Source organism: Scardinius erythrophthalmus (assembly GCF_964197995.2).
Source record: "Scardinius erythrophthalmus genome assembly, chromosome: 5".
Lineage (NCBI taxonomy): Eukaryota > Metazoa > Chordata > Actinopteri > Cypriniformes > Leuciscidae > Scardinius > Scardinius erythrophthalmus.
Genome location: NC_138225.1, coordinates 55,601,508 through 55,719,007, shown reverse-complemented (window position 1 = coordinate 55,719,007; position 117,500 = coordinate 55,601,508). Strand labels below are relative to the sequence as shown.

General features: G+C 46.0%; 6 protein-coding genes and 1 long non-coding RNA gene across 11 annotated transcripts in view; 5 read left to right on the top strand and 2 right to left on the bottom strand.

Moving 5' to 3' along the window:
- Positions 1 to 1,150: 1,150 nt before the first annotated feature.
- On the top strand, positions 1,151 to 3,261 carry LOC308690805. Its single transcript, XR_014030197.1, has 4 exons — positions 1,151 to 1,223; positions 1,697 to 1,753; positions 2,197 to 2,271; positions 2,362 to 3,261. It is a non-coding gene; the product is annotated as an uncharacterized lncRNA (long non-coding RNA).
- A 22,790-nt stretch (positions 3,262 to 26,051) lies between these two features.
- Positions 26,052 to 33,566, top strand: wbp1 (WW domain binding protein 1). The gene is made up of 4 exons (XM_081367030.1): positions 26,052 to 26,572; positions 27,248 to 27,350; positions 28,219 to 28,386; positions 32,082 to 33,566. The coding sequence occupies exons 1-4, from the start codon at positions 26,510 to 26,512 to the stop codon at positions 32,390 to 32,392; spliced, it is 645 nt and encodes a 214-aa protein (XP_081223156.1). The 5' UTR covers positions 26,052 to 26,509; the 3' UTR covers positions 32,393 to 33,566.
- Positions 33,567 to 35,877: 2,311 nt separating this feature from the next.
- On the bottom strand, positions 35,878 to 57,996 carry lman2la (lectin, mannose-binding 2-like a). 2 transcript variants are annotated; one of them, XM_081367023.1, is made up of 9 exons: positions 57,523 to 57,996; positions 56,357 to 56,475; positions 42,344 to 42,461; positions 42,181 to 42,263; positions 40,077 to 40,109; positions 39,816 to 39,977; positions 39,502 to 39,616; positions 37,899 to 38,018; positions 35,878 to 36,859 (listed from the first exon to the last, which is right to left on the bottom strand). In XM_081367023.1, exons 1-9 carry the CDS (start codon positions 57,638 to 57,640, stop codon positions 36,717 to 36,719), a joined length of 1,011 nt encoding a protein of 336 aa, XP_081223149.1. In that variant the 5' UTR covers positions 57,641 to 57,996; the 3' UTR covers positions 35,878 to 36,716. The 2 variants fall into 2 exon arrangements, with proteins under 2 accessions (XP_081223149.1, XP_081223148.1); XM_081367022.1 differs by having other exon boundaries at positions 36,057 to 36,859; positions 39,720 to 39,977; positions 57,523 to 57,734.
- A 349-nt stretch (positions 57,997 to 58,345) lies between these two features.
- Positions 58,346 to 69,956, top strand: mtfp1 (mitochondrial fission process 1). The gene is made up of 4 exons (XM_081367031.1): positions 58,346 to 58,954; positions 60,132 to 60,259; positions 60,709 to 60,941; positions 69,111 to 69,956. The coding sequence occupies exons 1-4, from the start codon at positions 58,894 to 58,896 to the stop codon at positions 69,175 to 69,177; spliced, it is 489 nt and encodes a 162-aa protein (XP_081223157.1). The 5' UTR covers positions 58,346 to 58,893; the 3' UTR covers positions 69,178 to 69,956.
- A 1,759-nt stretch (positions 69,957 to 71,715) lies between these two features.
- LOC308690214 (zona pellucida sperm-binding protein 3) lies at positions 71,716 to 76,889 on the top strand. Of its 4 annotated transcripts, XM_081364552.1 has the most exons (11): positions 72,591 to 72,707; positions 72,782 to 72,963; positions 73,030 to 73,127; positions 73,204 to 73,289; positions 73,890 to 73,902; positions 73,983 to 74,132; positions 74,834 to 74,939; positions 75,014 to 75,102; positions 75,755 to 75,840; positions 75,913 to 76,002; positions 76,387 to 76,569. In XM_081364552.1, the coding sequence occupies exons 1-11, from the start codon at positions 72,653 to 72,655 to the stop codon at positions 76,539 to 76,541; spliced, it is 1,110 nt and encodes a 369-aa protein (XP_081220678.1). In that variant the 5' UTR covers positions 72,591 to 72,652; the 3' UTR covers positions 76,542 to 76,569. The 4 variants fall into 4 exon arrangements, with proteins under 4 accessions (XP_081220679.1, XP_081220680.1, XP_081220681.1 ...); XM_081364553.1 differs by lacking the exon at positions 73,890 to 73,902 and having other exon boundaries at positions 71,716 to 72,707; positions 73,952 to 74,132; positions 76,387 to 76,889; XM_081364554.1 differs by lacking the exon at positions 73,890 to 73,902 and having other exon boundaries at positions 72,050 to 72,707; positions 73,030 to 73,112; positions 73,952 to 74,132; positions 76,387 to 76,851.
- A 5,325-nt stretch (positions 76,890 to 82,214) lies between these two features.
- LOC308690995 (uncharacterized protein) lies at positions 82,215 to 99,189 on the bottom strand. The gene is made up of 3 exons (XM_081365812.1): positions 98,826 to 99,189; positions 87,707 to 87,847; positions 82,215 to 82,894 (listed from the first exon to the last, which is right to left on the bottom strand). Exons 1-3 carry the CDS (start codon positions 98,884 to 98,886, stop codon positions 82,707 to 82,709), a joined length of 390 nt encoding a protein of 129 aa, XP_081221938.1. The 5' UTR covers positions 98,887 to 99,189; the 3' UTR covers positions 82,215 to 82,706.
- A 10,429-nt stretch (positions 99,190 to 109,618) lies between these two features.
- The window catches only part of ddx54 (DEAD (Asp-Glu-Ala-Asp) box polypeptide 54), a 36,430-nt gene continuing 28,548 nt past the window's right edge, over positions 109,619 to 117,500 (top strand). The window contains exons 1-3 of the mRNA XM_081366473.1: positions 109,619 to 109,961; positions 116,839 to 116,965; positions 117,037 to 117,107. Coding sequence (XP_081222599.1) covers positions 109,851 to 109,961; positions 116,839 to 116,965; positions 117,037 to 117,107 — 309 coding nt within the window. The 5' untranslated portion in view covers positions 109,619 to 109,850. The remainder of the gene's footprint in view (positions 109,962 to 116,838; positions 116,966 to 117,036; positions 117,108 to 117,500) is intronic.

The window sequence follows — 117,500 nt, the reverse complement described above, 5'->3', positions numbered from 1 at the left end:
GTTGAATATCTGTCAGCTGTTAAATTTAACTACACAATTAGATAATACCAGTTTAGCTCAACCAATCACCAAGCAATGCTTCATTGTGTTCAGTCTGTGTGTAAAAAGAGCATTAGCAATTAAAGAAAACACACTTCAGCAAAACATGATCAGCTCAAAGTGTCCGAATCATTTCTGGTCCCGAATGTCACTGGTAGTCACTGTATGAAGAATATCTGGGTATAATATGTCACAGTTTACTTTATTTTGCTCTCCTCACTCACATAAATGAACTATAATGTCCTGATCACACTAGAGAAAAAGTATCAAATTACATCTGATGTCTGAATAATTTTTGGTTTGACTAGTTCAGACGCACTTACACGTAATATATATAAGCGTATGTACACTGTAAAAACTAAAGGAGCCTCAAGTATCCTGTTGGATACTCAAGGAACTTCAAAATGTAATTTTGGTGCCTCAAAGCTCTTTTTCCTATAGTAGGGTTACTGGAGGAGCACTGACAATCTTTGAGGTTCTTGCTGGAACTTATGGGATCCTTTAAGCACTTTGTATTTACTTCAGAGGTTCTGGAGTCACCTTTTCATTACTATGAGACCTCGAAGTGCTTTGGGGGAAAATAGAGGAACTTAAATGCGATAAAAGGGTTATTGGAAGATCTTTTAACATTTAAGTGGTTCCTGGAAGATCTCTTATGTTAAAGCCAGCATCTGGAGGAACCCAATGGTTCAGTGAGGCCAGAATTAGATTATTATTCTATTATTATTATTATTATCCTATTATTATAATTATTATAGGCTACTTAAGTTTGATTCAGTATACATACCCAGGTGAAAAAGACGTACTATTAAATGTATTAAAAATGTACTTGAGTGTGTTTTTAGTAGACCTACAATACAAATATACTTTAATGCATTTTTAATACATTTAACAGTAACCTAGTCTTTTTCACTTGGGTAGCTTACATATATTTAGTATAGGCCTATTTTATTAAGTCATTTAAACCTTAAACAACAACACTAAATAATAATAATATTATATAGGAGAAGCAGGAGGAGAGAAGTATTATTCTGTCACGAAACTGCTGCTATTCCTCTGCTGTCGTCGCTTCAGTGATGCTCGCGCTACTCGCGCGCAACAAAGCTCAGCTGATCGACGTCATCAGGAAAGTAACGGCTCCTCTCATCAAAGCTTCCGCCGTTTATTCGGCTCTCCATTACAAGGTTTGTAAACTCGCCAAATAAATATACAGTCTACTCACTATATATTTAAACACACACATATATATAAACTAAATTTATTATACATTACTACGTTTTTACAGTGTTTACCACTCGTTTATTGCACAGTATCTGGTTTTAGCCGCGATGCTAACTAACTTACGTTGATCTAATGAACAAATGGAAATGATTGACTTATTGTCTTAGATTGATTTAGTCATTCAATTCAACATATTTTGTACAACTGTGTCTTCAAATTGCTGATATAGCCTAACTAATTTAGAAAATTCTCTGATTCTTGGCGTTTGTTATGAATAACAAAAACAGGTTATAGTTTGCTCTGTTTTTGTTTAGCCTAACGTTAACTTGCTACTTACTACAGGTGCCCTCATTCTCTCAAATACCATTTTAAAGCCATTTACTGGTCAATAAATATTATGTTGTGAATAATCAGCTTTGTTCTTTTGTTTCCCCAGAACAACCATTACATTTCTAAAATAATCTGAACATTTCAGTGGCAACATTGAATTACAGTAAGTTACCTGCACCACATGCTGTACTTTATTACTATGAACTTTCTCTGTGTGCAATTGTATTGTTTGACTGTGTACTTGTGTTTTTTAATCAGTTACTCTCTGAAAATCTTTTCTCATGATCTCAAATCTCATTCATGTTACTCAGAAAAATAATATCACAGGTTTGATTCACAAAAAATGCTATAGACATTTTTAGTCTTTTTCGACAAAAAATAAAAATAAAAAAAAGGAAAAAGCTATTAGGCTTCAGAAGACTTGCAACACAACCCATAACACATGAGTTGTGAACTCATTGATTATTTTTAGGATCTTTTCTGGGACATTTTTGGAGCTTAACCATTTTTACATAAATTGTTGCATTGAATTGAACTAGACAAGTGTACATAAGAATGGTTTCATGAATGATTTACACATTTGTTTTCTGCTTGTGTTTCATGCAGTGAAACTGAATGGTGACTGGGGTTGCATTATGCCTGAGATCTGCTTTTGGGTTCCACAGACAGAAAGTCAAACAGGTTTGGACCATCACAAGGCTGAGGAAATTATTTAAATTTCACAACTATCACTTTAATAACATTACTAACAGTAAATTTTGTACTTTGCAGGGATCTCGGTAAGCTGAAATACAAGTTTGAACAAGAATAAAAATCCTCCTGTAGACCTGAAAATCATCGAAGTGCCTGGACCATCCACCAGAACAGAGGAAAAACAAACGGAAAACGATGCTGTACCTTTTCACTTTTCTAACTCGTTAAGTACCTCGCACCAACTTGGTCCCATAGTGACATTTTTGACCACAAACGAAATTGCTGATCGTGTGGATTCTTAATGACTGGAATTCACCAGTGAACATTCACAGAACAACAGATCATTTTACTGCACCTTAACTCTGTTTCGGGTCGAAGCCTCTACTACTTCCTCTATCTTGTTTCATGAGAATACTCAACAACCATTTATGAACACTGTTGATTCAAGTCACACATTTAAGCTTTTCAAAAGCCATAGTGTACATTACAGTCTCCAGTCTAACAGCATCCCGGACTTCAACATTTTATGATTCAAAATAGCTGAATAACTAACCATCAGAGATTTCAGTATAGAGATAAAGGTTACAGCACAATGAGTGTATATTAGCACTGTTGTTTGTTTTTGGCATCTGATAGAGCTTTTGGACTTGGAAACAGTGATGTCAGAATTACCATCGGACTGAAACACAAATGTTTTAAAGTTAAGTATGATGGACATTTTTAATTAGTTCAAATGTAATTTTATTTACATTGATTTATTTCGTGGAACATATGTGTTTCCATGCATTTTGTTGAGATGTCTTTTCTTGTTTATCTATTGTATACATGGTTGATTATTCATGTTGCTTATGTATTATACTATTTTTTTGTGTATTCATTGATATTAATCTGTAGTTAGCTTTTTTCCCCATGTGCATGGAAGTGTATGTATAAAAATGAATATCAAATATGTAATAAACAATTCTTATTTTGTATTTGGTTCAATTTGTTTATTATAATAGATGTCAAAGGTAACCATAGTAACAACATGAAATTAAATATTTAAAAAAAATGAAATTTGGTTCCTGGAGGCACCCACAGTGGTTCCACACAGTGCCTAATATCAGAGTTCCTCAGGAAACCTGTGTGGTTCTTCAGAGAACCGGCCCTTTTTAAAGGGTGCCTAGAGGATCTACAGACGGTTCCGCCGGTGTGGCGAAGTGAAGAACCCCAAAAGGTTCCTCCAGGCACCTTTTATTTTTACAGTGTAGAGTTTAGAGCAGGTTAATCAAACTCACCTGCAATTTTCTAGTAACTCTGAGTCTGAGGAGCTTAATTAGCTTGCTCTGGTATTAGGGTCTTTTAAAAGCATGAAACTTACGCGATTTAACAACAACAAACGCATTCAAGCGTATAGAGAGCAATGTTCTCTGCTGAAGCGTTATTTCTCAGGTGTGCGTGTGTGTGTGTGTGTGTGTGTGTGTGTGTGTGTTCGCGCATGCGCAGACCGCGTCACCTTGAGCTCGCGAGTGTCCGGCTCTCACGCGGAGAGTCAAGGCTGGGCATCACAACACACTCGCATCATGTCGCTATGAGTGGGCTATATAAATGCAAATTGTATTGGAGATCTATTAGAGGTCCTGGAAACAGAGTCGTATGTAAATGATTAGAGCAGAGCTCGAGTGATTACCCTCGCGCTAAACCATGGAGAACAAGGTGAGAACTCTGGCAAGTGAGGAGTGAGCCGGAGCGGTTTGATTTATTGTAAATGCGAGAAAGATGCAAAGGTGCAAAACAGCAGGAAAACACGAGTCTAGCACTGGGGGATTGCTTGGGAAATGGGGGAAGTCTTCACTGATCACTACTGCATTATTACACGTGGAAAATAGGCCACTGATTTTGATTGCTGTAAAAGATCTATTATCATAAGTCATAATGTGCTGCTGTACAGCATGAATATGATTATTATCAGCGAGGAAAGGCTGCCATCTAGTGTTCAGCGCGAGGAACTGCAGCTCCACCAGAAACACCAGCAGTTATTAAACTGGTTTATTATTAAAAACACCAGTACACTGTCAGTCTGAGACTGTCGTCATCAGCGATGAGATCATCACAGTGAAACCGGGACAAAAAAATAATATTCATTTCTCTACTAATGAATAATGAAACAACACCAGCTGGAGCTTCACTAGAGAAACGCGGAGAACTGGTCTTTACTGGTGAAGCTCGTGCTGCTATATGATAGACATGTCAGTGGAGAATCATTAATCACATAAAAAGTCCAAATTATTACATTAAAAACATACAACTATGAGATAAAGTCGAACTTTTAAAGTCATCATTTTTACTTTTTCCTATGTAACGTTAGCAGAAACAGGCTTCCGTAGTTCGAGTCCGTTCAGTCCAGACGAACTTCAGCTCGTGTTTCTCGGTCTTGTCGATCATTTCTTTCTGGTGTGCCAAACCATCCCATCCTGCAGCAGACAGTGTGTGTGTGCGTGCGTGCGTGCGTGCGTGTGTGTGTGTGTGTATGTGTGTGTGTGTGTGTGACGGGTGTGTGTGTATGTGTGACGGGCAGTGGCGGAGCCAGAGGGGGGTCCGGGGTGGCACTGGACACCCCTGACATGCGATTGGCCACCCCGGGTGCCACCCCAAAATTTTATTTGCTACTGGCAGTTGCTGACGCTGATTTAAAAAAAATAATAATTACGTTCGCCGGCAGCGCGGCGCGCGCGCGTTTTCAAACGGACGAGCAGAGGACGAGAGATAGTTGCAAGATACCGAACTTCACCGAATAAGAAAACATCATATTTGAAGTAAGTTTTTAAGGCGAATATATTCGGCCTAATACACGCATACAGTAGGCTACCTTGCCGTGTGTACGTTACAGTATACAAATGTTCTAGCTAATGTGAGGATAGGAGATCAAAACGGAGGCAAAAGAGAGCAGAAACAAAGCGATATCATAATGCGATCACTAGGACTGTGAAGCTTTATGGGTGTAGGGTGCTGATGGACTCGATCTACTGTGTTTTGATCATCATTAAATTAAATCTGATCCTGATGTAGTCTTTGATAAAAATGCGATTTTCTCAGCTTTTTGCTCATGTTGCTTTTATGAAACTTGCCAACATTCAAGTGTTGATAAAAAAGACGCATGAAGCTAGAATAAAACAGATTTTTTTTTTTTTTTTTAAAGCACAGGGTCTGTTCTTTGGTATGTTCAGATATTCATACAACAAAATATTCTGGGGTGCCATGAAATTGTGAAAATTACCAAAAACACCAATTTTTTTTTATACTGGGAGAATAGTTATGATAAAAATGTTGGTAATTGATGATTGGAATATGAATATGATTTGAATCATATTTTAAACATGGCATATTTTTTAACAGGGTCAATTAAACATGAAAAGAAAGAGAGATAGGCTATAAGAGTTATTTTTAATAAGCACAAGTCCAGTCATTTTATGAAAAAAGGTTTAACAAATTGCAGCAGAAGCAAACTCAAATAATTTTGTATCCTCAATATGTCCTGAGTAAGGAAAAAAAGTCCAGAAGAATTCCTTTAGGGGAAAGTTTTGAAAACTGTTTCTGGGGATTCACTTTTTATTTTACCTACCTTTTGTCTTCTGCATTCTCCTTACCATTGTCTCCTGTTCTTCCCTCAGACTCGTCCCCCAGAAACAGTCCCACAGACCCAGCCCAAAACCCAATCTCTTAAAAAGTACTTCCTGCCTCTATGTATTAATGGTCATGGGTAGCCTAAATGGGTTCCATTCAGACATTAACATTAAGTATTTTACAGTTATATGTCAACAAGATTCAACAAGACATTTTCACCTGGCTATACCCAATGTTTAGATCTGTTGTGGTATTTATGCAAATTAGCACATACATAATTAGATTATGCACCATTTGTCCATGTTAACAAACAGTTTTAAAAAAAAAACTTGTAATACATTTTTTGTTTGTCTTGATGTAAGTAATCAACTCAGTAATTTTCATGGTGATATCTAAAGGTTAATTTTTACCCTATTCATGTGAGAGAAAGAATGAATAGGCGTATGAATAGGCTATATTTGGGTCTTTTTCTAAACTTTCCCCTAATGGGATTCTTCGGGACTTGTTTTTCCTTACTCAGGACATATTGAGGATACAAAATCAGTTGAGTTTGCTTCTGTTGCAATTTGTTCAAGGTTGACCCCCATTTTGGCTTAAAATGACTGGACTAACAGGCAGATCAGATGCAAACAGACCCCAGTCCCTGCATCACCACTGGCTAGTCAGAGTCAGTGTGGTCAGACTTCAGGACCAGCAACAGCTCAGAGCATCTACCAGACACAGGCAGTCAATCACATACCAAATTCAGGAATTTAAGTTGAGAAGATTTTGCCAGATTAAAAGGATAGTTCACCAGAAAATCAACACACAAAAAAAAAAAAAAAAATAGAAAGAATAATTATAAATTATTATAATGAAATAATTATGTTGTATTAAATCTTCCTAGGATAAGATTTTATATTGATGGGCAATAAAATTGTTTAAATTTTTCAAGTACATGTCTGCTTGATGCCTGCTATATCTAATTAAAAAAAAATTGTAAATGTGAGGGTTTTTTTGTAAATAAATGCAGCAGTTCATAACAGACACATGCTACGGTATCTTATCTCCTTGGTGCTTCAGCTTTGTTTTCTGCAAATATTTTGGATGTTCAACACTTATAGACACAAACAGAGTGACCCAATTCCTTCCATAAGCTTTTCCACTGTATGTGTGTATGTGTGTGTGTACTGTGTACCCCCGCAAGTAGCAGTGGCCACCCCCTGGCCACCCCATGTATAAAACTCTAGTTCCGCCACTGGTGACGGGTGTGTGTGTGTGTGTGAGAAGTGTGTGCAAGGCCGGACTTACCATTGGGCTTGACTGGGCTCAAGCCCATGGGCCCCGCCCAATAGGGGGCCCCGTCCGTTTACGTTTAATTTTTTCAATAATATGTCAGTCATTTAATTTTTCATTTAAAGTTTGTTGATTGGTCTAGCATTGTTATTGGCCCTGCCCTGCAATGAAAAATGTAATTTGATTAGCTAAATTAAATGTCAGTCATCTTGAGGTTTGCTGATTGGTTATTGGCAGTTAGTGCCTCGTTTACTGCCGAACCGTTGAAAAAACCTGTCTGCATAGACAGCAGTGGCGTATCCAGGACATTTTTACTGGGGTGGCCAAGATGGGACACAAAACTAGAGTGGGGTGGCCATATATACTATAAAGTAATGTTATGTAAACCTTCAAACTCTTATGAACAATAGAGGATTTTAATAATAGTAACAAAGTGCAAACTTTATTTTTAAATAATGGTACTATTTCATAAAATGTAAGATACAGTCACAGGCCTATTTAGGAAATGTGTTTACTATAGTCTGTTATTAATTACCGTAGTGGGGATATGATTTACTCAATTAACTTGTCCATTAACTTGTCCGAAAATGCATTTGTGTTTAGGCTATCTGCAAAAAGGTTTACATACACTAGATTGCAGTCTAGGCTACTGTTAATGTAAATATAATGTTAGTGGATTGTTTTTATAGTCTACATTAGAGACCTGCGCGGGACGGATTTCTCATTTAATAATTCCTAAAAAGCTGACATCTCAGTTCATCGCCATCTCACAAATCTCTGTTATTATCAATGAAACTGGCTGCATAATTAATCTTTCGTAATATCTACACTTTGTTTGCTATAACCAGATGATTTGCCAGTATGCAGAATTCAGCACTGAACAAAAAGTTAATTTTGAGTGGTGAGGGGATTCTATCTTAAATGCATCTGATTGGCCATTGCGTTCAAGTAATCAACACAAATGTCTGTGATTGGTTACATTGTTCAACGTTGCAAACATGTTATAAATAGAGACTCTGGCCTGTAAATCGTTTCTATTTTGTTTTAGTTTTTCTTGTTGCTTTTGTGCAACAGATGAATGACAATTTATTCGTTTTTATTTGTTCAATTTATAGATAATTCTATTTTGCGGGAGTCCCGACTCCCGCGAATCGACACGCATAAACCGCCCGCGCCCGCACTCGGCCATCAGATCTATATTCCCGTGCCGCACTCTGTTGCGTTGGGTCCCGACCATACCTCTCAATCGACTGATTCCAGCGTTTTTATCGTTGTTGTATTGTTGCAACTGTGTGACCGTCCTCTTGTTTCACGGACCAGCAGCGCGCGTGCTCTTATCTCATGGGTCATCTGACCTGCATGGCCAAACGTCCGCTGAGCAGAAATCAGCTCTCACAGTCTCAGTACGAACGTTACTGTGTTAGTTAAAAATGTGAAACTGGCCTTAAATCAGTTGATCAGCTGTCATCATTGATTGACAACCTTTCTAGTTTCTTGTGTTGACGAACTTGACCTACCTATCAGATCTGGGGTGGCCACAGGGGTGGCCAATGAGCTTTCAGGGGTGGCCACCGGCCACCCCAGGCCACCCCCTAGAATCGCCATTGATAGACAGTAGCCGCATTTCCATTAGGCTACCCTTCAAATTGCGCAAATTGAAATTGCGAAATGAAAATAAGCACAATGGAAACACGTGAATTTTTTTACGCTCACATGAGGTGGTTTTTCAGGCAATTCGAAAAAAGGAATATTTCGCAAAACTGCAATGGAAACAGTTTTTGCGCATTTACAGTCACCTGAGTTAGAAGACGCGGTGTGTTTGAGGTCCATGTATAGCTACGCAAATAATAATAATTTTATATTATTTAATTATAACATTTAATAGGCTATATTTAGAAGACGCTTTTATGCAAAAAAGGAACAAAGCTGAATGTGGAGCGCGCACTGCATGGCACGGAGGCGCGGCCGCGAACACTTGCATTTTCCTATCAATAGTGGAAACAACTTAAAATACTTTGACCATTTCTGCTCATACAGAAAATAATATATTATTCCCAACTACTTTTATTTGTGTAAACTCACAATAACAAGAAAACGTCGTGCTTTTGTAAAATAAATGAAAACAATCAGACGCACTTGCATGATCTTCGTAAACTGGAGCGCGAGAACTGAAACAAAATATAGCCTATGCAGGCTTAAGCTTGAAATGTCCACTTTAAAACGAACAAATTCGAATCGAAAGCTAATACCTTCTGATTAATCTGTATGAAATGTGCATTTCTCTCTAAAGGCGCATCTGCTTAACAGCGGAGATGGAGATGTGATTTTAGCCAAAGCAATAGTTTATTAATAATATTAATGGCTCTTCTCATTCAGCACTGCGGGAAAAACATCAATTCCAGGTTCTAATTTGGCCTTTGAAAACCAGAAAAATCGACATGTTTTCCATATTAATTTGTGAATATTTTAAATGTTTAATAAAGGGGCAAAAAGTCATAAACAAAAATCTGAAGATTCGTCGATATTTACTTTTTTTGCGCAGCAGCTGGTGTAGCCAGTTCAAATTAAAATGTTGGTGTTCAACTTTGCGTTTTAAAAAGACAACAACTGTTCATTTTTCGTTTTTCAATTACGGGTTAAAAAAGGAAAAACGAATGGACACAAAAGTAGCCTACATGGATCGTTTGGACAGAATACGAGACAGAGTTCTTTATTAAATTCATAAAAGAAATAATAATTAACCTATAGGAATACTGGATTCTAAATCTCAAAGAAATGCCTCAATCAAAACATATGTTTTCCAGGTTAATACGTGTTCTCTTACGAGAGGTTCTCTCGTATTGCGTAAGCTTGCTTACGCTGCGGGAAAGTCTTCTTTTCTCGAGATACTGAAGCCAAAAATTATCCTTAATTTCATTTTTTGTCAACGCAGTGCAGCTGCGGGCAGCTGAGCTAGAGCGGCATACTGCGCGCTCATTGGCTGCCGCGCGGCAACTGCTTAAGCCTACCAGTGAGCCTGGCGTGACGTCACGCCCAATGAGGGCGCGCGCGCCCTAGCGCGTCACAGCCCGCCAGAATGGGCGGCGTCAGAGCATATATAAGGAAGGCTCGTAGGCTATATTCTCTGATTTCTGTCTTTTCAGCGAAGCACTCGCATCGCTGATCTCGGAGAGGAAGCCGTCGCCGTTGTCCTTCAAGGCCCAGCTAACGAGCCAGCTTAGGTCAGCCTGAGGAAGCCGGACGATCTTCGCCGCCTTCAGCCTGCCGTGCCAGCTCAGCTATCCGGCGAATATCCTTTGCAAGCTCTTTTGTGTGTGTTCTTGCTTCCGCAGCACTTTCTAAAAGAGCAGAGGCGTTGTTGCAAATGCCTCGCACCACGTGCGGCTCATGCCGCTCCGCGCTCAGCGACGGAGACCGCCATCTTCTCTGCGCTCTCTGCCTGGGCCAGGACCACGCAGCCGTCGCGCTTTCCACGGGCGGCTGCGCTTTCTGTGAAGAGCTGCCGATGTCGACCCTGCGGGCTCGACTCGCCCTCTTCACGGAATCTGCTCCAACTGTCCTCGGGCCGCGTAAGAAGAAACGCCGCTCGCAGCGACCACCGGAGCCCGAGACTCGAGCCAAGGCCTCGCCGGAGCCTCTCCCGCGAGCCTCGCTCTCTCCTTCTCCGCCCCCGCTTCCCGACGCGCAGCCGACGGCTCACGCCCTCGATGCCGTCGCCTCAGGGGATGAAGCGGATGATGACGCGCTACTGGACACGTGCTCACTAATGGCGTCGGACAGCGAGGAATGGTCCGGTTCTGTCCGCTCCGCCTCCTCCACCAGAGCGTCCAGCAGGACTCACGCCAGTGTGGACGCCGAGCTTCTCCGCCTCCTCACGGCAGCAGTCGAACACCTGGGCCTCGAATGGTCCCCGCCAGCGGTGACTCCGCCCAACAGACTCGACGGGTGCTTTCTGCCCGCCAGTCGACGAGCTCCAGTGTCCAGGCCAGCGCCTTTTCTGCCGGAGCTTCACGAGGAGCTTACCAAATCCTGGGACGCTCCAGTTTCGGCCAGACTCCGTTCTCCGGCCTCATCTACTCTCTCTCGCGTAGACGGAGCCAAGGAGAAAGGGTATGACCGGATCCCACCGGTCGAACCAGCGGTTGCAGCGCATCTTTGCCCCCCATCCGCGAGATGGCGCTCAAAGACTGCCCTCCCGTCCAAGGCCTGCAGGACTACTTCGGCGTTTGCCAGCCGCGCTTTCTCCGCCGCTGGGCAAGCCGCCTCAGCCCTGCACACTATGGCGGTTTTACAAGTTTTTCAAGCCGACCTCCTCAGCCAGCTCGACGAGGGAAAACTTGATAAATCTGCTTTGACCGACCTGCGCAGTGCGACGGATCTCTCTCTTCGCACGACGAAAACAGCAGCCCAAGCGATCGGACGATCTATGGCTGCGCTGACTGTCATTGAGCGCCACCTCTGGCTAACGCTAGCCGACATGGGAGAGCAAGAGCGGTCCGTTTTTCTCAACGCCCCGCTCTCACCCGCCGGCCTCTTCGGCCCCGCGGTAAGTGGCCTCGTGGACAGCTTCTCGGAAGTTCAGAAGGCGTCACAGGCCATGAACCTCTTCCTGCCCCGCCGCTCGAGCTCCGCTGCAGGCCGCTCTAAAACTCAGCCTCCTGCACGCAGTCCCACGCGGCGCCCCTCCCGACCTCCAGCATCGCAGCAGCGTCAGCGCGGCCGACCCAGGTCCCGCTCCACCAGCCAACACAGGCCGCCACCCCCGCGGGGTCCCCGGCCTAGAGTTTCGCTGAAAACCGAGCCTGCGAAATCCTCCTAGCACTCGCAAGGAGGAAAAGACGGTTGAGTCCCGCCGCGGCCGGACCGCCGTCGAAGCTAACCTGTATCCCTCTGCCAGTCCCCTTGATAAAGGCTACTGCAGTAGTGTCCACCGCAGCCAACGAGCCAGTTTCTCAACTCTCTCGCCTGCACACAAACGCCGTTTTTACGGCGACCCAGATAAATCGAATAAAGAGTGTAAAATCTGGTCATCCGGCTCACGCCGTCAGTGCTATGAGTGTAGTAAACATGCCCACACCCCAGTGCTCATCACTACACACAAGCACAATCCCCCCTGTGTACCCCACAGAGTGCACTCACATAAAGCGCGCTACGGCCGCTCGAGTGTTAGCTGTAGGTCACGTGCCCACAACCCAGTGCTCACACCTACACAGTGCCCGCTCTGCCTCACACATTCGGGGACGAAAGCACTCCACCGCCGGCTGTGCGTTAATAAAGAGTCCTGTGCCCGCTATACAGCACGCACGCTCTCATGTACACACTCACGAGCCCGCCCCGCTTCCGCGCCGCGAGCCGTTGCTCAAAACGCTCTCTCACAGCGTCATTCAGCCGGCTGCCGCTATCAGCGAGCCCCCGTCTCCCCTCACTGTCACTGCGCGACTCGCGCACATACCGCCACAGGCTCCCCGTCCCGCGCTGCGCGGCGGGCGGGACCCGGAGGCTATCCGACCCCTAGCTATGAGTGCGAATGCATGGAAAGCTATTCCGGGAATGTCGGAATGGGTATTAAACACAGTGATAAAGGGCTATTCGCTTCAATTCGCTCGCCGCCCCCCGCGTTTTCGCGCCCGGGTCGAGACACAAGTGAAAGCAGATGCAGCCCATCTGCTTCACACAGAGATAGCGAATTTACTGCACAAAGGTGCCATAGAACGGGTTCACCCTCTGGCTGCCGAGGCAGGCTTATACAGCCGCTATTTCCTCGTACCCAAGAAGGGCGGAGCGCTCAGACCTATACTAGATCTGAGATATTTGAACAAAGCGCTCGTGAAACGACCGTTCAAAATGCTCACGACCGGTTAAATCCTCGCGCAGATTCGCCCGGGGGACTGGTTCATCTCTCTCGATCTGAAAGACGCGTATTTTCAGATTCAAATTATTCCCCGTCACAGGCCATTCTTGAGATTCGCCTTCGACGGTCAGGCATATCAGTACACCGTCCTGCCGTTCGGCTTGCCCCTGGCACCCCGTACTTTTACGAAGTGCATGGACGCGGCCCTCGCACCCCTGAGATCGAAAGGGATGCGAATTCTGAACTATCTGGACGATTGGCTCATTATAGCGCAGTCAACAGAGGAACTAGTTTCTCACAAGAAAGCGCTTCTCGGTCATTTGGAAAGCCTGGGTCTTTCCGTGAACTGGGACAAGAGCTCTCTAACCCCCAGCCAGTCTATCACTTTCCTGGGTATAGATCTGGATTCGGCGGCGATGACGGCCAGACTGTCAACACAGCGCGCGCGCCGTGTTCGGCACCTCGCCGCTTCCGTTCAGGTGGGAAAAGTTTTTCCCCTAAAAACCTTTCAGAGGCTTTTGGGCCATATGGCGTCAGCCGCAGCGGTCCTGCAGCTGGGTTTACTTCGAATGCGCCCGCTTCAGTGCTGGCTAAAGTCGGAAGTGTCCCGCAAAGCATGGATTTCGGGCCGTGCACCAGTCAGAGTGACTCAGCGCTGCGTCTCAGCCCTGCAGCCCTGGCTGGCGGCCGAATGGTTTCAGCGGGGAGTGTCGATGGGGGTCATCGCACACCGCAAAGTGGTCTCGACAGATGCGTCCAACATGGGTTGGGGAGCGACTCACGAGGGCAGTCCGATTTGCGGCCGGTGGTCGAATACGGAGAAAAGCCTTCACATAAACTGTCTAGAGATGCTGGCGGTCGAGAAAGCGCTGAAGCACTTTCTACCACTCCTACGGGGACACCATGTGCTAGTCCGCTCGGACAACATGTCAGTAGTGTCTTACGTGAACCGCCAGGGCGGAATCAGATCCAGAGCCCTGCGCGCTCTCACAGAGCGCCTCCTATCCTGGGCTCAGGGCCCGCTGCGCTCCCTAAGGGCAGCTCATGTACCCGGTCGCTTCAACGACGGCCCGGACAGACTGTCCAGGGACAACGTTCCCCCAGGGGAATGGTCTCTACACCGCCAGACGGTCCAAGCGCTTTGGCATCGCTTTGGCAAAGCGGAGATCGACCTCTTCGCCGCGAGCGAGAACGCTCAGTGCCAGAGGTTTTTCTCGAAACACGAGGACGCGCTGGCCCAGACATGGCCCAGCGTTCCGCTGTATGCGTTCCCCCCGATCTCGATGCTGCCTCAAGTGCTAGCGAGGATCAGGGAGACGAACTGCGCAGCGCTCCTCATAGCCCCGCGCTGGGAAAACCAACCATGGTTTTCCGAGCTGATGAGGCTGACAGACACAGCCCCATGGCCGATCCCGGTGAGGAGAGATCTTCTCTCTCAAGCTCGAGGATCGATTCTGCATCCCCATCCAGAGCACTGGTCTCTGCATGCGTGGGAAATCAACGGATATTCGTTGATCTGCCAGAAGGGGTAATTAACACGATCACGCAGTCCAGAGCCCCCTCGACGAGGCGGCTCTATGCGTCTAAATGGTCAGTGTTTAACAAATGGTGTGTGGAAATGGGTTCTAACGCTCAGTCCTGTGGAGTCCCACAGGTATTGAACTTTCTCCAAGAGATGTTGGACGCGGGCAGGTCCCCCTCCACGCTCAAGGTTTACGTCGCGGCCATAGCAGCGTTCGCCGATTCGGCGCGCGGCCGCTCACTGGGCAGGGATGAACTCATCACCCGTTTTCTGCGAGGGGCCAGGAGGATGAACCCTCCCCGGCCCCCGTCAGTCCCTATTTGGGACCTGTCCCTGGTCCTAGAGTCCCTGAAAGTGCATCCGTTCGAGCCTTTGGACTCTGTGGAGTTGAAATACTTGACGCTTAAAACCGTTTTTCTGCTAGCTCTGGCTTCAGTCAAACGAGTGGGCGATTTGCATGCGCTGTCTGTCAGCGCGTCGTGCTTCGAGTTTGGACCTAACGACTCGTTAGCCATTCTCAAACCGAAGCACGGCTATGTCCCCAAAGTGTTAGGTACTCCCTTTAGGGCTCAAGTCATTACCCTATCGGCCCTGCCGTCATCCGGCAGTGAGGAGGGTGTCAACCGCCTTTGCCCGGTCAGGGCGTTAAGGTGTTATGTCACGCGCTCTGCAGCCTTCAGGCTCTCAGAGCAGCTTTTCGTTTCGTTTGGAGGGCGCGCTAAGGGTCGCGCCGCCTCGAAACAGACGCTATCCAGATGGATAGTGGACGCTATTGCGGCAGCATATGCGTCAAAAGACCTGCAATGTCCGTTGGGCATACGGGCTCATTCCACCAGAGGCATGGCCTCATCGTGGGCATGGTCCAGCGGGATTTCCATTCATGACATTTGTATGGCGGCGGGCTGGGCGTCCCCCTCCACTTTTGTTAGGTTTTATAACCTGGAAGTTCCCGCTCTGCAGGCGAAACTTCTGTCAGTCTAGTCATGTTCATGTCCTGCCCATATGCGCAGGTTGTACTATTGACTAGCTTGTCTGTTGAGCTGCACGCTCAGGGTCAGTATACATAGACCGGCCTTGCCGTTCTTGCGTTCCCTAGATGTGCTTATGAACATGTGTTGGCCCGCACCGCTGGCCACCTGTTTTTCACCTCTATGCTCTTCATAGAGTCATATGTGATTGTTAGGCTCGCACGGCGTGGACAAGGGGTTCCCGCAGCGTAAGCAAGCTTACGCAATACGAGAGAACCTCTCGTAAGAGAACGATACTCGGTTACTCACGTAACCTCGGTTCTCTCTAGAGAGGGAACGAGTATTGCGTTCCCTGCCGTGCTTGAAGCCTGTAGCTCGTGTCGCTTCATTCGACAGAAAACAGAGAATATAGCCTACGAGCCTTCCTTATATATGCTCTGACGCCGCCCATTCTGGCGGGCTGTGACGCGCTAGGGCGCGCGCGCCCTCATTGGGCGTGACGTCACGCCAGGCTCACTGGTAGGCTTAAGCAGTTGCCGCGCGGCAGCCAATGAGCGCGCAGTATGCCGCTCTAGCTCAGCTGCCCGCAGCTGCACTGCGTTGACAAAAAATGAAATTAAGGATAATTTTTGGCTTCAGTATCTCGAGAAAAGAAGACTTTCCCGCAGCGTAAGCAAGCTTACGCAATACTCGTTCCCTCTCTAGAGAGAACCGAGGTTACGTGAGTAACCGAGTATCGTTTTATTCTCATTCTGACCAAGACATTTGTGCATTGCAATAAACTTATGATCATTTTGAACTTTTTTAATCATTATTTATTTATTGGAAAAAAACTTTTTTCAAGCTTCAATCAGTGGTCATATAAATAAATTATTACGTTTTTTTTTAACACTTAACACTGTCTATGGTACCAGTCACCTTTTGAGTAGCTTTGCACTTCAAATAACGATTGGATCGATTATATTGTTACGCCACCATATGGCGACAAATTACTTTTAAAAAACATTTGTCATTGAATCGTTAATTCAGGAGATTCGTTCAAAAATACTGATTCATCTATGAAACAAGTGCATTTGATTGAGGAATTGAATCATTCATTCAAACCCAAGTTTTTTTTTTTTTTTTTTTTTTATAATTCAGATTAATTAAACATTTTAATAGACTTCAGCAATTAACATAAATTATGTTATTTTGTTTAGTTGTTTGTTCCGAATCGTGATCTTTATTTTTATTCTCAGATTATCCAGAATTGTGTAGCTCTAATATACAGTGTATGTATCATTTTGTTCTATTTAATGTAATGTATAGAAGGTAGGGCCCGAAAGTGACTCAAGCCCAGGGGCCCCCACCACCCTAAGTCCTGCCCTGCGGGTGTGTGTGTGTGTGTGTGAGACGGGTGTGTGTGTGTGAGACGGGTGTGTGTGTGTGATGGGTTAGGGGTAGGTTTAGTGTAAGGAAGGAGATAGGTAGAATATACCATGTGTACAGTATAAAAACCATTAAGTCTATGGAGAGTCCCCACAAAGAGAGTGAACCAGACACACCTGCTCACACCTGCTCTTCCTCATCCTCCTCTTCCTCGTTCACCTCCTCTTACACACACCTGCTCTTCCTCATCCTCCTCTTCCTCGTTCACCTCCTCTTACACACACCTGCTCTTCCTCATCCTCCTCTTCCTCGTTCACCAACTCTTACACACACCTGCTCTTCCTCATCCTCCTCTTCCTCGTTCACCTCCTCTTACACACACCTGCTCTTCCTCATCCTCCTCTTCCTCGTTCACCTCCTCTTACACACACCTGCTCTTCCTCATCCTCCTCTTCCTCGTTCACCTCCTCTTACACACACCTGCTCTTCCTCCTCCTCTTCCTCCTCTTCCTCCTCGTTCACCTCCTCTTACACATCTGCTCTTCCTCATCCTCCTCTTCCTCATTCACCTCCTCTTACACACACCTGCTCTTCCTCATCCTCCTCTTCCTCGTTCACCTCCTCTTACACACACCTGCTCTTCCTCTTCCTCCTCTTCCTCGTTCACCTCCTCTTACACACACCTGCTCTTCATCATCCTCCTCTTCCTCGTTCACCTCCTCTTACACACACCTGCTCTTCCTCATCCTCCTCGTTCACCTCCTCTTACACACATCTGCTCTTCCTCTTCCTCCTCTTCCTCCTCTTCCTCGTTCACCTCCTCTTACACACACCTGCTCTTCCTCATCCTCCTCTTCCTCGTTCACCTCCTCTTACACACACCTGCTCTTCCTCATCCTCCTCGTTCACCTCCTCTTACACACACCTGCTCTTCCTCATCCTCCTCTTCCTCGTTCACCTCCTCTTACACACATCTGCTCTTCCTCTTCCTCCTCTTCCTCGTTCACCTCCTCTTACACACACCTGCTCTTCCTCTTCCTCCTCTTCCTCGTTCACCTCCTCTTACACACACCTGCTCTTCCTCATCCTCCTCTTTCTCATTCACCTCCTCTTACACACACCTGCTCTTCCTCATCCTCCTCTTCCTCATTCACCTCCTCTTACACACCTGCTCTTCCTCATCCTCCTCTTCCTCGTTCACCTCCTCTTACACACACCTGCTCTTCCTCGTCCTCCTCTTCCTCGTTCACCTCCTCTTACACACACCTGCTCTTCCTTCATCCTCCTCTTCCTCGTTCACCTCCTCTTACACACACCTGCTCTTCCTCATCCTCCTCTTCCTCGTTCACCTCCTCTTACACACACCTGCTCTTCCTCTTCCTCCTCTTCCTCGTTCACCTCCTCTTACACACACCTGCTCTTCCTCTTCCTCCTCTTCCTCGTTCACCTCCTCTTACACACACCTGCTCTTCCTCTTCCTCCTCTTCCTCGTTCACCTCCTCTTACACACACCTGCTCTTCCTCTTCCTCCTCTTCCTCGTTCACCTCCTCTTACACACACCTGCTCTTCCTCCTCCTCTTCCTCCTCTTCCTCCTCGTTCACCTCCTCTTACACATCTGCTCTTCCTCATCCTCCTCTTCCTCATTCACCTCCTCTTACACACACCTGCTCTTCCTCATCCTCCTCTTCCTCGTTCACCTCCTCTTACACACACCTGCTCTTCCTCTTCCTCCTCTTCCTCGTTCACCTCCTCTTACACACACCTGCTCTTCATCATCCTCCTCTTCCTCGTTCACCTCCTCTTACACACACCTGCTCTTCCTCATCCTCCTCGTTCACCTCCTCTTACACACATCTGCTCTTCCTCTTCCTCCTCTTCCTCCTCTTCCTCGTTCACCTCCTCTTACACACACCTGCTCTTCCTCATCCTCCTCTTCCTCGTTCACCTCCTCTTACACACACCTGCTCTTCCTCATCCTCCTCGTTCACCTCCTCTTACACACACCTGCTCTTCCTCATCCTCCTCTTCCTCGTTCACCTCCTCTTACACACATCTGCTCTTCCTCTTCCTCCTCTTCCTCGTTCACCTCCTCTTACACACACCTGCTCTTCCTCTTCCTCCTCTTCCTCGTTCACCTCCTCTTACACACACCTGCTCTTCCTCATCCTCCTCTTTCTCATTCACCTCCTCTTACACACACCTGCTCTTCCTCATCCTCCTCTTCCTCATTCACCTCCTCTTACACACCTGCTCTTCCTCATCCTCCTCTTCCTCGTTCACCTCCTCTTACACACACCTGCTCTTCCTCGTCCTCCTCTTCCTCGTTCACCTCCTCTTACACACACCTGCTCTTCCTTCATCCTCCTCTTCCTCGTTCACCTCCTCTTACACACACCTGCTCTTCCTCTTCCTCCTCTTCCTCATTCACCTCCTCTTACACACACCTGCTCTTCCTCATCCTCCTCTTCCTCGTTCACCTCCTCTTACACACACCTGCTCTTCCTCTTCCTCCTCTTCCTCGTTCACCTCCTCTTACACACACCTGCTCTTCCTCTTCCTCCTCGTTCACCTCCTCTTACACACATCTGCTCTTCCTCTTCCTCCTCTTCCTCGTTCACCTCCTCTTACACACACCTGCTCTTCCTCATCCTCCTCTTTCTCATTCACCTCCTCTTACACACACCTGCTCTTCCTCATCCTCCTCTTCCTCGTTCACCTCCTCTTACACACACCTGCTCTTCCTCATCCTCCTCTTCCTCGTTCACCTCCTCTTACACACACCTGCTCTTCCTCTTCCTCCTCTTCCTCGTTCACCTCCTCTTACACACACCTGCTCTTCCTCATCCTCCTCTTCCTCGTTCACCTCCTCTTACACACACCTGCTCTTCCTCATCCTCCTCTTCCTCGTTCACCTCCTCTTACACACACCTGCTCTTCCTCTTCCTCCTCTTCCTCGTTCACCTCCTCTTACACACACCTGCTCTTCCTCATCCTCCTCTTCCTCGTTCACCTCCTCTTACACACACACCTGCTCTTCCTCTTCCTCCTCTTCCTCGTTCACCTCCTCTTACACACACCTGCTCTTCCTCATCCTCCTCTTCCTCGTTCACCTCCTCTTACACACACCTGCTCTTCCACATCCTCCTCTTCCTCGTTCACCTCCTCTTACACACACCTGCTCTTCCTCTTCCTCCTCTTCCTCGTTCACCTCCTCTTACACACACCTGCTCTTCCTCTTCCTCCTCTTCCTCGTTCACCTCCTCTTACACACACCTGCTCTTCCTCTTCCTCCTCGTTCACCTCCTCTTACACACATCTGCTCTTCCTCTTCCTCCTCTTCCTCCTCTTCCTCGTTCACCTCCTCTTACACACACCTGCTCTTCCTCATCCTCCTCTTCCTCGTTCACCTCCTCTTACACACACCTGCTCTTCCTCATCCTCCTCGTTCACCTCCTCTTACACACATCTGCTCTTCCTCTTCCTCCTCTTCCTCCTCTTCCTCGTTCACCTCCTCTTACACACACCTGCTCTTCCTCATCCTCCTCTTCCTCGTTCACCTCCTCTTACACACACCTGCTCTTCCTCATCCTCCTCTTCCTCGTTCACCTCCTCTTACACACATCTGCTCTTCCTCTTCCTCCTCTTCCTCGTTCACCTCCTCTTACACACACCTGCTCTTCCTCTTCCTCCTCTTCCTCGTTCACCTCCTCTTACACACACCTGCTCTTCCTCATCCTCCTCTTTCTCATTCACCTCCTCTTACACACACCTGCTCTTCCTCTTCCGCCTCTTCCTCGTTCACCTCCTCTTACACACACCTGCTCTTCCTCATCCTCCTCTTTCTCATTCACCTCCTCTTACACACACCTGCTCTTCCTCATCCTCCTCTTCCTCATTCACCTCCTCTTACACACCTGCTCTTCCTCCTCTTCCTCGTTCACCTCCTCTTACACACACCTGCTCTTCCTCGTCCTCCTCTTCCTCGTTCACCTCCTCTTACACACACCTGCTCTTCCTCATCCTCCTCTTCCTCGTTCACCTCCTCTTACACACACCTGCTCTTCCTCTTCCTCCTCTTCCTCGTTCTCCTCCTCTTACACACACCTGCTCTTCCTCATCCTCCTCTTCCTCGTTCACCTCCTCTTACACACACCTGCTCTTCCTCATCCTCCTCTTCCTCGTTCACTTCCTCTTACACACACCCGCTCTTCCTCCTCTTCCTCGTTCACCTCCTCTTACACACACCTGCTCTTCCTCATCCTCCTCTTCCTCGTTCACCTCCTCTTACACACACCTGCTCTTCCTCATCCTCCTCTTCCTCGTTCACCTCCTCTTACACACACCTGCTCTTCCTCATCCTCCTCGTTCACCTCCTCTTACACACATCTGCTCTTCCTCTTCCTCCTCTTCCTCCTCTTCCTCGTTCACCTCCTCTTACACACACCTGCTCTTCCTCATCCTCCTCTTCCTCGTTCACCTCCTCTTACACACACCTGCTCTTCCTCATCCTCCTCTTCCTCGTTCACCTCCTCTTACACACATCTGCTCTTCCTCTTCCTCCTCTTCCTCGTTCACCTCCTCTTACACACACCTGCTCTTCCTCTTCCTCCTCTTCCTCGTTCACCTCCTCTTACACACACCTGCTCTTCCTCATCCTCCTCTTTCTCATTCACCTCCTCTTACACACACCTGCTCTTCCTCTTCCGCCTCTTCCTCGTTCACCTCCTCTTACACACACCTGCTCTTCCTCATCCTCCTCTTTCTCATTCACCTCCTCTTACACACACCTGCTCTTCCTCATCCTCCTCTTCCTCATTCACCTCCTCTTACACACCTGCTCTTCCTCTTCCTCCTCTTCCTCGTTCACCTCCTCTTACACACACCTGCTCTTCCTCGTCCTCCTCTTCCTCGTTCACCTCCTCTTACACACACCTGCTCTTCCTCATCCTCCTCTTCCTCGTTCACCTCCTCTTACACACACCTGCTCTTCCTCTTCCTCCTCTTCCTCATTCACCTCCTCTTACACACACCTGCTCTTCCTCATCCTCCTCTTCCTCGTTCATCTCCTCTTACACACACCTGCTCTTCCTCTTCCTCCTCTTCCTTGTTCACCTCCTCTTACACACACCTGCTCTTCCTCTTCCTCCTCTTCCTCGTTCACCTCCTCTTACACACACCTGCTCTTCCTCATCCTCCTCTTCCTCGTTCACCTCCTCTTACACACACCTGCTCTTCCTCATCCTCCTCTTCCTCGTTCACTTCCTCTTACACACACCTGCTCTTCCTCCTCTTCCTCGTTCACCTCCTCTTACACACACCTGCTCTTCCTCATCCTCCTCTTCCTCGTTCAGCTCCTCTTACACACACCTGCTCTTCCTCATCCTCCTCTTCCTCGTTCACCTCCTCTTACACACACCTGCTCTTCCTCTTCCTCCTCTTCCTCGTTCACCTCCTCTTACACACACCTGCTCTTCCTCATCCTCCTCTTCCTCGTTCACCTCCTCTTACACACATCTGCTCTTCCTCATCCTCCTCTTCCTCGTTCACCTCCTCTTACATACACCTGCTCTTCCTCTTCCTCCTCTTCCTCGTTCACCTCCTCTTACACACACCTGCTCTTCCTCTTCCTCCTCGTTCACCTCCTCTTACACACATCTGCTCTTCCTCTTCCTCCTCTTCCTCCTCTTCCTCGTTCACCTCCTCTTACACACACCTGCTCTTCCTCATCCTCCTCTTTCTCATTCACCTCCTCTTACACACACCTGCTCTTCCTCATCCTCCTCTTCCTCGTTCACCTCCTCTTACACACACCTGCTCTTCCTCATCCTCCTCTTCCTTGTTCACCTCCTCTTACACACACCTGCTCTTCCTCATTCTCCTCTTCCTCGTTCACCTCCTCTTACACACACCCGCTCTTCCTCATCCTCCTCTTCCTCGTTCACCTCCTCTTACACACACCTGCTCTTCCTCTTCCTCCTCTTCCTCGTTCTCCTCCTCTTACACACACCTGCTCTTCCTCATCCTCCTCTTCCTCGTTCACCTCCTCTTACACACACCTGCTCTTCCTCATCCTCCTCTTCCTCGTTCACTTCCTCTTACACACACCTGCTCTTCCTCTTCCTCCTCTTCCTCATTCACCTCCTCTTACACACACCTGCTCTTCCTCATCCTCCTCTTCCTCGTTCACCTCCTCTTACACACACCTGCTCTTCCTCATCCTCCTCTTCCTCGTTCACCTCCTCTTACACACACCTGCTCTTCCTTATCCTCCTCTTCCTCGTTCACCTCCTCTTACACACACCTGCTCTTCCTCGTTCACCTCCTCTTACACACACCTGCTCTTCCTCATCCTCCTCTTCCTCGTTCACCTCCTCTTACACACACCTGCTCTTCCTCATCCTCCTCTTCCTCGTTCACCTCCTCTTACACACACCTGCTCTTCCTCATCCTCCTCTTCCTCGTTCACCTCCTCTTACACACACCTGCTCTTCCTCATCCTCCTCTTCCTCGTTCACCTCCTCTTACACACACCTGCTCTTCCTCATCCTCCTCTTCCTCGTTCACCTCCTCTTACACACACCTGCTCTTCCTCATCCTCCTCTTCCTCGTTCACCTCCTCTTACACACACCTGCTCTTCCTCATCCTCCTCTTCCTCGTTCACCTCCTCTTACACACACCTGCTCTTCCTCTTCCTCCTCTTCCTCGTTCACCTCCTCTTACACACACCTGCTCTTCCTCATCCTCCTCTTCCTCGTTCACCTCCTCTTACACACACCTGCTCTTCCTCGTCCTCCTCTTCCTCGTTCACCTCCTCTTACACACACCTGCTCATCCTCCTCTTCCTCGTTCACCTCCTCTTACACACACCTGCTCTTCCTCATCCTCCTCTTCCTCGTTCACCTCCTCTTACACACACCTGCTTTTCTTCTTCCTTCTCTTCCTCGTTCTCTTCCTTATTCACCTCCTCTTACACACACCTGCTCTTCCTCTTCCTCCTCTTCCTCGTTTACCTCCTCTTACACACACCTGCTCTTCCTCTTCCTCCTCTTCCTCGTTCACCACCTCTTGCACACACCTGCTCTTCCTCATCCTCCTCTTCCTCGTTCTCTTCCTCGTTCACCTCCTCTTACACACACCTGCTCTTCCTCATCCTCCTCTTCCTCGTTCACCTCCTCTTACACACACCTGCTCTTCCTCGTCCTCCTCTTCCTCGTTCACCTCCTCTTACACACACCTGCTCTTCCTCTTCCTTCTCTTCGTCGTTCACCACCTCTTGCACACACCTGCTCTTCCTCATCCTCCTCTTCCTCGTTCTCTTCCTTATTCACCTCCTCTTACACACACCTGCTCTTCCTCTTCCTCCTCTTCCTCGTTTACCTCCTCTTACACACACCTGCTCTTCCTCTTCCTCCTCTTCCTCGTTCACCTCCTCTTACACACACCTGCTCTTCCTCATCCTCCTCTTCCTCGTTCACCACCTCTTACACACACCTGCTCTTCCTCGTCCTCCTCTTCCTCGTTCACCTCCTCTTACACACACACTCTTCCTCCTCTTACACACAGTCTTCCTCCTCTTACACACACTCTTCTTCCTCTTACACACACACTCCTCCTCGTCCTCATCCTCTTCCTCGTTCACCACCTCTTACACACACCTGCTCTTCCTCATCCTCCTCTTCCTCGTTCACCTCCTCTTACACACAGTCTTCCTCCTCTTACACACACTCTTCTTCCTCTTACACACACACTCTTCCTCGTCCTCATCCTCTTCCTCATTCACCACCTCTTACACACACACTCTTCCTCATCCTCATCCTCTTCCTCCTTCTCTCCCTCTTATATTGTTTCCATCCATTGTTGGTATCAACATTCAGTGCAACATCTTGAGTCAGTTTCTGGACTCTGAACTGACTTGTATTATGTACAGTTGGTTTGGTCACATCATTAGAAATAAGTGTGAACAATTTTGAGTCGTTGTGTGTAAACGATGACAAGAGTGTTGTTGTTGTGTTTAACTTTCGCCTACCTGTGTTTAGCATACACAGAAAGACTAATTTTGGAAACGGAACAAGGAAGAGGGGTTTTGATGGGAACTGATGTTGATGAACACCTGTGGCCTGATGCTAGAGAGAGGCAGGATTAGCCCCTCAATTATTTGTTCGAATTACAGTATGTACTTTCTGCCTTTTTTTCTCATTACTGTAATTCCGTAAATTACTACGGACTATTGAAGCAAACTGCTAATTTTCATTTACCTTAAAGAATTGTTATGTTCTAAAAATGTAAATAAATCATGTGAAAGAATGTCACTCTTTTCTTTGAAGAAAATATTACTTTGTATGAAGTCGCTGAAATTGTTCAAACTGTAAAGATGAAAAGTTTGTGTTTTCTGTATTGGTGTTTGATGCTAGTGTTTTCCTCTCAGTGTGTTCTGAGTGCCAGTGTGTGTGATCTCAGTGAGGGTTGTGTGTAGTGTTTGGCTGAGCCTGTTGTGAGCCGTGTGTAAGAGTTGTGTTGCTCTGAGTGAGTTGTGCAGGTGATGTGAACTGTGTAGCTCAGGTGACTGCTGTAGTGCAGACTGTAGCGAGAGTTTAGCACATGTAGCTCCAGTTGTGCTCACGGCCGTTTAGCAATCGGAAAAACTGTTACAGATTTAACAGGGAGCTGCTAACAAAAATAAACCCTTTCTGAACTTTCTGCGTCATATGATATATGCAGTGAACACTCAACAAATACGATGACTTGACGGAAAAATCTCCTTCATTCTACTTTTATATGATCTAATCTAGTGTAACTTAAATGAGGAAAATGAAGAAGCACCACATGCCTTCAGCTGAGGCTCTTCTGTTGCTCACTGAGAAGACAAGCATATAGCTCATGCCTAATCGATTTACATTTTTTAAAAATAACAAGCAGTTTTCTAATGATCTGTAACGTGTTATAACAAACTGTTAATTTTATAAAGAATTAATGCGTCTCTACACAGTGAGTCGGTTTCCTAATGAACACAACCTGCTAGGAAACATTTAAAAACTAGCGAAAGGAGCCAAGGCGATATGTTCTCCAAATATATGAATGAGATGAGATATGAGTGTGTGTGTGTGTGTGTGATGATACCAGCGGAAGTACTCACTGCGCGCTCCCGCTGTCTCGCAGAACGCGCATCTGATGTCATCCTGCTGACGTCATGTTCTGATTCTGCGTGCGCACCCGTTACATTTCAAATATATGACATTGACAATATGCAAATATATAAGTATCTCTTAAAAACTTTATCAATTCATTAGCATTATTGTTTTGAAATGTGTAACTGATGTGATTTGCCAAAGTGAGGAAAAACATTCAACATGAATAAATGTTATACGCACAATAATGTATCGGCTACCGTATAATTTGATAAAAAAGTTAATTTAATGCCGATAAATGCAGCGACACTCGCGCATGATAAGCCGTGTGTGTGTGTGTGTGTGTGTGTGTGTGTGTGTGTGTGTGTGTGTGTGTTATTGCTGTGATTGTGATGCTGCTGCCCTCTGTGGATCATCACATTCATCACACAGACATGATGCGCGTCTGTTCATCTGAAGCTTTATGATTAACTTATGATTAACTGGAGTTTGGAAAGAAACGCGCAGAAAGATGCCGCAGAAGACGCTGTGCTCCGCCGTGGGGCTTCTCTGCGCAGCGGCGTGTTTAGTTCAGGTAAGCCGGCGGCAGGGCATCTGAGGCGTGGAGTGCTTGAACTCGAGCTCGGGGATTCGCGAATGTGGAGGCCTCGATAAACAACTGAAACAAAGCCATAAAACACGGTTACCGAAACATAATGTTCGTTATCCTGCTTCATACCGGGTATTTAGAGTCGACATAAATGTTTTACATGTTGAAATCATAGACATTTGAGCAGATGATATGAATAGATACAAGCTTATTGATCGTTTTGTCTGTAACGTTAGTGTTTGAGGTTTTGTAACGTTAATGTCTTTGTGTGTTTGCGGTTTTGTAGGGTGTTTGTCTGGTTGTGAGTTTCGGGGTTTGGCTTGTACTTATTGTTTCCAAAGGTTATTGTGTAAATGATCCAGCAAATCAATAAAGACTGGTGCTTCCTGTTTACACAATATTAGGGCTCATTTTTATTCATATTATTATTATTTTTATATAGAATGGTTTATATGTATTTATTGGCTCGTTTATTTCAGCTTTATCTTGAGTTGATAGTTGAATGTTTGACACAAATCAAGTCACCTGGCTTTCAAATTATGAATTTGTGTTTGTACTGGGCCTGAAGGATGAGACTCTTGAGTGTTTTCTGTCAGACTCCAACACTGATGTAAACTTCACATGTCGTGTGTGTTGCTGAATGCTTGTGTTTGTGTGCAGGGGAAGGAGTTTTGTTTCGGCGTGAACAATGAACAGTACCGCTGTGAGATGGGCTACTGCTGCGGGGAGACCGAGTGCTGCACTTACTATTACGAGCTGTGGTGTGAGTTACACACACACACACACACACACACACACACACACACACACACACACACACACCTGCAGATTCATCTGTTACACACACACACACACACACACACACCTGCAGATTCATCTGTTACACACACACACACACACACACATACAGGCTTTCTCAGTGTATCTGTCAGTTCTTCTAATAGACATTAACTCCAAGGTTTCATTCATGTCAAGGCCTGTGTGTGTGTGTGTCTGCATGAGAGCAATCGACTGATGATGCGACTGATCACATGTTTGTTTATTTTGAATGGCCATGTGACTAAATGATTTTTAAAAGTACAAACATTCCATGAAGTTTCTCAATCACACGAGATCAAGAACACGACATGTTTGAGAGCATTGGTGATGTTGATGAGCAGCATTTGACAGATACACACTGATCCCGTTATCCACTGCACATGATGATGATGATGATGGTGTGTGTGTGTGTGTGTGTGTGTGTGTGTGTGTCTGTGTGTGCGTGTATCAAGTCAAGTCACCTTTATTTATATAGCCCTTTTTACAGTACAGAGTGTTTCAAAGCAGCTTTACAGAGATAACAGGAAAATAATGCAACAAAGGTCCTCCATCTGGTCTGGATACGGCCCGGATCCGGCTGACTACAGTAAACCTCGGAATAAGCATTAGCATAAGACCAACATTAGCGTAGATGCCGTTCTCCTCGTGATGTAGCGAGAACATCGGGTGTCATAGGAAGTGGTCCTGGTTCCAAATGACCTAATCTATGCAGCCTAACAATCAATTAACTGATTTGAATAATAGGAATGTATAATTTTGTGTATGCCAGGTTAAAGAGAAGTGATTTCAGTCGTGTGTGTGTGTGTGTTCAGGGTTCTGGCTGGTCTGGACCCTCATCATCATGCTGAGCTGCTGCTGCGCGTACAGACACCGGCGGGTGAAGATGCGACTCCAGCAGGAGCAGAGACAGCGAGAGATCAGCCTGATGGCGTACCAGGGGGCGTCGAGCTCCTTCATCACCCCTGCTCCTCTCAACCTGCGTGAGTCACACACACACACACACACACACCCGTCACACACACCCGTCACACACACACACACACACACACACACACACACACACACACACACACACACACACACACACACACACACACACACACACACACACACACCCGTCACACATACACACACACACACCCGTCACACATACACACACACACACCCGTCACACATACACACACACACACCCGTCACACATACACACACACACCCGTCACACATACACACACACACACCCGTCACACATACACACACACACACCCGTCACACATACACACACACACCCGTCTCACACACACACACCCGTCTCTCACACACACACACACCCGTCTCACACACACACACACACACACACACACCCGTCACACACACACACACACACACACACACACACACACACACACACACACACACACACACACACCCGTCACACACACACACACACACACACACACACCCGTCACACAGACACACACACACACACACCCCCGTCACACACACACACACACACACCCGTCACACACACACACACACACACACACCCGTCACACACACACACACACACACACACCCGTCACACACACACACACACACACACACACACACACACACACACCCATCACACATACACACACACACACACCCGTCACACATACACACACACACACACACCCGTCACACATACACACACACACCCGTCTCACACACACACCCGTCTCACACACACACACACACCCGTCTCTCAGGCTTTTGATCGTAAGTACACATTGATGGCCTAAGACACGAAACGAGCGGTTTGTGTGAGAAACCGAACAGTATTTATATCGTTGTTACCTCTTGAACACAGCCGCGTCCAAGTGATCTGAGGGCGCGGGCGGGTATAGATATATACACTAGATGTCGCCTTGGCTACTGCAGTTCATTGGAACGAAATGTCGCTTTATAAACTCTTACAGGCGTAATGCTGAACCTGTAACACTTACAGGTGTAACGCTGAACCTGTTACACTTACAGGCGTAACGCTGAACCTGTTACACTTACAGGCGTAACGCTGAACCTGTAACACTTACAGGCGTAATGCTGAACCTGTTACACTTACAGGCGTAACGCTGAACCTGTAACACTTACAGGCGTAACGCTGAACCTGTTACACTTACAGGCGTAATGCTGAACCTGTAACACTTACAGGCGTAACGCTGAACCTGTTACACTTACAGGCGTAACGCTGAACCTGTAACACTTACAGGCGTAACGCTGAACCTGTTACACTTACAGGCGTAACGCTGAACCTGTTACACTTACAGGTGTAACGCTGAACCTGTAACACTTACAGGCGTAACGCTGAACCTGTTACACTTACAGGCGTAACGCTGAACCTGTAACACTTACAGGTGTAACGCTGAACCTGTAACACTTACAGGCGTAACGCTGAACCTGTTACACTTACAGGCGTAACGCTGAACCTGTTACACTTACAGGCGTAACGCTGAACCTGTAACACTTACAGGCGTAACGCTGAACCTGTAACACTTACAGGCGTAACGCTGAACCTGTAACACTTACAGGTGTAACGCTGAACCTGTAACACTTACAGGCGTAACGCTGAACCTGTAACACTTACAGGTGTAACGCTGAACCTGTTACACTTACAGGCGTAACGCTGAACCTGTAACACTTACAGGCGTAACGCTGAACCTGTAACACTTACAGGCGTAACGCTGAACCTGTTACACTTACAGGCGTAACGCTGAGCCTGTAACACTTACAGGCGTAACGCTGAACCTGTAACACTTACAGCCGTAACGCTGAACCTGTAACACTTACAGGCGTAACGCTGAACCTGTAACACTTACAGCCGTAACGCTGAACCTGTAACACTTACAGGCGTAACGCTGAACCTGTAACACTTACAGGTGTAACGCTGAACCTGTAACACTTACAGGCGTAACGCTGAACCTGTAACACTTACAGGCGTAACGCTGAACCTGTTACACTTACAGGCGTAACGCTGAACCTGTAACACTTACAGGCGTAACGCTGAACCTGTTACACTTACAGGCGTAACGCTGAACCTGTTACACTTACAGGCGTAACGCTGAACCTGTAACACTTACAGGCGTAACGCTGAACCTGTTACACTTACAGGTGTAACGCTGAACCTGTTACACTTACAGGCGTAACGCTGAACCTGTTACACTTACAGGCGTAACGCTGAACCTGTTACACTTACAGGCGTAACGCTGAACCTGTTACACTTACAGGCGTAACGCTGAACCTGTAACACTTACAGGCGTAACGCTGAACCTGTAACACTTACAGGCGTAACGCTGAACCTGTTACACTTACAGGCGTAACGCTGAGCCTGTAACACTTACAGGCGTAACGCTGAACCTGTAACACTTACAGCCGTAACGCTGAACCTGTAACACTTACAGGCGTAACGCTGAACCTGTTACACTTACAGGCGTAACGCTGAACCTGTTACACTTACAGGCGTAACGCTGAACCTGTAACACTTACAGGCGTAACGCTGAACCTGTAACACTTACAGGCGTAACGCTGAACCTGTTACACTTACAGGCGTAACGCTGAACCTGTTACACTTACAGGCGTAACGCTGAACCTGTTACACTTACAGGCGTAACGCTGAACCTGTAACACTTACAGGCGTAACGCTGAACCTGTAACACTTACAGGTGTAACGCTGAACCTGTAACACTTACAGGCGTAACGCTGAACCTGTTACACTTACAGGCGTAACGCTGAACCTGTTACACTTACAGGCGTAACGCTGAACCTGTTACACTTACAGGCGTAACGCTGAACCTGTAACACTTACAGGTGTAACGCTGAACCTGTAACACTTACAGGCGTAACGCTGAACCTGTAACACTTACAGGCGTAACGCTGAACCTGTTACACTTACAGGCGTAACGCTGAGCCTGTAACACTTACAGGCGTAACGCTGAACCTGTAACACTTACAGGCGTAACGCTGAACCTGTTACACTTACAGGTGTAACGCTGAACCTGTTACACTTACAGGTGTAACGCTGAACCTGTAACACTTACAGGTGTAACGCTGAACCTGTAACACTTACAGGCGTAACGCTGAACCTGTTACACTTACAGGCGTAACGCTGAACCTGTAACACTTACAGGTGTAACGCTGAACCTGTAAATTTTTTTTTTTTATAAAAAAATTAAAGTCGAAAGTCTCAAAACCCTTTTTGAAAGCCGAGGAAACATATCCCACATGAAACACATGCATCTGTCAAAGCGCCTGACAGGCAAGCCATGTTAAACTACGCTTGTGCATTATTCTGAAGCTTAAAATAAAGAGCTCTGATTGGATAGCTGATTTGGGCAGCTTGGATCTCTCACCGGTCCCACAGCACCTCCACTGTTTTTAGATGCATTTTGTCCATAGATATGAGTTATTCACTGCTGTAATTTGATGCATCTGGCGGAAGTTTTCCACGACTAATCGATGACATTCGTTGTCGAGGATTTTCATGATCGGTTAGTTGTTGCAGCCCTATATTTTATATTAGTAAATATTATTTGAAATAAATAGAATGTGTTTTATCCATCTGTAAATGAAGTAGTGTGACATCATCATGTATAGGGCCTCAGATCCTCTGATCCGAGTGTGTGTGTGTGTGTTTCTCCAGGCTTGTGGACGGACTGTAAGCTGCCGGACTATGAGGAGGTTCTGGCTCATCCTCCGACGCCTCCTCCACCGTACTCAGAGTCTGTGGACCCGCAGAGCCATCAGAACCCACGGGACCCGCCCGCACCAGTTCCGGACCAGGAGAACAGCCGGCGCCGGCACGTGACCGGGGACTCGGGCATCGAGGTGTGTGTGTGCCGGCTGGACCAGGACCAGGGCCCGGAGGAGGCCGAGGGGTGTCAGGGGGCGGCCGGGTGCTGTTCCAGCGCTGGGAGAGATCCAGCAGAGCCAGAACCTGAGCGCCTCGTGTGAGAGAGACTCTGAGCTTCTGTTTCCCAGCATCCCTTACGCTTTCCTTGACTGAGCCACTGCTCGTTTCTCACCATGACTGCGGCCCAGAGCGACACACACACACACACACACAGAGAGAGTGTAAAGGGCGTGTGTGTTTTCATGTGTTTGTGTGCCTGAAAACCCCATGAGCGCTGAGAGAGCAGATCAACACAGTCAGCTGATCGTCTCATGCGTGTGTGTCTGGAAGACTGTGGCCTTTCCCAAGTCGCACTGCTACTGTAAACCTGTGTGTGTGTGTGTGTGTGTGTGTGTGAATGACATCAGCAGCGTCACATGACTCTGCCTCAGCGTTATGATGTAGTTTATTAGTAAAGCACAAATGTGAAGCTGCGTGTCGTAGAGCCTCGGGCTGATAGTTGCATGACGGTTCTGAATCGCGGACGTTTACCTGCATTAAGGGCTAAAATCAATATCATGTTGTTTCAGAATGTTTGCTGTTGTTCTCATGCTTGTTTTCCCATCATCCCTCTGAACCCTGTGTGTTGCACTGAGGGACGCTGTCGTCCTCGCATTTCTCCAACGCAATTCCTGCAAAGTTTACAGATTCTGTGCCTTTTTCCCACTGGAGAACCAGATTAACTAACTAGGCTATGCAAAACACGAGGACTCGTCAGCAACAGCGCTCATGATCCAGCGAGCGCTTCATCCAGAGACGATCTCACTGCTGTCCGCCCGCGACGCTTGTTTGTGGTTTTTTAGTTTGTGTACTAACTCAATAACCCGTCTTGTTCGTAAACGCCTCTGTTTCAGATGGACTCATCCAGGAACGGTGAAATCTGAGGCATCAGATGATTTCTTTTGTTCAAATGTGTGTTTAATAATAAGTGACGTTTAATATCGAGCCAAATCACAGCGCCAGCTCTTCTGTAAAGCACGTCGAGCTGTTTTGACTTCATACTCATTTATAATAGTGGAGCTGAGGTGTGTGACGTACATCTGAGCATCCGTCAGGTGATGATGATGATGATGATGATGATGATGATGAAGATGCTCAGACCTACAGGCGTGTTTGATTTGTAATTGCAGCACTGACAGCCGTGTGGCGTTTCTACTGACGCGTTATTTAGTAAGACGTCTGCTTTGTCTATAGTCATTTGTATTTTATTTTTGTAATAAAAACAATAAACCAGCATTGGCACTCAGTCGTCTCTGTGTTTCTGATGTTCATCTGATCACATCGTCATGTTCGACATACTGTTCATGCAGTGATCATGATGATGATGATGATTATTATTATTATAAGTTCCCAGGAAACCTGTAATGTGGAAATAAAACCTTCCAGGCCATTCATGACCGATGCACCGTTGCTGTTCACCCTGTACATGCGAAGCTTAGCAGAGATCATGAGGAAGCAAGGCATTAGTTTTCACTGTTATACTGTGAATAATACTGCTACATTTACTGCTACAATCTGACCGTTATCAGTTTGTAGCAGTAAATGATGAGATGTCTCATCGATCACAAGTTCAGTATGGCGTACCACAAGGCTCAGTACTAGGACCGCTGCTGTTCACTCTGTACATGCTAAATAAATAACCTAGAATACTGTCTAACACTTGATGGCTGCTCTGTTAAGTCTTCGTCGTCGGTTAGGAACCTGGGTGTGCTCTTTGATACCAATCTTTCATTTGAAAGTCACGTGTCTAGTATCTGTAAAACCGCATTTTTCCATCTTAAAAATATATCTAAATTACGCCATATGCTCTCATTGACAAATGCGGAACAGTTAGTTCATGCGTTCATGACCTCAAGGCTAGATTACTGTAATGCTCTACTGGGTGGTTGCCCTGCACGCTTAATAAACAAACTACAGCTGGTCCAAAACGCAGCAGCTCGAGTTCTTAGAGACAGTTAGTGTGAAACGTTCCCTTATCAACATCTCTCGTTACAGACTCAAAAATCGTCAATGCAAGTGAATGGGAGAAAATAATTATTTTCTGGTCCCGTTTGAATTGTGCCATGAATGTGAATATATGTTGTCTGTGAATTTTTAATATAATTTTTCGTGTAAAGAATGATACAATTTAGCGGGTAGAAGTTTGATACGGTTAGACTTTGTGTGAGAGCACTTTGTGGACTACAACTCTTCACTGCTTTCGACGCGTTTGAAACGTCACCACCACTCGCACACGGACACTAGCTCACGGATCCCGCTAAACATGGCTGTTAGGCCGCTGTACGTGAGCTGTATCGTTCAGTTTCGTTCCACCAAGTGGGGCACTAAATTTTCTTTTGCTCAATATGTTCAACGTTAATAAAAGGTTTCCAAGCAAAAAGTTCTCCACGCATTTTCCTGCAGTTAATGAGAAAAGTGTATTTATTGGCGCACTATATTGATTGCGTATTGAGACGTCTAAAACGGTTGAGTTCGATTTTCAACCAATCAGCATCGAGAATGTAAGTAGGTCACAGCCGAAATGAAGCCAATATCACTACGCACATGTAAACAGAGGAGGACGTAAGCAGCGCATCTTCATCTGATAGCGGCGATCAAGCTCGATTAACACCCGTAAAGTGTATTCTTCATGTCGGAAAAGATGGTGGGAAAGGTCCGCAGCCCTTTACTGAAGTCCGATGGGAAAAAATCAAGCAATGTGCGTAGGAATGGCTCAAAACGTCGGACACTACGGAGCTAACGTTAGCTGTTGCTAATAAACATGTTGCCCTCCTGGACAAACTGGTCTCTGATGTCCCAACAACTACGGGTTTCACCCGGCCTGATATCGGCGTTTTATAGACACAAAAAAAAACCGGAAAGCGGTAGTAACTAATCGTTTTATTGACATCATTTCTGTTGTTACAACTTGGGACACAGCACTGCACCATTCTAGCCCAATTCGGTTTGGACACGGAAGTGACGTATTTGGCTACGATGACGTAGGCACTAGCCATCCCCATAGACATGAAGCAGAGGTGATGCCGAGCCGTCCGTCATCTGTGCTCTTACTCAGGGAAACGAGACGTTACTGATCAAACACTAATCTGATAATGCACCATTTTCACAGAGTGAAAAACTAACCTTTGCATCTGGGAATATAGAGACGAAGGAGACGCTTGCAGTGGATTAAACTTCAGAGAGTCATAATAATGCAGGCTTATATCTAGAGTAAGTCAGGTCTGAAGGACTTGAAATTGTGTTTTTAATAATATGATCACTGACACGTGAGGAAGATGTGATGAAGATCCGTGTGTGTGTGTACATGACGGGACTGACACACACATGAATATGAACACATGTCTGATCTGTCGGATGTGAACGCTATACGCCAGAAACCCCATCAGCGTGAAGACATGATGTTCTCCAGCACAAACATCTGAACACTGGAGAAGCAACATGACTGAAGATATGAACTCTTGTTTTCTGAAAGATGATCCAAAGTAAGTGAGTTATGATTAAAACAAGAAAAAATCTCCCAATGGGTTAAGAAAAATAAGATTAATTTAAAGGGAAAACATGTTTATTTTTCTTCTAGTTTTCTTTCGTTGTCTAATAATCCTGGCATTGCATATTACGGATATTGTTGGCTTTTGTTCCTGTCCTGTAAGTCGCTTTGGATAAAAGTCTCTGCTAAAAGCATTAATGTAAAGGTAAATGCAGTTGGAAATTTCAAGCATGTTTTTATAGATTTTCAACATTTATTTTTTAATCATAAATGAGAGGTACATGAAACACTGATCCTGAAAAATGATCTTTGATTCCATTACAGACGAGACTGATGTCCTCCCGATCCTCGCGTCACGAACAGCAGATTCTGGGCTGGGTTAGGTTTCAGAGGTTAGGGTCAGGGTTCAGAGGTTAGGGTCAGGGTTCAGAGGTTAGGGTTAGGTTTCAGAGGTTAGGGTCAGGGTTCAGAGGTTAGGGTCAGGGTTCAGACGAGTGCTAGTGTGTGAAGCAGCGAATCATGAGTCTAGAACAGGAGACAGATGTGACTCAACAGTGGCGTACAGATAATAGAGACAAAAATCAACAAAACTTTAATTCTGATTCCATGGATCCTCAGATTTCCCACTTGAATCTGGACAGATGACAAGATGTTAGACGTTCTGTACAAACAATTAATAAATATATAATATACAATGAATAAATACAGCACTGGTTGAGAGAAAGAAGGCAGCAGGAGTTTGAGTTTGAGAAAGACATTCACATCTGAGACTCGTGATGCCCATCACACCTTCATCATCACCTTCATCTTCATCATCTTCATCATCATCATCATGACGACGGTCGAGTGTTCATCGCTCAGGTTATTCCCCCTCGACAGAGAGAGTGTGTGTGTGTGTGTCAGTAGAAGCGCTTGCGCCGGCTCTCGCTCCAGTGCCCGTACAGAACCAGTCCCACCACCACCAGCAGAAACACTCCCAGCATGGAGAAGAGCACGCAGAAGAAGATACTGATGCTGCTCATGCCCACCTCGTCTGCGTACGCTGGACACACACACACACACACACACACACACACACACACACACACACACACAGTGTTCAGCTGATGCGTGGACAACACTTCTCTACACATCATCATCTGTAATCTGTGCTTTCATACTTTTGATATGAAACAAAGTCTCAGCTCTCAAATCCTGTGAGTTTCATCAGTAAATTCAGTCAGTAAATATGTGTGTGTGTGTGTGTGTGTGTGTGTGTGTGTATGTGTGACAGATGAACCGATCATCTCTTGTTCTTTACTACTCGTCACAGCAGCAAATAAACATCAATGAACATCAGAAGGAGTGAGGAAAGATTCCGAACAAATCCTGAAATCAATCCTGTCTGTAATTCATCAGTGTTTCAACTGCAGAACTGTGCCTTTCTTTGAGAAACCTTGACTTGTACTGTCCCTGATGTACAGTCAGACCAACACTTATTCACACAGCTTCAACATTTCTCACATTATCACAGTTTATTCACTATAGTTTAGAAAATGGTAATAAAATATGAGCAGAACTCAGTTGATATGTGACTGGTTTTGTCCGTCCTTCTGTTAGACTGTCTCACACATGAATTATGTTGAATATCTGTCAGCTGTTAAATTTAACTACACAATTAGATAATACCAGTTTAGCTCAACCAATCACCAAGCAATGCTTCATTGTGTTCAGTCTGTGTGTAAAAAGAGCATTAGCAATTAAAGAAAACACACTTCAGCAAAACATGATCAGCTCAAAGTGTCCGAATCATTTCTGGTCCCGAATGTCACTGGTAGTCACTGTATGAAGAATATCTGGGTATAATATGTCACAGTTTACTTTATTTTGCTCTCCTCACTTACATAAATGAACTATAGTGTCCTGATCACACTAGAGAAACAATATCAAATATATTATCTGGTGTTTTTGGTTTGACTGTACATCCAAATTAATTGATATCTAATCAAATTGAGACGGGAACTGAATGGCGTCCCCGGCGTGTCGATGGTAAGGAACGGTGACACACACGTGCGCTGCTGTGGTCATGTGATCATACTCACGTCTCAGGAGCTCCATGTTGTCGACGCTGGGAACCAGAACCTCCTCCTGCTCCTCGTCCTCCTGTTTGCTGCGCAGGACCGTCAGCTGGTACAGCTTCATGGAGATCAGGTCATGGTTATCTGAAACACACACACACACACACACACACTGAGCACGAGCTGCGTATGGCGTTGAAGCGCTCGCACACGCGTGTCTCACCCATAGACTGTGTAAAACACTGGGCGTAGTGTGTGTGACGTCACCCGGAGTGCTTCTGAAGCCTAAAGTGGGCGGAGACGGCGGTCGCCATCTTGGCGGCGTCACTCCCGGGTAAACGAACATGTGCGGCGAGGCGGATTAGCTGAGGTGACGCTAACAGACGGCAGACAAACGGCGAGTAGTGACATCAGCGGCAATCCACCTGTCACTCAAGTGGCCACGCCCTTAATTATGCAGACCTTTAAGGCTTAGGCTGCGTCTCATTTCTCTGTCTTACCCCTTCCTCACGGTTTTGCGCGTTCATGTGAGGGGAAGTGGCGTCCCAATTCTCATTTTGACTAAGGGCTAGGGCCAAGGCGTAGGGCTACATAGCCCTTGAAACGAAGTCTGCGGAGGACCACACTTGAAAGAGAGGGGTAGGAATTTCTCAGAAGTGAGTCGCACAAATGTTAGTATTTTCAGCAGTTTAATGACACTCGTGTTTTATGATACCTTTAATAAAACGTTCAAGCGGTTTTAATTGTAATGTTTTTGTTTTGAATCACTAGTTAACCGCTAGCTAGCAGCTATGCGCTGTTTGCCGTTTGCTAATGTTTTGCTTATGGTGTCACCGGCGCCGCCGTTAAATACAATGAAACAATGTCTTTGACTGATGGCACACAAGCGTGCAAAGATAAAGAGAGACCAGGCAATCGATATCACAACCCGAGACGACGGCATCTTCGTTTGTTTATGTCAACGCGTATCGCCTCTGTTGACGTAGCAGCCAGCTAGCGGAAAGGGAAGATGACGCAAACGGTAATCGAGTGGTGTCTCATTTCTTAGAGAAACGTTCTTCCCCCTACCCCCCTTCACTCGGTATCGAAGGGCAAGGGGAAGACGCAGACAAAGGGGTAGGGGAAGGGGAAGGGGTAAGACAGAGAAATGAGATTGGCCCTTAATGTCATTTACACGGATGAGTTATAAAAACATTCACCCCCTCACAGTCGTCATGATTGCAACATTAGCGATATAGGCACATCTCAGAGATGGTACAAGACGAGCATTTGTGGCTAAAAAGTTTTTTTTTTTTTTTTTTTTTTTGAAAATGAGCGATCATTTGGAGAGATAAGACTCTTATTTCTGGACTGGGATCGTGTCGAGACTGTGAAGCTGCATTGAGACGGACATTTGAACCTTTAAACCGTTGGTTGCCATTGAAGTCCATTCTGTGGAGAAAAATCCTGGAATGTTTTCCTCAAAAACCTTCATTTCTTTTCGACTGAAGAAAAAAAGACATGGATATCTTGGATGACATCGGGGTGAGTAAATTATCAACAAAAATTTTTGAAAGTGAACTAATCCTTTAAGTCTCTTCCGTGTTGATTCACGAGACGTGAACGCGAAGGTCCTGGTTGGTCTCACCTGACAGATCTCCAGTGACGGCTGACGCTCCGAAGTAGAAGCCCTGCGGCAGACGGACACCGGGAACATCCAGACAATCCCTCCACTCGTGCTGGCCGTCGATATCCAGCATGATCTGCACACACACACACACACACACACACACACACACACACTCAGGTCAGGTCAGCTCATTCTCACCGTGAGTCTGCGGTGCACACTCTCACACACACACTCACCGTGAGTCTACGGTGCACACAAACAGACACACACACACACACACTCACCGTGAGTCTGCGGTGCACACAAACAGACACACACACACACACACTCACCGTGAGTCTGCGGCGCACGTATCTGATGAACAGGAAGCTGTCGTGCTTCAGGTTTCGCACCATCGCGCTGCAGCCGCCCAGTTCTGAGGGACGCCCGTCCCGATCGTGGTCGTAGCTGATCGAGCCGTTGCCCACCATAGCTAACACGTACGGGAAGAGACGCTAGCACAAACACAAGGCATCAGTCAGTCACAGGCGTACAGAGAGTCACATGACCATCACAAGACCATCACTGAGCCTGATTAGCGAACGCTAGTTTACCTGCGTGCGCGGCGTGTATCGCTTCCTCTGAGCCTAAAAACACACAAACACAAACACTGTGAGCGTTCACTTCAGGGGCCGGAGGGGGGACACTGGCGCGGGGCCGGAGGGGGGACACTGGCGCGGGGCCGGAGGGTGGACACTGGCGAGGGGCCGGAGGGGGGACACTGGCGAGGGGCCGGAGGGGGGACACTGGCGCGGGGCCGGAGGGGGGACACTGGCGAGGGGCCGGAGGGGGGACACTGGCGAGGGGCCGGAGGGGGGACACTGGCGCGGGGCCGGAGGGGGGACACTGGCGCGGGGCCGGAGGGGGGACACTGGCGCGGGGCCGGAGGGGGGACACTGGCGAGGGGCCGGAGGGGGGACACTGGCGCGGGGCCGGAGGGGGGACACTGGCGCGGGGCCGGAGGGGGGACACTGGCGAGGGGCCGGAGGGGGGACACTGGCGAGGGGCCGGAGGGTGGACACTGGCGAGGGGCCGGAGGGGGGACACTGGCGAGGGGCCGGAGGGGGGACACTGGCGCGGGGCCGGAGGGGGGACACTGGAGAGGGGCCGGAGGGGGGACACTGGCGCGGGGCCGGAGGGGGGACACTGGCGCGGGGCCGGAGGGGGGACACTGGCGCGGGGCCGGAGGGGGGACACTGGCGCGGGGCCGGAGGGGGGACACTGGCGCGGGGCCGGAGGGGGGACACTGGCGAGGGGCCGGAGGGGGGACACTGGCGCGGGGCCGGAGGGGGGACACTGGCGAGGGGCCGGAGGGGGGACACTGGCGAGGGGCCGGAGGGGGGACACTGGCGAGGGGCCGGAGGGGGGACACTGGCGAGGGGCCGGAGGGGGGACACTGGCGCGGGGCCGGAGGGGGGACACTGGCGCGGGGCCGGAGGGGGGACACTGGCGAGGGGCCGGAGGGGGGACACTGGCGAGGGGCCGGAGGGGGGACACTGGCGCGGGGCCGGAGGGGGGACACTGGCGAGGGGCCGGAGGGGGGACACTGGCGAGGGGCCGGAGGGGGGACACTGGCGAGGGGCCGGAGGGGGGACACTGGCGAGGGGCCGGAGGGGGGACACTGGCGCGGGGCCGGAGGGGGGACACTGGCGCGGGGCCGGAGGGGGGACACTGGCGAGGGGCCGGAGGGGGGACACTGGCGAGGGGCCGGAGGGGGGACACTGGCGCGGGGCCGGAGGGGGGACACTGGCGCGGAGGACACTGGCGCGGAGGGGGGACACTGGCGGGGGGACACTGGCGACACTGGCCGGAGGGGGGACACTGGCGCGGGGCCGGAGGGGGGACACTGGCGCGGGGCCGGAGGGGGGACACTGGCGAGGGGCCGGAGGGGGGACACTGGCGCGGGGCCGGAGGGGGGACACTGGCGAGGGGCCGGAGGGGGGACACTGGCGAGGGGCCGGAGGGGGGACACTGGCGAGGGGCCGGAGGGGGGACACTGGCGCGGGGCCGGAGGGGGGACACTGGCGCGGGGCATGAGGGGGGACACTGGCGCGGGGCATGAGGGGGGACACTGGCGAGGGGCATGAGGGGGGACACTGGCGCGGGGCATGAGGGGGAACACTGGCGCGGGGCATGAGGGGGGACACTGGCGCGGGGCCGGAGGGGGGACACTGGCGAGGGGCCGGAGGGGGGACACTGGCGAGGGGCCGGAGGGGGGACACTGGCGCGGGGCCGGAGGGGGGACACTGGCGCGGGGCGGGCCGGAGGGGGGACACTGGCGTGGGGCCGGAGGGGGGACACTGGCGAGGGGCGGGCCGGAGGGGGGACACTGGCGTGGGGCCGGAGGGGGGACACTGGCGAGGGGCGGGCCGGAGGGTGGACACTGGCGCGGGGCCGGAGGGGGGACACTGGCGAGGGGCGGGCCGGAGGGGGGACACTGGCGTGGGGCCGGAGGGGATCTCTGTGACCTCTCAGATCTCTGTCAGACTCACTGGATTATTACTATCAATGACAATCAATGCTTGTAAATGTAACTGATATTTCCAACTGGCACTTGATCTAAATCACGTCCTTCATGAGTTTGTGAAGGTCTGTTCTCAGTTCCACACACACACATATACTGTAATGTCACTGATAACACACACTTTATTCCTGTACCTCCAGAAGCTTCTCCTCGTTGGGATACGTGTCCACAAACACACCGAGTCCAGTGAAGAAATCCCGGTTCCCGAACACCGGACCTGCAAATCAGTGAGAGACCATCCCATATAAACCTGGATTAGTGAGAGATATGAGTTATTAATGCCGTTATTAAACACACCTTTCCTCATGCGCTCCTTCGTGTACCAGACCGCCAGACCGTCCCCGTTCAGGTTCTTCTTCCCGCGACCGTGAACCTTAAAGTGAACCTGCAGTTCCCAATCCCTCAGGTGACACGGCTGCGCACACACACACACACACACAAATACATACATAAACACACACACACACACACACACAGATGTTTTTAAATTTAAAATGTAAAATTAAACTACTAAAATGGAATTCAGTAAATTTAAAACAGAAACAGGATTTGTGGGGAAAAAATTAAGCTTATTTCTTAGGGCCTTAAATTTTTTATTTTTGTCGAACTTTTATTTTAGTGAGGGATCATAAGTCATGAAGTGAACACTAGTGAGGGATCAGTGGTCATGAAGTGAACACTAGTGAGGGATCAGTGGTCATGAAGTGAACACTAGTGAGGGATCATAAGTCATGAAGTGAACACTAGTGAGGGATCATAAGTCATGAAGTGAACACTAGTGAGGGATCCGTGGTCATAAAGTGAACACTAATGAGGGATCAGTGGTCATAAAGTGAACACTAATGAGGGATCAGTGGTCATGAAGTGAGCACTAGTGAGGGATCATAAGTCATGAAGTGAGCACTAGTGAGGGATCATAAGTCATGAAGTGAGCACTAGTGAGGGATCAGTGGTCATGAAGTGAGCACTAGTGAGGGATCAGTGGTCATGAAGTGAACACTAGTGAGGGATCAGTGGTCATGAAGTGAACACTAGTGAGGGATCATAAGTCATGAAGTGAGCACTAGTGAGGGATCATAAGTCATGAAGTGAGCACTAGTGAGGGATCATAAGTCATGAAGTGAGCACTAGTGAGGGATCAGTGGTCATGAAGTGAGCACTAGTGAGGGATCAGTGGTCATGAAGTGAACACTAGTGAGGGATCAGTGGTCATGAAGTGAACACTAGTGAGGGATCATAAGTCATGAAGTGAACACTAGTGAGGGATCATAAGTCATGAAGTGAGCACTAGTGAGGGATCATAAGTCATGAAGTGAGCACTAGTGAGGGATCATAAGTCATGAAGTGAACACTAGTGAGGGATCATAAGTCATGAAGTGAGCACTAGTGAGGGATCATAAGTCATGAAGTGAGCACTAGTGAGGGATCAGTGGTCATGAAGTGAACACTAGTGAGGGATCATAAGTCATGAAGTGAGCACTAGTGAGGGATCATAAGTCATGAAGTGAGCACTAGTGAGGGATCAGTGGTCATGAAGTGAACACTAATGAGGGATCAATGGTCATGAAGTGAACACTAGTGAGGGATCAGTGGTCATGAAGTGAGCACTAGTGAGGGATCAGTGGTCATGAAGTGAGCACTAGTGAGGGATCAGTGGTCATGAAGTGAGCACTAGTGAGGGATCAGTGGTCATGAAGTGAGCACTAGTGAGGGATCAGTGATCAGTGGTCATGAAGTGAGCACTAGTGAGGGATCAATGGTCATGAAGTGAACACTAGTGAGGGATCATAAGTCATGAAGTGAGCACTAGTGAGGGATCAGTGGTCATGAAGTGAACACTAGTGAGGGATCAGTGGTCATGAAGTGAACACTAGTGAGGGATCATAAGTCATGAAGTGAACACTAGTGAGGGATCATAAGTCATGAAGTGAGCACTAGTGAGGGATCATAAGTCATGAAGTGAACACTAGTGAGGGATCATAAGTCATGAAGTGAGCACTAGTGAGGGATCATAAGTCATGAAGTGAGCACTAGTGAGGGATCAGTGGTCATGAAGTGAACACTAGTGAGGGATCATAAGTCATGAAGTGAGCACTAGTGAGGGATCATAAGTCATGAAGTGAGCACTAGTGAGGGATCAGTGGTCATGAAGTGAACACTAATGAGGGATCAATGGTCATGAAGTGAACACTAGTGAGGGATCAGTGGTCATGAAGTGAGCACTAGTGAGGGATCAGTGGTCATGAAGTGAGCACTAGTGAGGGATCAGTGGTCATGAAGTGAGCACTAGTGAGGGATCAGTGGTCATGAAGTGAGCACTAGTGAGGGATCAGTGGTCATGAAGTGAGCACTAGTGAGGGATCAGTGGTCATGAAGTGAACACTAGTGAGGGATCAGTGGTCATGAAGTGAGCACTAGTGAGGGATCAGTGGTCATGAAGTGAACACTAGTGAGGGATCAGTCAGTGGTCATGAAGTGAACACTAGTGAGGGATCAGTGGTCATGAAGTGAACACTAGTGAGGGATCAGTCAGTGGTCATGAAGTGAACACTAGTGAGGGATCAGTGGTCATGAAGTGAACACTAGTGAGGGATCAGTGGTCATGAAGTGAACACTAGTGAGGGATCATAAGTCATGAAGTGAACACTAGTGAGGGATCAGTGGTCATGAAGTGAACACTAGTGAGGGATCAGTGGTCATGAAGTGAGCACTAGTGAGGGATCAGTGGTCATGAAGTGAGCACTAGTGAGGGATCATAAGTCATGAAGTGAGCACTAGTGAGGGATCAGTGGTCATGAAGTGAACACTAGTGAGGGATCAGTGGTCATGAAGTGAACACTAGTGAGGGATCATAAGTCATGAAGTGAACACTAGTGAGGGATCATAAGTCATGAAGTGAGCACTAGTGAGGGATCATAAGTCATGAAGTGAACACTAGTGAGGGATCATAAGTCATGAAGTGAGCACTAGTGAGGGATCAGTGGTCATGAAGTGAACACTAGTGAGGGATCAGTGGTCATGAAGTGAGCACTAGTGAGGGATCATAAGTCATGAAGTGAGCACTAGTGAGGGATCATAAGTCATGAAGTGAGCACTAGTGAGGGATCATAAGTCATGAAGTGAGCACTAGTGAGGGATCATAAGTCATGAAGTGAACACTAGTGAGGGATCATAAGTCATGAAGTGAGCACTAGTGAGGGATCAGTGGTCATGAAGTGAACACTAGTGAGGGATCAGTGGTCATGAAGTGAGCACTAGTGAGGGATCATAAGTCATGAAGTGAGCACTAGTGAGGGATCATAAGTCATGAAGTGAGCACTAGTGAGGGACCATAAGTCATGAAGTGAGCACTAGTGAGGGATCATAAGTCATGAAGTGAACACTAGTGAGGGATCAGTGGTCATGAAGTGAGCACTAGTGAGGGATCAGTGGTCATGAAGTGAACACTAGTGAGGGATCATAAGTCATGAAGTGAGCACTAGTGAGGGATCATAAGTCATGAAGTGAACACTAGTGAGGGATCATAAGTCATGAAGTGAGCACTAGTGAGGGATCAGTGGTCATGAAGTGAACACTAGTGAGGGATCATAAGTCATGAAGTGAACACTAGTGAGGGATCATAAGTCATGAAGTGAACACTAGTGAGGGATCAGTGGTCATGAAGTGAGCACTAGTGAGGGATCAGTGGTCATGAAGTGAGCACTAGTGAGGGATCATAAGTCATGAAGTGAGCACTAGTGAGGGATCATAAGTCATGAAGTGAGCACTAGTGAGGGACCATAAGTCATGAAGTGAGCACTAGTGAGGGATCATAAGTCATGAAGTGAGCACTAGTGAGGGATCAGTGGTCATGAAGTGAACACTAGTGAGGGATCATAAGTCATGAAGTGAGCACTAGTGAGGGATCATAAGTCATGAAGTGAGCACTAGTGAGGGATCAGTGGTCATGAAGTGAACACTAATGAGGGATCAATGGTCATGAAGTGAACACTAGTGTGGGATCAGTGGTCATGAAGTGAACACTAGTAAGGGATCATAAGTCATGAAGTGAACACTAGTGAGGGATCATAAGTCATGAAGTGAACACTAGTGAGGGATCAGTGGTCATGAAGTGAGCACTAGTGAGGGATCAGTGGTCATGAAGTGAGCACTAGTGAGGGATCATAAGTCATGAAGTGAGCACTAGTGAGGGATCATAAGTCATGAAGTGAGCACTAGTGAGGGATCATAAGTCATGAAGTGAACACTAGTGAGGGATCAGTGGTCATGAAGTGAGCACTAGTGAGGGATCAGTGGTCATGAAGTGAACACTAGTGAGGGATCAGTGGTCATGAAGTGAACACTAGTGAGGGATCATAAGTCATGAAGTGAACACTAGTGAGGGATCATAAGTCATGAAGTGAGCACTAGTGAGGGATCATAAGTCATGAAGTGAACACTAGTGAGGGATCATAAGTCATGAAGTGAGCACTAGTGAGGGATCATAAGTCATGAAGTGAGCACTAGTGAGGGATCAGTGGTCATGAAGTGAACACTAGTGAGGGATCATAAGTCATGAAGTGAGCACTAGTGAGGGATCATAAGTCATGAAGTGAGCACTAGTGAGGGATCAGTGGTCATGAAGTGAACACTAATGAGGGATCAATGGTCATGAAGTGAACACTAGTGAGGGATCAGTGGTCATGAAGTGAGCACTAGTGAGGGATCAGTGGTCATGAAGTGAGCACTAGTGAGGGATCAGTGGTCATGAAGTGAGCACTAGTGAGGGATCAGTGGTCATGAAGTGAGCACTAGTGAGGGATCAGTGGTCATGAAGTGAGCACTAGTGAGGGATCAGTGGTCATGAAGTGAACACTAGTGAGGGATCAGTGGTCATGAAGTGAGCACTAGTGAGGGATCAGTGGTCATGAAGTGAGCACTAGTGAGGGATCAGTGGTCATGAAGTGAGCACTAGTGAGGGATCAGTGGTCATGAAGTGAGCACTAGTGAGGGATCATAAGTCATGAAGTGAGCACTAGTGAGGGATCAGTGGTCATGAAGTGAACACTAATGAGGGATCAATGGTCATGAAGTGAACACTAGTGAGGGATCAGTGGTCATGAAGTGAGCACTAGTGAGGGATCAGTGGTCATGAAGTGAGCACTAGTGAGGGATCAGTGGTCATGAAGTGAACACTAGTGAGGGATCAGTGGTCATGAAGTGAGCACTAGTGAGGGATCAGTGGTCATGAAGTGAACACTAGTGAGGGATCAGTCAGTGGTCATGAAGTGAACACTAGTGAGGGATCAGTGGTCATGAAGTGAACACTAGTGAGGGATCAGTCAGTGGTCATGAAGTGAACACTAGTGAGGGATCAGTGGTCATGAAGTGAACACTAGTGAGGGATCAGTGGTCATGAAGTGAACACTAGTGAGGGATCATAAGTCATGAAGTGAACACTAGTGAGGGATCAGTGGTCATGAAGTGAGCACTAGTGAGGGATCAGTGGTCATGAAGTGAGCACTAGTAAGGGATCAGTGGTCATGAAGTGAGCACTAGTGAGGGATCAGTGGTCATGAAGTGAACACTAGTGAGGGATCAGTGGTCATGAAGTGAACACTAGTGAGGGATCATAAGTCATGAAGTGAGCACTAGTGAGGGATCATAAGTCATGAAGTGAGCACTAGTGAGGGATCATAAGTCATGAAGTGAGCACTAGTGAGGGATCAGTGGTCATGAAGTGAGCACTAGTGAGGGATCAGTGGTCATGAAGTGAACACTAGTGAGGGATCAGTGGTCATGAAGTGAACACTAGTGAGGGATCATAAGTCATGAAGTGAACACTAGTGAGGGATCATAAGTCATGAAGTGAGCACTAGTGAGGGATCATAAGTCATGAAGTGAGCACTAGTGAGGGATCATAAGTCATGAAGTGAGCACTAGTGAGGGATCATAAGTCATGAAGTGAGCACTAGTGAGGGATCAGTGGTCATGAAGTGAACACTAGTGAGGGATCATAAGTCATGAAGTGAGCACTAGTGAGGGATCAGTGGTCATGAAGTGAACACTAATGAGGGATCAATGGTCATGAAGTGAACACTAGTGAGGGATCAGTGGTCATGAAGTGAGCACTAGTGAGGGATCAGTGGTCATGAAGTGAGCACTAGTGAGGGATCAGTGGTCATGAAGTGAGCACTAGTGAGGGATCAGTGGTCATGAAGTGAGCACTAGTGAGGGATCAGTGATCAGTGGTCATGAAGTGAGCACTAGTGAGGGATCAATGGTCATGAAGTGAACACTAGTGAGGGATCATAAGTCATGAAGTGAGCACTAGTGAGGGATCAGTGGTCATGAAGTGAGCACTAGTGAGGGATCAGTGGTCATGAAGTGAACACTAGTGAGGGATCAGTGGTCATGAAGTGAGCACTAGTGAGGGATCAGTGGTCATGAAGTGAGCACTAGTGAGGGATCAGTGGTCATGAAGTGAGCACTAGTGAGGGATCAATGGTCATGAAGTGAACACTAGTGAGGGATCATAAGTCATGAAGTGAGCACTAGTGAGGGATCATAAGTCATGAAGTGAGCACTAGTGAGGGATCAGTGGTCATGAAGTGAGCACTAGTGAGGGATCAGTGGTCATGAAGTGAACACTAGTGAGGGATCAGTGGTCATGAAGTGAGCACTAGTGAGGGATCAGTGGTCATGAAGTGAGCACTAGTGAGGGATCAGTGATCAGTGGTCATGAAGTGAGCACTAGTGAGGGATCAGTGGTCATGAAGTGAACACTAGTGAGGGATCATAAGTCATGAAGTGAGCACTAGTGAGGGATCATAAGTCATGAAGTGAACACTAGTGAGGGATCATAAGTCATGAAGTGAGCACTAGTGAGGGATCAGTGGTCATGAAGTGAACACTAGTGAGGGATCAGTGGTCATGAAGTGAGCACTAGTGAGGGATCATAAGTCATGAAGTGAGCACTAGTGAGGGATCATAAGTCATGAAGTGAGCACTAGTGAGGGATCATAAGTCATGAAGTGAGCACTAGTGAGGGATCATAAGTCATGAAGTGAACACTAGTGAGGGATCATAAGTCATGAAGTGAGCACTAGTGAGGGATCAGTGGTCATGAAGTGAACACTAGTGAGGGATCAGTGGTCATGAAGTGAGCACTAGTGAGGGATCATAAGTCATGAAGTGAGCACTAGTGAGGGATCATAAGTCATGAAGTGAGCACTAGTGAGGGACCATAAGTCATGAAGTGAGCACTAGTGAGGGATCATAAGTCATGAAGTGAACACTAGTGAGGGATCAGTGGTCATGAAGTGAGCACTAGTGAGGGATCAGTGGTCATGAAGTGAACACTAGTGAGGGATCATAAGTCATGAAGTGAGCACTAGTGAGGGATCATAAGTCATGAAGTGAACACTAGTGAGGGATCATAAGTCATGAAGTGAGCACTAGTGAGGGATCAGTGGTCATGAAGTGAACACTAGTGAGGGATCATAAGTCATGAAGTGAACACTAGTGAGGGATCATAAGTCATGAAGTGAACACTAGTGAGGGATCAGTGGTCATGAAGTGAGCACTAGTGAGGGATCAGTGGTCATGAAGTGAGCACTAGTGAGGGATCATAAGTCATGAAGTGAGCACTAGTGAGGGATCATAAGTCATGAAGTGAGCACTAGTGAGGGACCATAAGTCATGAAGTGAGCACTAGTGAGGGATCATAAGTCATGAAGTGAGCACTAGTGAGGGATCAGTGGTCATGAAGTGAACACTAGTGAGGGATCATAAGTCATGAAGTGAGCACTAGTGAGGGATCATAAGTCATGAAGTGAGCACTAGTGAGGGATCAGTGGTCATGAAGTGAACACTAATGAGGGATCAATGGTCATGAAGTGAACACTAGTGTGGGATCAGTGGTCATGAAGTGAACACTAGTAAGGGATCATAAGTCATGAAGTGAACACTAGTGAGGGATCATAAGTCATGAAGTGAACACTAGTGAGGGATCAGTGGTCATGAAGTGAGCACTAGTGAGGGATCAGTGGTCATGAAGTGAGCACTAGTGAGGGATCATAAGTCATGAAGTGAGCACTAGTGAGGGATCATAAGTCATGAAGTGAGCACTAGTGAGGGATCATAAGTCATGAAGTGAACACTAGTGAGGGATCAGTGGTCATGAAGTGAGCACTAGTGAGGGATCAGTGGTCATGAAGTGAACACTAGTGAGGGATCATTGGTCATGAAGTGAACACTAGTGAGGGATCATAAGTCATGAAGTGAACACTAGTGAGGGATCATAAGTCATGAAGTGAGCACTAGTGAGGGATCATAAGTCATGAAGTGAACACTAGTGAGGGATCATAAGTCATGAAGTGAGCACTAGTGAGGGATCATAAGTCATGAAGTGAGCACTAGTGAGGGATCAGTGGTCATGAAGTGAACACTAGTGAGGGATCATAAGTCATGAAGTGAGCACTAGTGAGGGATCATAAGTCATGAAGTGAGCACTAGTGAGGGATCAATGGTCATGAAGTGAGCACTAGTGAGGGATCAGTGGTCATGAAGTGAACACTAGTGAGGGATCATAAGTCATGAAGTGAGCACTAGTGAGGGATCATAAGTCATGAAGTGAACACTAATGAGGGATCAATGGTCATGAAGTGAACACTAGTGAGGGATCAGTGGTCATGAAGTGAGCACTAGTGAGGGATCAGTGGTCATGAAGTGAGCACTAGTGAGGGATCAGTGGTCATGAAGTGAGCACTAGTGAGGGATCAGTGGTCATGAAGTGAGCACTAGTGAGGGATCAGTGGTCATGAAGTGAGCACTAGTGAGGGATCAGTGGTCATGAAGTGAACACTAGTGAGGGATCAGTGGTCATGAAGTGAGCACTAGTGAGGGATCAGTGGTCATGAAGTGAGCACTAGTGAGGGATCAGTGGTCATGAAGTGAGCACTAGTGAGGGATCAGTGGTCATGAAGTGAGCACTAGTGAGGGATCATAAGTCATGAAGTGAGCACTAGTGAGGGATCAGTGGTCATGAAGTGAACACTAATGAGGGATCAATGGTCATGAAGTGAACACTAGTGAGGGATCAGTGGTCATGAAGTGAGCACTAGTGAGGGATCAGTGGTCATGAAGTGAGCACTAGTGAGGGATCAGTGGTCATGAAGTGAACACTAGTGAGGGATCAGTGGTCATGAAGTGAGCACTAGTGAGGGATCAGTGGTCATGAAGTGAACACTAGTGAGGGATCAGTCAGTGGTCATGAAGTGAACACTAGTGAGGGATCAGTGGTCATGAAGTGAACACTAGTGAGGGATCAGTCAGTGGTCATGAAGTGAACACTAGTGAGGGATCAGTGGTCATGAAGTGAACACTAGTGAGGGATCAGTGGTCATGAAGTGAACACTAGTGAGGGATCATAAGTCATGAAGTGAACACTAGTGAGGGATCAGTGGTCATGAAGTGAGCACTAGTGAGGGATCAGTGGTCATGAAGTGAGCACTAGTAAGGGATCAGTGGTCATGAAGTGAGCACTAGTGAGGGATCAGTGGTCATGAAGTGAACACTAGTGAGGGATCAGTGGTCATGAAGTGAACACTAGTGAGGGATCATAAGTCATGAAGTGAGCACTAGTGAGGGATCATAAGTCATGAAGTGAGCACTAGTGAGGGATCATAAGTCATGAAGTGAGCACTAGTGAGGGATCAGTGGTCATGAAGTGAGCACTAGTGAGGGATCAGTGGTCATGAAGTGAACACTAGTGAGGGATCAGTGGTCATGAAGTGAACACTAGTGAGGGATCATAAGTCATGAAGTGAACACTAGTGAGGGATCATAAGTCATGAAGTGAGCACTAGTGAGGGATCATAAGTCATGAAGTGAGCACTAGTGAGGGATCATAAGTCATGAAGTGAACACTAGTGAGGGATCATAAGTCATGAAGTGAGCACTAGTGAGGGATCATAAGTCATGAAGTGAGCACTAGTGAGGGATCAGTGGTCATGAAGTGAACACTAGTGAGGGATCATAAGTCATGAAGTGAGCACTAGTGAGGGATCATAAGTCATGAAGTGAGCACTAGTGAGGGATCAGTGGTCATGAAGTGAACACTAATGAGGGATCAATGGTCATGAAGTGAACACTAGTGAGGGATCAGTGGTCATGAAGTGAGCACTAGTGAGGGATCAGTGGTCATGAAGTGAGCACTAGTGAGGGATCAGTGGTCATGAAGTGAGCACTAGTGAGGGATCAGTGGTCATGAAGTGAACACTAGTGAGGGATCAGTCAGTGGTCATGAAGTGAACACTAGTGAGGGATCAGTGGTCATGAAGTGAACACTAGTGAGGGATCAGTCAGTGGTCATGAAGTGAACACTAGTGAGGGATCAGTGGTCATGAAGTGAACACTAGTGAGGGATCAGTGGTCATGAAGTGAACACTAGTGAGGGATCATAAGTCATGAAGTGAACACTAGTGAGGGATCAGTGGTCATGAAGTGAACACTAGTGAGGGATCAGTGGTCATGAAGTGAGCACTAGTGAGGGATCAGTGGTCATGAAGTGAGCACTAGTGAGGGATCATAAGTCATGAAGTGAGCACTAGTGAGGGATCATAAGTCATGAAGTGAGCACTAGTGAGGGACCATAAGTCATGAAGTGAGCACTAGTGAGGGATCATAAGTCATGAAGTGAACACTAGTGAGGGATCAGTGGTCATGAAGTGAGCACTAGTGAGGGATCAGTGGTCATGAAGTGAACACTAGTGAGGGATCAGTGGTCATGAAGTGAACACTAGTGAGGGATCATAAGTCATGAAGTGAACACTAGTGAGGGATCATAAGTCATGAAGTGAGCACTAGTGAGGGATCATAAGTCATGAAGTGAACACTAGTGAGGGATCATAAGTCATGAAGTGAGCACTAGTGAGGGATCAGTGGTCATGAAGTGAACACTAGTGAGGGATCAGTGGTCATGAAGTGAGCACTAGTGAGGGATCATAAGTCATGAAGTGAGCACTAGTGAGGGATCATAAGTCATGAAGTGAGCACTAGTGAGGGATCATAAGTCATGAAGTGAGCACTAGTGAGGGATCATAAGTCATGAAGTGAACACTAGTGAGGGATCATAAGTCATGAAGTGAGCACTAGTGAGGGATCAGTGGTCATGAAGTGAACACTAGTGAGGGATCAGTGGTCATGAAGTGAGCACTAGTGAGGGATCATAAGTCATGAAGTGAGCACTAGTGAGGGATCATAAGTCATGAAGTGAGCACTAGTGAGGGACCATAAGTCATGAAGTGAGCACTAGTGAGGGATCATAAGTCATGAAGTGAACACTAGTGAGGGATCAGTGGTCATGAAGTGAGCACTAGTGAGGGATCAGTGGTCATGAAGTGAACACTAGTGAGGGATCAGTGGTCATGAAGTGAACACTAGTGAGGGATCATAAGTCATGAAGTGAACACTAGTGAGGGATCATAAGTCATGAAGTGAACACTAGTGAGGGATCAGTGGTCATGAAGTGAGCACTAGTGAGGGATCAGTGGTCATGAAGTGAGCACTAGTGAGGGATCATAAGTCATGAAGTGAGCACTAGTGAGGGATCATAAGTCATGAAGTGAGCACTAGTGAGGGACCATAAGTCATGAAGTGAGCACTAGTGAGGGATCATAAGTCATGAAGTGAGCACTAGTGAGGGATCAGTGGTCATGAAGTGAACACTAGTGAGGGATCATAAGTCATGAAGTGAGCACTAGTGAGGGATCATAAGTCATGAAGTGAGCACTAGTGAGGGATCAGTGGTCATGAAGTGAACACTAATGAGGGATCAATGGTCATGAAGTGAACACTAGTGTGGGATCAGTGGTCATGAAGTGAACACTAGTGAGGGATCATAAGTCATGAAGTGAACACTAGTGAGGGATCATAAGTCATGAAGTGAACACTAGTGAGGGATCAGTGGTCATGAAGTGAGCACTAGTGAGGGATCAGTGGTCATGAAGTGAGCACTAGTGAGGGATCATAAGTCATGAAGTGAGCACTAGTGAGGGATCATAAGTCATGAAGTGAACACTAGTGAGGGATCAGTGGTCATGAAGTGAGCACTAGTGAGGGATCAGTGGTCATGAAGTGAACACTAGTGAGGGATCAGTGGTCATGAAGTGAACACTAGTGAGGGATCATAAGTCATGAAGTGAACACTAGTGAGGGATCATAAGTCATGAAGTGAGCACTAGTGAGGGATCATAAGTCATGAAGTGAACACTAGTGAGGGATCATAAGTCATGAAGTGAGCACTAGTGAGGGATCATAAGTCATGAAGTGAGCACTAGTGAGGGATCAGTGGTCATGAAGTGAACACTAGTGAGGGATCATAAGTCATGAAGTGAGCACTAGTGAGGGATCATAAGTCATGAAGTGAGCACTAGTGAGGGATCAGTGGTCATGAAGTGAACACTAATGAGGGATCAATGGTCATGAAGTGAACACTAGTGAGGGATCAGTGGTCATGAAGTGAGCACTAGTGAGGGATCAGTGGTCATGAAGTGAGCACTAGTGAGGGATCAGTGGTCATGAAGTGAGCACTAGTGAGGGATCAGTGGTCATGAAGTGAACACTAGTGAGGGATCAGTGGTCATGAAGTGAGCACTAGTGAGGGATCAGTGGTCATGAAGTGAGCACTAGTGAGGGATCAGTGGTCATGAAGTGAGCACTAGTGAGGGATCAGTGGTCATGAAGTGAGCACTAGTGAGGGATCATAAGTCATGAAGTGAGCACTAGTGAGGGATCAGTGGTCATGAAGTGAACACTAATGAGGGATCAATGGTCATGAAGTGAACACTAGTGAGGGATCAGTGGTCATGAAGTGAGCACTAGTGAGGGATCAGTGGTCATGAAGTGAGCACTAGTGAGGGATCAGTGGTCATGAAGTGAACACTAGTGAGGGATCAGTGGTCATGAAGTGAGCACTAGTGAGGGATCAGTGGTCATGAAGTGAACACTAGTGAGGGATCAGTCAGTGGTCATGAAGTGAACACTAGTGAGGGATCAGTGGTCATGAAGTGAACACTAGTGAGGGATCAGTCAGTGGTCATGAAGTGAACACTAGTGAGGGATCAGTGGTCATGAAGTGAACACTAGTGAGGGATCAGTGGTCATGAAGTGAACACTAGTGAGGGATCATAAGTCATGAAGTGAACACTAGTGAGGGATCAGTGGTCATGAAGTGAGCACTAGTGAGGGATCAGTGGTCATGAAGTGAGCACTAGTAAGGGATCAGTGGTCATGAAGTGAGCACTAGTGAGGGATCAGTGGTCATGAAGTGAGCACTAGTGAGGGATCATAAGTCATGAAGTGAACACTAGTGAGGGATCAGTGGTCATGAAGTGAGCACTAGTGAGGGATCAGTGGTCATGAAGTGAGCACTAGTGAGGGATCAGTGGTCATGAAGTGAGCACTAGTGAGGGATCAGTGGTCATGAAGTGAACACTAGTGAGGGATCAGTGGTCATGAAGTGAGCACTAGTGAGGGATCATAAGTCATGAAGTGAACACTAGTGAGGGATCAGTGGTCATGAAGTGAGCACTAGTGAGGGATCAGTGGTCATGAAGTGAGCACTAGTGAGGGATCAGTGGTCATGAAGTGAGCACTAGTGAGGGATCAGTGGTCATGAAGTGAACACTAGTGAGGGATCAGTGGTCATGAAGTGAGCACTAGTGAGGGATCAGTGGTCATGAAGTGAACACTAGTGAGGGATCATAAGTCATGAAGTGAGCACTAGTGAGGGATCAGTGGTCATGAAGTGAGCACTAGTGAGGAATCATAAGTCATGAAGAGAACACTAGTGAGGGATCATAAGTCATGAAGTGAACACTAGTGAGGGATCAGTGATCATGAAGTGAGCACTAGTGAGGGATCAGTGGTCATGAAGTGAGCACTAGTAAGGGATCAGTGGTCATGAAGTGAGCACTAGTGAGGGATCATAAGTCATGTAGTGAGCACTAGTGAGGGATAATAAGTCATGTAGTGAGCACTAGTGAGGGATCAGTGGTCATGTAGTGAACACTAGTGAGGGATCATAGGTCATGAAGTGAGCACTAGTGAGGGATCATAGGTCATGAAGTGAACACTAGTGAGGGATCATAGGTCATGAAGTGAACACTAGTGAGGGATCATAGGTCATGAAGTGAACACTAGTGAGGGATCATCAGTCATGAAGTGAACACTAGTGAGGGATCAGTGGTCATGAAGTGAGCACTAGTGAGGGATCATCAGTCATGAAGTGAACACTAGTGAGGGATCAGTGGTCATGAAGGGACTCACCATTCGGCTCCATATGGCTCCCTGTTTGCTCTGCTGATCTGGAGTGAGACGAACATGATCCGTAGTGATCAGAGCATCTCCCATTAACTCCCAGTGAGACGAGCCCGAGACACCCACACCTGCACATACACACACACGATCAAACACACACACACACACAGATTAGAGCATCTCACATTAACTCCCAGTGAGACGAGCCTGAGACACCCACACCTGCACACACACACACACACACACACTCTCTCTCTCTCTCTCTCTCACACACACACACACACACACTCACTCACTCACTCTCTCTCTCTCTCTCTCTCTCTCTCTCTCTCTCACACACACACACACACTCTCTCTCTCTCTCTCTCTCTCTCTCACACACACACACACACACACACACACACACTCTCACTCACTCTCACTCACTCTCTCTCTCTCTCTCTCTCTCTCTCTCTCTCTCTCTCTCTCTCTCTACACACACACACAAACTAATGGGACCTTATTGTAAAGTGTTACTGTTACCTATTGTTCTTTATCATTCTTTTGAACTTTAATCTGTTTGAAATACTGGTTTACTTTATAAATATTTAGTATATGTTTTTTTTTTTTTTTTTTACAAATAAAAAAGTTATTAAGCCTATAAGGAGGACAACACTTTATTCTAACCTAATTCAATATGTGATACCATGATCACATCTTCATCAATTATCGTGATATGAAAATATCACATTCAGTTTAAAGTAGGAGTACTAATTACATAATTATTCAGAACAAAGCAGAAATATGTAAAACCCTCGTGTTCTCCTCATAATGTGTGTTTATAAGGGCGGACCCCCATAAGACTGGATAACTTCGAGCTCTGGAAGGAGTTGTGTTAATTATTAATTAATAGCGTTAATCAGCTTTGCACGCGTGTTATAAGATACGAAAAAAAGAAAGAAAAAACATTTTGCAAAAAGTAAATGAATAAAATGATCATGACTCTGATGGACCGCCCAGTGTTCAGCGCAAACACACAATCACAGCGTGAAATAAAGCAGCTGAAAACACGCAAACACACGCAAACTGATGCCAACCCTTCAGGCTGATCATGAATGTGAAATATCGATCATTCACGTTATTATTACTATTATAATAAGAGCTAAAGCGCGTGAATAATCATGTGTGTCTCTTACCCTGGTAAGGCTTTGACAGGGAATACTCTCTCTTTAAAAACTCTTCCATTTCATGGCCATCATCGCATAAACCAAAGCAGAAAATTGCAAATAAAACCAGCGATGATCTTAAAATCATTGTTTAAATTCAACGATATTCAAACGCGTCGCTGGATTCACGCTCGCGCTCATCGAGCCCTGCTGTCGCCTCATGCTGTCACCGGATTGGCTGCAGCTCTTACACGACGCCTAGCGATTGGCTCTCTCGCCTGTCAATCATACATCAGCCCTCCCACACATCAGCAAACGGGACCGCAGATTAATGATCATAAAAGATTTACCTAAATGGTAACTTAACGTTTAGAGTATAGTTACTCTCTACTTGTAACAAGCTTTTTTAGTCCACAGAATTTGTGCTTTTTTTATTTTATGCGCACGCCTCATACTTTGGAAAAATCGACCTTATGAAGCCCCGCCCCTTTTCAGCGCTGCGCTAGTTTTTGACTTCCGGTCTGTATTTTCATACTAGCGATCTTGCGTATTTATGAATGAACGGCTCATTTTAAAATCTTCCCGGTCTACTGACATTTGTTAAGACATCTGCTTTAAACATTACAACCCTAATGATAACTTTCGTTAACTTTAATTACTCGTGGACAGCAATGCCATAGAGATATACAGAGTTCAAAGACAATATTATAAAGATGTTGCGCGCTTGTTTCTCTGGCGCATAAAGTCTTATAGACCTAATCTATAATTTAGTAAGCCATCACTAACGTGATTGTATTATTATTATTATTATTATTATTATTATTATTATGACGATGTTGATTATAGTCGCCTCACTTCCGGAGTATATTACATAGAAATGGTTTAAGGACTGTCGTAAAATTACACTTAAAAAAAGCCACGAGGAAACGGAAAACAACACCAAACATTAATTTTAACCACAATAATGTTGTGTTTAAATACGAATAACACGGATTATCCATCTAATACAGTCATCTTAGCGAGGCAACGTTAAGGAAAGTGAATGTTTGCTACATAATCAAACTACACACTTTAAAATACAAGACTAAATATGTCCAGTCAGTGAAACGGACAGATTATCATCAAGTGTTCAGTGATCATTTCTGGATTCAAACTCTCATGTGATTAATGTAAATAGTAAATTAACTCTGACTTTGACTGCAACCCACAAAGGAAACATGAATGAAGATGAATTAATAATGTAAAGTGTGTGAGAGTGTGTGTGATTTGCAGACGGTCCCTGAGAACAGGTCCAGTATGGCGCGTCTGAGTGTGTGTGAACAACATCAGATCTCAACACCTCTGATCTGATCGAGTATAACACACACACACACACACACACACACACACGCGCGGGCCAGTATGGAGCACTCGCCCGAGAAACAGGTGGACATTTACCGAGACACCTGGGTCAGGTTTCTAGGTGAGTGAAAGACAGTCTGACCTCCAGAACCAGTTCCTCCTTCACACGGTGTGAACACACTGATCCTGCTTTACTGCAGCGTGTTGATGCTCATCATAACACAAGCATTAGTGTGTACGAGATCTAAAAGTTTTTGTCAAAATTTCAACTTTTTATGTCATAATTAAGATTCACCAAAGTCATGTTACTTTTGCTCCTGTTCAGAAAATCACGTCTCTTTGACTCCGTCACTAGTTTATTTTTTCTCCACTAACAATTCTGTAATTTCTTTCATTTTTAATTATAGAGAATAATTATTATGAATATAATGAATGTTGTTATTATTATAGCCTAAGTGTCATTCCCATCACATCTTCAATTATTTATGTTTGTGTTATAACATTGTATGTTGGTCATTTTAAACTGTTCTGAGATAAAAATGGCCTTTGTATTTTTCTACAGCTAATTTCATTTTATGCATTAAGTTGCATTTAACCTAAATGCACACGATTCAATATATTTTCACACTTAAAAAAAAAAAAATGACCACTGGAAATGAAAATGAAAGAAATTATGTTCTCTCTGTTCTCAAGATCAAGAAGCATCATGATGAAGCTGTAAATGTTGAAGTCTCTTCACAGTTGATGAGTCTGGTGTGTTTGTCCCAGCCAGAACCTCTGGTCTCTCTCTTGAATCAACACTTTAGAGAGTTAAACTGCAGTTCATCCACTGGCCACTAGAGGCCGGCTGCAGAAGAGACTCAATCCCATAATCCCCCATGTTCAAATGTCCAACTTTACAGCAGAACAACCCATGTTTACAGTCTGGTGCTAGAAGTGGTGTTGGTCTATATCGCTAATGTTGCAATCATGACGACTGTGAGGGGGTGAATATTTTTATAACTCATCCGTTTAAATGACATTAAGCCTTAAAGGTCTGCATAATTAAGGGCGTGGCCACTTGAGTGACAGGTGGATTGCCGCTGATGTCGCTACTCGCCGTTTGTCTGCCGTCTGTTAGCGTCACCTCAGCTAATCCGCCTCGCCGCACATGTTCGTTTACCCGGGAGTGACGCCGCCAAGATGGCGACCGCCGGCTCCGCCCACTTTAAGCCTCAGAAACGCTCTTCAGAAACACTACAGGTGACGTCACACACACTACGCCCATATTTCTTTGACAGTCTATGATTCGTCCGCAGGTTATGCTAACGAGGTTGGCGAGGCGTTCCGCGCGCTGGTGCCCGTCAGCGCCGTGTGGGCCAGTTACGCCGTGGCCACTGCATACGTGTCCGCCGACGCGCTGGATAAAGGCAAGAAAGCAGCGGCGGTGAGTGTAAACCCCTGATATACTCACGCCGAAGTTCTCGAGGTTGAAATGTAGGTTCCTGTGAGACTTTTTGAACCAAAAACACACATATTAATACATTTCATATCACTTCATATGCAGCTTCCAGTCTCAGAGCTTTCCAACGATGTGTCTTGTCAAGATTTGATTATGAAAATTTGATTATAAAATGGTGCAGCAAATGTTGTAATATGACCCCGCCCACTAGGGGGAGGAGCCTGCTGAAAGGTTTTAAAAGTACCATTTACATGGTAACGCAATGTGTAAAATTTCACAGGATGGATTTTAAGCTTTTGATTGATTCCTAATTTAGGATGATTAGTAAAATAAGTGTCCAGCTGATGTTCTGAACATTACGCCATGATTTTGCTTTGAAAAAGTGTGTGTTTTAGACAGTGCTGTAAAACACGTGTGCCGGGGTGTGTGTGCAGGCTCACGCAGAGGATGCTGGGAAGGCGGCGCGTGTGGGCGTGGCTGTGGTCGACACCTTCCTCTGGCAGGCTCTGGCTTCAGTGGCGATCCCGGGGTTCACCATCAACCGTGTGTGCGCCGCCTCTCTCTTCCTGCTGGGGAAAACCACACGCTGGCCACTTCCTGTGCGCAAGTGGACCACCACTGCCATCGGCCTCTCCACCATCCCCTTCATCATCAAGCCCATCGACAGGTGTGTGTGTGTGTGTGTGTGTGTGTGTCCACCACTGCCATCGGCCTCTCCACCATCCCCTTCATCATCAAGCCCATCGACAGGTGTGTGTGTGTGTGTGTGTGTGTGTGTCCACCACTGCCATCGGCCTCTCCACCATCCCCTTCATCATCAAGCCCATCGACAGGTGTGTGTGTGTGTGTGTGTGTGTGTGTGTGTGTGTGTGTGTGTGTGTGTGTGTGTGTGTGTCCACCACTGCCATCGGCCTCTCCACCATCCCCTTCATCATCAAGCCCATCGACAGGTGTGTGTGTGTGTGTGTGTGTGTGTGTGTGTGTGTGTGTGTGTGTGTGTGTGTGTGTGTGTGTGTGTGTGTGTCCACCACTGCCATCGGCCTCTCCACCATCCCCTTCATCATCAAGCCCATCGACAGGTGTGTGTGTGTGTGTGTGTGTGTGTGTGTGTGTGTGTGTGTGTGTGTGTGTGTGTGTGTGACCACCACTGCCATCGGCCTCTCCACCATCCCCTTCATCATCAAGCCCATCGACAGGTGTGTGTGTGTGTGTGTGTGTGTGTGTGTGTGTGTGTGTGTGTGTGTGTGTGACCACCACTGCCATCGGCCTCTCCACCATCCCCTTCATCATCAAGCCCATCGACAGGTGTGTGTGTGTGTGTGTGTGTGTGTGTGTGTGTGTGACCACCACTGCCATCGGCCTCTCCACCATCCCCTTCATCATCAAGCCCATCGACAGGTGTGTGTGTGTGTGTGTGTGTGTGTGTGTGTGTGTGTGTGTGTGTGTGTGACCACCACTGCCATCGGCCTCTCCACCATCCCCTTCATCATCAAGCCCATCGACAGGTGTGTGTGTGTGTGTGTGTGTGTGTGTGTGTGTGTGTGTGTGTGTGTGTGTGTGACCACCACTGCCATCGGCCTCTCCACCATCCCCTTCATCATCAAGCCCATCGACAGGTGTGTGTGTGTGTGTGTGTGTGTGTGTGTGTGTGTGTGTGTGTGTGTGTGTGTGTGTGACCACCACTGCCATCGGCCTCTCCACCATCCCCTTCATCATCAAGCCCATCGACAGGTGTGTGTGTGTGTGTGTGTGTGTGTGTGTGTGTGTGTGTGTGTGTGTGTGTGTGACCACCACTGCCATCGGCCTCTCCACCATCCCCTTCATCATCAAGCCCATCGACAGGTGTGTGTGTGTGTGTGTGTGTGTGTGTGTGTGTGTGTGTGTGTGACCACCACTGCCATCGGCCTCTCCACCATCCCCTTCATCATCAAGCCCATCGACAGGTGTGTGTGTGTGTGTGTGTGTGTGTGTGTGTGTGTGTGTGTGTGTGTGTGTGTGTGTGTGTGTGTGTGTGTGTGTGTGTGTGTGACCACCACTGCCATCGGCCTCTCCACCATCCCCTTCATCATCAAGCCCATCGACAGGTGTGTGTGTGTGTGTGTGTGTGTGTGTGTGTGTGTGTGTGACCACCACTGCCATCGGCCTCTCCACCATCCCCTTCATCATCAAGCCCATCGACAGGTGTGTGTGTGTGTGTGTGTGTGTGTGTGTGTGTGTGTGTGTGTGTGTGTGTGTGTGTGTGTGTGTGTGTGTGTGTGTGTGACCACCACTGCCATCGGCCTCTCCACCATCCCCTTCATCATCAAGCCCATCGACAGGTGTGTGTGTGTGTGTGTGTGTGTGTGTGTGTGTGTGTGTGTGTGTGACCACCACTGCCATCGGCCTCTCCACCATCCCCTTCATCATCAAGCCCATCGACAGGTGTGTGTGTGTGTGTGTGTGTGTGTGTGTGTGTGTGTGTGTGTGTGTGTGTGTGTGTGACCACCACTGCCATCGGCCTCTCCACCATCCCCTTCATCATCAAGCCCATCGACAGGTGTGTGTGTGTGTGTGTGTGTGTGTGACCACCACTGCCATCGGCCTCTCCACCATCCCCTTCATCATCAAGCCCATCGACAGGTGTGTGTGTGTGTGTGTGTGTGTGTGTGTGTGTGTGTGTCCACCACTGCCATCGGCCTCTCCACCATCCCCTTCATCATCAAGCCCATCGACAGGTGTGTGTGTGTGTGTGTGTGTGTGTGTGTGACCACCACTGCCATCGGCCTCTCCACCATCCCCTTCATCATCAAGCCCATCGACAGGTGTGTGTGTGTGTGTGTGTGTGTGTGTGTGTGTGACCACCACTGCCATCGGCCTCTCCACCATCCCCTTCATCATCAAGCCCATCGACAGGTGTGTGTGTGTGTGTGTGTGTGTGTGTGTGTGTGTGTGTGTGTGTGTGTGTGTGTGTGTGTGTGTGACCACCACTGCCATCGGCCTCTCCACCATCCCCTTCATCATCAAGCCCATCGACAGGTGTGTGTGTGTGTGTGTGTGTGTGTGTGTGTGTGTGTGTGTGTGTGTCCACCACTGCCATCGGCCTCTCCACCATCCCCTTCATCATCAAGCCCATCGACAGGTGTGTGTGTGTGTGTGTGTGTGTGTGTGTGTGTGTGTGTGTGTGTGTCCACCACTGCCATCGGCCTCTCCACCATCCCCTTCATCATCAAGCCCATCGACAGGTGTGTGTGTGTGTGTGTGTGTGACCACCACTGCCATCGGCCTCTCCACCATCCCCTTCATCATCAAGCCCATCGACAGGTGTGTGTGTGTGTGTGTGTGTGTGTGTGACCACCACTGCCATCGGCCTCTCCACCATCCCCTTCATCATCAAGCCCATCGACAGGTGTGTGTGTGTGTGTGTGTGTGTGTGTGTGTCCACCACTGCCATCGGCCTCTCCACCATCCCCTTCATCATCAAGCCCATCGACAGGTGTGTGTGTGTGTGTGTGTGTGTGTGTGACCACCACTGCCATCGGCCTCTCCACCATCCCCTTCATCATCAAGCCCATCGACAGGTGTGTGTGTGTGTGTGTGTGTGTGTGTGTGTGTGTGTGTGTGTGTGACCACCACTGCCATCGGCCTCTCCACCATCCCCTTCATCATCAAGCCCATCGACAGGTGTGTGTGTGTGTGTGTGTGTGTGTGTGTGTGTGTGTGTGTGTGTGTGTGACCACCACTGCCATCGGCCTCTCCACCATCCCCTTCATCATCAAGCCCATCGACAGGTGTGTGTGTGTGTGTGTGTGTGTGTGTGACCACCACTGCCATCGGCCTCTCCACCATCCCCTTCATCATCAAGCCCATCGACAGGTGTGTGTGTGTGTGTGTGTGTGTGTGTGTGTCCACCACTGCCATCGGCCTCTCCACCATCCCCTTCATCATCAAGCCCATCGACAGGTGTGTGTGTGTGTGTGTGTGTGTGTGTGTGTGTGACCACCACTGCCATCGGCCTCTCCACCATCCCCTTCATCATCAAGCCCATCGACAGGTGTGTGTGTGTGTGTGTGTTAGGGATGTTGCGGTGACGGATTTTTTCCACCGGTTAATCGACGTGTAAAAGAACCGGTAATCCCGGTGTCACCGGGGTTGCGTGTCGGGGATTTCGGGTGGCCGAAAATGCGCACGTGCACACGTCTCAATTTACTTTCACTTTAATTAGCGGCAATTCAGTAGCATTTGTTTGAATTAATCATGGGTTAATTTATTTTATTCTTAATAAAAATACACAAAACAATAAGACACTCGCTTGTATTACACACATCTTTATTGCAAAATGAATAATAACTTAACACACCATGTAAAAACTAAACAAAAGCACTTATGAAACACCTTTAAAGTGCATTTATTAACAAAACGAACCACTGCACACATCGTGCAAGTATCAAACAAGAAATTATATATAAAAAATCACTATTCGTTAAATAAAGTGCCTGCCTTTTTCAGCTAAAAAAAAACAAAAAAAAAAACACCGCACAACCATCGAATATGAAACGAACGAACATCAAAAACTTCGTTAAATAAGGTAGCCTACCCGAATAATCACTGGACACTTAAGTGCAAAAAAAAAAGCTAATATAAAAATTAAACTCACGTTTGCATTTCTCTTTGAAACCAGATCTTCCGCCATCCTTTGCCAGTTAGCTCGCCTCACTCTCCTCAAATGATAAATGAAATTGGACACCTGCTGCTTTACTGCGGCGCTTGTTCCGCTTACGCTAAATTAAGAAGGCACGTAGTCACTAACTGAATTAAGTGCTTTATTACTCTAGGCTAAAACTTCAACACGATGGGGATGGTGCCGGTGGTCAAGTGCTATGACCGGTAGGTGGGTTAAACACCGTGTATCACCGGTAACACCGACTATCGCAACAAGCCTAGTGTGTGTGTGTGTGTGTGTGTGTGTGTCCACCACTGCCATCGGCCTCTCCACCATCCCCTTCATCATCAAGCCCATCGACAGGTGTGTGTGTGTGTGTGTGTGTGTGTGTGTGTGTGTGTGACCACCACTGCCATCGGCCTCTCCACCATCCCCTTCATCATCAAGCCCATCGACAGGAGTGTGTGTGTGTGTGTGTGTGTGTGTGTGTGTGTGTGTGTGACCACCACTTGCATCGGCCTCTCCACCATCCCCTTCATCATCAAGCCCATCGACAGGTGTGTGTGTGTGTGTGTGTGTGTGTGTGTGTGTGTGTGTCCACCACTTGCATCGGCCTCTCCACCATCCCCTTCATCATCAAGCCCATCGACAGGTGTGTGTGTGTGTGTGTGTGTGTGTGTGTGTGTGTGACCACCACTGCCATCGGCCTCTCCACCATCCCCTTCATCATCAAGCCCATCGACAGGTGTGTGTGTGTGTGTGTGTGTGTGTGTGACCACCACTGCCATCGGCCTCTCCACCATCCCCTTCATCATCAAGCCCATCGACAGGTGTGTGTGTGTGTGTGTGTGTGTGTGTGTGTGTCCACCACTTGCATCGGCCTCTCCACCATCCCCTTCATCATCAAGCCCATCGACAGGTGTGTGTGTGTGTGTGTGTGTGTGTGTGTGTGTCCACCACTTGCATCGGCCTCTCCACCATCCCCTTCATCATCAAGCCCATCGACAGGTGTGTGTGTGTGTGTGTGTGTGTGTGTGTGTGTGTGTGTGTGTGTGTGTGTGTGTGTTAGAGGTCGACCGATATGGGTTTTTTCAGGCCGATGCCGATGCCGATCTTTTGAAATCCGGGTCGGCCGATAAATGCTGCCGATTTATTTTGGCCGATTATGTGCTTGTTTGTAACCTCTATTTGAAAGATAAAATGTAACACAAATAATTACTTAAGATAGACAAAATTTCTCAACGAAAACATTTATTGAACACTTTACCAATCTGCACTTGTACAAAAGACAAAAAGACCTTGAGATATGTTTGGTAATTGTACCTGAATGAATTGAAAATTAATTTGCTACATTTCAGATTAATATATTTGTTTTCCTTAACATTTTAATTAACAGTAACTTAAACACTTCGCAGTTTGAATGATGTCCTGATAAACAAAATGACGGACTATGTTTTTATGTTTCCACTGTTCGATCGCGCCCGCGCCTCACACACACACACGCGCGCGTTTGCACACAAATATAAGTAAACACTTTGCGACTTTAAACGCACGCGACTTTTCGATCTCGATCGCGCCCGCGCCTCTCTCTCTCTCTCTCTCTCACACACACACACAACATATTCCAGCATTGCAATCTTTACATCGCAGCCGGAGCTAAAGCGGAGCTACAGGGGTGCGTTTCCCGAAAGCATCGTTGGCCAACTATGGTCGCAAGTTCCGTCGTTACCAATAGAGTTCAATGGACATTGCGATGAACTTGCGACCATAGTTGGCCAACGATGCTTTCGGGAAACGCACCCCAGATTAGGTGTCCCTAAAGAACCCGCGTATCTAACAGTAGTTCCGCATTACTTTGCACGCGAGTTTTATTTATTTTTATAGCGTGTATTCTCCGTGGAAATGTATACACCGAACCGTGACGCCTGTACCGTTTCGGTTCAATACGAATACATGTACCGTTCCACCCATAGTCTACAGTGAAATACAGTCACACATTACACTACTGTTTGGCCAGCATTTTAACCGTGTTTAATCCAGCTACTAGCTAACGGAATGCTAAAGTTAACTGCTGACTAGTGTCAAGTGCAGCGAAGCGATGTTTCTGTTATTCTAACGTCCGTTTTCAGAGCATCCAAGAGAAGCACAGACATAACAGTAGCACTGAAATGAAGCACAGAAATGCGCGTTGATATTCGGTCCGGTAAATAACGGTCGTTAAGACACCAGTGCCGTATTAGCACCGGGTCTGTCTGTAGCTAACGTACCCAACCCTAGCGACAACGACGCTAGCAAAGCAAAGCCAGTCCTTCACTAGCATATAGTTGGTCTCTTTTTTTATTACTTATTTCTTTGCATTGAGTGACAACCCTCTCAAATATAAGACACACAAACAGAACAAATAAAAGTCTCTGATTCACTGTCTGTAAATTCTTGCTTACTTATATTGTGACATCATAGCAACCCTTCTGCTGTGCTAATGCAACCTCAACTACGCTATCAATTTCAAAGTAGCCGAACGTCATGTCGCCTATTCATGTTTTTTCTCTAAGTTGGCAGTAACATATCAAAAGTTTTTAATTAAATATAAAGGAGTTTTCTCCAAGGAACTTAGCTCCTTCCTTAAGCACTGGATGAGGTCTGCTCACTCTGCTGGAGAATGACTCTAGGCGCAGCGTGCGTCGAACGCGTGTTCCACAACAACAACACTAGGCTGCCCACAGATGCGCCCGCCTAATAATCGGCTTGATACACTTGGATATTGGCCGATGCCGATTATGTTAAAAATGCAAAAAATCGGCCGATTAATCGGCCGACCGATGAATCGGTCGACCTCTAGTGTGTGTGTGTGTGTGTGTGTGTGTGTGACCACCACTGCCATCGGCCTCTCCACCATCCCCTTCATCATCAAGCCCATCGACAGGTGTGTGTGTGTGTGTGTGTGTGTGTGTGTGTGTGTGTGTCCACCACTGCCATCGGCCTCTCCACCATCCCCTTCATCATCAAGCCCATCGACAGGTGTGTGTGTGTGTGTGTGTGTGTGTGTGTGTGTGTCCACCACTGCCATCGGCCTCTCCACCATCCCCTTCATCATCAAGCCCATCGACAGGTGTGTGTGTGTGTGTGTGTGTGTGTGTGTGTGTGTGTGTGTGACCACCACTGCCATCGGCCTCTCCACCATCCCCTTCATCATCAAGCCCATCGACAGGTGTGTGTGTGTGTGTGTGTGTGTGTGTGTGTGTGTGTGTGTGTGTGTGTGTGTGTGTCCACCACTGCCATCGGCCTCTCCACCATCCCCTTCATCATCAAGCCCATCGACAGGTGTGTGTGTGTGTGTGTGTGTGTGTGTGTGTGTGTGTGTGTCCACCACTGCCATCGGCCTCTCCACCATCCCCTTCATCATCAAGCCCATCGACAGGAGTGTGTGTGTGTGTGTGTGTGTGTGTGTGTGTGTGTGTGTGTGTGTGTGTGTGTGTGTGTGTGTGTGTGTCCACCACTGCTATCGGCCTCTCCACCATCCCCTTCATCATCAAGCCCATCGACAGGTGTGTGTGTGTGTGTGTGTGTGTGTGTGTGTGTACATGTTTTTCTACACCGGTGGGGACTTCAACCTGAATGCACACAGACTCATGGGGACTCGTGTCACAGTGGGGACCTAAACTGAGGTCATGGGTAAACAAGCTTATAAATCATACAGAATGAGTTTTTTTGGAAATGTAAAAATGCAGAAAGTTTTCAGTGATGGGTAGGTTTAGGGGTAGGGTTAGTGTGTGTGTATGTGTGTGTGTGTGTGTGTGTGTGTGTGTGTGATGGGTAGGGTTAGTGTAAGGGGATAGAATATACAGTTTGTACGGTATAAAAACCATTAAGTCTATGGAGAGTCCCCACAAAGATAGTGCACCAGACATGTGTGTGTGTGTGTGTGTGTGTGTGTGTGAGTGTCCACCACTGCCATCGGCCTCTCCACCAGTGCCAGTGAGTGAATGAGTGTGTGTGTGTGTGTGTGTGTGTGTGTGTGTGTGTGTGTGTGTGTGTGTGTGTGTGAGTGTCCACCACTGCCATCGGCCTCTCCACCAGTGCCAGTGAGTGAATGAGTGTGTGTGTGTGTGTGTGTGTGTGTGTGTGTGTGTGTGTGTGTGTTTGAGTGAGTGAGTGTGTCTTCATTCAGTGTTTTGATGTCAGTCTGTTGGTCATCAGGTCTGTTGATTTCCTGCTGGACTCCAGCCTGCGGAAACTGTACGGTGAAGGAGGAAAGCGTGAATGAGCCTCATCTGACCTCTGACCCCCAAGACTGGCGCCGGTCAGTGATCATCAGCAGCAGAAAAGTGTGTCATGTTCACTGTAAACTGTGACCTTCACATTCAAACTCTCAAAGACCTTCATTTGCATGTGTCTTACTTTAGTCATTTTTTTAAATGTGAGGGTTTTATTGTATTAAATTGTTTTCAGATGTTTACTTCAGCTGTTTTGTAATTTTATTGCTTGGATTGATTTACAGCTTTTTAAAGTCATTATGTTAGTGGTTAACGGTGGAAGAATCTACTACTGTATTATTTCCAAACTGTACAAATGATAAACTAGTGAAGCACAGTTTCTGTAATATAAAATACATGTATTTTACTTTATAATATCTGATGATCTGTCACGAGGTGCCCTTTCTCATCAAGCCATGAAACACTATGCAAGTTCAGTTCTGATGGTTCTGCAGGAACACAAAATATGGCATTACATAATAAACACATATTTTCAAGTACAAGTCTGTTTATTTCCCAGTCTGAGTCCTGCCTAAGACTCACAAGACCCCGTGTTTAGCAGTTCTTCATCCTGATGTTGGTGTTTAAGGGTCCAAGGAGGAAGTTTACTGTGTTTACTGTGAATCTCCTGGTAAACATCACACTGTTGTACTGAAGTGTTTTTATATTTCAACACATGACAGACTGACTTATGAATCTATAGGGTAAAGAAGAACAGTAGGGTTGTGAAAAGGACTTGCTGTATTACACGATTAAAGTTGTTTTATTTTTCATCTAAATAGAAAATACTTAAAATACAAGTTTCTTTATATTGATTTATTTTAACTATATCATATTTCCACTGGATTCAGTCTGATGACTATAAGCCCTAGTGTTGGTCAGATACGCGTGTTGTGCTCCTGATCCGTGGCTTCACACTGTAACGCAGGTCAAACTCGGTCCTGGAGAGCCGCTGTCCTGCACAGTTCATCTCCAACCCTGATCAAACACACCTGAGAAAGCTAATCAGTGTCTTCAGGATCACTAGAAACTCACAGCTAGGTGTGTTTGATCAGGGCTGGAGCTAAACTGCAGGACAGCGGCTCTCCAGGACCCCGAGTTTGAGAAGTCCTGCTGTAACCTGTAAAGGGCTACACAAAAGAAAGGGGTTCTACCGATTGAAAATGGTCTGTTAAATCACTCCAGAATCTTCGGTATGAGGGAAACATCTGACTTATTTTATAGTGCTTAATTACACAGTGAAAATGAATTCCTGCAAGCGTTTTCTACAGACTCCAAACAAAGAGCATATTAATACTCAATATACAATATGTCAAAACACCACAAGTCAAGCATAAAATAAATTCACTTAAAGGTATAGCGGAGGATTTTCTTTTTCCGGGTGGGTAGTGTAAACTATTGGTCCACCTAAGTGTCAATCATTCTGGTGATATGTTTACGTAAGGCCGTCGTACGTGCTCGTCCCTTAGTTTTCGCTTTCTGCGCATGCGCACTTTCAGGTGTTTATGTGTGGTGGTGAGCTAGAGTTACGGTTTAAGCAATTCATTGAAGCTCGCCGTTTCACCGGGTCCTTTGAAAATGTCTGAGGGTCGCAAGAGAAAAAGTTTGTACGAACTGTATGAGAAGAAGAGAAAGGCCTCAGAAGAGAGAAACAAGATCAGAGTGTTTTTGGGAGATTGTTTCACACGATGGCGTGCGCTGAAAACACAGGTTGGGCTTCCCACTGATGCCTCAGTCGCGAAGTTTCTACTCGACAGGTAAAGTTTGGCATGCTATTTGGTGAAAAAGTGCAAATCTTCTTTTGGAAAGTAATCTTGTATGAGTGATGCCGACAGCAACTTGTAAACAGCGTGCACGAGGAGAACCTCGCACACGTTTAATAGGCGTTCCCTCTCGGGAGCAAGTAGAGTGTTGCGCATGTGCATTTTTTCAAAAAGTGGAGAGGGCGGTTCTTATCTAAAATTCGGAAAGATCCTCCGCTATACCTTTAACATTGTATACCGGTCAGCAGTAGAGGCCGATTAGTTAACGCTCATCTGACTGTGAGTGACGCGATTAGTTAACGCTCATCTGACTGTGAGTGACGCGATTAGTTAACGCTCTGAGTGACTCAATTAGTTAACGCTCAGCTGACTGTGAGTGACTCAATTAGTTAACGCTCATCTGACTGTGAGTGACTCGATTAGTTAACGCAATTAGTTAACGCTCATCTGACTGTGAGTGACTCGATTAGTTAACGCAATTAGTTAACGCTCATCTGACTGTGAGTGACTCAATTAGTTAACGCTCAGCTGACTGTGAGTGACTCAATTAGTTAACGCTCATCTGACTGTGAGTGACTCAATTAGTTAACGCTCAGCTGACTGTGAGTGACTCGATTAGTTAACGCTCATCTGACTGTGAGTGACTCAATTAGTTAACGCAATTAGTTAACGCTCATCTGACTGTGAGTGACTCAATTAGTTAACGCTCAGCTGACTGTGAGTGAATCGATTAGTTAACTTGATTAGTTAACGCAATTAGTTAACGCTCATCTGACTGTGAGTGACGCGATTAGTTAACGCTCATCTGACTGTGAGTGACGCGATTAGTTAATGCTCATCTGACTGTGAGTGACGCGATTAGTTAACGCTCATCTGACTGTGAGTGACGCGATTAGTTAATGCTCATCTGACTGTGAGTGACTCAATTAGTTAACGCTCAGCTGACTGTGAGTGACTCGATTAGTTAACGCGATTAGTTAACGCAATTAGTTAACGCTCATCTGACTGTGAGTGACTCAATTAGTTAACGCTCAGCTGACTGTGAGTGAATCGATTAGTTAACGCAATTAGTTAACGCAATTAGTTAACGCAATTAGTTAACGCTCATCTGACTGTGAGTGACGCGATTAGTTAACGCTCAGCTGACTGTGAGTGACTCGATTAGTTAACGCTCATCTGATTGTGAGCGACTCGATTAGTTAACGCTCAGCTGACTGTGAGTGACTCGATTAGTTAACGCTCAGCTGACTGTGAGTGACTCGATTAGTTAACGCTCATCTGATTGTGAGTGACTCAATTAGTTAACGCTCAGCTGACTGTGAGTGAATCGATTAGTTAACGCGATTAGTTAACGCAATTAGTTAACGCTCATCTGACTGTGAGTGACTCGATTAGTTAACACTCATCTGATTGTGAGCGACTCGATTAGTTAATGCTCATCTGACCGTGAATGACTCGATTAGTTAACGCGATTAGTTAATGCTCAGCTGGTTGTGAGTGACTCGATTAGTTAACGCTCAGCTTACTGTGAGTGACTCGATTAGTTAACGCTCATCTGACCGTGAATGACTCGATTAGTTAACGCGATTAGTTAATGCGATTAGTTAATGCTCAGCTGATTGTGAGTGACTTGATTAGTTAATGCTCAGCTGACTGTGAGTGACTTGATTAGCATCAGCTCCAATAAAGAACGAGAGGTGCTTGTGTTTCTGTTTGGCTGAAGATGATTTCAGGATTGTTGTTCTGGATGTTTGTAGCCACTGCAATGGCACAGAAGGGTGTGTTCTCATCTTTATTCCTCCTTCATGTTGTTGGCATATCTGTCAGTATAACTGCAGCAGTGTGTGTTCAGATTTGTCTGTAGACTGTGGCAGTGATGGTTGGGTTACGATACACTGGAGGCCCGGGCTGGGATTCTCCCAGAAGGTGGATCCGTCCAGAGCTCTACTGGGAACATGTCCGCCGAGCTCCCTGATGTCCGAGGATACGCTACTCTTCCGAGTGTTCATGCGTGACTGTGGCTTCATCCAGCAGGTACTGAGCCGATTCAGAGCAAACTCCGGTCAATCTCTCGCCTGACTCTCTTCCACTGTGTTGAAGGTGATGGAGGACAGAGTCACGTACTCCAACATGCTGATCTATGCGCGACGCCCTGAACTTCCCATAATTACCCAGTTGGTGAAGTGTGTCTATGACTCGTAGGTGATCAGGAGCCAGTGGTGAGTGTGGGGTGAATGTGAGTTTTGGTGTAAGTCTTTGGCTTGTTCCGCTCAGGCCTGTAGGCGAGGAGAGCAAGTTCAGCGCAGAGGAACCGGACAAGAATGGAGAACAGGAGACCTTCAACATGGAGATCATGAACTGTTAGTCAAACTCACTCCTCATTATCTTCAGCACACATTCCCGGTTTAGTTCAGACTTTCATTCAAATAAGGACTTGCTCCACTTCTGAAAAGCCTCATTGATTAAATTTACTAATGTTCTGCTCTTGTATTGAATATCTTGTTGATCTGGAAACCCATTTACAGCACAAAGAAAAATAAACTGTTTACTTGGGTAAATCATAATTGACATACTAAGTTATATTATTAAAGTTGAAAAACTGACATACTAATTTGAAATTATGGCAACTCTAAACTGACATTCATAATTGAGATTTAAAAAGCCAAAATTGACCGTTGAAATTGAGAAGAAATCGAAATGAAGGATTTAAACTTTCACAATTAAAAAAAAAAATAGATTAAAAAGCAATAGGCATAACTGAGTTTTTGTAATAAAAAAGTGTTGGTTAATCATGAAAGTAAATATTAACTTGTGTGGCAGAAATGGGGTTCATAGGTTTCACTCAAATGTCACAGTATGTAAAGTAAAATGTGGTACAAATGCGGTTTCTTGTTCTTCCATTAAAAATAATACATGTAAGCTAAATATAGTGCTTTAAGATTTAATATCAACTGTGTCAGTAGGGTCAGATGGGTAAGGACGAATGAGGATGTTTCTGATCAGACACTGGTTGATTCTGCAGCTGATTTCAGTGGTCCTGCTCCGTCTCTGAGGTTCGGACTGGGTTCCAGTATTCCCATCAGAGCCACGGTGGAGCCGAGGAGCCGCAGATCGCTGAGGATCTACATAAAGAGCTGTGAGTTCACCACAGACGCCGACACGAGCCACGCCACACAGGTGCATCCCATCATCGCCAACGCTGGGTAAGAGTCCACTGGATGGTGGTTTGCTATTGGCTGATCTCATGTGAGTGACAGGTTGCCCCGCCCTCGTCATCAGAGAAAAGACCCAGCCAGCAATATCCGTCACTTCACCGTCTAGGTTAACTATAGACCCGATATAGTCCGGCTGTGAGGAACACACTTCTAGACCAAATAATCTTGAATTTGGTTACATGTCGTTTTTGCCAAAATAACTTGCGAGATGTAAGATATTCCATGAAAGCAAAGCAAACTGATCACAATGTGTTTGGTTTCATTTCTTCACTCATTTAATTTCTTTATCTAATTGACTAGTCTATTCTTTGGCTGGTTTAGATGTCTAAACGGTTTTCACTGACCGCTCAAATGTTGCCTTGTTTTAGCCTAGACGTGTGGGCTGTGTTTGGACGACTATTTGACGTCTTTTAAACGCAAAATTGCTTGGGGAGATGCAGCAGGAGGAAGTTATGATTCAAGACTATTAAAACAATGATGTGCACGCTTAAATCATTTAGAATAAACACTGCAATATTTCATAAACAAGAATTTCCATTTTGATTTCATGTTGACTTTAAGGGCATAGAAGCAACAATAAAAATTATCCATTAAGGGTCATGAATTTAACACAATGTGCAGCAATGAATCAATATATTCTATAAAACCCCAAGAAATGGTTGTGCTCGGCATATTTGATTGTCTCACAGGTGTCTGATGGAAAGTAAATCCGGAAACTCCAGCTTTCTGCCGCGCCGGCATTCTGATGAAATACGCCTCTATCTGGAAGCCTTCAGGTTTGCTGTGGGAGAGAAGGTGAGCGCTGCGGTTTCATCCTCAGCTTTCATTGCGTGATGGCGTTCTCAGCTGGTCTCTGTTTCTGTGGGCAGGTTTTCCTTCACTGTGATCTGGAAGCTTGTGTCGTCCAGAGGCTGAACGTGGACCGGAAGGCCTGTCACTACGTGCCGGAGAAGCGCAGGTCCTTCACACACACTTCGACTTAAAGGGATAGTTCACCCAAAAATGGATCATCTGTCCATCATAAAGTGCAGGGTTAATAAAGGCCTTCTGAAGATAAGTGATGCCTTTGTGTAAGAAAAATATTCACATTTAAAACTTTCTAAAGTAAAATAACCAGCTTCCGGCCAAATGAACAAACGGATTCCGCTTAAGTCTAAAGTGCAACTTATGCGAGTAATGCGACGTATCGCTGATATTTACGCTACTGATATTACGCTATATGACGCACTACGCTACTTCTGACGTCATGAGTTTAGCGCTTTATACGCTAGTAGAGACTGCATATGTTTGTTTGGCCGGAAGCTAGAATTTTACTTTGTTGCGTGTTAAATGCACTATTATTATAGATAGATGCACTTTTATGGATTTCAAAACAGAACCGGCCATTCACTGCCATTATAAAGCTTGGAAGAGCCAGGACTTTTTTTTAATGTAACTCTGATTGTATTCGTCTGAAAGAAGAATGTCATACACACCTAGGATGACGTGAGGGCGAGTAAATCATGGGCTAATTTTCATTTTTGGGTGAACTATCCCTTTAAAACTAATCATGTGAAGCTGTTGATGTCTGGACGTCCTGTAGAGCCAGTGGTGACGAAGCTGTGTTTTAGATGGACGCTCCTGGATGACCCGTCTCAGAGCTACGCCTGCTCCTGCTGTGACTCCACCTGCCCGAGGACTGACCTCATGATCGGCGGTGCGTGACCCTCGGCACCAGCCTCTCTTCTGGACCAGGACCTGAGCGTTAAAACCTTCACTTTCTCCACAGGCGTGTCGGCACATAGAGTTCTGGGGCCGTTAGTGATGGTGGAGAATGAGCCTCAGAGCGGCGGGTCACCGGACTCACGGACGAGCTCAGGTCAGTAGTGTTCAGTCATGTTAGGGCTGGGCATTGACACGCATACCATGACTCACAAGTTTGCGATTCAAATTCGGATCGCTATCAGGTATGGCACACACCAGTTTTCCTCAAGCAAAGACATCTCTCTGAACTAATGCTGTGAACTCTACAGAAACTCTGTTGAATTTAGTAATTTACATAATTTGAGACCTGAGACTCATATCGAAGCACGAAGATTGCAATTATTGGATTGCAGGAGCTCCAAAAAATTATCAGTGAAGTTTTGTTCATGACTGAAAACGGCACAGACTGAAAGATTGATTCTTGAGATTTAATTATCCATATTGGTAATCCAAAATGAAACATGCTTTTCATGATGATGCTGATGCTGCTGCTGCACAGGTCTGAGCGCGTCTCGTGTCTGGCTGCTGGTGTGTGTGGTCGCGGTGGCGCTGGTGACCGTCATGAGTGTTTTGGCCGTCAGTTATTACCTGTGTTTCTGGAGAGGAGGACGCCTGGGCTACAGGCCGAGCCGAGATCTACTCTCCAAATACTGATGCTCAATAAAGAGTCTGAGGCTGCTGTTGGTCTTGTGTCGTGTTTGTCCACCAGGCGGCGCTGTCGTGTATTTAGCAGCTTCTGTCCGCTCAACTCCGGCAGGATATCCTGGAATGATCCAGAGGCGAATCAAATGGTAAAATGGATCTAGTATACTGGACTGACTTTGTCAGTGTTTGAGAAATGATTGCAATGTTGCATAAGCTTTAAAGCAGGATGTTTACAGTGTAAATAGTGTTTAGTGAACCAAAACACATTGTGAGACTGAAGAGATCTTGTACTCTAAACCAGTGGTTCTCAACATTTTTACTCGTACTGTTCACAATACACTATTTTTATAAACTTTTAAGGGTTCTCATGGTTTCTTTAACAAAGGAATTACGTTTGGGGATATCAGACGTTTTAATAGCCAAAGGTTCTTCAGGTTCCACTGTTATTAACTAATGGATTTACATTATTTCTTCATACTTTTTTTGGAAAAGGATTTTAACTTTTCTACCAGATAGTGTTTTAGACCTTAGCTTAACTACTGAAGTGTGTTCAATCTAAAAATACAGTGTTTTAAGATTTTGCTGATTTACATTATTTTCCGGGTTTAACATTGTAAAATGAGCCTTCATGTTTTCCAGGACAGTTAATGTTACTCAAATGAAGAATTAAAATGCAAAATATCTTGAGCTTATTTGGTTTTAGCTTATTTTAAAGTTTGTCTAATTTCAGATGATTAAGTGGGTTTGGTAGAGTTTTCTGAGGGTTTTCACAGTAATGCCACAGATGAACTGTGTTTGGTTCCCCGAAGACCCTTTAAAGCAACCACACTTCTCAGAACATTTTAAAAAGGGGATGGAACGCTTCAATGGGTGTTGAAGGTTCTTCCTGGAAACATGGATGTCAATAAAGCTCTTGTTTCTCGGCGTGTGATGGGCTCTGGACCCCTGGCTGAGAGCCGGTGCTTTAATGTGGACTGTTAGGCAATAAGGTATCTAACATGAGTTTATGATCTAAATCTGCTTTGAAATAATGTTATGAGAAACTGCTGTAGAAAGGAAGAGTTCTGGATCAGATCTGAGATCTCGTCCGGCTCTGAAACACACACACACACACACACACACCTGCAATAATAATACTCGTCTCCTCTCATTACAATAATTATAAATCTGCTGTAAAAGCATAGAGCGGCTGTTAGAGTAATGCTTTACTTTGTTTGAGGAAACGTCTGCCCTCGTTCACATCCACACTCATTAAGACCCCGTGAGCGACATCAGGACACGTTACTCTGTCTCTCACACAGGCCTTTTACTGAAGAGCTCAAGAGTCGCTGCTCGTCTCTTCAGCCCTGGAAAACAGCATGAGAAACACTGACTTCGCTACTGAGAAGCGATTTGATTCAGAAAACCGCGACGCTACTGAGAAATGTAGTTAAACTTGTAGCGTCACTACTTGCAGCGACGCCACTGCCCAACACCAGTACTCTTCCAGAAGATGCCTAACACGGGAATATGGACCAGTCCGTCAGTGGCGGGATGAGTTGATATTATAGCTGTGTTTGGCCAGAAGTTCAGAGCAGCTCTGGGTCCAGAAACATTACACTGTTATTTACTTTTTGATTGAGTTTGGCTCATTCTCAAAATATGCTGAAAAACCTGTATTGTGACTTTTCAGTCATAGGAAGAGTTTGTAACATCCATCCATCCCACATGAGGGAATGCTGAAGCGAATCCCAGTGGACTGAACGTTGGTCACACTTTATTTTAAGGTAACAGTGTAATTAGACAAATAAGCACTAAATGAAATTGTTGAACAACGTGTATGTCACAGTGTCTGGTTGCTTTTCCCCGGGTTTCCACGAGATGTTCTCCTTCCCTCACGGTGTCATCACATATGAACTTCAGTTCCCATAATCCTGTTCGCTACACCTGATTCCCATCACAGTCTCAGCTGCGTTCTATCACCTTAATTATGATTGTGTATATAGTCCTGTCCGTTTCAGTGTGTGTTGTCGAGTCCTTGTAAAATGTACGACACTTCTGTGTTCTTGTTCCCTTGCCCGTGAGATCTGTGTTTATTGTTGGACTGATTTAATGGATATCGACTCATGCCTGGATTGTTTACTCTCTTGGAATTTCCCAATTAAAACATACTGCACTTGGATCTGTCTCCTCTTGTGTGTGTCGTGACAGAAGGACTCGACCAAAACAAGATCCAGCGGTATGTTTTTTCCCCCAGCCACTGAGCGGGAGAAGAGGCTGCAGAGAGCAAACTTTCGACCCAAAGAGCCAGAGCCTCGCATGACACTCTTTGAGTGTTATGCCTTATGGGCTCGTAAGCCTGAGGAGACCATGGTGGTCAACACCCCTCCCCAGAGACAATCCTTTCAGGGAACCCGCCAAGTCATCTTCCGCGGGACACGGGGAGGTCGCGGAGGGGGAGGTAGCCGAGAGGATCGGCGCCACTGTCCATCATGGCCTCCCTTCGATCCGGAGCCGGCAGCTTTCCATCAAGGACGGCAGGGGAGGAGGGACTCTGCTCGCTCCTTCAGTGGTCCAGAGCAGCCGCTGTGCCGCTCAGAGCAACCACCGCGCCATCCAGAGCAGCCGCCGCGCCGTCCAGAACAACCGCCGCGCCGTCTAGAGCGACCGCCGCGCCATCCAGAACAACCGCCGCGTCGTACAGAGCGACCGCCGTGCCGTCCAGAGCCGCCGTCGCGCCGTCCAGAGCCGGCGGTGCGTCTTCCAGAGCCGGCGGTGCGTCTTCCAGAGCCGGCGGTGCGTCTTCCTATGCCGGTGGTGTCTGTTCCTGAACCAGTGATGTCTGTTCCTGTCCCTGAGCCGGTGGTGTCTGTTCCTGGGTCAGTGGTGTATGTTTATGAGCCAGTGGTGTATGTTTCTGAGCCGGTGGTGCCTGTTCCCGAGCCGGTGGTGTCTGTTTCCGAGCCAGTGGTGTCTGTTCCAGAACCGGAGCCAGAGTCTGTTCCAGAGCCGGAGCCAATGTCTGTTCCAGAGTCGGAGCCAATGTCTGTTCCAGAGCACCCAGCCGAGCATCCAGAGCACCCAGCCGAGCATCCAGAGCACCCAGCCGGGCATCCAGAGCACCCAGCCGGGCATCCAGACCCTGATCGGCCGGAGCCGGACCCAGACCCTGATCGGCCGGAGCCGGACCCAGACCCTGATCGGCCGGAGCCGGACCCAGACCCTGATCGGCCGGAGCCGGACCCAGACCCTGATCGGCCGGAGCCGGACCCAGACCCTGATCGGCCGGAGCCGGACCCAGACCCTGATCGGCCGGAGCCGGAACCAGACCCTGATCTGCCGGAGCCGGACTCAGACCCTGGTCGGCCGGACCCAGACCCTGATCGGCCGGAGCCGGACCCGGACCCAGACCCTGATCGGCCGGAGCCGGACCCAGACCCTGATCGGCCGGAGCCGGACCCAGACCCTGATCGGCCGGAGCCGGACCCAGACCCTGATCGGCCGGAGCCGGAAACAGACCCTGATCGGCCGGAGCCGGACCCAGACCCTGATCGGCCGGAGCCGGAACCAGACCCTGATCTGCCGGAGCCGGACTCAGACCCTGGTCGGCCGGACCCAGACCCTGATCGGCCGGACCCGGACCCAGACCCTGATCGGCCGGAGCCGGACCCAGACCCTGATCGGCCGGAACCAGACCTAGAGCGGCCGGAGCCGGACCCGCCTGATAAACTTTTTTGTGTTTCCCGGCCACCTAGGTTTTTGTCACTTCCTGTCCCTGTTCCTCTCCACGGACCTGGCCCCCCATCCCTCCCCCTGATTCTTTACTGTTTTGCCTCCCGCCCTGTACTCTTGTCTTGTTCTGTTGTTATCCTTGTCTTGTAGTGTCTGGGAGCCACTCCGTTGAGGGGAGGTTATGTCACAGTGTCTGGTTGCTTTTCCCCGGGTTTCCACGAGATGTTCTCCTTCCCTCACGGTGTCATCACATATGAACTTCAGTTCCCATAATCCTGTTCGCTACACCTGATTCCCATCACAGTCTCAGCTGCGTTCTATCACCTTAATTATGATTGTGTATATAGTCCTGTCCGTTTCAGTGTGTGTTGTCGAGTCCTTGTAAAATGTACGACACTTCTGTGTTCTTGTTCCCTTGCCCGTGAGATCTGTGTTTATTGTTGGACTGATTTAATGGATATCGACTCATGCCTGGATTGTTTACTCTCTTGGAATTTCCCAATTAAAACATACTGCACTTGGATCTGTCTCCTCTTGTGTGTGTCGTGACAGTGTAGCCTATACTTACGATAGGGTTAGGGATTGTTTCAGGTTAGTTGAAGGTAGTTCTGGATAATGTACTACACTTACTCGGTTTAACTCTGTAGTGTTGTGCACACTTATAGAAAAGATTTGAAAGCAAAACATCTGCTACATTTACAGTTTTTATTAATTTTTCTTTGTGGTGGGAATTATCAGTGCAAAGTCTAACAGTTGACTACATGAACAACAATATAATTAATCATATAAATAATGTAAGATGAATGCTTATCCCTTTATTTTCTCAGCTTTAATGTTATCAACGGTAAGATCACCAGGAGCTGAAGAGCGTTCAGCGAGGTGTTCAGGTGTGATTGTAGGTGTTAAAATTCAAACTTATTTGTAATATAACTGGGGTCTCAAACATGTGTCCTTACTTCCTCGAAATGTGTACATCATGTGGCAAATGAGCCATGCTGTTTTAGAACGGCAGAAATGTTTTTAAAGATGACTGCTTGATCACATGACTGTTAAAGTCGGCATGAAAGGTAAGTTTCTTCTCTATAGTGTCTTATATCCGAGTGAAACGCTTCTGGAACAAGAACAAATGTGGGCGGGGCTTGATTGATTATGGTGTGGTTTGCTATTGGCTGATCTCATGTGAGTGACAGGTTATAGCCCCGCCCTCGTCATCAGAGAAGAGAAGAGATGCTGCAAGAGGAACTGATTCTGATTCAAGATTATTAACACAATAATGATGTGCACCGATGAATCAGTTATAATAAACACTGCAACATTCCATAAAAAAAACAAGAGTTGTCAATTTTGATTTCATGGTGACTGATTTCAGGCTGAGCATCCATGTGTACTCCATTGAAAGCAGTCGGTTAGGTTCAGTTTAGTACCTAGTTATTACAGTTATTGCAAAAACTGTAGATGTACATGGCATGCAGAACATGACTGTAAAATACAGCGCTACACAGACTACAGGAGCAATCAGAAGGAATGAGTATAAAGAGAGAGGCCGATGAGCAGTGTTGGGGTAACGCATTACAAGTAACTTGAGTTATGTAATCAGATTACTTTTTCAAGTAACTAGTAAAAGTAACGCATTACTTTGCCGGACAAATTAATATGAAACAAAATATCAAATTTTCAAATAAGTTACTTTGTTTTCCCATTTATTGACTGACAGCTGTCCTGTCCTTATGTTGAGACAAATCGAAATGCAGAGGTGTGTGTGTGTGTGTGTGTGTGTGTGTGTGTGTGTGTGTGTGTGTGTGTGTGTAAACTAGTTGTAGTTGTAGACTAAATGTGAGCATTTACTCATCTCACTTGCACAAAGAAAAGATTCAATATTCCTCAAAATGAATAAAAACAGTGAAATGCAGAATCAGAAAACTATGCAAATCTCCAATAATTAAATATGGTAATTAAAACATACATTTTTATGCATTTAATCTCACTTTATTGACCAATGTACTTGCTTCTGACCTTTGATGATTCAGTTAAACCATAAGCAAAAATTAATTTTAAAATTTTTATCGGTAAAATAGCAGCAGAAAGGTTTGTTTGAGTGGCGCCCTCTACTGTACAGGAGTAAATATGCATTTCCTTCAGTCTGAGGCTTATTATTTCACTTTTGCTGTGAAAGGGTCTTTACATTTGCCCAAAAATATAACTTTTTTGTTATAAAAAAAAAACAAGCCCAAGCCAGGTGAATAAAACGTAACGCAAAAGTAACGTAACATATTACTTTTCTGAAAAAGTAACTAAGTAACGCAATTAGTTACTTTTTAAGGGAGTAACGCAATATTGTAATGCATTACATAACTTTACCCAACACTGCCGATGAGATCATTACTGTAGTAGTAGTGTAACTCCGTGTGTAAGTGTTGTTTATCTTGTGCAGTCTCTCGCTGATAGAGTTCATGAGCAGAGGAATCATAAGCAGATCCACAGGAGCGTGGCGAGCAGCAGCTGCAGTGTGTGTGTGTGTGTGTGTGGCCGCCAGAGGGTGGCGCTGTTGCACAGGTCCGAGTCGCAGCAGTGGATGCTCACGCCGGGCAGTTCCTGCTGCTGACAGTGGCGAGAGGTGGCGCATCCACTGGTGAGGACGATTCCCAGCGCCGCTGCAGAGAGGGAGGGAGGGGGGGGGGAGAAGAGGGGGAGGGGGGGAGAAGAGGGGGAGAAGAGGGGGAGGGGGAGAAGAGGGAGGGGGAGGGGGAGAAGGGGGGGGGAGAAGAGGGGGGGGGAGAAGAGGGGGGAGAAGAAGGGGGAGAAGGGGGGGAGAGAGGGGGGTAGAGAGGGGGGATATAGAGAAGGACAGATAGCGAGGAGGAGGTATAGAGAGAGAGAGAGAGAGAGAGAGAGAGAGAGAGGGGGAGGGAGAAGGAGAGAGAGAGAGAGAGAGAGAGAGAGAGGGGGGTAGAGAGGAGGACAGATAGTGAGCGGGAGGTATAGAGAGAGAGACAGAGGGGGGGAGAAGGAGAGGGAGAGAGAGAGAGAGAGAGAGGGAGAGAGAGAGAGAGAGAGAGAGAGAGAGAGAGAGAGAGCTGTCAGTCACAGAAAACAGCTGTCACTCACTTCTGATCTTCACTGTGTCACTGGAGTGTGTGTCTCAAGGCTGATAATTAAACTCATTAATAACGTGGCTCAGGGACTCGTGTGTCACCGTGACCATCATGCGGCCACTGAAGTCACTGTACATACAAATGTCTCTCCTGATAGGATTCAAATCTGTTTATTGCAATACATGAAACCCCAGCGAATAGGGAAGATACTCAGAACTTAAGCTAATGTTCTAGCAAGGTTATCTCAAAGTTATGAACAAACGTTTCTCCAGTAATTTAGAACATCTTAGTTGGGCGTTCAACTGACGTCTTTTAAATGTTTCAGAAAGTTCAGAGAACATTCAAAAGTGACGTTTGAAGAATGATAAAATGGAATGTTAATGTTGTTACTGATGGTGTTACTAATGGTGTTACTAATGTTTCTGCATGTTACTGGTAATGTTACTGATGATGTTACTTATTTTACTGATGGTGTTACTGATGGTGTTACTAATGTTGTTACAGAAGGTGTTACTGATGGTGTTACTTGTGTTTCTGCATGTTACTGGTAATGTTACTGATTATGTTACTTATTTTACTGATGGTGTTACTGATGGTGTTACTAATGTTGTTACAGAAGGTGTTACTGATGGTGTTACTTGTGTTTCTGCATGTTACTGGTAATGTTACTGATTATGTTACTTATTTTACTGATGGTGTTACTGATGGTGTTACTAATGTTGTTACAGAAGGTGTTACTAATGTTTCTGCATGTTACTGGTAATGTTACTGATGATGTTACTTATTTTACTGATGGTGTTACTAATGTTGTTACAGAAGGATACTGATGGTGTTACTTGTGTTTCTGCATGTTACTGGTAATGTTACTGATGATGTTACTTATTTTACGATGGTGTTACTGATGGTGTTACTAATGTTGTTACAGAAGGTGTTACTGATGGTGTTACTTGTGTTTCTGCATGTTACTGGTAATGTTACTGATTATGTTACTTATTTTACGATGGTGTTACTGATGGTGTTACTAATGTTGTTACAGAAGGTGTTACTGATGGTGTTACTTGTGTTTCTGCATGTTACTGGTAATGTTACTGATGATGTTACTTATTTTACTGATGGTGTTACTGATGGTGTTACTAATGTTGTTACAGAAGGTGTTACTGATGGTGTTACTTGTGTTTCTGCATGTTACTGGTAATGTTACTGATTATGTTACTTATTTTACTGATGGTGTTACTGATGGTGTTACTAATGTTGTTACAGAAGGTGTTACTAATGTTTCTGCATGTTACTGGTAATGTTACTGATGATGTTACTTATTTTACTGATGGTGTTACTGATGGTGTTACTAATGTTGTTACAGAAGGTTACTGATGGTGTTACTTGTGTTTCTGCATGTTACTGGTAATGTTACTGATGATGTTACTTATTTTACGATGGTGTTACTGATGGTGTTACTAATGTTGTTACAGAAGGTGTTACTGATGGTGTTACTTGTGTTTCTGCATGTTACTGGTAATGTTACTGATTATGTTACTTATTTTACGATGGTGTTACTGATGGTGTTACTAATGTTGTTACAGAAGGTGTTACTGATGGTGTTACTTGTGTTTCTGCATGTTACTGGTAATGTTACTGATGATGTTACTTATTTTACGATGGTGTTACTGATGGTGTTACTAATGTTGTTACAGAAGGTGTTACTGATGGTGTTACTTGTGTTTCTGCATGTTACTGGTAATGTTACTGATTATGTTACTTATTTTACTGATGGTGTTACTGATGGTGTTACTAATGTTGTTACAGAAGGTGTTACTGATGGTGTTACTTGTGTTTCTGCATGTTACTGGTAATGTTACTGATTATGTTACTTATTTTACGATGGTGTTACTGATGGTGTTACTAATGTTGTTACAGAAGGTGTTACTGATGGTGTTACTTGTGTTTCTGCATGTTACTGGTAATGTTACTGATTATGTTACTTATTTTACTGATGGTGTTACTGATGGTGTTACTTGTGTTTCTGCATGTTACTGGTAATGTTACTGATTATGTTACTTATTTTACTGATGGTGTTACTGATGGTGTTACTAATGTTGTTACAGAAGGTGTTACTGATGGTGTTACTTATGTTTCTGCATGTTACTGGTAATGTTACTGATTATGTTACTTATTTTACGATGGTGTTACTGATGGTGTTACTGATGTTGTTACTAATGTTGTTACTGATGGTGTTACTAATGTTGTTACTTGTGTTACAGAAGGTGTTACTAATGGTGTTACTAATGGTGTTACTAATGGTGTTACTAATGGTGTTACTTATGTTTCTGCATGTTACTGATAATGTTACTGATGATGTTACTGATAATGTTACTTATTTTACTACTGATGTTACTGATGGTGTTACTAATGTTGTTACTGATGTTGTTACTGATGGTGTTACTAATGTTGTTACTGATGGTGTTACTGATGTCATCGCTCTTGGAGTTTTTGCTAAATGCTCTTAAAGGAAACTGGACTCGTCTTTAACTCGGGCTGCTAATCCAGTGTGGTACGGACATAATTAGTTGGAGCGCCACTGCATCAGGTCTTTAAAAGATATTTGAGATATTTTTAGACATTACACGTGTGTGTTTGCTACAACTGTCAACGGACCGGTTAGTCAGATGTTCTGGTTAATTTAGACTTGCTAAGTTTTAGCTGTTTTCATGCTATTTTTAGTTTTAGTGCACTATACTGTCCTTGTTTAGCAGCTGATAACATCACTGTAAAAAATCATCATAATTCAATTTAAAAACGTAAGTTCAGTTCGTGCCTTAAATTAAGTATAATCAAATGGCTGCAAGTCATTTTTAAAAATTCTTGTCTGTTTAATCGTATGAAATGAAGCTGAAACGGGTTCAGTATTTTGGAGTTGCTGTGAATGATTGGTCATACATCATTTGTACAGTGAGAAGGACTGTAAAGGTGTTACGCAACGCTTCAGTGGAGTAAACGCTGGGATTAAAGAAACACCGGTGTGTGTTCATCAGCACTCCTCCAGCTCTCACTTCCCCTGAGCCAACGCTGCGTCAGCCCTTCGCTTCAGACAGGAGATTGACGTGGACGTCAGCGCGCTTCAGGACTGACCAGTCTAATGTTAATAGACGGAGACTGATGTGTTTCTGAAAAATCCTGGATTCTCTGTGAATCGACTCATATTTGAAGGAACACATGATCCCCAGCTTCACACATGATCACCAGCTGCATTTACAGGTGTTTCAGCCGGTAGAATAGTGACCGTTTGGCCAATATACAGTCCACACACAGTCCCAGCTGACAGATATAAGTTCTGAGGACGTTTCGCTGACGTCTCCATTAAGGACGCATGTGATTCTGGCAGCACACGGATATAAAATCACTCCACACATCGTCACATCGCTGTAGTTACTTTTCCCTTGAAAAAGTAAAGGGATTATTTGTGTAATTTAATTAGTTAGGCCCTACTTCTGATGTAATTGCATTAAAACCAACAATTCTCTTTTAACAATAGTGGCATTATCATCAAAATTTAATGTTAAAAAGTATGTTGTTAATGTAACCTTCTCCCTTTAAATACTTTGGTCAGTTTAAGAATTATTTATGCAATCTTATATTCATTTGAAAGAATTAACAGAGCAGTTTTATGTCTATGCTTGTATTGTTCGACTGGTCGAGGCTGATTTGGGATTTACAAAGGAATGCAACAAACTTTTTTTCTGAATGTTCTCTAAACGTTTAAAACATCCCGTTTTTAAAAGCGTTTTTTCTTGGTTATATGAACGTTAATGGAACATTACATTTTAACATTTTTCAAACATTATGAGAATGTTACTTTCTCTGAACGTTCTGAAACAAGTGAAACATTTACTACGCAAAAATAATTTCTTTTTTCATGGGCTTTTTGGAGTTTTGCTTGCGTCACAAAAGTTGAGAAAACTCAAATACATTGGACAAATCGATTGAAGAAACACAGTAAATTAACTTTAGTGTTCTAAAGTAATGTTTAACAGTGAGAGTGAGGTCTCTATTTTGGGCTGGTCACTGTAAAAATAACTTTTGAAAGTTAAATTAAAAAAAAATTATTGGAGTTTGTTGTACATAATACTACTTTGGTCTTTCTACTTCAAAATTTCACATTTAATTCACCGTTGTCATTATTGGAGAAATGTGCTAGCAATTTCTGAGCGATATTTTCCAATATGTTTGCGTGTCGATACACCACACAGATGTGAGATATTGCTGAGGTCATTTCCTGCTGAGTGTGTGAATGTGCAGAGAACAGCAGAAGATTAAGCGCTGTAATCTTTGCATATGTGGGTCAGTGTGTGTTCCTGAGTTTGGGCATTGACTCACTGCTCTCGGTCTTGATGCAGAAGCGGTGCTTGAAGCCCTTGTGCGAGTGTGTGCACGTGATGACCTCGGGACGCCCACAGCCCACGTCCACATACTTCTGCCCGTGCAAAACGTTACACCCGTAACACTGCAGGCCGTCCACTGAGAACACAGCACAGACACACTGAGAACACAACACAGACACACTGAGAACACAACACAGACACACTGAGAACACAACACAGACACACTGAGAACACAACACAGACACACTGAGAACACAACACAGACACACTGAGAACACAGCACAGACACACTGAGAACACAACACAGACACACAGAGAACACAACACCGACACACTGAGAACACCACACTGAGAACACAACACCGACACACTGAGAACACAGCACAGACACACTGAGAACACAACACCGACACACTGAGAACACAGCACAGACACACTGAGAACACAAACAGACACACTGAGAACACAACACCGACACACTGAGAACACAACACCGACACACTGAGAACACAACACCGACACACTGAGAACACAGCACAGTCACACTGAGAACACAACACCGACACACTGAGAACACAGCACAGACACACTGAGAACACAGCACAGTCACACTGAGAACACAACACCGACACACTGAGAACACAGCACAGACACACTGAGAACACAGCACAGACACACTGAGAACACAACACCGACACACTGAGAACACCACACTGAGAACACAACACCGACACACTGAGAACACAGCACAGACACACTGAGAACACAACACCGACACACTGAGAACACAGCACAGACACACTGAGAACACAAACAGACACACTGAGAACACAACACCGACACACTGAGAACACCACACTGAGAACACAACACCGACACACTGAGAACACAGCACAGACACACTGAGAACACAACACCGACACACTGAGAACACAGCACAGACACACTGAGAACACAACACAGACACACTGAGAACACAACACCGACACACTGAGAACACCACACTGAGAACACAACACAGACACACTGAGAACACAGCACAGACACACTGAGAACACAACACCGACACACTGAGAACACAGCACAGACACACTGAGAACACAACACAGACACACTGAGAACACAACACCGACACACTGAGAACACCACACTGAGAACACAACACCGACACACTGAGAACACAACACAGACACACTGAGAACACAACACCGACACACTGAGAACACCACACTGAGAACACAACACCGACACACTGAGAACACAGCACAGACACACTGAGAACACAACACCGACACACTGAGAACACAGCACAGACACACTGAGAACACAAACAGACACACTGAGAACACAACACCGACACACTGAGAACACAGCACAGTCACACTGAGAACACAACACCGACACACTGAGAACACAGCACAGACACACTGAGAACACAACACAGACACACTGAGAACACAACACCGACACACTGAGAACACCACACTGAGAACACAACACCGACACACTGAGAACACAGCACAGACACACTGAAAACACAACACCGACACACTGAGAACACAGCACAGACACACTGAGAACACAACACCGACACACTGAGAACACAGCACTGACACACTGAGAACACAAACAGACACACTGAGAACACAACACCGACACACTGAGAACACAGCACAGACACACTGAGAACACAACACCGACACACTGAGAACACAGCACAGACACACTGAGAACACAACACCGACACACTGAGAACACAGCACAGACACACTGAGAACACAACACCGACACACTGAGAACACAACACCGACACACTGAGAACACAACACCGACACACTGAGAACACAACACCGACACACTGAGAACACAACACCGACACACTGAGAACACAACACCGAAACACTGAGAACACAACACAGACACACTGAGAACACAACACAGACACACTGAGAACACAACACCGACACACTGAGAACACAACACCGACACACTGAGAACACAACACAGACACACTGAGAACACAACACAGACACACTGAGAACCCAACACAGACACACTGAGAACACAACACCGACACACTGAGAACACCACACTGAGAACACAACACCGACACACTGAGAACACAACACTGAGAACACAACACCGACACACTGAGAACACCACACTGAGAACACAACACCGACACACTGAGAACACCACACTGAGAACACAACACCGACACACTGAGAACACCACACTGAGAACACAACACCGACACACTGAGAACACAACACCGACACACTGAGAACACAACACAGACACACTGAGAACACAGCACAGACACACTGAGAACACAACACAGACACACTGAGAACACAACACCGACACACTGAGAACACCACACTGAGAACACAACACCGACACACTGAGAACACAACACCGAAACACTGAGAACACAACACAGACACACTGAGAACACAACACAGACACACTGAGAACACAACACCGACACACTGAGAACACAGCACCGACACACTGAGAACACAACACAGACACACTGAGAACACAACACAGACACACTGAGAACCCAACACAGACACACTGAGAACACAACACCGACACACTGAGAACACAGCACAGACACACTGAGAACACAACACAGACACACTGAGAACACAACACCGACACACTGAGAACACAGCACAGACACACTGAGAACACAGCACAGACACACTGAGAACACAACACCGACACACTGAGAACACAGCACCGACACACTGAGAACACAACACAGACACACTGAGAACACAGCACAGACACACTGAGAACACAACACCGACACACTGAGAACACCACACTGAGAACACAACACCGACACACTGAGAACACAGCACAGACACACTGAGAACACAACACAGACACACTGAGAACACAGCACAGACACACTGAGAACACAACACCGACACACTGAGAACACAGCACCGACACACTGAGAACACAACACAGACACACTGAGAACACAGCACAGACACACTGAGAACACAACACCGACACACTGAGAACACAACACCGAAACACTGAGAACACAACACAGACACACTGAGAACACAACACAGACACACTGAGAACACAACACCGACACACTGAGAACACAGCACCGACACACTGAGAACACAACACAGACACACTGAGAACACAACACAGACACACTGAGAACCCAACACCGACACACTGAGAACACAACACAGACACACTGAGAACACAACACAGACACACTGAGAACACAACACAGACACACAAACAGCGACACACTGAGAACACAACACAGACACACAAACAGCGACACACTGAGAACACAAAACCGACACACAATCACCGACACACTGAGAACACAACACCGACACACAAACACAGACACACTGAGAACACAACACTCAAGGTCACCGCAAACTCACAGTCCATCCCTCTCCATAACAAACACTCACATTCTGAGAGAATAGGCAACAAGCCACAATAAATCGTGAAAATGGTAACACTTTACAATAAGGTTCATTAGTTAACATGAACTAATAATGAGCAATAGTTCTTCAGCATTTATTAATCTTAGTTAATATTAATTTCAACATTTACTAATACGTTATTAAAATCAAAGGTTGTGTTTGTTAACATTAGTTAATGCACTGTGAACTAACATGAACAAACAATGAATAGCTGTATTTTTATTAACTAATATTAACAAATATTAATAAATACTGTAACAAATGTATTGATCATTGTTAGTTCATAGTTAATAAAATTAACTAATGTTCACTAATAAACCTTATTGTAAAGTGTTAACGTGAAAATAATAAGAATAAACAATTATACACAATACAGTTCACACAAGGATCAGTGGGGTTCTATATAGAACTCTAGGGTTCTAGACTCAACCAAAAAGGTTCTATAAGGAGAGATGTCTTAAATGACTGCAGAATACCTTAATTTTTTTCTAGTGGTAAATGTTTATGAGCTGTTTAATTAATAAAATTAACCAAAATGGGAACACTTGAAAATACTGTTCCTTCATTAATGAATAACTACACAGGAACAAATGAGTAACACACTATTAACATTCTAGTAACTACTATTAACTATCAAGAAACTCTGATTAACGAATTAGTGAGTAATAGCGCTCAGTTGAATGTGGTAGTTCACTATTAGCTAATCAATAACTACTCTTTTTCATACCTCACTGAGAAATGAAAGCTTTAGCATAAGTTCTGCCAGGAAGACTCAATTGTTACGTTACTTTACCTTCTCATCTATCCAATCACATTCTAATACTCGTGGTATAAAAAATTGGTACTTACACACGTTTGAGTTTGCAGATGCTGACGCTTTTATTCACCTCCATCCCCCCCACCACCTCCAAGATGGATCCCTCCCTCCATTCTCCCCACCACCACCTCCAGGATGGTCCCTTCCTATACCTCACAGGGGGTCGGCTACGCCCCTGCCTTTGTCTTCAGGCAGGATATGCAGAGTCCGGACCCTCAGATTGTGAGCTACAGACGGGGCCTACGCCAAAGAACTTTATTGCTTGCTGGGCTGTTAATAAATGTATAATTGTCACAGTATTTATTCTCCCTAGTCTTTCTGGTAGAACTACTATACACAGGTTCATAATTAATATTAATATAAGGTAACGGTAACCCATTAGTAATGAATCAAGTGTTACTACATCTTTCTAAAGGGAGTACTAGTTATTTGGATCAGTATCTAAAGTGAAGATCAGGGGAACACACTGGTATTGACTAAAGTGTTACCAAATCCATCGGATGGAATTACTATTCAAAATCTTACAAAAATCTCAAAAGCTTACAATGACTTCAGTCAATATTAGGTAGTTATCATGTATGAACAAAGTTTATTAACAGGATGCAGGGAACAAACACTGGCCGATGGAAGGGTGAATGTGAAGTTCAAGCAGTTGCACTGTGACTAAGCTGGGTGGAATATGATGATCACAGGTGCAGGTGGTTGAAGGATGGGGCAGGCTGAACACACACAACGGCTCGGGATCAGACGACTGAAGACAGAAGACTGAAGACAGAGGACTGAAGACAGAAGACTGAAGACAGAAGACAGAAGACTGAAGACTGACGACTGACGACTGAAGACTGAAGACTGAAGACAGAAGACTGAAGACAGAAGACAGAAGACTGAAGAAGACAGAAGACTGAAGACTGAAGAAGACTGAAGACAGAAGACAGAAGACAGAAGACTGAAGACAGAAGACTGAAGACTGAAGACAGAAGACTGGAGACTAAAGACAGAAGACAGAAGACTGAAGACTGGAGACTGAAGACAGAAGACTGAAGACTGAAGACAGAAGACAGAAGACTGAAGACAGAAGACTGAAGACTGAAGACAGAAGACTGAAGACAGAGGACTGAAGACAGAAGACTGAAGACAGAAGACTGAAGTAGACAGAAGACTGAAGACAGAAGACAGAAGACTGAAGACTGAAGACAGAAGACAGAAGACTGAAGACTGGAGACTGAAGACAGAAGACTGAAGACTGAAGACTGAAGACAGAAGACTGAAGACTGAAGACTGAAGACAGAAGACTGAAGACTGAAGACAGAAGACTGAAGACAGAAGACTGAAGACTGAAGACAGAGGACTGAAGACAGAAGACTGAAGACTGAAGACAGAAGACAGAAGACAGAGGACTGAAGACAGAAGACTGAAGACAGAAGACAGAAGACTGAAGACAGAGGACTGAAGACAGAAGACTGAAGACAGAAGACAGAAGACTGAAGACTGAAGACAGAAGACTGAAGACAGAAGACAGAAGACAGAAGACTGAAGACTGAAGACAGAGGACTGAAGACAGAAGACTGAAGACAGAAGACTGAAGACTGAAGACAGAAGACTGAAGACAGAAGACTGAAGAAGACAGAAGACTGAAGACAGAAGACAGAAGACTGAAGACTGAAGACTGAAGACAGAAGACAGAAGACAGAAGAAGACAGAAGACTGAAGACAGAAGACTGAAGATTGAAGACAGAGGACTGAAGACAGAAGACTGAAGACTGAAGACAGAAGACTGAAGACAGAAGACAGAAGACTGAAGACAGAAGACTGAAGACAGAAGACAGAAGACAGAAGACAGAAGACTGAAGAAGACAGAAGACTGAAGACAGAAGACAGAAGACAGAAGACTGAAGACTGAAGACAGAAGAAGACAGAAGACTGAAGACAGAAGACTGAAGATTGAAGACAGAGGACTGAAGACAGAAGACTGAAGACTGAAGACAGAAGACTGAAGACAGAAGACAGAAGACTGAAGACAGAAGACAGAAGACAGAAGACTGAAGACTGAAGACTGAAGACAGAAGACTGAAGACTGAAGACAGAAGACTGAAGACAGAAGACAGAAGACAGAAGACTGAAGAAGACAGAAGACTGAAGACAGAAGACAGAAGACAGAAGACTGAAGACTGAAGACAGAAGACAGAAGAAGACAGAAGACTGAAGACAGAAGACTGAAGATTGAAGACAGAGGACTGAAGACAGAAGACCGAAGACTGAAGACAGAAGACTGAAGACAGAAGACAGAAGACTGAAGACAGAAGACAGAAGACTGAAGACTGAAGACAGAAGACAGAAGACTGAAGACTGAAGACAGAAGACTGAAGACTGAAGACTGAAGACCGAAGACCGAAGACAGAAGACTGAAGACAGAAGACAGAAGACTGAAGACAGAAGACAGAAGACTGAAGACAGAGGACTGAAGACAGAAGACTAAAGACTGAAGACAGAAGACAGAAGACTGAAGACTGAAGACAGAGTACTGAAGACAGAAGACAGAAGACTGAAGAAGACAGAAGACTGAAGACTGAAGACAGAAGACTGAAGACAGAAGACAGAAGACTGAAGACTGAAGACAGAAGACTGAAGACAGAAGACTGAAGACTGAAGACAGAGGACTGAAGACTGAAGACAGAAGACAGAAGACTGAAGACAGAAGACAGAAGACAGAAGACAGAAGACTGAATACAGAGGAATGAAGACAGAAGACTGAAGACTGAAGACAGAGTACTGAAGACAGAAGACTGAAGACAGAAGATTGAAGAAGACAGGAGACTGAAGACAGAAGACAGAAGACTGAAGACAGAAGACAGAAGACTGAAGACTGAAGACAGAAGACAGAAGACTGAAGACTGAAGACAGAGGACTGAAGACAGAAGACTGAAGACAGAGGACTGAAGACAGAAGACAGAGGACAGAGGACAGAGGACTGAAGACAGAAGACTGAAGACAGAAGACTGAAGACAGAAGACAGAAGACAGAAGACTTGAAGACTGAAGACAGAAGACAGAAGACTGAAGACAGAAGACTGAAGACAGAAGACTGAAGACAGAAGACAGAAGACAGAAGACTGAAGACAGAGGACTGAAGACAGAAGACTGAAGACTGAAGACAGAGGACTGAAGACAGAAGACTGAAGACAGAAGACAGAGGACTGAAGACAGAAGACTGAAGACAGAAGACAGAAGACTGAAGACAGAAGACAGAAGACAGAAGACTTGAAGACTGAAGACAGAAGACTGAAGACAGAAGACTCAAGACAGAGGACTGAAGACAGAGGATGGGCATCTGAAGACGGGTAGTTAGGCAGGTCAGTCTCAGACTGGTAACGGGAGTTGTAGCAAGAGATGAGTCTATACGTGGTTAGACGAGACCAGGCGATGGTGTGCAGGTTGTGTGTGGTATATATAGTGCAGGTTGATGAGGAGGTACCGGTGTGCTGAATCAGTAGTCCGGGGAGAGTGAACGAGTGGGCGGAGCGTGCTGATCTGGTGACGATGGGCTGAGTTGGTTGTGTCACCGTGACAGTACCCCCTCCTCCACGGGCGACTCCTGACGTCCGGAATGTGTGACGACAGGGTCTACCTCTGCCTCTGGGTGCTGGAATGGTTCGGGTGTCCTGAATGGAATTGGGTGAGAAGGATCTAGTACATCAAGCTTGTTATCCCGGCGCCGCGAATCGACGATGACTCGGACCTGGTAGATGACCTCTTCGTCAGCCAATTCAGGAGGAGGAGGTACCTCATCGCCACCAGATCCTGTGAGGGGAGAAGACAAAGGTTCAGTAAAGGGTTTGAGGAGTGACACACTCCCGATCTCTTGGATCTTTCGATCTATACCCCGATGAGAGTCTGACAGAGACTCCTAGGAGTTAGACAGAGACTCTCTAGAGAGATGAATTGAGGGCCTCGGTCTGATATAATGTCCTCGGGCAGGCCAAAATGACGGAACACATTCTGGAAGAGCTTCTCGGTGGCCTTGAATGCAGTAGGCAGGCCCTTCAGAGGGATCATCTTGCAAGCCTTCGAGAAACGGTCAACAATGACGAACACAGAAGTATGGTGGTCGGATGGAGGCAGGTTGGTCATAAAGTCTATCCCCAGGTGAGACCATGGATGATGAGGAATTGGGAGCGGAACCAGCTTCCCTTCAGGGAGTCTCCGTGGCGTGTTGGTAACTGAGCAAGCCTTGATGAATCGGGTGATGTCCTGGTTCATAGACAGCCACCAGTAGCGATGACGTAAGAGCGAGAGGGTACGTTGACTACCTGGGTGTCCAGAGCCCGGAGACGTGTGCGCTAAGTCCATGAGATGGTGGAACATAACAAAGCCCCTCATGACCTCCCGGTTGAGCAAGTTCGGGGTGGGTAGCTTGAGAGGGCCCATCTAGCTTGACGGAGATTCAAGTGATTGGCTTCACGTAGATACTTAAGGTTCTGATGAACGGTTATTACCTCAAACCGGTGATTTGCTCCCTCCAGCCAGTGTCTCCATTCTTCCAGTGCCAGCTTGATGGCAAGGAGCTCGCGATTGCCGATGTCGGGATAGCTTTTTGGAGAAGAAGGCACATGGATGGAGGTGTGGAGGAACACCCTGCCGCTGCGATAGTACCGCTCCGACCCCAGTGGTAGAGGCATCCATCTCAACAACGAAGGGTCGGAGTGGACTGGAAGGCTATCTTGAGGGATTTAATGGCCTCGATGGCAGACGGGTTCCAGGACAGAGACTTGGGCCGGCCCTTGAGCAGTGAGGTGAGCTGATCAGACTGAAGTTGTGGACGAAGCTTCGGTAGAAGTTAGCGAATCCGAGAAAACATTGAAGTTCCTTTACACTGCATGGTTGGGGCCAGTTCTGGATGGTTTCCACATTCCTCTGGTCCATCTGGATGCCATGTTGGTCGATGACATACCCTAAGAACTGGACTGATGGGCGGTGGAACTCGCACTTCTCGAGCTTAGTGGTAGTAGTTACTGGTGCGCTGAATCAGTAGTCCGGGGAGAGGGAACGAGTGCTGATCTGGTGACGATGGGCTGATAGATGGTTGTGTCACCGTGACAAGTAACACTTGAGTCATTACTAGTGGGTTACCATTACCTTTTATTATAAATTATGCATTATTCATGTTCATTATGAACCTGTATATAGGTATGAAAAATAGTAGTTTCTGATTAGCTAATAGTGAACTACCACATTCAACTGAGCGCTATTACTTACTAATTCGTTAATCAGAGTTTCTTGTTAGTTAATCGTAGTTACTAGAGTGTTAATAGTACGTTACTCATTTGTTCCTGTGTAGTTATTCATTAATGAAGGAACAGTATTTTCAAGTGTTACCAACAAAATGAATTAAATGAAACTTAATCCATGACATGATCCCATGATGTTTCTATGCATGAAGTGCCTGAAGGAACCTTTGAGCTTCGGCAAAGAACCTTTGATGAGGCGATACGCAATAAGAGCAATACAAATAAGAAATAATTCCACAGTATAAAAATAGGGTTGCACTTTATATTACAATACTTGCACTTCCAGTGTTTTATACCCAATAAAGGACTGGGTGAAGATTAGCTTCAGGGTTAGTAGTTATTACAGTTATTGTAATTTCTATATATTATGTACATGAGGAACAGGACTGTAAAATAAAGGGCTACCAAAAACAGTGCAGACAATGACAGTGTAAAGAAATGATTAGAGTTGACTGCAGAAAACATTGTATGATTTATATATAATATATGAATCTGTACACCTTAAAGAGATATCTCTACCTATAAAAATGAGTTTTGTTGGTGTTAATATTTTTGACTTGAAAAAAAAACAGTACATTTTTGATCACTGATTTTATCGAGACATGCTTGTTGATGTGAAATTAATGCTTCATTTTATTATCAGTTTTTCAAGAAAGACTTGCTGTGGAACAAAAGCTTACAGAGAGTCATAGCTAACAGTTTTTATAAGCATCATAAATGCTTTAAGGGGCAAGACGTCCCAGTTCTGGGCTTGATGACAGTAAGTGTCGAAACGCAGGGAATCAGGACTAGGGACTCGGTAACTGATGTAATTTTATTGTAAAAACGGCATGCAAATGTTTGTGTTGCTCCGATTGATTACTGGCATCGATGGTTCCATAAAGAACCTTTAACATGTTTCCACTCCACTAAAGCCAGCAAACACTGCTGTTGTGCGTATGAACGGCCAGAATACATTACAAGTTTCTGTTTTCTGTTAGAACGGTGTCGTGTAAAACTAACTTTATCTGGACAGTGACTTTATTCTAGAGCTGTAAAGCCTAAACACTCTCTGTTACTGTTCCTATTATCACTGTAAAGCTGCTGTGAAACATCTATATTGTTAAAGCACTGTATAGATGAGACTCGACTCTATAGTGGAACAATTTCTTAACACTGATTAATAAAATGTTTCTCTTCAGAACTAATCACTGAAGGTTTCATCGCAGTGAAAACTCTCTTTTGAAAGCTTTATTTCATGGGTGAAGTGACCATTGACACACACACACACACACACACTCTCTCTCTCTCTCTCACACACACACTTACACACTCTCTCTCTCTCTCTCTCTCTCACACACACACACACACACACACACACACACATACACACACACACACACACACACACACACACACACACACACACACACACACACACACACACACACACTCTCTCTCTCTGTCTCTCTCTCTCACACACACACACACACACACACACACACACACACACACACACACACACACACACACACACACACACTCACTCACTCACCCTGTGTGGGCAGCAGTGCTGGTGCCAGAGTCCAGTACAGCAGAAGCGCGTATAAAGTCATGGATGCGCATCAACATCAGATCCAGAGAGACTGAAGATCCGCGGAGACTCTCACGATCGTCGAGAGCGCGCGCGCGCGTGTGTGTGCATCATCCCTCCAGCAGCTGAAGGTGGAAGAGCCGTGTGTGTGTGTGTGTGTGTGTGTGTGTGTGTGTGTGTGTGTGTGTGTGAGAGAGAGAGAGAGAGAGAGAGAGAGAGAGAGAGAGAGAGAGAGAGAGAGAGAGAGAGAGAGAGAGAGAGAGTGTGCGCGCGCTCCGAGTCAGCGCTGATGATCACACTAATGTTGTTTGTGTTGTGTGTGTGTGTGTGTGTGTGTGTGTGTGTGTGTGTGTGTGTGTGTGTGTGTGTGTATGTGTGTGCGCGCGCTGCTGGCCAGGTCGTGTGTGTTCTTTCTACTTTCGTTTAGCAGAGACATTCTATCTAATCAAGAATTATAAAGTAAATCCTTTCTTAGAGTGTGTAATGCTGGATAAGGCAGATTTGCGTAAGCCTCGCTCGTCCACATATGGTCTCTCTCTCTCTGATATTGAGAGATATATTTACACTCATGACATATTTCACCTAGCAGGGCTCGGGCTTCTTCTAAACGGGTCATGGACTCAGACCAGTGGAAATTTCAGTAAAATAACATTAAATTCACATTAAAATCAATTAGTTACACTGAAAATAAAATAAATAATAATAGTAGCCCATATGGAAAAGGTTTGTTAAAACACTTGTGATTAACAGAATATGGACATATATGCTGCAAAAACCACATCAGTTGTATAATATTAATGTATTTTTAATCATATATGTCCTCCATACAACTAAAGCCATATAGATTTTCATAATGTAAAAACATATAGTATAATAATGCTAATTTGATATGAATGTCCGGCATATCTCTCAGACGTGTGTAAACAGTTTATCATCAGTGTAACCCTCAATCATAACCTTAGATGAACACAGCATCTAAACTACACACACAACCACACATTTTAATTACAAAACTATTTATTACAAGACACAGCTGCATATTTCACATATCAATAGTTCTCATTTTAAATCCTGCATCACCGGATTTCATTTTCATTTGTGACAATTTCTCTAAACTTTATCACAGGACTAAGTTTATATAACAGTTTTATTCTTAAACCTACTACAAACACAAAACCTTCATAACGTCGAAGTGACTCTTATGCAAATCACCACCAGAGTTCACGTCACACACACACACACACACACACACACACACACACACACACACACACACACACACACACACACACACACACACACACACACACACACACACACACACACATATTCCAGACGATTTTCAACATTTTAATCACTGTTCCAGAAACATATTTGACTCAGCTTTGTTCATTTGGATAATGTGTTATGATTTGTTGATCAGGCCCAGTTCATAATTACTGTAAATACACGATCTCACTCACACTGTCATCGCAGGAGAATCATCATTCCTCATTGCTGTATATGAACCATGCTGGCTTTTTTCATATGGGAGTATAACCTAAACAATAATAAATAAATTAAAAATAAAATACTTTTTTTATTATTATTCAAGTCAAAACCAGTCTATGGTCAAAACATAATACATAATATCGCTGAATATACCTCCTAAATACATTCATTTAGAACACCAAAACTACTTTGAGTTTGATCAGATCTTTAAAGTTTTGCAGTGTAAAGAATGAGTCCGTCTCTTCTCTGATGACGAGGGCGGGGCTATAACCTGTCACTCACATGAGATCAGCCAATAGCAAACCACCACCATCCAACCATCCAATCAATTCCTCACAGACACAATCAAGCCCCGCCCACATGTGTTCTTGTTCCAGAAGCGTTCACTGATAGAGGAGAGAGGAGTGTTGGACACAGAGTCTAAAGCGGACTGTTTGCCAGATCTGCCAATCGCCGGAGACTGAAGACGATTTACCAGACATGAATATTTTCTTCCGGCCATGAAACAGTCTTCGGCTCTTCGCACACACAGGCAGTGACGACAGCGATATCTGTGACGACAGCGATATCTGTGACGACAGCGATATCTGTGACGACAGCGATATCTGAGATACAGTGGATATTCACAGTTCTATAGTCCAACTTCAAGAGCACAGATAAAACTACTAGCCGAACTAATATGAATTTAGAACATTATTACTTCCTCTTCCTCCTCTTCCTCGTTCACCTCCTCTAACACACACCTGCTCTTCCTGATCCTCCTCTTCCTCCTCTTCCTCGTTCACCTCCTCTAACACACACCTGCTCTTCCTGATCCTCCTCTTCCTCCTCTTCCTCGTTCACCTCCTCTTACACACACCTGCTCTTCCTCATCCTCCTCTTCCTCGTTCACCTCCTCTTACACACACCTGCTCTTCCTCATCCTCCTCTTCCTCGTTCACCTCCTCTTAAACACACCTGCTCTTCCTCATCCTCCTCTTCCTCATTCACCTCCTCTTACACACACCTGCTCTTCCTCTTCCTCCTCTTCATCGTTCACCTCCTCTTACACACACCTGCTCTTCCTCATCCTCCTCTTCCTCGTTCACCTCCTCTTACACACACCTGCTCTTCCTCTTCCTCCTCTTCCTCATTCACCTCCTCTTACACACACCAGCTCTTCCTCATCCTCCTCTTCCTCCTCTTCCTCGTTCACCTCCTCTTACACACACCTGCTCTTCCTCATCCTCCTCTTCCTCCTCTTCCTCGTTCACCTCCTCTTACACACACCTGCTCTTCCTCATCCTCCTCTTCCTCCTCTTCCTCGTTCACCTCCTCTTACACACACCTGCTCTTCCTCATCCTCCTCTTCCTCGTTCACCTCCTCTTACACACACCTGCTCTTCCTCATCCTTCTCTTCCTCATTCACCTCCTCTTACACACACCTGCTCTTCCTCTTCCTCCTCTTCCTCGTTCACCTCCTCTTACACACACCTGCTCTTCCTGATCCTCCTCTTCCTCCTCTTCCTCGTTCACCTCCTCTTACACACACCTGCTCTTCCTCATCCTCCTCTTCCTCGTTCACCTCCTCTTACACACACCTGCTCTTCCTCATCCTCCTCTTCCTCGTTCACCTCCTATTAAACACACCTGCTCTTCCTCATCCTCCTCTTCCTCATTCACCTCCTCTTACACACACCTGCTCTTCCTCTTCCTCCTCTTCATCGTTCACCTCCTCTTACACACACCTGCTCTTCCTCATCCTCCTCTTCCTCGTTCACCTCCTCTTACACACACCTGCTCTTCCTCTTCCTCCTCTTCCTCATTCACCTCCTCTTACACACACCAGCTCTTCCTCATCCTCCTCTTCCTCCTCTTCCTCGTTCACCTCCTCTTACACACACCTGCTCTTCCTCATCCTCCTCTTCCTCCTCTTCCTCGTTCACCTCCTCTTACACACACCTGCTCTTCCTCATCCTCCTCTTCCTCCTCTTCCTCCTCTTCCTCGTTCACCTCCTCTTACACACACCTGCTCTTCCTCATCCTCCTCTTCCTCGTTCACCTCCTCTTACACACACCTGCTCTTCCTCATCCTCCTCTTCCTCATTCACCTCCTCTTACACACACCTGCTCTTCCTCTTCCTTCTCTTCCTCGTTCACCTCCTCTTACACACACCTGCACTTCCTGATCCTCCTCTTCCTCCTCTTCCTCGTTCACCTTCTCTTACACACACCTGCTCTTCCTCATCCTCCTCTTCCTCGTTCACCTCCTCTTACACACACCTGCTCTTCCTCCTCTTCCTCGTTCACCTCCTCTTACACACACCTGCTCTTCCTCATCCTCCTCTTCCTCGTTCACCTCCTCTTACACACACCTGCTCTTCCTCTTCCTCCTCTTCCTCATTCACCTCCTCTTACACACACCTGCTCTTCCTCTTCCTCCTCTTCCTCGTTCACCTCCTCTTACACACACCTGCTCTTCCTCATCCTCCTCTTCCTCGTTCACCTCCTCTTACACACACCTGCTCTTCCTCATCCTCCTCTTCCTCGTTCACCTCCTCTTACACACACCTGCTCTTCCTCATCCTCCTCTTCCTCTTCCTCATTCACCTCCTCTTACACACACCTGCTCTTCCTCATCCTCATCCTCATCCTCCTCATCCTCGTTCACCTCCTCTTACACACACCTGCTCTTCCTCATCCTCCTCTTCCTCATTCACCTCCTCTTACACACACCTGCTCTTCCTCTTCCTCCTCTTCCTCGTTCACCACCTCTTACACACACCTGCTCTTCCTCGTCCTCCTCTTTGTCATTCACCTCCTCTTACACACACCTGCTCTTCCTCTTCCTCCTCTTCCTCATCCACCTCCTCTTACACACACCTGCTCTTCCTCATCCTCCTCTTCCTCATCCACCTCCTCTTACACACACCTGCTCTTCCTCTTCCTCCTCTTCCTCGTTCACCTCCTCTTACACACACCTGCTCCTCCTCTTCCTCCTCTTTGTCATTCACCTCCTCTTACACACACCTGCTCTTCCTCATCCTCCTCTTCCTCATCCACCTCCTCTTACACACACCTGCTCTTCCTCGTCCTCCTCTTTCTCATTCACCTCCTCTTACACACACCTGCTCTTCCTCATCCTCCTCTTCCTCGTTCACCTCCTCTTACACACACCTGCTCTTCCTCCTCCTCTTCCTCCTCTTCCTCGTTCACCTCCTCTTACACACACCTTCTCTTCCTCCTCCTCTTCCTCCTCTTCCTCATCCTCCTCTTTCTCATTCACCTCATTTTACACACACCTGCTCTTCCTCTTCCTCATCCTCCTCTTCCTCTTCCTCCTCTTCCTCATCCTCCTCTTCCTCGTTCATCTCCTCTTACACACACCTGCTCTTCCTCATCCTCCTCTTCCTCATTCATCTCCTCTTACACACACCTGCTCTTCCTCATCCTCCTCTTCCTCATTCACCTCCTCTTACACACCTGCTCTTCCTCATCCTCCTCTTCCTCATTCACCTCCTCTTTCACACACCTGCTCTTCCTCATCCTTCTCTTCCTCATTCACCTCCTCTTACACACACCTGCTCTTCCTCTTCCTCAGCCACCTCCTCTTACACACACCTGCTCTTCCTCTTCCTCATCCTCCTCTTCCTCATTCACCTCGTCTTACACACACCTGCTTTTCCTCTTCCTCATCCTCCTCTTCCTCATCCACCTCCTCTTACACACCTGCTCTTCCTCTTCCTCCTCTTCCTCATTCACCTCTTCTTACACACACCTGCTCTTCCTCATCCTCCTCTTCCTCATTCACCTCCTCTTACACACACCTGCTCTTCCTCTTCCTCATCCTCCTCTTCCTCATCCAACTCCTCTTACACACCTGCTCTTCCTCTTCCTCCTCTTCCTCATTCACCTCCTCTTACACACACCTGCTCTTCCTCTTCCTCCTCTTTCTCGTTCACCTCTTCTTACACACCTGCTCTTCCTCTTCCTCCTCTTCCTCATTCACCTCCTCTTACACACACCTGCTCTTCCTCTTCCTCCTCTTTCTCATTCACCTCCTCTTACACACACCTGCTCTTCCTCATCCTCCTCTTCCTCATTCACCTCTTCTTACACACACCTGCTCTTCCTCTTCCTCCTCTTCCTCATTCACCTCCTCTTACACACACCTGCTCTTCCTCATCCTCCTCTTCCTCATCCTCCTCTTCCTCATTCACCTCTTCTTACACACACCTGCTCTTCCTCTTCCTCCTCTTCCTCGTTCACCTCCTCTTACACACACCTGCTCTTCCTCTTCCTCCTCTTTCTCATTCACCTCCTCTTACACACACCTGCTCTTCCTCATCCTTCTCTTCCTCATTCACCTCCTCTTATACACACCTGCTCTTCCTCTTCCTCATCCTCCTCTTCCTCATTCACCTCTTCTTACACATACCTGCTCTTCCTCTTCCTCCTCTTCCTCATTCACCTCCTCTTACACACACCTGCTCTTCCTCTTCCTCCTCTTTCTCATTCACCTCCTCTTACACACACCTGCTCTTCCTCATCCTCCTCTTCCTCATTCACCTCTTCTTACACACACCTGCTCTTCCTCTTCCTCCTCTTCCTCATTCACCTCCTCTTACACACACCTGCTCTTCCTCTTCCTCATCCCCCTCTTCCTCATTCACCTCCTCTTACACACCTGCTCTTCCTCTTCCTCCTCTTCCTCATTCACCTCCTCTTACACACACCTGCTCTTCCTCTTCCTCCTCTTTCTCATCCACCTCCTCTTACACACCTGCTCTTCCTCTTCCTCCTCTTCCTCATTCACCTCTTCTTACACACACCTGCTCTTCCTCATTCACCTCCTCTTACACACACCTGCTCTTCCTCTTCCTCTTCCTCCTCTTCCTCATTCACTTCCTCTTACACACACCTGCTCTTCCTCTTCCTCCTCTTTCTCGTTCACCTCCTCTTACACACACCTGCTCTTCCTCATCCTCCTCTTCCTCATTCACCTCCTCTTACACACCTGCTCTTCCTCTTCCTCCTCTTCCTCATTCACCTCCTCTTACACACACCTGCTCTTCCTCTTCCTCATCCTCCTCTTCCTCATTCACCTCTTCTTACACACACCTGCTCTTCCTCTTCCTCATCCTCCTCTTCCTCATTCACCTCCTCTTACACACACCTGCTCTTCCTCATCCTCCTCTTCCTCGTTCACCTCGTCTTACACACCTGCTCTTCCTCTTCCTCATCCTCCTCTTCCTCGTTCACCTCTTCTTACACACACCTGCTCTTCCTCTTCCTCCTCTTCCTCGTTCACCTCCTCTTACACACCTGCTCTTCCTCTTCCTCATCCTCCTCTTCCTCATTCACCTCCTCTTACACACACCTGCTCTTCCTCATCCTCCTCTTCCTCATTCACCTCCTCTTACACACACCTGCTCTTCCTCTTCAGCATCCTCCTCTTCCTCATTCACCTCTTCTTACACACACCTGCTCTTCCTCTTCCTCATCCTCCTCTTCCTCATTCACCTCCTCTTACACACACCTGCTCTTCCTCATCCTCCTCTTCCTCATCCTCCTCTTCCTCATTCACCTCCTCTTACACACACCTGCTCTTCCTCTTCCTCATCCTCCTCTTCCTCGTTCACCTCTTCTTACACACACCTGCTCTTCCTCTTCCTCATCCTCCTCTTCCTCATTCACCTCCTCTTACACACACCTGCTCTTCCTCATCCTCCTCTTCCTCATCCTCCTCTTCCTCATTCACCTCCTCTTACACACACCTGCTCTTCCTCTTCCTCATCCTCCTCTTCCTCATTCACCTCCTCTTACACACACCTGCTCTTCCTCATCCTCCTCTTCCTCATTCACCTCCTCTTACACACACCTGCTCTTCCTCTTCCTCATCCTCCTCTTCATCGTTCACCTCCTCTTACACACACGTGCTCTTCCTCTTCCTCCTCTTCCTCGTTCACCTCCTCTTACACACCTGCTCTTCCTCTTCCTCGTCCTCCTCTTCCTCATTCACCTCTTCTTACACACACCTGCTCTTCCTCTTCCTCATCCTCTTCTTCCTCATTCACCTCTTCTTACACACACCTGCTCTTCCTCTTCCTCATCCTCCTCTTCCTCATTCACCTCCTCTTACACACACCTGCTCTTCCTCATCCTCCTCTTCCTCATTCACCTCCTCTTACACACACCTGCTCTTCCTCTTCCTCATCCTCCTCTTCATCGTTCACCTCCTCTTACACACCTGCTCTTCCTCTTCCTCGTCCTCCTCTTCCTCGTTCACCTCCTCTTACACACACCTGCTCTTCCTCTTCCTCCTCTTTCTCATCCACCTCCTCTTACACACACCTGCTCTTCCTCTTCCTCCTCTTCCTCGTTCACCTCCTCTTACACACCTGCTCTTCCTCGTCCTCCTCTTCCTCGTTCACCTCCTCTTACACACACCTGCTCTTCCTCTTCCTCCTCTTCCTCGTTCACCTCCTCTTACACACACCTGCTCTTCCTCTTCCTCGTCCTCCTCTTCCTCGTTCACCTCCTCTTACACACACCTGCTCTTCCTCTTCCTCCTCTTTCTCATCCACCTCCTCTTACACACACCTGCTCTTCCTCTTCCTCCTCTTCCTCGTTCACCTCCTCTTACACACACCTGCTCTTCCTCATCCTCCTCTTCCTCGTTCACCTCCTCTTACACACCTGCTCTTCCTCGTCCTCCTCTTCCTCGTTGACCTCCTCTTACACACACCTGCTCTTCCTCTTCCTCGTCCTCCTCTTCCTCGTTCACCTCCTCTTACACACACCTGCTCTTCCTCTTCCTCGTCGTCCTCTTCCTCGTTCACCTCCTCTTACACACACCTGCTCTTCCTCTTCCTCCTCTTTCTCATCCACCTCCTCTTACACACACCTGCTCTTCCTCTTCCTCCTCTTTCTCATCCACCTCCTCTTACACACACCTTCTTTTCGGTATATTACTATAAAATTACATTAAATGTACGGTCAGATCTATCACAGTTATTTACCATATATGGTACGGAAACTTTCTGTTAACTATTAATGACCGTAACATTTTTAAAGTCTTTTACCGCTAAAATCAGATCATTTTTTACTGTGATACATTAACATCTTTGCTGGTTGTTATTTCCTGATAGATATGGATTATCGAATCAGACTTTATAGTAAAGACTGAGACCTGAACACTATCTTTATTTAGAGGAGATGAATGTAATTGATTGATATTTTCCTGACATGGACAGGATTTAGCACCATCAGACTGAGCTTTTAAGAGCAGGAGATTAATAATTAATCTGACACAGATATATATCAGGGTAATGTTTAAACGTGAACATTACAGTCATGATCCACTCAGAATTCTTGCTGTCTCTATGAACAGAGTCCCTCACATCTGATCATTTCATCGGGTTTGGCGAACATCTCTTTATGTCACAATATGAGATGAATCTGGCATTCGGTGTTTCGGCTCTAATACCAGCAGCTTTATCCTCCAAATATAATATAATCCCCTGTATATCGTGTGCGAGGGTAAATGCCTGAAACCTCCTGTCTGCATGTTTACTCACTTGAAAGGGAATGGGAGAGATCGCGTGTGTTTACGCTCGTTTCTTGTGCCAGTTTCTGTGAAATCAGGTCAGAACCCAGAAGAAATCAGGCCTTTGTAATTTATTATGAAGATCATCTGCTGTCTGATCAAGCGCACATCATGTGTGATCGGGAAGGAACACGCGTTTGTTTCTGTCGTAAACCCCAGCATTATTGTCGTGTTGTTTGTGAGATTGAGACGCAGATCTGATGGTGATCCTCCATCATCGGGTCATTCAGGAACGCTGAGGCCAGAACACTCTCATGATCAGAGTTCTCTGAGCTTCGTCTACTCGGGTTTAATCTGGAGCGAGGCCAGAGATCTGAGCTGAACACCACAGCCGAAGACACTGACGGGCTCTGTTTCATCACTCCTTTATCTCTCGTTTAGTTGTCTTATTAGTCCATTTGGGAAACGCAGTGAACAGGGAACGTTCTGGCAAGATTCTCTCAGAGTTATGAAGAAACGGTCCTCCATAAAGTTAATTCAAAGTTATCTGATCTTTAATAATGTTCTCAAAACGTTAGAATAAAAACATTATTTGTACATCATTCATTGAATGTTTTTTTTTACTGAAATATTTTAGATTGACGTTCGTCTAATGTTTTTTTAAATGTTACTTGTTTCAGAACGTTCTGAGAAAATTCTAAAGTAACATTCCATAATGTTTGAAGAATGATACAATGTGATGTTCAGTAACACTTTATTTTAGTGTCCTTGTTTCATGTACTTACCATAGTAATAACAGTAAATTATGCATAATTACATGCAACTAACCCTCAACCAAACCCTAACCCTATAGTAAGTACATGTAGTTAATTAATATTACTCAGTACTTTAATATATAATTACACTGTATGACACCTTAAAATAAAGGGTAACCAAATAAAGTGTAAGCGAATGTTCTCTTAATGTTTGTATAAACAAGGAAACACGTTCTAAGAACATATTCCTTCAGTTTCAGACGGACAGAGCTGTGATTACTGATCAATACTCTAAATAAACTGGTTTCTTTCACATGCTTCTCTTCAGAATTAAAGTGATTGTTCACCTAAAAATGATCCTTCATTTACTCGCTCTCATGTTGTTCATGAGTTTCTGCTGAGGAACATTATGTTTCTGCGTCTTTATCTCACAGTTCTCATAGTTTACACTTTTTTTCAGAATTGTCAGATAAAAAGTCACAATTACCTTTTCCTTCTTCTTCTTTTTGTGAGGCTGAAACAAGATTAAATACCTCTGAATGAAAAACCCATCAAACTAAAAAATGTCAAAATATCATATTTTTGTTCCGCAGCAGAAAGTGGCCTTTGGTTTTCTTATTAACCAAGTTACTTATTACAAATCTTCACTGTTTTACAAGTAGGCATTTTCGTGTTCAATAATATGATTTTGATAATAAATGAAAGCATAAACCCTCAGCAGCGAAACCTAAACTTCATTACCCAGCAAACACTGCGCATCTGCTCGACCTTGCCATATGGTTCACATTTGGTTATTTTTTGGGAACCAATTAAATGTTTCAGAACTTTCTTTTGAGGTTATTTTTTAAGTTTTATTTGTATACCCATGTAAACTACTCTTCCAGTTGAAACGTTGCAGATGTTTTGAAGTGATGACATATCCAGAGCTTTTTCTAAAGCCGGAATGTTGCCACAAATAATTCGCTAAACGTTTAACAGTCCCGAATGACCGCGAGCACGCGCAGTTAGTGCTGCCACCGTGCGGCGACTCCGTGAACTGCAGCGCCGCGCTCTCTGCGTGCGTCATCTCTCCGCGCCGCTCCTCGCGCACACGTGTTTCCCGTGTCTCCGGTGTTTTCATCTCTCGGAGCCCCTGATCTCCTCGATTAAACGGTGGATCCTTCAACAGTCCAGCGCGTAGATCTCAGCGGGTTGTAGAAGTAAACGCACTAATGGCCCACAGGAGGAAGAAGCTGACGAAGAGGAGGAAGCACAGAGACCACGAGTCTGATGATGATGAAGAGTTTGAAGTGGCTGCAGGAGTCAAAGATGACGACGATACAGTGAGTCCAAACTACCACGATACTGTCACATATCTGCTGTTTTATTATCGGTTCATGTGTTATTAAAAGATCGCGTCCGTTATATTAATTAATTAGAAATGTTTTGGTTGCAGTCTGACGACAGATGCGCGTTTACATTCAATCCGGTTTCTGTTCCGAACTCATATTATGTTCCAACATAAAGTGTATTAATGTAGCTTTAGATGTCTCAGTGACAGTGTAATATGTGACCCTTGCTGGAAAAATGAGCACATAATCAAAAACGAATAATCGATTATTAGTCATCTGATCGCATCTGATAGGTGGAATTTCTGCACAGCATCATGGGTAATGTAGTTTTTCACCAGGAATTCTGCTGTTTAACAGGATTGTTTTAAAAATAAGATAATTATAATAAGATAATTTGGGCTGGCAAAAGCATATTTATCAACCATATTTATTAGGGGTGTCACAATATATCACAATACAAAAAATGCAACAATATGTATTATGGATAGTTCACCCAGAATTAAAATTACTGTGTGAAAAAATAAATAAAAAAAATCCAGGTTTCAGTGTCAGAACTACATCAAACTACTATATATTATGTTGAATATAATGTATAATAATGCAATGGGGGGATATTTATGGTTCCTAATTAAGCCAAATGTGGCCTATACATTATTTTAAAGGGGTCATATAATGCCATTTTTGTACAAGCTAATATGATTCTTTGGGGTCTAAATTAAAAGTTTGTAATATACTTTAATTAAAAATTCTCATTAGTATTGTAAGAAAACACTCATTTTGCCTGGTCAAAAACAGCTCTGTTTTCAGCACGCCGTTTCAGTGCATGTGTCTTTAAATGATAATGAGCTTTGCTGACCCCGCCCCTCTGCTCTGTGCGTACACCGTTTATAACACAATAACCGTAACCGCGTTGTTCATTATAAACGTGGGATTATGAATTATATTGAGAACGTCGTACATAGAAAACATGCCGTAATGTACCCTGAGTGTAAACAGCCGCACTCATCGTGAAGCGTGCAGCAAGCGATTTGCAAAGATTAATATAAATATTCATATAAAGGTTAATAAAACGTTACACTCACTTCAGTTCTTCTGGAGGTGCAGCAGGAACACGAATAGTTGGTACCGATCCTTTTTCAGGAGCAGCTTCTTAGCAAAACCAGCTTTACTGACCCTCGTGTGTAAAGCACTCTGGTGTGTGAAATGATTCACCCAAACATGAAAGCATTGACGTTGATCGTGGGGAATATTCCCTTCGAAAACAAACTCAGCCACTGCGTCTTCAGCGGTTCGGATTTAGGAACATCAAAATGATGCTGTGTTCACTATTACACCCAAGAACAGAACACCACAATCGCTTAGACGTCATTCTACTCAGTGCTCCAGCTATCATCTATGATCGGTCCGGTCCGCACGGGCTATGATTGACAGCTCGCTCACGAGCGAGGGCGGGGCTGTGTTGAAACGCTACTGTCAATCAAGAATCGTGGGAGGGGCGTCGATTTTGTGACGTCACAAAATCGAACAGCTTGATTTGAGACAGGAGGAAACATATAAGAAGATAAAAAACTGGATGGATTTTTATCATTTTATGATGGTTGTGTACAGGCACTGCCAACACACATTTCAGTACAATTAACTTGTAAAAGTGCATGTACCATTATATGACCCCTTTAAATATATCTAGTCAGTGAAGGAGATCAAGCATATTAGTCGTGTTATTCTGGCCTCTCTATTGTCCTGTGCTTTGGGTTTCAGCACCAAGTCCAAGTTCATTTACACACACACTGTAACACCAAATTTAGCTTTTTAATCAACAGTAATATGTTATCGTGAATTCAGCGTCGTGATATGTGTCGAATCGTGAGAGTATCGTCCAGTGCCGGCCGAGCCTTTAAACGCGGAGTCCCTGTGCTTGACGGTTATTGACACAAATGTCACGCTATAATGTTACATTATGAATTAATACAATGAGGTTATGTATTCATACAAAATAAATGGATAAAATAGACATACTTAATAATAAATAGATACTTAAATAAAGTTTTAACTTTTTCTTTACTCTTTTACTAACTTTCTGAAACTTCTGAAAACAAACTATCACAAAACATATTAAATAAATGATTTGCAAAATATCCTCCAACGTTTTGCAACACTTTGCAGTTTGAATGATGTCTTGTATGAACATGACGGAGTATGATTTTATGTTTCCACTGTTCGATCGCGCCCGCGCCTCACACACACACGCACACACACACACACACACACACACACACACACACACACACACACACACACACACAACATATTCTTTTACGTAATAAAATATAATAATAAAATAGTCAACCTAACATGTTAAAATGACGCTGCTCTGTTTAAATAGTCAGTCGTGTAATTCGTTCATTCGGCGTAAGCCTCGCTCCTCGGATTCTAATGAGAGAGATACGTGAGCCCAACGCCGCTTACTTTCACTTTCGCTTTAAATTATTTAGTTTTGGCTTGTTTATAGCTATTTTTTATTCTTGTTCTGTTCTGAATATCATAAAATGTAAAGGATAAATCATTGATTTAAATGTCAATCATCAATCATTGATCAAATCTAATTTTTGTGACATGGCTTAACATTACCGTGACCGTGCGCACGGGTTGTCTGTGCTCGCGAGGTTATGCGCACGACTCTAACACTGGACACAGCAGCAGTTGTAGGCAGGTTTATTGATCATGAAATCAGAATTTTCTTGTCTTGAATTATTCATTCATTCATTTGTCACTTGTTTAAGTTAATATGTAAAAAAAAAAAAAAGATAACTCGATTAAGCAGCCGCTTAGTTCGCTTATGCCTCGGCTCTGGTACCGCCACACCCGAGTGTCATACCTCACTTTCGTCTGTAACGGTGTATACGCTATAGTTGTGTGAGCCGACTGTCGTCTGTAACGGTGTATACGCTATAGTTGTGTGAGCCGACTGTCGTCTGTAACGGTGTATACGCTATAGTTGTGTGAGCCGACTGTCGTCTGTAACGGTGTATACGCTATAGTTGTGTGAGCCGACTGTCGTCTGTAGCGGTGTATACGCTATAGTTGTGTGAGCCGACTGTCGTCTGTAGCGGTGTATACGCTATAGTTGTGTGAGCCGACTGTCGTCTGTAACGGTGTATACGCTATAGTTGTGTGAGCCGACTGTCGTCTGTAGCGGTGTATACGCTATAGTTGTGTGAGCCGACTGTCGTCTGTAACGGTGTATACGCTATAGTTGTGTGAGCCGACTGTCGTCTGTAACGGTGTATACGCTGTAGTTGTGTGAGCCGACTGTCGTCTGTAACGGTGTATACGCTGTAGTTGTGTGAGCCGACTGTCGTCTGTAACGGTGTATACGCTATAGTTGTGTGAGCCGACTGTCGTCTGTAACGGTGTATACGCTGTAGTTGTGTGAGCCGACTGTCGTCAGTAACGGTGTATACGCTATAGTTGTGTGAGCCGACTGTCGTCTGTAACGGTGTATACGCTGTAGTTGTGTGAGCCGACTGTCGTCTGTAACGGTGTATACGCTGTAGTTGTGTGAGCCGACTGTCGTCTGTAACGGTGTATACGCTGTAGTTGTGTGAGCCGACTGTCGTCTGTAGCGGTGTATACGCTGTAGTTGTGTGAGCCGACTGTCGTCTGTAGCGGTGTATACGCTGTAGTTGTGTGAGCCGACTGTCGTCTGTAACGGTGTATACGCTATAGTTGTGTGAGCCGACTGTCGTCTGTAACGGTGTATACGCTATAGTTGTGTGAGCCGACTGTCGTCTGTAACGGTGTATACGCTATAGTTGTGTGAGCCGAAAGTCGTCTGTAACGGTGTATACGCTATAGTTGTGTGAGCCGACTGTCGTCTGTAACGGTGTATACGCTATAGTTGTGTGAGCCGACTGTCGTCTGTAACGGTGTATACGCTGTAGTTGTGTGAGCCGACTGTCGTCTGTAACGGTGTATACGCTGTAGTTGTGTGAGCCGACTGTCGTCTGTAGCGGTGTATACGCTATAGTTGTGTGAGCCGACTGTCGTCTGTAACGGTGTATACGCTGTAGTTGTGTGAGCCGACTGTCGTCTGTAACGGTGTATACGCTGTAGTTGTGTGAGCCGACTGTCGTCTGTAACGGTGTAAACGTTGTAGTTGTGTGAGCCGACTGTCGTCTGTAACGGTGTATACGCTGTAGTTGTGTGAGCCGACTGTCGTCTGTAACGGTGTATACGCTATAGTTGTGTGAGCCGACTGTCGTCTGTAACGGTGTATACGCTATAGTTGTGTGAGCCGACTGTCGTCTGTAACGGTGTATACGCTATAGTTGTGTGAGCCGACTGTCGTCTGTAACGGTGTATACGCTGTAGTTGTGTGAGCCGACTGTCGTCTGTAACGGTGTATACGCTGTAGTTGTGTGAGCCGACTGTCGTCTGTAACGGTGTATACGCTATAGTTGTGTGAGCCGACTGTCGTCTGTAACGGTGTATACGCTGTAGTTGTGTGAGCCGACTGTCGTCTGTAACGGTGTATACGCTGTAGTTGTGTGAGCCGACTGTCGTCTGTAACGGTGTATACGCTATAGTTGTGTGAGCCGACTGTCGTCTGTAGCGGTGTATACGCTGTAGTTGTGTGAGCCGACTGTCGTCTGTAGCGGTGTATACGCTGTAGTTGTGTGAGCCGACTGTCGTCTGTAACGGTGTATACGCTATAGTTGTGTGAGCCGACTGTCGTCTGTAACGGTGTATACGCTATAGTTGTGTGAGCCGACTGTCGTCTGTAACGGTGTATACGCTATAGTTGTGTGAGCCGACTGTCGTCTGTAACGGTGTATACGCTATAGTTGTGTGAGCCGACTGTCGTCTGTAGCGGTGTATACGCTGTAGTTGTGTGAGCCGACTGTCGTCTGTAGCGGTGTATACGCTGTAGTTGTGTGAGCCGACTGTCGTCTGTAACGGTGTATACGCTATAGTTGTGTGAGCCGACTGTCGTCTGTAACGGTGTATACGCTATAGTTGTGTGAGCCGACTGTCGTCTGTAACGGTGTATACGCTGTAGTTGTGTGAGCCGACTGTCGTCTGTAACGGTGTATACGCTGTAGTTGTGTGAGCCGACTGTCGTCTGTAACGGTGTATACGCTATAGTTGTGTGAGCCGACTGTCGTCTGTAACGGTGTATACGCTATAGTTGTGTGAGCCGACTGTCGTCTGTAACGGTGTATACGCTATAGTTGTGTGAGCCGACTGTCGTCTGTAGCGGTGTATACGCTATAGTTGTGTGAGCCGACTGTCGTCTGTAGCGGTGTATACGCTGTAGTTGTGTGAGCCGACTGTCGTCTGTAACGGTGTATACGCTGTAGTTGTGTGAGCCGACTGTCGTCTGTAACGGTGTATACGCTATAGTTGTGTGAGCCGACTGTCGTCTGTAACGTTGTATACGCTATAGTTGTGTGAGCCGACTGTCGTCTGTAACGGTGTATACGCTATAGTTGTGTGAGCCGACTGTCGTCTGTAACGTTGTATACGCTATAGTTGTGTGAGCCGACTGTCGTCTGTAACGTTGTATACGCTGTAGTTGTGTGAGCCGACTGTCGTCTGTAACGGTGTATACGCTGTAGTTGTGTGAGCCGACTGTCGTCTGTAACGGTGTATACGCTATAGTTGTGTGAGCCGACTGTCGTCTGTAACGGTGTATACGCTGTAGTTGTGTGAGCCGACTGTCGTCTGTAACGGTGTATACGCTGTAGTTGTGTGAGCCGACTGTCGTCTGTAACGGTGTGTCGTCTGTAACGGTGTATACGCTGTAGTTGTGTGAGCCGACTGTCGTCTGTAACGGTGTATACGCTGTAGTTGTGTGAGCCGACTGTCGTCTGTAACGGTGTATACGCTATAGTTGTGTGAGCCGACTGTCGTCTGTAGCGGTGTATACGCTATAGTTGTGTGAGCCGACTGTCGTCTGTAACGGTGTATACGCTATAGTTGTGTGAGCCGACTGTCGTCTGTAACGGTGTATACGCTATAGTTGTGTGAGCCGACTGTCGTCTGTAGCGGTGTATACGCTATAGTTGTGTGAGCCGACTGTCGTCAGTAACGGTGTATACGCTATAGTTGTGTGAGCCGACTGTTGTCTGTAACGGTGTATACGCTATAGTTGTGTGAGCCGACTGTCGTCTGTAACGGTGTATACGCTGTAGTTGTGTGAGCCGACTGTCGTCTGTAACGGTGTATACGCTGTAGTTGTGTGAGCCGACTGTCGTCTGTAACGGTGTATACGCTATAGTTGTGTGAGCCGACTGTCGTCTGTAACGGTGTATACGCTGTAGTTGTGTGAGCCGACTGTCGTCTGTAACGGTGTATACGCTATAGTTGTGTGAGCCGACTGTCGTCTGTAACGGTGTATACGCTGTAGTTGTGTGAGCCGACTGTCGTCTGTAACGGTGTATACGCTATAGTTGTGTGAGCCGACTGTCGTCTGTAACGGTGTATACGCTGTAGTTGTGTGAGCCGACTGTCGTCTGTAACGGTGTATACGCTATAGTTGTGTGAGCCGACTGTCGTCTGTAACGGTGTATACGCAATAGTTGTGTGAGCCGACTGTCGTCTGTAACGGTGTATACGCTATAGTTGTGTGAGCCGACTGTCGTCTGTAACGGTGTATACGCTATAGTTGTGTGAGCCGACTGTCGTCTGTAGCGGTGTATACGCTATAGTTGTGTGAGCCGACTGTCGTCAGTAACGGTGTATACGCTATAGTTGTGTGAGCCGACTGTCGTCTGTAACGGTGTATACGCTATAGTTGTGTGAGCCGACTGTCGTCTGTAACGGTGTATACGCTATAGTTGTGTGAGCCGACTGTGTTGTTGTTCAGCCCAACAGAAGACTCCTTCGTTTCCCGGCTTCATCCGAGTGTGTGTCTGACGCGGAGCCGGACACCAGAGAGCTGGTCAGAGCCCAGAACAAGAAGAAGAAGAAGTCCGGCGGCTTTCAGTCCATGGGTGAGTCAACCAATCAATCACTCGATCCATCAGCTGATCGCTGGAGTAACTGTGTGTGTGTGTGTGTGCAGGTCTCAGTTATCCGGTGTATAAAGGCATCATGAAGAAGGGCTATAAAGTTCCCACTCCCATCCAGAGGAAGGTAATGTTACAGAAACTGCTCAAATATGAGCTTGTGTTCCTATTAAAATCCATCAATAACTTTACCAAACAGGAGAACGTGTGATTATGTTGATCAGGAGAGAGAAAGATGTCAAGTTAGCGTCTCTCTCTCCCTCTCTCTCTCTCTCTCTCTCTCTCTCTCTCTCTCTCTCTCTCTCTCTCTCTCTCTCTCTCTCTCTCTCTCTGGTGTGTGTATTAGAAACTCACTGCAGTTTAACACTCCTGCTGTTTCAAAGCGAGTCATAAAACAGTCATAACTTCATATTTATCAGTCAATTCTCATTAATGAGAGTTTTTAAAGTACTGTTATTTCTACAATTACTCCTTTTTTATTAATAAAAAAATCGAGAAATTTCTTGAAATTTCTAATTAC

Excerpts from the sequence above, each read along its gene's own strand:
- LOC308690214 (XM_081364553.1), top strand. The coding sequence starts at position 72,653 with ATGATTTCAGGATTGTTGTTCTGGATGTTTGTAGCCACTGCAATGGCA. Across the intron at positions 74,940-75,013 it reads GGTTTGCTGTGGGAGAGAAG|GTTTTCCTTCACTGTGATCT; the intron begins GTGAGCGCTGCG and ends TTCTGTGGGCAG. Across the intron at positions 75,841-75,912 it reads GACTGACCTCATGATCGGCG|GCGTGTCGGCACATAGAGTT; the intron begins GTGCGTGACCCT and ends CTTTCTCCACAG.
- mtfp1 (XM_081367031.1), top strand. The coding sequence starts at position 58,894 with ATGGAGCACTCGCCCGAGAAACAGGTGGACATTTACCGAGACACCTGG. Across the intron at positions 58,955-60,131 it reads CACCTGGGTCAGGTTTCTAG|GTTATGCTAACGAGGTTGGC; the intron begins GTGAGTGAAAGA and ends ATTCGTCCGCAG. Across the intron at positions 60,260-60,708 it reads AAGGCAAGAAAGCAGCGGCG|GCTCACGCAGAGGATGCTGG; the intron begins GTGAGTGTAAAC and ends GTGTGTGTGCAG.
- lman2la (XM_081367022.1), bottom strand. The coding sequence starts at position 57,640 with ATGATTTTAAGATCATCGCTGGTTTTATTTGCAATTTTCTGCTTTGGT. Across the intron at positions 56,476-57,522 it reads CCTGTCAAAGCCTTACCAGG|GTGTGGGTGTCTCGGGCTCG; the intron begins GTAAGAGACACA and ends GTGTATGTGCAG. Across the intron at positions 40,110-42,180 it reads ACGAGGAGAAGCTTCTGGAG|GCTCAGAGGAAGCGATACAC; the intron begins GTACAGGAATAA and ends GTGTGTTTTTAG.
- LOC308690995 (XM_081365812.1), bottom strand. The coding sequence starts at position 98,886 with ATGACTTTATACGCGCTTCTGCTGTACTGGACTCTGGCACCAGCACTG. Across the intron at positions 87,848-98,825 it reads AGCACTGCTGCCCACACAGG|TGGACGGCCTGCAGTGTTAC; the intron begins GTGAGTGAGTGA and ends CTGTGTTCTCAG. Across the intron at positions 82,895-87,706 it reads CTGCATCAAGACCGAGAGCA|CGGCGCTGGGAATCGTCCTC; the intron begins GTGAGTCAATGC and ends CCCTCTCTGCAG.
- wbp1 (XM_081367030.1), top strand. The coding sequence starts at position 26,510 with ATGCCGCAGAAGACGCTGTGCTCCGCCGTGGGGCTTCTCTGCGCAGCG. Across the intron at positions 27,351-28,218 it reads TTACTATTACGAGCTGTGGT|GGTTCTGGCTGGTCTGGACC; the intron begins GTGAGTTACACA and ends GTGTGTGTTCAG. Across the intron at positions 28,387-32,081 it reads CCCTGCTCCTCTCAACCTGC|GCTTGTGGACGGACTGTAAG; the intron begins GTGAGTCACACA and ends GTGTTTCTCCAG.